At 38.9% G+C, this 131,187-nt stretch overlaps 3 protein-coding genes across 9 annotated transcripts; 2 read left to right on the top strand and 1 right to left on the bottom strand.

Moving 5' to 3' along the window:
* The first annotated feature begins 9,809 nt into the window (after positions 1–9,809).
* LOC130681432 (uncharacterized) lies at positions 9,810–15,185 on the top strand. Its single transcript, XM_057494615.1, is given in 3 exon segments — positions 9,810–10,184; positions 10,234–10,945; positions 10,948–15,185. Coding segments are annotated over 3 exon segments (5,169 nt in total). The 3' UTR covers positions 15,030–15,185.
* Positions 15,186–47,061: 31,876 nt separating this feature from the next.
* Positions 47,062–53,866, bottom strand: LOC118935793 (10 kDa heat shock protein, mitochondrial-like). Its single transcript, XM_057494629.1, is given in 3 exon segments — positions 47,062–47,786; positions 47,789–48,001; positions 53,770–53,866. Coding segments are annotated over 3 exon segments (417 nt in total). The 3' UTR covers positions 47,062–47,679.
* NAA16 (N-alpha-acetyltransferase 16, NatA auxiliary subunit) lies at positions 53,858–130,946 on the top strand. Of its 7 annotated transcripts, none has more exons than XM_036932397.2 (20): positions 53,858–54,116; positions 58,182–58,266; positions 59,818–59,922; positions 61,305–61,462; positions 63,591–63,725; positions 81,723–81,876; positions 85,392–85,511; positions 87,922–88,017; positions 101,995–102,101; positions 111,814–111,886; positions 114,061–114,230; positions 114,545–114,697; positions 118,189–118,317; positions 123,586–123,799; positions 124,661–124,854; positions 126,005–126,113; positions 126,541–126,639; positions 126,970–127,113; positions 128,920–129,011; positions 129,579–130,946. In XM_036932397.2, the coding sequence occupies exons 1-20, from the start codon at positions 54,063–54,065 to the stop codon at positions 129,774–129,776; spliced, it is 2,589 nt and encodes an 862-aa protein (XP_036788292.1). In that variant the 5' UTR covers positions 53,858–54,062; the 3' UTR covers positions 129,777–130,946. The 7 variants fall into 7 exon arrangements, with proteins under 7 accessions (XP_036788292.1, XP_036788291.1, XP_036788293.1 ...); XM_036932396.2 differs by having other exon boundaries at positions 128,920–129,017; XM_036932398.2 differs by lacking the exon at positions 87,922–88,017 and having other exon boundaries at positions 128,920–129,017.
* The last annotated feature ends 241 nt before the right edge of the window (positions 130,947–131,187 follow it).

Here is a 131,187-nt window from a genome sequence, read left to right as displayed (position 1 = left end):
GGAGTGGAATGTGTGGGTCTTATGGTAGATGCATATTTGACTTTTTACTTTTTTTTTTTTTTTAATAATAACTTTTTTTTATCGAAGGGTAGTTGACGCACAGTATTACATTACATTAGTTTCAAGTGTACAACACAGTGATAAAACATTTATATACATAATTCTAGGTTCCAGCTATCACCCTACCAAGCTGTTACAATAACTTGACTATATTCCTTATGCTATACATTACATCCCGGTTACTTATTTATTTTACCATTGGAAGTCTGTCCTTTTTTTTTTTTTTTTTGTGAGGGCATCTCTCATATTTATTGATCAAATGGTTGTTAACGACAATAAAATTCTGTATAGGGGAGTCAATGCTCAATGCACAATCATTAATACACCCCAAGCCTAATTTTCGTCAGTCTCCAATCTTCTGAGGCATAACAAACAAGTTCTTACATGAAGAACAAATTCTTACATAATGAATAAGTTACATAGTGAACAGTACAAGGGCAGTCATCACAGAAACTTTCGGTTTTGCTCATGCATTATGAACTATAAACAGTCAGTTCAAATATGAATACTCATTTGGTTTTTATACTTGATTTATATGTGGATACCACATTTCTCTCTTTATTATTATTATTTTTAATAAAATGCTGAAGTGGTAGGTAGATACAAGATAAAGGTAGAAAACATAGTTTAGTGTTGTAAGAGAGCAAATGTAGATGATCAGGTGTGTGCCTGTAGACTATGTGTTAATCAAAGCTAGACAAGGGCAATAAAACATCCACGTATGCAGAAGATTTCTCTCAGAACGGGGGGGTGAGGTTCTAAGCCTCACCTCTGTTGATCACCAATTTCTCACCTGATGACCCCCCTGCGACTGTGCCTGTCTTAGGTTGTTCCTCCCTTGAGGAATCTTACCCGTCTCTGGCTAACCAGTCATCTTCCGGGGCCATACAGGGAAATGTAAAGTTGGTAAGTGAGAGAGAAGCCTTATTGTTTGAAATGGTTAGCTTTTTATTTCCTTGCATACTTATGTCTTGTAGCTTCTATGCCCAGCATTTGTCTTGAGGTATCTTTACCACTTGGAAGAATTATGATGCTCGGTAAATTTGATATGAGGCACGAATTCTATTTAAGGGTTGTAATTAGGAAGGAAGAAGAAAAGCTAGAGAAGTAGCAGGCGGAAGAAAACATGGGAAGATTGATTATTTCTTTGACCTATCTTCTTGTAGAGTAACTTCAGCATGTATAGGTTTTAAGCTACTACTTAAATTGCGCACACACATTAACATAATAGGAGTATAGTTACATAACCAAAGCATACCTGTAATTACCAGCCATTTCCAGTGAAACCAAGAAAACCAGTTAGGCACCTTAGGCATTTGTGAAAACTTATCTATGATAGGGTGGATATTGTCCAACTGAACTTGAACAGTCTGAGAGAAATCAGACAAATTAAGACAACCCATTCCTGGGGAATGTTCACATCCCTTATGTTCTTTTAACAGTACATAGTCTGTAGGTGTAAGATTTTGGAGCGCTACAATTTGCACTTCTCCTAATTCTTGGTTGAGTTCCAACAGTATAGATCCAGTCAAATTTGTTGTTTTACTGTATGCACAGGCCAGCTTAGATATCTCCTTCTTCATTCCCATGGCAAGTCTAGGAGCCGGTGGGATGAGTGCATCTACTGCTGTAGCAGTGCGAGGATCTTTGTTGGGGTTTTTTGATAATCATCTTCTGGCATGAGTCTTCCAGAGAGTGCTGATGTTGGAAGTTCTCTTTCATATCGTATCTTAGTTCATTTTCAGGGTAGCCCAATTAGGCTTTGATCTTCTGTATAAACGCAAACAGACCCTTTGCCTACACTTTTATGTGCCCTTTATACCCTTGTGTAGAACTCAATGGAGGTTACCACACAGGAACTGCCCTTTTTGTTTTGTTTTGTTTTTGGTATCACTAATCTACACTTACATGACAAATATTATGTTTACTAGGCTCTCCTCTATACCAGGTCTCCCCTAAAAACCCCTTTACAGTCACTGTCCATCAGCATAGCAAAATGTTGTAGAATCACTACTTGTCTTCTCTGTGTTGTACAGCCCTCCCTTTTCTCCTACCCCGTCATGCATGTTAATCTTAATACCCCCCTACTTCTCCCCACCCCTTATCCCTCCCTAACCACCCATCTTCCCCAGTCACTTTCCCTTTGGTACCTGTTAGTCCATTCTTGAGTTCTGTGATTCTGCTGCTGTTTTGTTCCTTCAGTTTTTCCTTTGTTCTTATATTCCACAGATGAGTGAAATCATTTGATATTTCTCTTTCTCTGCTTGGCTTGTTTCACTGAGCATAATACCCTCCAGCTCCATCCATGTTGCGGCAAATGCTTGGATTTCCCTTTTCTTATGACTGAGTAGTATTCCATTGTGTATATGTACCACATCTTCTTTATCCATTCATATCGATGGACATTTAGGTTGCTTCCAATTCTTGGCTATTGTAAATAGTGCTGCGATACACATAGGGGTGCACTGATCTTTCTCATACTTGATTGCTGCATTCTTAAGGTAAATTCCTAGGAGTGCAATTCCTGGGTCAAATGGTAGGTTTGTTTTGAGCATTTTGATGTACCTCCATACTGCTTTCCACAATGGTTGAACTAACTTATATTCCCACCAGCAGTGTAGGAGGGTTCCCATTTCTCCACAGCCTCGCCAACATTTGTTGTTGTTTGTCTTTTGGATGGCAGCCATCCTTACTGGTGTGAGGTGGTACCTCATTGTAGTTTTAATTTGCATTTCTCTGATAATTAGCGATGTGGAGCATCTTTTCATGTGTCTGTTGGCCATCTGTATTTCTTTTTTGGAGAACTGTCTGTTCAGTTCCTCTGTCCATTTTTTAATTGGGTTATTTGTTTTTTGGTTGTTGAGGCATGTGAGCTCTTTGTATATTCTGGACGTCAAGCCTTTATCGGATGTGTCATTTTCAAATATATTCTCCCATACTGTAGGGATCCTTTTTGTTCTATTGATGGTGTCTTTTGCTGTACAGAAGCTTTTCAGCTTAATATAGTCCCACTTACTCATTTTTGCTGTTGTTTTCCTTGCCCGGGGAGATATGTTCAAGAAGAGGTCACTCATGTTTATGTCTAAGAGGTTTTTGCCTATGTTTTCTTCCAAGAGTTTAATGGTTTCATGATTTACATTCAGGTCTTTGATCCATTTTGAGTTTACTTTTGTATATGGGGTTAGACAATGGTCCAGTTTCATTCTCCTACATGTAGCTATCCAGTTTTGCCAGCACCATCTGTTGAAGAGACTGTCATTTCGCCATTGTATGTCCATGGCTCCTTTATCAAATATTAATTGACCATATATGTCTGGGTTAATGTCTGGATTCTCTAGTCTGTTCCATTGGTCTGTGGCTCTGCTCTTGTGCCAGTACCAAATTGTCTTGATTACTATGGCTTTATAGTAGAGCTTGAAGTTGGGGAGTGAGATCCCCCCTACTTTATTCTTCTTTCTCAGGATTGCTTTGGCTATTCGGGGTCTTTGGTGTTTCCATATGAATTTTTGAATTATTTGTTCCAGTTCATTGAAGAATGTTGCTGGTAGTTTCATAGGGATTGCATCAAATCTGTATATTGCTTTGGGCAGGATGGCCATTTTGACTATATTAATTCTTCCTAGCCACGAGCATGGGATGAGTTTCCATCTGTTAGTGTCCCCTTTAATTTCTCTTAAGAGTGACTTGTAGTTTTCAGAGTATAAGTCTTTCACTTCTTTGGTTAGGTTTATTCCTAGGTATTTTAATTTTTTTTGATGCAATTGTGAATAGAGTTGTTTTCCTGATTTCTCTTTTTGTCGGTTCATTGTTAGTATATAGGAAAGCTACAGATTTCTGTGTGTTGATTTTGTATCCTGCAACTTTGCTGTATTCTGATATCAGTTCTAGTAGTTTTGGGGTGGAGTCTTTAGGGTTTTTTATGTACAGTATCATGTCATCTGCAAATAGTGACAGTTTAACTTCTTCTTTACCAATCTGGATTCCTTGTATTTCTTTGTTTTGTCTGATTGCCGTGGCTAGGACCTCCAGTACTATGTTAAATAACAGTGGAGAGAGTGGGCATCCCTGTCTAGTTCCCGATCTCAGAGGAAATGCTTTCAGCTTCTCGCTGTTCAATATAATGTTGGCTGTCGGTTTATCATAGATGGCCTTTATTATGTTGAGGTACTTGCCCTCTATTCCCATTTTGCTGAGAGTTTTTATCATGAATGGATGTTGAACTTTGTCAAATGCTTTTTCAGCATCTATGGAGATGATAATGTTTTTTTTGTCCTTCTTTTTGTTGATGTGGTGGATGATGTTGATGGACTTTCGAATGTTGTACCACCCTTGCATCCCTGGGATGAATCCCACTTGGTCATGGTGTATGATTTTTTTGATGTATTTTTGAATTCTGTTTGCTAATATTTTGTTGAGTATTTTTGCATCTACGTTCATCAGGGATATTGGTCTGTAGTTTTCTTTTTTGGTGGGGTCTTTGCCTGGTTTTGGTATTAGGGTGATGTTAGCTTCATAGAATGAGTTTGGGAGTATCCCCTCCTCCTCTATTTTTTGGAAAACTCTAAGGAGAATGGGTATTATGTCTTCCCTGTATGTCTGATAAAATTCCGAGGTAAATCCATCTGGCCCGGGGGTTTTGTTCTTTGGTAGTTTTTTGATTACCGCTTCAATTTTGTTGCTGGTAATTGCTCTCCTTAGATTTTCTGTTTCTTTCTGGGTCAGTCTTGGAAGGTTGTACTTTTCTAGGAATTTGTCCATTTCTCCTAGGTTTCCCAGCTTGTTAGCATATAGGTTTTCATAGTATTCTCTAATAATTCTTTGTATTTCTGTGGGGTCCGTCGTGATTTTTCCTTTCTCGTTTCTGATACTGTTGATTTGTGTTGACTCCCTTTCTTCTTAATAAGTCTGGCTAGAGGCTTATCTATTTTATTTTCTCGAAGAACCAGCTCTTGGTTTCATTGATTTTTGCTATTGTTTTATTCTTCTCAATTTTATTTATTTCTTCTCTGATCTTTATTATGTCCCTCCTTCTGCTGACCTTAGGCCTCATCTGTTCTTCTTTTTCCAATTTCGATAATTGTGACATTAGACCATTCATTTGGGATTGCTCTTACTTTTTAAAATATGCTTGGATTGCTATATACTTTCCTCTTAAGACTGCTTTTGCTGTGTCCCACAGAAGTTGGGGCTTAGTGTTGTTGTTGTCATTGTTTCCATGTATTGCTGGATCTCCATTTTGATTTGGTCATTGATCCATTGATTATTTAGGAGCGTGTTGTTAAGCCTCCATGTGTTTGTGAGCCTCTTTGCTTTCTTTGTACAGTTTATTTCTCGTTTTATGCCTTTGTGGTCTGAAAAGTTGTTGGGTAGGATTTCAATCTTTTGGAATTTTCTGAGGCTTATTTTGTGGCCTAGTATGTGGTCTATTCTGGAGAATGTTCCATGTGCACTTGAGAAGAATGTATATCCCGTTGCTTTTGGATGTAGAGTTCTATAGATGTCTATTAGGTCCATCTGCTCTACTGTGTTGTTCAGTGCTTCCGTGTCCTTACTTATTTTCTGCCCAGTGGATCTATCCTTTGGGGTGAGTGGTGTGTTGAAATCTCCTAGAATGAATGCATTGCAGTCTATATCCCCCTTTAGTTCTGTTAGTATTTGTTTCACATATGCTGGTGCTCCTGTGTTGGGTGCATATATATTTAGAATGGTTATATCCTCTTGTTTGAACTGAGCCCTTTATCATTATGTAGTGTCCTTCTTTATCTCTTGTTACTTTCTTTGTTTTGAAGTCTATTTTGTCTGATATTAGTACTGCAACCCCTGCTTTCTTCTCACTGTTGTTTGCTTGAAATATGTTTTTACATCCCTTGACTTTTAGTCTGTACATGTCTTTGGGTTTGAGCTGAGTTTCTTGTAAGCAGCATATAGATGGGTCTTGCTTTTTTATCCATTCTGTTACTCTGTGTCTTTTGATTGGTGCATTCAACCCATTAACATTTAGGGTGACTATTGAAAGATATGTACTTATTGCCATTGCAGGCTTTAAATTTGTGGTTACCAAAGGTTCAAGGTTAGCCTCTTTAGTATCTTACTGCCTAACTTAGCTCGCTTATTGAGCTGTTATATACACTGTCTGGAGATTCATTTCTTCTCTCCCTTTTTGTTCCTCCTCCTCGATTCTTCATATGTTTGGTGTTTTGTGCTGTGCTCTTTCTAGGAGTGCTTCCATCTAGAGCAGTCCCTGTAAGATGTTCTGTAGAGATGGTTTGTGGAAAGCAAATTCCCTCAGCTTTTGTTTGTCTGGGAATTGTTTAATCCCACCGTCATATTTGAATGATAGTTGTGCTGGATACAGTATCCTTGGTTCAAGGCCCTTGTGTTTCATTGTATTAAATATATCATGCCATTCTCTTCTGGCCTGTAGGGTTTCTGTTGAGAAATCTGATGTTAGCCTGTGGGTTTCCCTTTATAGGTGACCTTTTTCTCTCTAGCTGCCTTTAACACTCTTTCCTTGTCCTTGATCTTTGCCATTTTAATTATTATGTGTCTTGTTGTTGTCCTTCTTGGATCCTTTCTTTTGTTGGTTCTGTGTATTTCCGTGGTCTGTTCGATTATTTCCTCCCCCAGTTTGGGGAAGTTTTAAGCAATTATTTCTTCTAAGATACTTTCCATCTCTTTTCCTCTCTCTTCTTCTTCTGGGACCCCTATAATACGGGTATTGTTCCTTTTGGATTGGTCACACAGTTCTCTTAATATTGTTTCATTCCTGGAGATCCTTTTGTCTCTCTCTATGTCAGCTTCTATGCGTTCCTGTTCTCTGATTTCAATTCCATCAATAGCCTTTTGCATTCTATCCATTCTGCTTATAAACCCTTCCAGAGTTTGTTTCATTTCTGCGATCTCCTTTCTGGCATCTGTGATCTCCCTCCGGACTTCATCCCATTTCTCTTGCGTATTTCTCTGCATCTCTGTCAGCATGTTTATGATTCTTATTTTGAATTGTTTGTCAGGAAGACTGGTTAGGTCTGTCTCCTTCTCTGGTGTTGTCTCTGTGATCTTTGTCTGCCTGTAGCTTTGCCTTTTCATGGTGATAGGAATATTTTGCAGAGCTGGGACGAGTGACGGCAGGAAGGGCTTCCTTTCTTGTTGGTTTGTGGCCCTCCTCTCCTGGGAGAACAGCAACCTCTAGTGGCTTGTGCTGCGCAGCTGCGCGCAGACAGGGTTTCTGCTTCCTGCCCGGCTGCTATGGAGTTAATCTCCGCTGTTGCTTTGGGCGTGGCCTGGCTCGGGCAGCTGCTCCAAAATGGTGGAGTCGCGTTGGAGCAGGAGCGTCTGGGAGGCTATTTATCTCCATAAGGGGCCTCCCTGCTCCCTGCAGCCCAGGGGTTAGGGTGCCCAGAGAGCCCCGGATTCCCTACCTCTGGATTAAGTGTCCCGCCCTGCCCCTTTAGGACTTCCAAAAAGCACCCGCCAAAACAAAACAATGACTACAAAAAAAAAAGAAAGAAAAAAATTTTTTTTAAATCAAAAAAAAAAAAGTGGCCGCTCGTTTTTCTTTATTCTCCGGCGCCAGCCTCAGGCCTCTGCTCACCGGTCTTGCTGCCCTGTTTCCCTAGTATTGGGGTCCCTATCCCTTTAAGACTTCCAAAAAGCGCTCGCCAAGACAAAACAGCAAAAAAGGAAAAAATAAAAATAAATAAAAAATAAAATGGTCGCGCGCTTTTCTTATATCCTCCGGCACCTGGCCTCCAGTGCCTGCTCACTGTTCTTGCTGCCCTGTTTTCCCAGTATCGAGGGCCCTGCACTCTGGCCCGGATGGCTGGGGCTGGGTGCTCGGCAGTCCTGGGCTCCGTCTCCCTCCCGCTCTGCCTATTCTTCTGCAGCCGGGAGCTGGGGGGAGGGGCGCTCGGCTCCCGCCGGGCCGGGGCTTGTGTCTTACCCCCTTCGCGAGGCGCTGGGTTTTCTCAGGTGCAGATGTGGTCTGGATATTGTCCTGTGTCCTCTGGTCTTTATTCTAGGAAGGGTTGTCTTTGTTATATTTTCATAGATATATGTTATTTTGGGAGGAGATTTCCGCTGCTCTACTCACGCCACCATCTTCCGCCCCTCTGCCCAAATCCTTTAATTCTTTATTTTGTTTTATGTATAAAGATATATAACAAGTATTATACAGTATGTAAAGCCTTATTCTCCTTTAAAAAAATAAGCTTTACTGCTATGGACTGAATTGTGCTCCCCCACTCCCCCACCCCCCTCCAAATTCAATATGTTGATGGTAACCCCCAATTCAACTGCACTGGATACTTTCAGGAAGTGATTAAGTTTAGATGAGGTCATCAGGGTGGACCCTGATGTGGTAGGATTAATATAAGAGACATCAGAGAGCTTTTGAGCTCTCTTTCTCCAGCTCTCTTTCTGTTTACTCTTCAAGAAAGAGATCTCAGAATGAAACCGACCTTGCTGACACTTTGGTCTTGGACTTCCCAGCCTCCCAAACATTAAGAAATACATTTATGCTGTTTAAGCCACTCAGTCTATGGCATTTTGTATGGCAACCCAAGCTAAAACATTTACACATGTAAAAATTTATTAAGATGTAACATGCATGTTGTAGGTAAAATTGTAATATTTCTAGAATACCTCGCCTGGCTTTAGGACATCTGCATATCAATAAGCGTTCAGAGGTGGAAAGAAGTATGGCTTTAGTGCATTTCCATCTTTCCTCAGGGGTGGAAAGTAGTTCATCTGTGTATCAATGAGTGATTACCTGGGCAACAGAGGGCCTATCTGTACCTGTGTAGAACCTGAGGAATCAAAAGTTAGCATAAGCACAGCCATCTTAAAGGCTCAAACACCATTTTCTAACCTAGAAGGAGAAAAATTACTAGAACTTTGAAAAACAAGTTAGTCAGCCAGTGTTAATTGTAGTGACCTTTAGTTACCTAACCTCAATCAGTTAAGCTTATCTTGCTAGAACCACCCTAAACATACCGAAAGTGATTTTATCTAACCAGACCCCCAGGATGTGGCGTCAGCTGAAAATTTATGTGTCATGGAAAAACACTGTATTGTGACTGTAGAAAATACTGCCCCTTTGAAAATGCTATAAAAACTTCTGGCTTTGTGTGTTCGGGGTCCTTGTTGAGACCCGCTGCGTCGGGCTAACGCATGGACCCCAGCTAGCTGGCCTCTGAATACATTCCTCTTGCTTGTTGCATCAAGAGACGCCTTCCGTGAGTGATTTGGGGTGGCGTCCTCCTCTGGGAGAATCCAACATTTGAGGCTCGTCCGGGATCGTGCGCTCACCCTGCTTCACTCCCGAAGCCGTTCTTGGAGGAAGAGGTAAGATTAGTGGCGCCTTGAGTTGTCTGTGTTCTGTGTTCTGCTTTTCAGTGAGACCGGTAGGAGTTCTGAAAAGGGTACCCTCTGTCTGGCAGCCGTCCCGGTCCCGTAAGGGGTCGTGACTGTGGTCGGTAGACGTACTTGGAGCACCGCAGGCTGCAACCCTGGGGGACGCCCCGGGGAGTTTGGAGGGCCAGGGACGCCTGGTGGCCTCCCACCTGTTTTTCTGCAAAAGTGAACCGGATGAGATAGGGTTGGTTTTTGGGCGCCGAGAGTATCAGCCCACTGATTCCTTCCGGTTCTTGGTCAGAAATCTGAGGAAGACAAAAAGCGGCCGCTGTGTGTCTAATCTCTGTGTGTCTCTGTTTTTTGTGTCCTTTACATGTCTAATAATTGTTATACTGGCAATGGGACAGACAGTGACGACCCCCCTTAGCCTGACGTTAGGTCATTGGACAGAAGTGAGAGCAAGGGCGCATGACTTGTCGGTAGAAGTTAAAAAAGGGCTGTGGCAGACTTTCTGTACCTCCGAGTGGCCAACTTTTAACGTTGGATGGCCCCCGGAGGGGACTTTTGACCTCTCCACTCTGCTTGCAGTAAAAGCTGTTGTTTTCCAGAATTCAACACGGGGACATCCGGATCAGCAGCCCTACATTGTGGTCTGGCAAGAATTGGTGGAAAATCCACCACCCTGGGTAAAGCCCTGGGTGCGAAAGAAAGCGAACTCTCGAGTCTTATTGGCTCAGGCTCAACCTCAGGGAAAAGGGAAAGAGACCACTAAAATACACCGACACTCAAGACTTGCTTATGGTTGATGATCCCCCTCCTTACCCTCCTGCCTCTGCCCCGGCACCCGAGGCCCCGGCGGCCGAGGCCCCAGTGCCTCCAGCCCCGGCACCTCCAATGCCTCTAGCCTCTGGTACCGAGGCATCGGGGCCAGCCCCGGGACTGGCTGAGGGAACTCGGTGGCGCCGAGGGGCCGCATTGGACCCATCAGGTATTTTTCCCCTCAGGTCTTATGGGGCCCCCATTCTCGGGGAGGAAGGAGACCCGCCTTTCCAACCTCTGCAATACTGGCCATTCTCCTCTGCCGATTTATATAATTGGAAAGCTAACCACCCTCCTTTTTCAGAGGAACCGCAGAGACTAATGGGACTGATAGAGTCCCTGATGTTCTCTCACCAGCCCACTTGGGATGATTGTCAGCAGCTCTTACAGGTACTCTTCACCACGGAAGAAAGAGAAAGGATCCTCCTGGAAGCATGAAAGAACGTGCCTGGAGCTGACGGACGACCGTCACAACTCCCTCACGATATAGAAAGGGGGTTCCCACTGACCAGACCCAACTGGGACTTTAATTCTCCAGAAGGTAGGGAGCGACTAACCATCTATCGCCAGGCTCTGGTGGCGGGTCTTCGCGGGGCTGCAAGGTGCCCCACCAATTTGGCCAAGGTAAGAGAGGTTAGTCAGGGAGCCGCTGAGGCACCCGCAGTGTTCTTAGAACGCCTGATGGAAGCCTTCAGGCGGTATACTCCTTTTGACCCACTTCTGAGGAACACAGTGCTTCAGTGGCTCTTGCCTTTACTGGGCAATCAGCGCCTGATATTAGAAAGAAGCTTCAGAGACTAGAAGGCTTACAGGATTTGTCGTTGAGAGATTTGGTGAAAGAAGCTGAGAAAGTTTATCATAAGAGAGAGACTGAGGAGGAGAAGGAATTAAGGAAGGAAAAGGAAAGAGAAAGGAAAGAGGAAAAGAGGGATAGGAAGCATGAGAGAAATTTAACAAAAATCTTGGCCGCAGTAGTAGAAGGTAAGGGACGCCCGCCCTCTAGTGGTAGAACTAGTAAGGCAGGGCACCTGGGCAACCGGCCTCCTTTGGATAAAGATCAATGTGCATACTGCAAAGAGAAAGGACATTGGGTGAAAGAATGCCCTAAAAAGCCACTGCAGAAGCCTCCAAAAAAGGTGTTGTCTCTGCTGGAAGATGAAGATTAGGGAAGACGGGGCTCGGAACCCCTCCCCGAGCCCAGGGTAACTCTGAAAGTGGAGGGGCAACCCGTTGAGTTCCTAGTAGACACCGGTGCTCAACATTCTGTATTAACTAAAGACAAGGGCCCTCTCTCTGGCAAAAAGTCTTGGGTGATTGGAGCTACAGGCCAGAAACAATATGCATGGACCACCCGAAGAGCAGTAGACTTAGGAGTAGGACGAGTAAGTCACTCGTTCCTCATTATTCCGGAATGCCCTACACCCCTGTTAGGAAGGAACATCTTAACCAAAGTAGGAGCCCAAATATCTTTTCAAGCTGAGAAACCTCTGGTGACTAATCAGGAAAATAAGCCTTTGGACTTGAGTACTCTGACCATAAGATTGGAAGATGAATACTGCCTTTTTATGGAACCAGAGCCCTCCCGAATTAGTCAGGAGTGGCTCGACCGATTCCCAGGTGCCTGGGCGGAGACGGCGGGCATGGGGCTCGCCAAGAACCAGCCCCCTGTAATCATAGAACTAAAAGCTTCAGCCTTGCCAGTGACTGTGAGGCAATATCCAATGAGTAAAGAAGCCAGGGATGGAATTAGGCCACATATCCAGAAGCTTATGGAACAGGGAATATTAGTAAAATGTCAATCCCCATGGAACACCCCCTTGCTGCCTGTAAAAAAGGCAGGAACGGGAGATTACCGACCAGTACAAGATTTAAGAGAAGTTAACAAAAGCACACAGGACATTCACCCCACCGAGCCAAATCCCTATAACCTACTAAGCTCCCAGGCCCCGAAAAACATCTGGTATTCAGTTTTAGATCTAAAGGATGCTTTCTTTTGTCTGCGCTTGCACCAGAACAGCCAACCGCTGTTTGCCTTTGAGTGGAAAGATCCCACCACAGGAACTACTGGGCAATTGACCTGGACTCATTTGCCACAAGGATTCAAGAACTCGCCCACCCTCTTCGATGAGGCTTTACATCAGGACTTAGCTTTCTACTGAGCTTCAAACCCACAGGTAACTTTGCTGCAATATGTTGATGACTTATTGATAGCCGCTCCCACCCGGGAGACCTGCCAAGAGGCCACTGAAGCCCTTTTGACTGAACTTGCCAAATTAGGGTATAGAGCATCTGCTAAGAAGGCACAGATCTGCCAACAACAAGTGATTTATTTGGGATATTCCCTGAAAAAAGGGAAAAGGTGGCTTACTGAAGCCCGGAAGCAGACTGTGACGCAGATTCCGTTCCCCACTACAGCACGCCAGGTTCGCGAGTTTCTGGGGACAGCGGGGTTTTGTAGATTGTGGATACCCAGATATGCTTCCTTGGCCGCCCCTCTGTACCCCCTTACCAAGGGGACAGCCCCGTTTGTTTGGGGATCTGAGCAACAACAGGCCTTTGATGATATCAAGAAAGCCCTCCTCTCAGCACCCGCTCTAGCATTGCCAGACGTAACTAAGCCATTTGTCCTTTTCGTGGACGAACGGAGCGGAGTAGCTCGAGGAGTGTTGACCCAACAATGGGGACCTTGGAAGAGACCTGTCGCCTATCTGTCAAAAAAATTAGACCCCGTGAGTAGTGGGTGGCCTGCTTGCCTGAGAGTAGTAGCAGCTGTGGCCCTCCTAGTTAAAGATTCTGACAAACTAACACTGGGACAAAAACTCACTGTGGTTGCTTCGCATGCGTTGGAGAGCATAATCCGGCAACCACCCGAAAGATGGATGTCAAATGCCAGAATGACTCACTACCAGACCTTACTCCTGAATCGTGATCGTGTGGAATTTGCCCCACCCGCCATCCTAAACCCAGCTACTCTGCTCCCCGATTTGGGAAAAGAAGTACTTCATACCTGCCAGGAAATCCTGGCTGAGGAGACGGGGACCCGCCAGGACTTACAAGATCAGCCTTTAGAAGGACCAGGACTCCTGACTTGGTATACAGACGGGAGCAGTTACATTATGGATGGTAAGAGAATGGCGGGAGCTGCAGTAGTGGATGATAACCGAATCGTGTGGGCCAGTGGACTTCCAACGGGCACTTCTGCACAGCGAGCAGAGCTCGTCGCTCTGACTCAGGCTCTAAAGATGGCAGAAGGTAAGAGACTTAACGTCTATACCGACAGCCGATACGCTTTTGCCACCGCTCACATACACGGGGCTATTTATAGACAGAGAGGGTTATTGACTTCTGCCGGGAGAGATGTTAAAAACAAACAAGAAATTTTAAATTTGTTAGAAGCCAACCATAGACCTAGAGAAGTGGCAATAATATATTGCCCTGGGCATCAAAAAAGCGACTCTCTAATAGCTCAAGGAAACAGAAGGGCGGACCAAGCTGCAAAACAAGCAGCCCAGGGAATGAATATCTTACCCCTCCAAGTGTACCCAGAGGCCACTTGTATTAAGAGCTTCCAGTATACACCCGAAGACCTCGCTTGTATAAACAAATTAGGGTTTAAAAATTCCTCACCCCACGAGATACACAAGTCTGAGAAAGGGAGAGTTGTCCTGCCCCAGAGAGAGGCAGAAGAATACTTAAGGCAATTGCATCAATTGACACATTTGGGAGCAAAAAACCTAAAGACCTTGGTTCAAGACTCCCCTTATCATGTTATTGGATTAGGAAAACTGGCTGATGAGGTTGTAAGAAATTGTGTTCCCTGCCAATTAGTAAATGTGAGTAAAAATCCAGTAACATCTGGGAAAAGACTTCGAGGGGATCGCCCAGGAGCTTACTGGGAAGTTGACTTCACTGAGATCAAGCCTGCTAAGTATGGATATAAGTACCTTCTAGTTTTCCTAGACACATTTTCAGGATGGACAGAGGCGTTCCCCACCAAAACTGAGACAGCTCAGACGGTGACTAAAAAGATCCTTGAAGAAATATTTCCCAGGTTTGGAATCCCAAAGGTAATTGGCTCCGACAACGGCCCTGCCTTTGTTGCCCAGGTAAGTCAGGGATTGGCCAAGATTTTGGGGACGGATTGGAAATTGCATTGTGCATACAGGCCCCAGAGCTCAGGACAGGTAGAAAGGATGAATAGAACTCTAAAAGAGACCCTGACTAAATTATCCATAGAGACTGGTTTATATGATTGGTTGGTCCTCCTTCCCTTCGCCTTATTCTGAGTTAGAAACACCCCCAGCCGTTTTAGACTAACAGCCTTTGAAATAATGTTTGGAGCCCTGGCTCCACTAAATGCAGCTCACCTCCACATATCCCCTGAATCTGTGACTAATAAGTTTCTGCTTGTAAGGTTACGGGCTCTGGAAGTTGTGCAGAAAGAAGTGTGGGCCTCTATCCGAGAAGCCTATCGGCCAGAGGACATTTCAGTACCTCACCCGTTCCAAGTGGGAGACTCTGTCTACGTAAGGCGACATCGAACGAAAAATCTTGAGCCTCGGTGGAAAGGACCCTTCATCGTCCTTTTGACCACACCTATGGCTGTGAAAGTAGATGGCATCTCTTCCTGGATACATGCTTCACATCTGAAGAAAGCGCCTCAACCAGACCCGGACTGGCGAGTAATTCGAACTGATAACCCTCTTAAATTTCGCTTGTGTAAAAATGATTGTGTCACTAACAATTCTAATTCTATTGACCCAGTTACTTCCCACCTTCCAGAACCCCAACCCCCATGAACCCAGGTTACTCACATGGCAAATCATTACCCCGGCTTCCCAACAAGTAGTAGTCCAGTTAACAGGACAACACCCTAGGGGAACTTGGTGGCCTACCCTCACTGTAGATTTGTGCACTCTCTTCAAACAAGACCCATGGTACGAAGATAAAGTTGGGGTACCTGGATGTGGTACTCAGGATTATACAGTGCACTGGGGCTCTGGGACCATGAAAGAGCTCCAGAATACCTGCTTCTATGTATGCCCAGCCCCCTCAGCCGATAGTGCCAAGACCTCACAGTGTGGTGGGAAGACAGATTTTTTCTGCAAAAATTGGGGTTGTGAACAAACAGGGACATGCCATTGGCTGACAGGAAGCGCAGGGAGATCTCCTCTAGGCCTCATAAAAATCCAGTGGAATACCGCTCGTGCCCAATGCACGACTAATCCCACCTGCAACCCTATTGACATCTCTTTCACAGATGCAGGAAAAAGGGCAACAAACTGGGAAAAAGGGCTTATGTGGGGACTAAGACTCTACCAGAGTGGCTATGATAATGGAGTCTTGTTTATGCTCAGGCTTAAGGTAGAGACTCTTCCGGCTGTCCCAGTAGGACCCAACGCTGTCTTGCGGGATCAACCGCGTCTCCCAGCCCCAGCCCCAAAACAGGCCCTAGCCCCACCTATGGACTCTGCCACCACTCCCTCTGCCTCCACTCTTGGCCAAGTCACCTTCTTTCCTGGCACCGGACAACGCCTTCTCAACCTCCTTGAAGGGGCTTTTCAGGTCTTAAATACCACCAACCCTAACACTACTGAATCCTGTTGGTTGTGTTTCTCTTCTGGGCCGCCTTATTATGAAGGATTGGGATTGTTAGGCAGTTTTAACAGGACAACCCATCACGAGATCTGTAGCTGGGGAAGCCACAAGAAGCTAACTCTGACTGAAGTAACTGGAAGAGGAAAATGTTTAGGTTCAGTCCCCCCCACCCATAAAGCTTTGTGTAATGAAACCATAGCCGTGACCTCCTCAGGTGAAAATGAGTATCTAGTCCCTCCTCCCAAAGGGTGGTGGGCTTGTAACACTGGAGTGACCCCATGTGTCTCTACTTCTGCCTTCAACTCCTCCCGCGATTTCTGTATCATGGTTCAGCTGGTGCCCAGGTTGATGTATCATGATGACCTCTCATTCGTAGCTGAATTTGAACCTAGGCATAGATATAGGAGGGAGCCGGTCTCGCTGACCTTAGCTGTGTTGTTAGGGATAGGAGTCGCAGCCGGAGTAGGAACAGGGACAGCCGCTATTATCCAAGGGAACCAATATTATGAGGGACTAAGGACAGCTATTGATGAAGACCTAAAAACCATAGAGCAATCCATTACTAAACTTGAAGAATCTCTGACTTCCCTCTCTGAAGTAGTCTTGCAGAACAGACGAGGGCTGGATCTGCTGTTTCTAAAAGAAGGAGGATTGTGTGCAGCTTTAAAGGAAGAATGCTGCTTTTATGCAGACCATTCTGGAATAGTAAGAGATTCAATGTCAAAGCTTAGGGAAAGGCTAGACCAGAGAAAGAGAGAACGAGAAGCCGGCCAAGGGCTATTTGAATCTTGGTTCACTAGGTCCCCGTGGTTTACGACCTTGATATCCACTCTGGTTGGGCCCTTACTCATCTTTGTGTTGCTCCTCACTTTGGGACCCTGCATATTAAATCGGCTGATAACTTTTGTTAGAGAAAGAGTGAGTGCCGTTCATGTACTAATGTTGCAGCAACAATATCATTCACTCACCCAACAGGAAGATACAAACATTCCATGATTGGAATGCCCTTAAAGAGAAGTGGGGAAATGTAGAACCTGAAGAATCAAAAGTTAGCATAAGCACAGCCATCTTAAAGGCTCAAACACCATTTTCTAACCTAGAAGGAGAAAAATTACTAGAACTTTGAAAAACAAGTTAGTCAGCCAGTGTTAATTGTAGTGACCTTTAGTTAGCTAACCTCAATCAGTTAAACTTATCTTGCTAGAACCACCCTAAACATACCGAAAGTGATTTTATCTAACCAGACCCCCAGGATGTGGCGTCAGCTGAAAATTTATGTGTCTATGGAAAAACACTGTATTGTGACTGTAGAAAATACTGCCCCTTTGAAAATGCTATAAAAACTTCTGGCTTTGTGTGTTTGGGGTCCTTGTTGAGACCCGCTGCGTCGGGCTAATGCATGGACCCCAGCTAGCTGGCCTCTGAATAAATTCCTCTTGCTTGTTGCATCAAGAGACGCCTTCCGTGAGTGATTTGGGGTGGCGTCCTCCTCTGGGAGAATCCAACACCTGAGAGGTGAGGGAGAGGGCTGGTTTTGCTTCTGCTGGAGCAGGAAGGAGAGAAGGCCCCTGACTACAGTTTGTAAGCAATAAACGAATTTTAAACTTTATTTCTCCATTTGACTTGATTCCGGTTTTAGAGGTATTTTGTCCCGGGATTTCCTTTCCTCAGACTTAAAACATTCTGTATGTTGTTCCCTTAAAAAAATGCTTAGTACTATAAATAATATTTCCTCTTCCGTGTTTTCCCTTAAAAAAAAAAGACATGCTTTGCACTGTAAATATTTCCTTTAGCATGTTTTCTTCAGAAAGAAAATAATGTGGTATATCTATATTAACATGTAGTGATGTCCACAATACATGATTAAATGAAAGAGCATGCTAAAAAAAACCTCAGCAAACTATTTATAAGGATATAGTAATTTATCCTCCATTTACCCCATGGTCCCAAGCACATAAGCCAGTGAAAATCATGCCTGGACTTGCCTGGGGCTTGCCTGGACTTGCCCCACCTTATTTCTAAACATTCCGACCCGCCCCCAAGGCAACAGGCCAAGCGGTACTCTTCCCCTCCGCCTCCACAAAAGGCACAACGCTCTACCCCACGCGGCTGCTCACTCTCTCTCTCTCTAGTGGCAGCTACTTTCTCTTTTAGATAATAAAATCTCTTACATGGGCCCGTGTCTCCTGAGTTGTTCTGGGTAAGGAGGGTCACGGCAAGATACCCTTTCATTGGTGCCGTGACTCGGATGAGGCTCTCCCATTAACTTTGCTCTTCCTCTGGGAATCTGAGCTGCTTTGGGAACCCTCACTGCCCGATCCTCTTCCTCGGGCTCACAGTCCACTTCCCCGGTCGCTCGTCTTCTTGCCCAACACCGGCCTTCAATTTGGTGAGTCTCCCCTTCATGGTCAACTTAAATGTCCCTTTGGAACCTGGGAAGTGACAGTTGAGTGTCTAGCACACCCAAGGGCTCCTCTGGGACAGGGGCACCCCAACCACAACTTTCAGAGTCACGGTTGATCCCCATAGTCGACTCTTCTCTGCCTCCCCATGGTGAGAATCCTCATCCACTGAGGCCCGGTCTCCCTTTATCTACTCGTAAATTCCTGGTATGAGGTACTGAACCTCCTCGGTGTTTTCGCCTCTACTGCTCGGTTAGAGGTGGTGACGACCCCCTAACTGTGTCTCGTCTTCTCCGTGGCCTTCTCAAATGCTCTGGGATGACTCAACAACTTGTGAACAGTCTCATTCTCACCATGGGATCTGGCCCCTCCATTCCTGCAGGTTCACTGCTAGGGTGCTTAACAATTTAAAACCCCTCCACCTCACTCCAGACGTCAAACCTTTTAAGCTTGTTTGCTACTGTAATGAGGTCTGGCCACAATATTCCTTGGATAATCAGTCTAAATGGCCTCCCAATGGCTCTTTAGATCCTAAAATTCTCCATGACTTACACAACTTCTGTGAGCACACAGGCAAATGGAAAGAGATCCCATATATCCAGGCTTTCTCCTATCTCTGAACCAAGCCTTCTCTCTGTCTCTCCTGCAATCCTAAACACTTACTACTTGCCTTAAAGTCCTCACCCTCCAACAAACCAGATCCCAGTACATCTTCTGACTTTGACCCTGCTGTCGAACCCCTACCCTACTGACCCCAAATCCCCATGGTACCTCCTCCTTCTCCTCCTCCCCCTTAACCCCCACCCAGTCTCCCACCACAAGCTCCCAACAGGAGCGGGGCAACAACCCCACCTCCTCTACCACAACCAGTTTCCCTTCCATCCCGAGATCCCCTACCAAGCCCTCCAGTCACTCACTCTTGAACCCAGATCCTAGCCCCGCTATGGGAAGTAGCTGGTACAGAGGGCGTCATCCGGGTCCACGTACCTTTCTCTCTCTCCGACCTATCTCAAATTGAGAAAAGATAAGGCTCTTTCACCTCCAACCCAGCTACTTACATAAAAGAGTTCCAGTACCTAACTCAATCATATGATCTTACCTCTCATGATATTCACATGATCCTATCCAACACACTGTTGCCCGAGGAGCGTAGGCGAGTCTGGGAACAGGCTGGAACTCATGCCCATGAGGTGCACCAAACTACTCCAGCTCATCCAATAGGTGCTGAGGCGGTTCCTGACTGAGACTCTAATTGGGACTATAATACGGCAGGGGGACTCACCAGTCGAGATCAATTCATCACCTGCCTCATGGCGGGTCTCAAGAAGTCAGTCAATAAAGTCATTAACTATGAAAAACTCCAAGAGGTTATTCAGGATAAAAATGAGAGTCCCTCTATGTCCCTAGACCGCCTCACCAAAGCTCTTTTACAATATACAAACCTAGACCCTGACACCCCAGATGGGAGACAATTATTAATGACCTACTTCTTCACCCAGAGTGTCCCCGACATTAAGTCTAAACTTAAACGTCTGGAGAAGGGACCCTTAACTCCTCAGGCAGAAGTCCTGTCAGTGGCCTTCAAAGTATATAATGGAAGAGATGAAAAGGCCCGTAAACAAAAATATCAAATGCTGGCTAAGGCCTTTCAACCTACCCCAACCACTGGTGCTCGGGTATCCTCACTTCCTAGGAAGCAGCCAGGAGGACCTCCTGGTCCATGCTTCAAATGTGGTCAAAGGGGTCATTGGCCCAGAGCCTGCCCAAATCCCCGGAAGCCCCCGGTCCATGTCCTAAGTGCCATCAAGAGGGACACTGAGCTGTTGACTGTCCTCACACACTGAGAGGTGCCAGGCCATCCAGCTCTAACACTCCACACATAGACCTTCTGGGTCTGGCAACTGATGATTGAGGGGGGCCCGGTACTCCCCCACCCGACCACTACCATCACTGTACAGGAGCCCAGGGTAACCATTATGGTAGCGGTAGGCACGTCTCTTTCCTTTTGGACACCGGGGCCACCTACTCAGTCCTGAAGGAGTTTTGGGGACCTACCTCCCTCTCACAATCCTCTGTAGTCGGGGTAGAGGGCACACCTTATCAACCTTTACAAACTCCCATGCTTCACTGCATCCTTAGAGGCTTTGCCGTCTCTCACTCCTTTTTGGTGATTCCCCAGTGTCCCATCCCCCTTATGGGAAGAGACCTATTATGCAAGGTTGGAGCTTCCATTATTTTCGCTCAAGGACCGCGCCTCAACCCCGACTCGCCTTCAATCCCACTTTTACTCACCCTCCAACCCGCTGCAAACCCACCTCCCTCCCCTTTTCCTCTGCCACCCCATCTGGTCAACCCTGTAGTCTGGGATACCCTCACCCCCTCCATCGGCACCTGTCCCCCAGTAATTATCAGACATAAAAACCCCGCCTCTTTTCCCTCTTAACCTCAGTACCTGCTGCCCCTCAAGAGTTTACTGGGCGTGCGGCCAATTATCCAGGAACTTTTATATAAACGGCTACTACAACCAGCCAATTCCCCTTTCAGTACTCCTATACTGGCAGTTAAAAAGCCTAATGGTTCTTACAGGCTTGTCCAGGACCTAAGAGTAATTAATGCAGACATTGCTGCCATCCATCCTGTGGTCCCCTAACCCCTGTACTTTATTGTCCACCATTCCTGCTTCCACCACTCACTTTACTGTCCTTGACCTCAAATATGCATTCTTCACTATCCCCACCACCCCCATCCCGACTCTCAAAATGTATCTGCTTTCACCTGGACCAATCCTGCCACCCAGACTTCTACTCAATTGATCTGGACAGTCCTTCCCCAAGGCTTTAGAGATAGTCCCCACCTTTTTAGACAGGCTCTAGCACAAGACCTCAAATCTCTTACTCTCTCGAGCTCCACCCTTCTTCAATATGCAGATGATCTCCCGTGCAGTCCCTCCCTACAAACCTCTCAACAGGATACTATTCTCCTTTCAAAATTTCTCTCAGAACACAGCTATCGGGTCTCACCCTCCAAAGTTCACCTGTCTGCCGCTCAGGTCACATACCTGGGAGTTCAGCTCTCCCTGCTCTACAAGGCCATTACCATAGACAGGAAAAAACTCCTCCAAACCATGCCCGTTCCAAACAACAAAGATGAAATTCTCTCTTGCCTGGGTCTTGCTGGGTTCCTTCATTCATGGATCCCCAACTTTTCGCTCCTGGCTGCCCCCCTATATGAAGCATCCCAAGGACCTCTCGCTGAGCCCCTCCTGACGCCCATGGCTAAGCCCTTCTATAGACTCCAGCTGGCCCTTCTACAAGCCCCCGCTCTGCTCTTGCCTGGTCTCACATGCCCGTTTTCTCTATATGTCTCAGAAAGGCAGGGCTTCGCCCTGGGAGTTCTGGGACATATGTTAGGGCCCTGCTTTGCCCTGGTTGCCTATCTTTCCAAAACTCTAGATCCTACTATTTGGGGATGAGCTCCTTGCCTGCAAGCCCTAGCAGCAGCTGCCATCCTCATTCAAGAATCCAAAAAACTCACCTTCCGGTCACCCACAACTGTTCTCTCCCCTCATCCTCTTTCTGAACTCCTTACCTACAAAGGCCTGCAGACTCTTTCTCCCTGCAGGATTCTATCACTTCAAGTTGCCCTAGTTGAGCACACCTCCCTCAATTTCAAAACCTGTCCTCCCCTTAAACCCCCCACCCTTCTTCCATTACCTCCCGATCCACAGGCAGGATCACAACCCCCCTTCCATAACTGTTTACAAACTCCAGATGAACTCCTACCCTGTCCCTCCCACATTCAGAAGGACGCCCTTCCTCAGGCCACGTACACCTGGTTTACTGATGGCAGTTCCTTTATCCATGAGGGTGTTCAATGGGCAGGATATGCCATTGCCTCTCTGGACAAAACTATTGAGGCAAAGCCCTTACCTCCTAACACTACAAACCAACAAGCAGAACTGATTGCTCTTACCCGTGCCCTCACTTTGGCAAAGGGGTCCTCTCTTACTATCTATACTGATTCTAAATATACTTTCCATACCCTACTGTCCCATGCAGCAATCTGGAAGAACGGGGACTCCTCAACACCAAGGACAGCTCTATCGCCAACGCCAAACACATTATACCACTGATAGAAGCCTCACATCTTCCAACAGCCATAGGCCTAGTACATTGCCGCTCCCATCCATCAGGTCAGTCATCCATCTCCCTTGGTAACAACAGGGCAGATGAGGCAGCCTGAAAAGCAGCATTAGCCCTTGTAATAGGTACTCTAGTTCCAGGCTCTAAAAAAGTCCATTTCCACAAATACCAGCCCGCCTTCCACTGAGGACATACTCTCCTACTTACAACACTTATTCCACCCCAACCTCCAATCTTTACAATGCTTTCTTAAAACTTACCTGCCTCTTTCTCATTCAGAAACTGCCTTCCTCAAAACACTCACCACTTCATGCGAGATCTGTCAAAAAGTCAATCCCAACTCACCTTCTCAACCACCTGCCTTTCCTATCCATCAAGCACGAGGGCTCATTCCTGGGACTGATTGGCAGCTCGACTTTACTCACATGCCCCCAGTAAAACGCCACCGGTATCTTTCAGTACCGGTGGACACATTTCCAGGATGGGCTGAGGCCTTTCCCACAACTGACAAACGAGCCCAGACGGTCACCAACGTCCTGCTGTCTGAAATTATCCCACGCTTTGGGATACCTACTTCCTTACAATCAGGTAATGGCCCCAAGTTTATCTCTCAAATCTCCCAAGCAACCACTAAAGCCCTTAATATTCCATGGCATTTTCACATCCCCTATCACCCACAATCCTCAGGTAAGGTGGAAAGAACCAATAGAACCCTCAAATCTATCCTTACTAAATTATCACTGGAGCTCCACCTTGACTGGATAAAACTCCTCCTCTTGGCCCTACTTCGACTCCAGGCCTTACCAAAAAAACCTGCTACACTTTCTCCTTTTGAACTCATGTATGGCCGCCCCATGCTTCCTCCAGGTCTCAACTCTTAACCTCCTATCCTTCCTTCTCATCTCGTCAACCCTTTACTTCAACACATTCTCTCTCTACTCTGGTCCCATGCTGACCTCTATACACAAAAACCTCAAGACTCCATTTCTGCTACTTTTTATCACCCAGGAGACTCTGTGCTCCTATCCCCACCACACCAAGCGACACCATCCCTAACTCCCAAATGGCAAGGACCATACACAGTAATCCTTTCCACACCAACTGCAGTTAAACTCCAGGGTCTTCCCCATTGGATGCACAACTCCCACCTTAAGCCATTTGTCTCAACTTATTCCCCTCCCACCAAATCTCCCACAGGTTCCTACTCTCCACCCAGACAGGACCTCTTACTCTCCGCCTTTCTCGATGCTCATCTCCACTTCCACTCATCACTGAAGTTTCTGCCAGCACGGAGTCCTGAGACCTCCCTTACAACCGCCATGCATCATGCTTCACGATTGTTAACCCTGGTCTCCACACTTATTCTCTCACCAGATCTATCTTCCCAACACCAGCCCTTTCTTCTCTTTCAGACTGTCCAAAAGATTGCACCATCAAGGATTCCCTTTGCCCTACAGGTTGCTTTTCTGCCTACACATATGTCCCCAAACAATGCTATAAATCAGCCACCCTATGTAAACATATCAATCGGCCCAAATGCAAAAAAATTTCTAACCAGTTTATATTACAGGATTTCCAACCCCTCTCCAAAGACAAAGATCCTTATTAAACCTGGAACACCCCATTGCCACTGCAGACAAAGGGCTCATCCAAGGACCACCCACCATCAATACAAAAATGAACTTCATCGCCCCTAATCAGCAGGAAGCAGTTACTGAAGACTGACCTTCACCCCTTCTCAAGTCCTCTACCACTTAAAAAACAGAAAAAGGAGGAATATAAGGATATAGTAATTTATCCTCTGTTTACCCCATGGTCCCAAGCACATAAGCCAGTGAAAATCATGCCTGGACTTGCCTCACCTTATTTCTAAACATTCCGACCCGCCCCCAAGGCAGCAGGCCAAGCGGTACTCTTCCCCTCCGCCCCCACAAAAGGCACAACACTGCCCCACGCGGCTGCTCCCTCTCTCTCTCTCTAGGGGTGACCACTTTCTCTTTCAGATAATAAAATCTCTTGCATGGGCCCGTGTCTCCTGTGTCATTCTGGGGTAAGGGTTGCAGCGAGATACCCTTTCACTATTCATTTAAAAACATATGTAAAGTCCAGTGGAATTATAAGAAATCTCATTTTTCTGCTTTATAGTATGTATTTTCTGAAGTTTTGTGATGTGTATTATTGTAAACAAGATAGCTATAAAAGAAAAAAATCTTTAATGCTTGACTGAAAAAGCCTTAATATGGGAAGTGTTATTGAATCATCTTATGAAGTTAAACATTCCTACTACTATATCACAGGAAAATTTTAATAAATAGTCATTTAGAAAGTTGATTCAATGAAAATAATAGCATTTGATTAAATTAGTAAAAGGAATTATCATTATCATGTCTGAAATACTTTTCACAATAAAGTTGACTGTAAACAGTTTATTTGATGGATATATGTGTAATGGGCACTGACAATTTGGCATATCTTTGGAAACTAAATGACTGCGTCCCCTTCCTCCATCTTGGAGCAAACTAAAACAATAAAATACTTGGAGCCATTTTTCAGATCCACTTAGAGAAAACTTAGCCCAAGTCCCAAAGGGGTAGCTGTGGGTAAATTTGTAATATTTCCAGAATATCTCACCTGGCTTTAGTACATCTGCATATAAATAAGCGTTCAGAGGTGGAAAGAAGTATGGCTTTAGTGTGTTTGCATAATTCCTGGGGAGGTTGGAGAGAAGTTCATCTCCATATCAACGGATAATTACCTGGGCCACCAAGAGCTGATCTGTACTTGAGAGGTGAGGGGGAGGGCTGGTTTTGCTTCTGCTGGAGCCCGAAAGAGAAATGGCTCGAACTGCAGTTTGTAAGCAATAAATGGATTTTAAACTTTATTTCTCCGTTTGACTTGATTTCGGTTTTGGAGGTATTTTGCCTGGGATTTCCTCTCCGACGAACTTACAATAGGGAATGGGGATTTTCACTTACATTCCACTCAGAGATCTCCAGATTGTTTTAAAGATTCTGAGGACACCCTTTGTCTACAGAAATAACAGATGATTGATTTGGTTCTTTTTGTAGGGATGCCACAGCAATAAAGTGTCCACTTAGGGCTTTCCCTGAGAGAAGCAGAGCACCAGGGCTTTCTCTGCCCCGGACGTTCTTTGGGGAGCCAGACCAAGGTGGGTCGAGAGACTGTTCCAGACTAAGCTAAAACCTTTGGTCCCATCAGGGAAATTTGCAGACGCACTGAAAGCAACATTAAATCCTAGCACACAAGCCATAACACACCATGGCTCATTGCTCTGGTTCCCTGGCACTTAGGCTCTTACCCACATTCTGCGACTTCCACAATGTGAAGATTGGCAATGGTATGGGATTTTAATCAGATATCTTTTACTATAGAAAAAATGATATTAGGAATTATTTAGCAATTTAATACAAAATTCAAGCTCTCAGAAAGGTGGAAAAGACATAGCAAAGCAAAGATTGCCCAGTTGTATTCTTGTAAACAGTTTTCCCTGAGAGAAATAGAAGACAAAGGATGAAAATTGTATTATTGTCATATATTCATACTGGTTCTCAAAATATTTTTCGCTTAAAAAAACTGCTTAGAAATGTGCCACCTCCTGGCACTATTAAAATTTGATCTCTCAAATAATTTTCAAGAGTCAGAGGTGTTTGAGAACTTAAAGGTCAACCTATCTTCCTTTTACTTAAAAAAGAAAAAAAGCATTGTTGTCTTCTGTAACTTCTTAATAATTTCATCTTTTCCATCTTTCATCCAAAATGTCATGCTAAATATTTTTCTGCAGTCATCGACTTCAGTTTTGAAGTGTACATTTTCAAACGTTTTTCAATAAATCTTCTTTTTCCATATTTTTCTAACAGCAGTCTTTAAATACCCTTTATAAGCATTAAAATATTTTCTAACTTGGATACAAAATCTCAGGAAATCAATACTGTGTGTGTGTGTGTGTGTGTGTGTGTGTGTGTGTGTATGTGTAGTATATATCTCCATTTTGTCCCCTTTTTATTGCAAAACTTTTCAAACATGTTAAAAAATAGAGTATCATAAACCCCTATGCACCAGTCACAAATTCTCAATGGCTATAAATGCGGTGTTTCACCTGCCCTTCTCTCATCACCTGTTCCCAGCCTCAACTGGATTATATTGAAGGAAATACAAAACATATCTTTTCATCTGTAAGTATTTTAGTATGTGGCTCCAAAAGACAAACACTTTCAAAAAAAATAATCACTCCCCAAAATGAAAAGTAGCTTTCTAATATTATCAAATACATAGTGAGTATTCAAATTTCTCTGATTATATCATATTTTATCTTTTTTATTAAAGTATAGTTCACCACAAAATATATTGATTTCAGGTATACAACACAATGGTTCAATACTTACACACATTATTAAATCCTTACCATCACTAGTGTGGTTACTATCTGTCAACATAAAAAGATGTCACAGAGCCATTGTCAATTTTCTCCATGCTGCATTTCCATCCCTGTGACAAACTTACATTATGAATGAGAATACTGTGACCCTTTATCCCTCTTACACTCTCCACCAGTCCACCCAAACCCCTCCCCCATGGTACAGTTACTTCTCAGTGTCTCAGAGACTACTGCTGTTTTCATTTTGTTTTGTTTTTGTTTTTAAACTCCACATATAAGTGAAATTGTATGGTATTTGTCTATCTTTGGCTGGCTTATTTAATTTAGCCTAATACTCTCTAGATCCATCCATGTTGTTGCAAATGGCAGGATTTCTTTCTTTTATATGGCTGAATAATATTTCACTGTGTATATGTATATGGACCACCTCTTATTTATCAATTCATCTATTGATAGACACTTTGGTTGCTTCCATATCTTGGATATTGTAAATAATGAGGCAATAAACATACGGGTGTGTATATCTTTTTGAATCAGAGGTTTTGTTTTCTTTGGGTAAATTCCTTTAAGTTGAATTACTGCATCCTATGGTATTTCTATTTTCAGCTTTTTGAGGAACTTCCCTACTGCTTTCCACAATGGCTGCACCAAATGACATTCCCACCAAGAGTGTGGGAGGATTCCCTTTTCTGCACATCCTCACCAACACTTTTTATTTCTTGTCTTTTGGGTAGTGGCCATTCTAACTGGTGTGACATGATATCTCAATGTGGTTTGGATTTGCATTTCTCTGATGATTAGTAATGCGGAGTATCTTCTCATGTTCCTGTTGGTCATCTGTATTTCTTCTTTGGAAAAATATTCAAGTCCTTTACAAATTTTTTAATTGGGTTATTTTTATTTTTGGTATCGAGGTGTATGAGCTCTTTTTATATTTTGGATGTTAACCCCTTATCAGATGACTTGTTTACAAATATTCCCCATTCCAGTAGGATGACATTTTGTTCTGTTGATGGTGTGCTTTGCTGTACAGTAGCTTTTTAGTTTGATGTAGTCCCACTTGTTTATTTTATTTTATTTTATTATTTTTATTTTGGTATCATTAATCCACAATAACATGAAGGACATTATGTTTACCAGGCTCCCCACTTCACCAAGTCCACCCCACATACCCCTTCACAGTCACTGTCCATCAGCATAGTAAGATGCTGTAAAATTACTACTTGTCTTCTCTGTGTTGCACAGCCCTCCCTGTGCCCCCCCACACTATACATGCTAATCATAATGCCCCCTTTCTTTTCCCCTGCCCTTATCCCTCCCTTCCCACCCATCCTCCCTAGTCCCTTTCCCTTTGGTAACTGTTAGTCCATTCTTGGGTTCTGTGATTCTACTGCTGTTTTGTTCCTTCAGTTTTCCTGCTTTCTTATTCTCCACATATGAGTGAAATCATTTGGTACTTGTCTTTCTCCACCTGGCTTATTTCATTGAGCATAATACCCTCTAGCGCCATCCATGTTGTTGCAAATGGTAGGATCTGTTTTTTTCTTATAGCTGAGTAATATTCCATTGTGTATATGTACCACATCTTCTTTATCCATTCATCTACTGATGGAAACTTAGGTTGCTTCCAATTCTTGGCTATTGTAAATAGTGCTGCAATAAACATAGGGGTGCATCTGTCTTTTTCAAACTGGAGTGCTGCATTCTTAGGGTAAATTCCTAGAAGTGGAATTCCTGGGTCAAATGGTATTTCTATTTTGAGCATTTTGAGGAACCTCCATACTGCTTTCCACAATGGTTGAACTAATTTACATTCCCAACAGCAGTGTAGGAGGGTTCCCCTTTCTCCACAACATTGCCAACATTTGTTGTTGTTTGTCTTTTGGATGGTAGCCATCCTTACTGGTGTGAGATGATATCTCATTGTGGTTTTAATTTGCATTTCTCTAATGACAAGCGATGTAGAGCATCTTTTCATGTGTCTGTTGGCCATCTGAATTTCTTCTTTAGAGAATTGTCTATTCAGCTCCTCTGCCCATTTTTTAATTGGATTATTTGCTTTTTGTTTGTTGAGGTGTGTGAGCTCTTTATATATTTTGGATGTCAACCCTTTATCAGATCTATCATTTGTGAATATATTCTCCCATAATGTAGGATACTTTTTGTTCTATTGATGGTGTCCTTTGCTGTACAGAAGCTTTTCAGCTTGATATAGTCCCACTTGTTCATTTTTGCTTTTGTTTCCCTTGCCTGGGGAGATATGTTCAAGAAGAGGTCACTCATGTCTCTGTCTAAGAGATTTTTGCCTGTTTTTTCCTAAGAGTTTTATGGTTTCATGACTTACATTCAAGTCTTTGATCCATTTCGAATTTACTTTAGTGTATGGGGTTAGACAGTGATCCAGTTTTATTCTCTTACATGAAGCTGTCCAGTTTTGCCAGCACCATCTGTTGAAGAGACTGTCATTTCCTCATTGTATGTCCATGGCTCCTTTATTGAATATTAGTTGACCATATATGTTTGGGTTAATGTTTGGAGTCTCTATTCTGTTCCATTGGTCTGTGGCTCTGTTCTTGTGCCAGTACCAAATTGTCTTGATTACTGTGGCTTTGTAGTAGAGCTTGAAGTTGGGGAGCGACATCCCCCCCACTTTATTCTTCCTTCTCAGGATTGCTTTAGCTAATTGGGGTTTTTGGTGTTTCCATATGAATTTTTGAACTATTTGCTCCAGTTCATTGAAGAATGCTGTTGGTAATTTGATAGGGATCGCATCGAATTTGTATGTTGTTTTGGGCAGGATGGCCATTTTGGCAATATTAATTCTTCCTAGCCAGGAGCATGGGATGAGTTTCCATTGTTAGTGACCTCTTCAATTTCTCTTAAGAGTGTCTTATAGTTTTCAGGGTATAGGTCTTTCACTTCCTTGGTTAGGTTTATTCCTAGATATTTTATTCTTTTTTGATGCTATTGTGAATGGAATTGTTTTCCTGATTTCTCTTTCTATTAGTTCATTGTTAGTGTATAGGAAAACCACAGATTTCAATTTTATTTATGCCTTCTCTGATCTTTATTATGTCCCTCCTTCTGCTGACCTTAGGCTTCATTTGTTCTTCTTTTTCCAATTTCGATAATTGTGACATTAGACCATTCATTTGGGATTGTTCATCCTTCTTTAAATATGCCTGGATTGCTATATACTTTCCTCTTAAGACTGCTTTCGCTGCATCCCACAGTAGTTGGAGCTTTGTGTTGTTGTTGTCATTTGTTTCCATATATTGCTGGATCTCCATTTTAATTTGTTCGTTGATTCATTGATTATTTAGGAGAATGTTGTTAAGACTCCATGTGTTTGTGAGCCTTTTTGCTTTCTTTGTACAATTTATTTCTAGTTTTATACCTTTGTGGTCTGAAAAGTTGATTGGTAGGATTTCAATCTTTTGGAATTTTCTGAGGCTCTTTTTGTGGCCTAGTATGTGGTCTATTCTGGAGAATGTTCCATGTGCACTTGAGAAGAATGTGTATCCTGTTGCTTTTGGATGTAGAGTTCTATAGATGTCTATTAGGTCTATCTGTTCTAGTTGTTCAGTGCCTCTGTGTCCTTACTTATTTTCTGTCTGCTGGATCTGTCCTTTGGAGTGAGTGGAGTGAGTGGTGTGTTGAAGTCTCCCAAAATGAATGCATTGCATTCTATTTCCTCCTTTAATTCTGTTAGTATTTGTTTCACATATGTTGGTGCTCCTGTATTGGGTGCATATGTATTTATAATGGTTATATCCTCCTGTTGGACTGAGCCCTTTATCATTATGTAATGTCCTTCTTTATCTCTTGTTACTTTCTTTGTTTTGAAGTCCATTTTGTCTGATACTGGTATTGCAACACCTGCTTTTTTCTCCCTATTATTTGCATGAAATATCTTTTTCCATCCCTTGACTTTTAATCTGTGCATGTCTTTGGGTTTGAGGTGAGTCTCTTGTAAGCATCATATAGATGGGTCTTGCTTTTTTATCGATTCTATTACTCTGTGTCTTTTCATCAGTGCATTCAGTTCATTTACATTTAGGGTGATTATTGAAAGATATGTACTTATTGCCATTGCAGGCTTTAAGTTTGTGGTTACCAAAGGTTCAAGGTTAGCTTCTTTACTATCTTACTGTCCAACTTAACTCGCTTATTGAGCTATTATAAACACTGTCTGATGATTCTTTATTTCTCTCCCTTCTTATTCCTCCTCCTCCATTCTTCATATGTTGGGTGTTTTGTTCTGTGCTCTTTTTAGGAGTGTTCCCATCTAGAGCAGTCCCTCTAAGATACCCTGTAGAGATGGTTTGTGGGAGGCAAATTCCCTTAACTTTTGCTTGTCTGGGAAATGTTTAATCCCTCCTTCATATTTAAATGATAATCGTGCTGGATACAGTGTTCTTGGTTCAAGGCCCTTCTGTTTCATTGCATTAATGTATCATGCCATTCTCTTCTGGCCTGTAAGGTTTCTGTTGAGAAGTCTGATGATAGCCTGATGAGTTTTCCTTTGTAGGTGACCTTTTTTTTCTCTCTGGCTGCCTTTAATACTCTTTCCTTGTCTTTGATCTTTGCCATTTTAATTATTATGTCTCTTGGTGTTGCCCTCCTTGGGTCCCTTGTCATGGGAGTTCTGTGTGTTTCTGTGATCTGAGAGGCCATTTCCTTCCCTAGTTTGGGGAAGTTTTCAGCAATTATTTCTTCAAAGACACTTTCTATCCCTTTTTCTCTCTCTTCTTCTTCTGGTACTCCTATGATGTGAATATTGTTCCTTTTGGATTGGTCACACAGTTCTTTTAATATTGTTTCATTCCTGGAGATCCTTTTATCTCTCTCTGCATCAGCTTCTCTGTGTTCCTGTTCTCTGTTTTCTAGTCCATTAATGGTCTCTTGCATCTCATCCATTCTGCTTTGAAGTCCTTCCAGAGATTGTTTTATTTCTGTATTCTCCCTCCTTAGTTCTTGCATATTTCTCTGCAAGTCCATCAGCATGGTTATGATTTTTGTTTTGAATTCTTTTTCAGGAAGATTGGTTTAATCTACCTCCCCAGATTCCTTCTCAGGAGAGGATGTGTAAAGTGTCTGGGTTAGCCTGGTCTGGATGAAATTTTTTTGCCTTTTCATGTTGATAGATGCAGTAGTATGCTATTGACTTGTCTGTCAGCTGGGAGAGCCAAGACCTTTTCGTCTTGCTCCTGGCCTTTCTTTACTGGGACAACGGTGACCCCTAGCGGCTTGTTTTGGGCAATTGCGCATGGACTGGGTCTGTTTCTTGCCCGGCCGCTATGGAGGAAGCTCCCTTGCTGTGGGCGTGGCCAGCCTCAGGCTGCTGCTCTGCTATGGCAGGGCGCCGGACAGGGGTGTTGTTTATCGCCATGAGGGGTCTCAGAGCTGCTGCCCAGGCGGTTAGGTTGCCCGGAGTTCCCCAGGATTCCTAGCTGCTGGGCTAAGTGTCCCAGGACGCTTCTGTCCAGCTGTGGGGTCCCTGTCCGTTTAAGACTTTCAAAAAGCACTTGCTTTTCTTTGTCCCAGGGGTGCCGACTGCAGGGACCTGCTCAAAGGTCTTACTGTCCTATTTCCCTAGTATCCAGCACCCCATGCCTGGGTGCGGATGGCTAGGGCTGCCTGTTTAGCAGTCCTGGTCTCTGTCTCCCTCCCCGCTCCAACTCGTCTCCTCCTGCTGAGAGCTGGGGTGAGGGGCGCTTGGGTCCTGCCAGGCCAGGGCTTGTATCTTATCCCCTTCACAAGGTGCTGGGTTCTCACAGGTGTGGATGTAGTCTGGCTGTTGTCCTGTATCTTCTGGTCTCTCTTTTAAGGATAGTTGTATTTTCAAAAATGTGTATGTTTTTGGGAGGAGATTCCTACTGTCCTACTCACGCCGACATCTTAGTTCCACCCCAGTCTGACTCTAATCTGCTTTTAAATGCCTCCATTTTATGTTTCATTACAGATACAGGATTTCTTAATGATTGAATCTCCATCTTCATTGCTGAGTTCTTGAATATTTTTCTGTACCTCCATAAGCATGTTTATGATTTTTATTTTGAACTCTCAGTAAGATTGGTGAGTTCAGTTTCATTTGGCCCTTTTTCTGGGTTTTATGAGATTTTGGTCTGAACTGTGTTTTTTTGACATGTCATATTTCTATGTGGCGCCTGCTAGTCCCCAGAAGCTCCAGTCTCTGGAGCCCCTAGTGTGAGGTTGGGGGTTGTAGGGGAGTGGCGTTCATGCCTGGTGGGAGGAAAGAGCTGTATCCTCATTTCTGGCTGCGGTGTCTGTCTGTAATGTTAGAGCCAGTGGGCCGAGCACACAGGTGTAAGCCTCTGTGCTTGGTGTCTCTTGCTGTTGTAGATGGGGCCTCCCTCTGGCTGGCCTGACGCCAGCACAGTGACTACTGGTTTGCGAGCAGGTTCTGGTAGGCCAAGAGGAAGGTACAGCAGTCTGCATGTTACAGTACGGGTCCTCAGAGCTGAGTAGCCAGCCAGGCGGATGGAGTGCTTGAAGCTCATCAAAGTTCCCAACCTGCTGGGTAGAGCGCACCCAGACAATCTTGTCTAGCTCTCCTTTCTCCTGTGCAGCAAGCTCCATGGGAAACCCACCCCTTCAGCAGCCCTGTCACTGCCAGGAAGCCTCTGAGACTGCCCATCTTTCCTCTCTCCCAGAGCAGCCGGATGTGGATCCCTATCCTCTACAAATGACTGTAATCTCAATCTCTCAAGCACTCTGCCTGTCCCAGCTCCCCAACCTCCAGAGCACCATACAATGTAGTTTTCTGCTTGCAAAGCAGACCTCCAGGGCTGGGTGTTCGGCAGTTCTAGGCTTCCACCCACTCCCCACTCCATTTCTCTTCCTCCTGCTGGTTAGCTGGGTTGGGGGAAGGGCTTGGGTCCTGCCGATCAAAGCTTTCATACATTACCCTGTTTTGTGAGGTCTGCTCCATTTGTGAGGTCTGTATGTGGTCTGGTGCAGCCTTCTTTCCTGTTGCTGTTTTAGGGCTAGTTGTATTAACTGTATTTCATACTCTATGTGGTTTTGGGAGGGGTTCTCTGTCTTACCTCTCATACTGCCATCTTGAATCTCCCATCTCTCTTAAGGGCATCTCATACATCATTGCCCAGCTCCTCCAAGCAATGCTGAAGTGTGTCCCTCTCCTGTCAAAGTCTTTCTCTCTCCTCAATAACCCTCTCTCTCTCTCCTTGTTAACACTTTCCCATATCTCAAGGAAAAGTTGTTGCACAATCTGGGCTGCTACACTGCCACTCAAGGCCTTTAAGCAGACTTCTATCTCATGAAGGGCTAATTCCACCAGTTTCTGGTGTCTCTGCCCTTCCTCAATTCTGGGGAAGTCCCAACTCCTCTAGGAGGTGCTTTACCCTATACCAGTTCCCTACTAGCGACTCCCCAGTTAGAAGTCCCACAGAAATGAGGTTCCCAAGTGAAGTTACACCCTCTACTGCTGCAGCCACTGGGTACTCCTCCCCAATACACACTGGGGGTTCCAGGCATCTCCCCACCATCTCTAGAGGCAGCCCATTCAAGGGTTGTACCCATGTAGGCAGACTTCAGGTTCAGAGGTCCTTTCGACTCTGCCCGATGTAATGGGGAAAGTCCCGGGGCAAAATGCCTTTGATACCAAAATCAGTCAAAGAGAGAAATAAAGTGGGAGAAACGTGTTTATTGCCTCCAAGCAGTCATCCACTTCTGCTCTCCTGTATCTCTCTTGACCTAGCTGCAGAAGGAGGAATCCCACCCAACCTCTCTGGTCCAGTTATGACCGCACTCGCCCTTGTAATTACCTATTGAGATGGAGACGGACTACTTCTTTCCACCCCTTGGAACACCTATGGATATGGAGATGCACTAAGGCCAGGTGAGAGATTCTGAAAATACTGCAATTTAACCCACATGGAATAGGAGGACTAGAAATAGTAGGACCCCAAGTGAAATGATGGGAGAAGATTGGAAATGTCAGGAGAGTTGTACATAGTCAGATAATGAAGTAAATCAGAATTCAGGATCCAGTCCATTTCACAATGACCAGTATTAGAATTTAATATCCATAAAGGTGAGCTATTGAAATATAGTCACCCTCATTTTTATTTGGGGGTAACCATACTAAGACTAATTTGTTAGTAAAATAAGTTTAGATTCAAAAAATTTGGCCTGATTATTTACAAATACAATATTCCAGTCAAAGTCTTGGTAATATAAGCAATGTTTTCAATTGTGTCTTGTCACAAGGAGAACAGGTTCTTATTGAACTTATGTAAATAAATATACTGCCATAAAATATAAAAATGTTCACCGAGAGCTTCCAAATTTGGGAGGGATCAGGTAAAGAGAAAGAAAATATTTCAGTCCTTCTCATAAAGGTATAATTTAGTAGACTGCTGTCAATTAGCTGAAGCGAAAACGTTTAATAACAAACCTTTTTTTAAAGCTTAGAAACACGAAAAAAATTCATAAAAATTAAAACCATTCTCCTCAGTTTATTCAATCTTATGTAATTAATTCTTGTTTGGCTAGAATCTAGTTTTTCTACTAGTTCCAGAGTAAAACAGTAACTATAAGTGACAAAAGACTTAAAAATGGCAATGATTAAATATCTGATGAGAGTTCATCATCAGGCAATTGACAAGGAAATTTGGTTATTTCTGTAACATAACAGTTCAGTAATCTGAAGTTTAGTTAGCATCATTCATTTGACAATGTTTCCCAGGTGATTTTTATAAGCCAAAAAGCTAAATAGTTCTCTTTATGAGGAGAAAATCCTCTGACAATGTTCCAGGGCCCCTCTGGAAAATCTCAGAGTTAACTAGAAGTAAAAGGCTTTATTTAGAATTTAATTTTGGGAAGTTGTTAAAATTATCAAAAAGTTTTAAGGCACTTGCCTAAATAGGACTATATGTCACCACAAAACAATACTTATCCATTTAATCAAAGTGAAAATAAAAGATTTTAAAGGCAGATACAGAAAGTCACATAGTTGTTGAAAGGGTATCTTGCCATGACCCTCCTTACCCAGAACGGCTCAGGAGACACGGGCCCACACAAGAGATTTTATCATCTGAAAGAGAAAGTGGCTGCCCCTAGAGAGAGAGAGGGAGCAGCAGCGTGGTGCAGAGCGTTGTACCTTTTATTGTGGTGGAGTACCGCTTGGCCTGTTGCCTTGGGGGTGGGTCGGAATGTTTAGAAATAAGGTGAGGCAAGCCCAGGCAAACCCAGACAAGTCCAGACATAATTCTCACCAGCTTATGTGCTTGGGACCATGGGGTAAACAGAGGATAAATTACTATTTTCTTATACTCCTCCTTTTTCTGTTTTATATGTGGTAGAGGATTTGGGAAGGGGTGAAGGTCAGTTTTCAGTAACTGCTTAATGCTGATTAAGGGCGATGAAGTTCATTTTTGTATTGATGGTGGGTGGTCCTCGGATGAGCCCTTGATCTGAAGTGGCGATGGTGTGTTCCAGGTTTAATAAGGATCTTTGTCTTTGGAGAGAGGTTGGTAATCCTGTAATACAAACTGGTTCAAATTTTTTTGCATTTGGGCCGATTGTTATGTTTACGTAGGGTGGCTGATTTATAGCATTGTTTGAAGACATATGTGTGTTAGGCTGGAGGAAGGAAAAACAAGGACATGCAAACAGAACAGAGAGATGCCATAGGGGGAGAACAGACCAGACCCCAAGGTTCGTGCCTTATATGGAAAGGGGACAGCTCTCCCTGAATTCCATCCTGATGTGCCAACTAAGACCCGGATGTCAGCCTCCTCCCTCTTGGAAGGAAGAAAAGTTTCTAGTTGTCTGTTATGTCACCTTTAGCCAATCATACCTCTCCACGCCCCCTAGGATAGCTTGCTCACTCCTCCCCCTCCTAATCCCTTATAAGCCCCCACCTCCCTGACCGGGTGTGACTTCCCTGGCCTGTAATACCCAGACTGAGGAACATCACCCGGGAGTTGCACTCAAATAAACTACCTGGCCCTTTGTTGCCTCTCTTCACTTGCTTATTTCAGCTAAAATTTATCTTACAACCTTAAATTAGCATTATTGCTTAATATTTTCTATTAGAATTCTCTGGAAGTTTTAGAATACCCAATTTTCACAAGCACTTGTCTCTAAATCAATTTTTATTAATACCATCCAGAGGTAGAAAAATATTTTTCATTTACAAACAAACATACAGATTGAGATGTAATGTACAGTGAGAGGACAGACAGAGCTCCTGGCATGAGCCAGGAGGGGACAAGAGCCCATGGTGGTGCATTGTCTAGGGGTTTAATAGGCAGTTGAGGATATTTGGGAATGTGAAAAAAGCTTACGGGTGTGTACTTTAAGGCAAGTAGGAGGTGTTTAGCATTGCTAGGGAGACAGAGAGAGAGCTTGGCTCAGAGGTAGGAGAAAGCCTGGATATATGGGATCTCTTTCCATTTGTCCATGAGCTCACAGAAGTTGTGTAAGTCATGGAGAATTTTAGGATCTGAAGAGCCATTGAGGGGCCATTTAGACTGATTGTCCAAGGGATATTGTGGCCAGATCTCATTACAGTAGTGAACAAGCAGAAAAGATTTGAGGTCTGGAGTGAGATGGAGGGGTTTTAGATTATTGAGTAAGCACCTTAGTGGTGAATCTGTGGGAATGGAGGGGCCAGATTTCATGGTGAAAATGTGACTGTTCACAAGTCACTGAGGGGTCCCAGAGCAATTAAGAAGGCTGTGGAGAAGATGAGACACAGTTAGGGGGTCGTCACCACCTCTAACCAAGTGGTCGAGGCGAAAACACCAAGGAGGCTCGGTACCTCATACCAGGAATTTACGAGTAGATAAAGGGAGACCGGGCCTCAGTGGATGAGGATTCTCACCATGGGGAGGCAGAGAAGGGTTGACTATGGGGATCAACCGTGACTCTGAAAGTCGTGGTTGGGGGTGCCCCTGTCCCAGAGGAGCCCTTGGGGGTGCTGGACACTCAACAGTCACTTCCCAGGTTCCAAAGGGACATTTAAGTTGACAATGAAGGGGAGAATCACCAAATCGAAGGCCAGTGTTGGGCAAGAAGACGAGCAACTGGGGAAATCAGTGGTGAGCCCATGGAGGAGGATCGGGCAGTGGGGGTTCCCAGAGCAGCTCAGATTCCCAGAGGAAGAGCAAAGTCAGTGGGAGGACCTCATCCAAGTCACAGCACCAATGAAAGGGTATCTCACTACAAACCTCCTTACCCAAAAGGACTCGGGAGACATGGGCCCACGCAAGAGATTTTACTATCTAAAAGAGAAAGTGGCTGCCCCTAGAAAGAGAGAGGGAGCAGCAGCGCAGTGCAGAGTGTTGTGCCTTTTATTGTGGCAGAGTACTGCTTGGCCTGTTGCCTTGGGGGAGGGTTGGAATGTTTAGAAATAAGGTGGGGCAAGCCTCAGCAAGCCCAGACAAGTCAAGGCATAGTTCTCACCAGCTTATGTGCTTGGAACCTTGGGGTAAATGGAGGATACATTACTATTTTCTTATAGTTGTTAGCAAAGCTTAGCTCTTTTAATATTAAGATTTTGTTTTCTTGAGTACTCAAAAGGCCTGATTCAAACAACATAAAGTGCAAGTAATTATTCTGATAAAACAACTAGAAAAACCCTTCAGAATATCTTAATACTAGGAGCAGAGCAATAGTTCAAGAAAACTTTGTCCTTTAACAGAGAACAAAATTTTGCTGTGTACTTGATATCAAAACTCATTTACTTCAATTTCACCTAGCATGGCCACATTAAATTCCTTTTCCTCAACCCTTCTCCAACTTTCTTTTTAAATTCAGAATTTCCCCTCTTTAAATAACGAACTTCGTGTTAGGACAAAATTTCATTCTTTTCTCTCAAAAATGCATTTCCATTCCTTATACCTTATCTTATCAAAACATAACATATCTTCTTTTACATGAAAGTCCTTAATTAGAACTTAAAACCCTTAGAAACTTTAGTTTTCAGTGAAAACTAATAAGTAAGCAATTGTAAACTGTTACACTAGCCTTCTTTAGATTTGCAAATTTATGAATTGTGGGTAAAATTGTAACATTTCCAGAATATCTCACCTGGCTTTAGTACGTCTGCATATCAATAGGCGTTCAGAGGTGGAGAGAAGTGTGGCTTTAGTGTATTTGCATCATTCCTTTGGTGGAGAGTTCATCTCCATATCAGTGGGTAATTACCTGGGCAAGGTGGACTTATCTGTATCCAAGAGGTGAGGGGAGGGCTGGTTTGCTTCTGCTGGAGCAGGAAAGAGAGGACTGGGACTACAGTTTGTAAGCAATAAACGGATTTTAGACTTTATTTCTCCCTTTGACTGATTTCAGTTTTTAGAGGTATTTTGCCCCAAGATTTCCTTTCCTTGGACTTACATGAATACATTTCATAATTTCTAAAAGTGTGCTTCTTCATAGTACAATCTTTCAGTAAGCACAAAATATGTTTACTAGTAAACCCAAATTTGTTTTTAATTTCTCTGTAATAAAGAAGCCAAAAATGGATAAACCTGTATTCAGTAATTAATGTTTTGTTATTTTATCTTATTTGGAAATAACCTATTTCATTAACTTGACTCATTACTTAACTTAGCAAAACTTTAAGATTTCAGGTTACCAAAAAGATTTTCAAGTTGTTTTTAGGTATACATATTGTAACACATAATTATTGTTAAAAACTTTATATCCTACACCTGTTTAGTTCACTTGTTAACAACCATGCTAGATTATCTGCAAAGGCTTCATTAAACATCAGACAGCTGTCCCAAGCCTCTCTCTTTTTTTTTTGAAAGATTTAACATAACATCAACTAGGCAGAATAAAAATTTTCATTTTAATGCTGATAACTGTAAAAACATGTCTATTTTAATTAAACTGCAATTAGCATTAATGCTGACTATATCAGAATTTCTGAAAGTTTTAGAATGCCTAATTTTTACAAGCACTTATCTTTAAACCAATTACTTTTTAGCAGTACCATCTGGAGGCAACATATAAGAACATATAGCTACAGAAGCTGATTCAAAGATTTTCTAGTTATTAATATCCAGTTGCAAAATGGCTAGTTATTAAAATCTAGTTATTAAAATCCAGTTGTAATTAAGGGTCTCATTTTGGGGCCATTTCTCTCTGCTTAGCAGTTTGTAGAGGCCAAGTGGCATTATAGAAGGAAATCAGCTTCTTTCTTTTTAACCCATTTAATTTTAAAAGTCTCTCAGAGTTTTTAAGAATACACCCTAAAGGCCAGTAGTTTAGAGTGCCATTTATGGTCAGGCTGTGTTGCAGAAGATTAATTTCTTCCATTTTGGGGAGTCTAAAGACCTCCCAACTTTTTGAGGATGCACCCTAATGGGGAGTCATTTAGAATGGAGGAGATATCACCAATGACTAAGTCAGGTCCTGAAATGAGAAAGGAGTCTCCCACTATCCCCAGGGGAACCAGGTGTCCCTAATGCCCAAGGGGCTAGGAGTTGTCCAGAGGTCCCCAGAAACCCAGAAGTACCTCTAGGTACAGGTCACATGAAGCATCCCTCCACCAGGTGTGCACAAGAGGTCCTGTGGCCCACCTGACTGCATAGGAGTCGCTATGGCTGAACTCCATCCCTGGCCATGGCTCCGGGAACAGGAGTTGGGGAGGAGGAGGAGAGGGGTCAGGACCCGAAGTCCAGGGTAGACTTTGCTTGACTGAGCAACCTGATAACATCACTTTCAGTGACCTGGAGGGGAGACAAAGCGTCTCAGTGTGGTGACATCGAATTAGATGGGTTATTAAGCTAGATCCAAAGGCCAAGGTCTCATTCTTGGCTGTCTCATAGGTACACCCAAAATGCCTTAAATCCTAGGTGACCCTGGCTGGCATAGACAGACCAGACTGCTCATCCCAAAGTGGAAGGTGATAGGTGTGAAAGGCAGAGAAAAAGGGTATAGAAGTTGCAAGTCCAGATGTGAATGAAGAGGCAAGAGAATAGGTGTGCAGGCAGGGGGATACACATGGAGCTGAAAGGAAGATGGGCTACACTGAGTCAAGGAGGAAGTGCCAGGGAGTGCGTGAGTGGAGGCAACAGATCCCGGAAAGTTGGGAGAACACCCTCCAGGGAGAATGTGCCAGAGTGGTTTTGCTTCACAGGCTACCTTGAAAGGGACATTGCCTGGAGGTTGGTTGGTGGCCTAGAGAAAATCTAACCTGTTTCAGGACCAATTTACCCTCACATGGGAGACTTACTGTAGGTGGCAACTGCCTTAGTGGCTTTTAGTCAACCTGTGCCCACTAAGGAAGCGGCAAGAGCAACCAAAGACCCAAAAGGAAAAAGACAAGGACTGTGCCTTAAAGTAGCATAGAATCCCCCCTTGCCTAAACCATTAGTGAGGACCGCATTAGAAGTCCCTTTGCGGTCACCAAGATGTTGTCAGACAATCCGGTCCAATCCAGCTGAAGACATCTCCCTGTGTGCTAGCTGAGTCCTCAACACGCAGGAGGGTTCTTGAGTCTGACTGAGAAAGAATTCACAAGCAGGTTGAGCAGGTACAGGCAGAGTGGTTTAATGAAGCAAAGTACACACCCAAGGAGGTAGTGTGGGCATGGTGCAGAGGTGAGCAGCACCTGAGCACTTATTTTTTGTATCACGTAATCCTCTAAATGTTTTACATTTAACTAGCTCTCTCAGTCTTCACAACACACCTAGGAAGTTGGTTCAATTGTAATGACCATCTTGGGAAACTGAGGCACATTATGGCTAGATGACTTGCCTAAGATTTTGCCAAAGGGACAAGCTAATGGATTTGAATAAAGATGGCTAGGCTGCACTGTGACCTTGTTTCTGTCTCCCCATATTCTCCATCTCAGTGAATGACACATGATACTCCTAGTTCTCTAAGATCTGACTCCAGTCTAGCCTCTTTTATCTTGACATCCTCCAAAAAACTTATGTTTCAATTAAACCAGATGACTCCTTATTTCCCAAAAACACATTTTCAAACTTGTCTTTTTTGTTCATATTGCTAGAGGATATTTTTTTCATTAGGTTGGATTTATTACTTTATTATAAAATATAGACATGGAAATTATTTACAGGATGAAAGATTTCAGAACTTCAGTGAAACAGGCACCTTCACGTGGTACCATTTCTTTTTTTTCATTAAGGTATGATTGATATGCACTGTTATGAAGGTTTCACATGAAAAAACAATGTGGTTACTACTTTTACCCATATTATCAAGTCCCCACCCACACCCCAATGCAGTCACTGTTCATCAGGGCAGCAAGATGCCACAGATCCACTATATGCCTTCTCTGTGCTACACTGTTCTCCCCGTGATCCCCCAAACCATGTATACTAAACATAATACCCCTAAATGCCCTTCTCCCTCCCTCCCCACCCACCCTCCCACACCCCTCCCCTTTGGTAACCACTAGTTCATTCTTGGAGTCTCTGAGTCCGCTGCCATTTTGTTCCTTCAGCTTTGCTTCACTGTTATACTCCATAAATGAGGGAAATCATTTGGCACTTGTCTTTCTCCACCAGGCTTATTTCACTGAGCATAATGTCCTCCAGCTCCATCCATGTTGTTGAAAATGGTAGGATTTGTTTCTTTCTTATGGCTGAATAGTATTCCATTGTGTACATGTACCACACCTTTTTTATCCATTGATCTACTGGTGGACACTTAGCTTGCTTCCATATCTTGGCTCTTGTAAAAAGTGCTGCAATAAACATAGGGGTGCATGTGTCTTTTCCAAACTGGGCTCCTGCATTCTTAGGGTAAATTGGTCTTAGGGTAAATGGGTCAAATGGTATTTCTATTTTTGGTTTTTTGAGGAACCTCCATACTGCTTTCCACAATGGTTGCACCAATTTACATTCCCACCAGCAGTGCAGGAGGGTTCCCCTTTCTCCACAACCTTGCCAACATTTGTTGTTGTTTATATTTTGGATGGCAGCCATCCTTACTGGTGTCTTCTTTAATTTCTCTCATGAATGTCTTGTAGATTTTAGAGTATAGGTCTTTCACTTCCTTGGTTAGGTGTATTCCTAGGTATTTTGTTCTTTTTGATGCAATTGTGAATGGAATTGTTCTCCTGATTTCTCTCTCTGCTAGTTCATTGTTAGTGTATAGGAATGTCACAGATTACTGTGTATTAATTTTGTATCCTGCCAACTTTGCTGAATTCAGATATTAGATCTTGTAGTTTTGGAGTGGATTCGTTAGGGTTTTTTATGTACAATATCATGTCATCTGCAAACAGGGACAGTTTAACTTCTTCTTTACCAATCTGGATGCCTTTTATTTCTTTGTGTTGTCTGATTGCCATGGTAGTACCTCCAGTACTATGTTGAATAGAAGTGAGGAGATTGGGCATCTTTGTCTTCTTCCCAATCTTAAAGGAAAAGCTTTCAGCTTCTTGCTGTTAAGTATAATGTTTACTTTGAGTTTGTCATATATGACCTTTATTATGTTGAGGTACTTGTCCTCTATACATATTTTGTTGAGAGTTTTTATCATGAATGGATATTGAACTTTGTCAAATGCTTTTTCAGCATCTATGGAGATGATCATGTGGGTTTTGTCCTTCTTTTTGTTGATGTGGTGGATGATGTTGTACTATCCTTGCATCCCTGGGATGAACCCCACTTGATCATGATGGATGATCTTTTTGCTGTATTTTTGAATTGTTTGCTAATATTTTGTTAAGTATATTTGCATCTATGTTCATCAGGATATTGGTGTGTAATTTTCATTTTTTGTGGGGTCTTTTCCTGGTTTTTGTATTGGAGTGATGCTGGCCTCATGGAATGAGTTTGGAAGTATGCTCTCCTCTTCTATATTTTGGAAAATTTTCAGGAGCATGGGTATTAGGTCTTCACTAAATGTTTGATAAAATTCAGTGGTGAAGCCATCTGGTCCAGGGGTTTTGTTTCTGCTGAGAAGTCTGATGTTAGCCTGATGGGCTTTCCTTTGTATGTGATCTTATTCCTCTTTCTCGCTGCTTTTAAAAGTCTGTCCTTATCCTTGGTCTCTGCCAATTTAGTTACTATATGTCTTGGTGTTGTCTTCCTTGGGTCCCTTGTGTTGGGAGATCTGTGGATCTCCATGGCCTGAGAGACTATCTCCTTCCCCAGATTGGGGAAGTTTTCAGTAATTACCTCCTCAAAGACACTTTCTTTCCCTTTCTCTCTCTCTTCTCCTTCTGATACCTGTATAATGGAAATATTGTTCTGTTTGGATTGGTCACACAGTTCTCAATATTCTTTCATTCTTAGAGATCCTTTTTTCTCTCTGTGCCTCAGCTTCTTTGTATTCCTCTTCTCTAGTCTCTATTTCATTTATCATCTCTTCCACCCTATCCATTCTGCATTTTTAAAATTTTGATATAATTAATCTAGAATTACATGAAGAACATTATGTTTACTAGACCCCCCCTTCACCAGGTACCCCCGCACATACCCCATTAATCACTGTCCATCAGCGTAGTGAGATGCTGTAAAATCACTACTTGTCTTCTCTGTGTTGCACAACCTTCCCCATGCCCCCCCTGATATTATACATGCTAATCGTATGGTCCCCTTTCTTCTTCCCCACCTCCCTCCCTTCCCACCCCTCCTCCCCAGTCCCTTTCCCTTTGATAACTCTTAGTCCTTACTTGGGTTCTGTGATTCTGCTGCTGCTTTGTTCCTTCAGTTTTTCCTTTGTTCTTATACTCCACAGATGAGTGAAATCATTTGGTACTTGTCTTTCTCCACCTGGCTTATTTCACTAAGCATTATACCCTCTAGCTCCATACATGTTGTTGCAAATGGTAGGATTTGTTTTCTTCTTAGGGCTAAATAATATTCTATTGTTTATGTGTACCACATCTTCTTTATCCATTCATCTACTGATGGACACTTAGGTTGCTTCCATTTCTTGGCTATTGTAAATAGTGCTGCAATAAACATAGGGGTGCATCCATCTTTTTCAAACTGTGCTGCTCCATTCTTAGGGTAAATTCCTAGAAATGGGATTCCTGTGTCAAATGGTATTTCTATTTTGAGCTTTTTGAGGAACCTCCATACTGCTTTCCACAATGGCTGAACTAATTTACATTCCCACCAGCAGTGTAGGAGGGTTCCCCCTTTTCCACAACCTTTCCAATATTTGTTGTTGTTTGTCTTTTGGATGGTAGCCATCCTTACTGGTGTGAGGTGATATCTCATTGTGGTTTTAATTTGCATTTCTCTGATAACTAGCGATGTGGAGCATCTTTTCATGTGTCTGTTGGCCATCTGAATTTCTTCTTTGGAGAACTGTCTGTTCAGCTCCTCTGCCTATTTTTTAATCAGATTATTTGCTTTTTGTTTGTTGAGGTGTGTGCACTCTTTATATATTTTGGATGTCAAGCCTTTATCGGATCTGTCATTTACAAATATTTTCTCCCATACTGTAGGGTACCTTTTTGTTCTATTGATGGTGTCCTTTGCTGTACAGAAGCTTTTCAGCTTGATATCATCATATAGTCCAACTTGTTCATTTTTGCTTTTGTTTTCCTTGCCCAGGGAAATATGTTCATGAAGACATCACTCATGTTTATGTCCAAGAGATTTTTGCCTATGTTTTTTTCTAAGAGTTTTATGGTTTCATGGCATACGTTCAGGTTTTTGATCCATTTTGAATTTACTTTTGTGAATGGGGTTAGACAATGATCCAGTTTCATTCTCTTACATGTAGCTGTCCAGTTTTGCCAACACCACCTGTTGAAGAGGCTGTCATCTCTCAGTTGTATGTCCATGGCTCCTTTATCATATATTAACTGGCCATATATGTTTGGGTTAATGTCTGGAGTCTCTATTCTGTTCCACTGGTCTGTGGCTCTGTTCTTGTGCTAGTACCAAATTGTCTTGATTACTGTGGCTTTGTAGTAGAGCTTGAAGTTGGGAGTGCAATTCCCCAGCTTTATTCTTCCTTCTCAGGATTGCTTTGGTTATTCGGGGTCTTTGGTGGTTCCATATGAATTTTGGAACTATTTGTTCCAGTTCATTGAAGAATGCTGTTGGCAATTTGATAAGGATTGCATTAAATCTGTAGATTCCTTTGGGCAGGATGGCCATTTTGACAATATTAATTCTTCCTAGCCAAGAGCATGGGATGAGTTTCCATTTGTTAGGTTCCTCTTTTATTTCTCTTAAGAATGTCTTGTACTTTTCAGGGTATAGGTCTTTCACTTCCTTGTTTAGGTTTATTCCTACGTATTTTATTCTTTTTGATGCAATTGTGAATGGAATTGTTTTCCTGATTTCTCTTTCTACTGGTTCATTTTTAGGGTATAGGAAAGCCACAGCTTTCTGTGTGTTAATTTTGTATCCTGTTAACTTTGCTGTATTCCGATATCAGTTCTAGTAGTTTTGGAGTGGAGTCTTTAGGGTTTTTTAATGTACAATATCATGTCATCTGCAAATAGTGACAGTTTGACTTCTTCTTTACCAATCTGGATTCCTTGTATTTCTTTGTTTTGTCTAATTGCTGTGGCTTGGACCTCCAGTACTATGTTGAATAAAAGTGGGGAGAGTGGGCATCCTTGTCTTGTTCTTGACTTAGAGGAAATGCTTTCAGCTTCTCGCTGTTCAGTGTGATGTTGGCTGTGGTTTTTTTATATATGGCCTTTATTATGTTGATGTACTTGCCCTCTATCCAATCTGCTTTTAATGCCCTCCATTTTGTTCTTGAATGATTCAATCTCCAACCAGAATTCATTCCTGAGTTCATGAATATCTTTCCGTATCTCCATGAGCATGTTAATGATTTTTATTTTGAACTGCCTTTCAAGAAGAGTTTAGAGGTCCATGTCATCTTTCTCAGGCTTTATATTAAGTTTACTCTGAACCATGTTCCTTTGGCATTTCATATTTGTATTTGGTGCCCTCTAGGGTCCAGAAGCTCTACTCTCTGGAGCTGCTCAGCCCCTGAAGCACTGTCACCAGTCACAGGGGAGTGGTATTGGTGCCTGGGGGGGAGCAAAGAGCTGTTTCCTGCTTCCTGAGTGCTATGCCTGTCTCCCCTGCCTGAACCAGTGGGCCGAAAACACAGGTATAAGCCTCTATGCTTTGTGTTTGTAGTTGCTGTAGACAGATCTTCCCTGTGGCTTGCCTAATGCCAGGGTGGGGTTTGCCGGTTCACCAACCAAGTGGGGCTGGCTGGGAGAAAGGCCAGTAGGATGCCTGTCATGGAGGGGGTCCTTGGAGCTGAGTAGTGAGTAGCCAGTCAGGGAGCTAGAGTACCTGGAAATCATGAAATCTCCCAACCTGCTGGGCAGAGTGCACCCAGACAATTTTGTCTACCTGTCCTTTCTCCTGAGCAGTAAGCTCTATTCAATCCTTGCTCCTTTAGCAGCCCTCTTGCTAGGGGCTTCCTTGTTAGGAAGTCTCTCAGACTGCCCACCTTTCTTTTGTCCCAGGGAAGCTGGATATGGATCCCTGTTTTCCACAAGCGGCTGGAATCTCAGTCTCTCCAGGAATTCTGCCTGTCTTAGCTTTCCAACCTTGTAATCATGAGAGTATAATGAAAGACCATGAAATGTAGGTTTGTGCTCCCAGAGCAGATCTCAGGAGCTAGGTATTCAGCAGTCCCAGGCCTTCACTCCCTCCCTTCCCAGTTTCTCTTCCTCCAGCCTGTGAGCTTGGGTGGGGGAAGGGCTTGAGTCCCGCTGGGCCACAGCTTTGGTACGTTACCCTGTTCTGTGAGGTCTTGTCTTTTCTCCAGGTGTATGCATTCTGGTGCAGTCATCTTTCCTGTTGTTCTTTCAGGATTAGTTGTATTAATTGTATTCTCATAATTATATGTGGTTTTAGGTAGAAGCCTCTGTCTCACCTCTCATGCCACCATCTTTAATCCCTCCCATGTGGTGCCATTTCAATAGGGATTCATTTCAGCCTACATACTTTACAAGAATGTTAGCATCTCTAAGTAAGAAATAATCCTTGTCATCTATAATTACTTTGGTGCCTCCATATTCTGGGAGAAGAACTTTATCTCTTTTACAATATCTGGTTAAAGTTCTCTACCCTTTCCTTTAGAGCTCAATCCAACAGCTATTACTATTGCTTGCAATACTTTTCCTTGAGAGTTTTCTGGAAGCATTATGCCTCCTTTGGTTACATTTTTGGCTGCACTCCTTTCAATCAGTACTTGGTCAAAGAGGGGAAGAAACTTTCTAAATGCCTGTCCTGCTATGACTGCAACCGCCACAGTTCATACCATGTTCTTGCGCTGCTGCAAAGAGAGACCTACCGTCCTGCTGAAGAATATTTTTTACAGGTAAGATTATGACCCTTGTAGAATCATGAAGTGTACACCTGTCAACATTTTTATTTAATTTAGTAATTAGTCGTTAATGAGGGATTTGCCTTTTCCTGAATGTCATATAGTTGGAATCGTACAGTATAATACCCTTTTCAGATAGACTTCTTTCAGTTAGTAATATACATTTAAGCTTCTGTCTTTTCATGGCTTGATAACTTATTTCTTTTTAGCACTGAACAATATCCCATTGTCTGGATGTATTATCACTTATTTATCTAAGGGCATGTTTTTGAGTCATCCACATAGATACTGGAATCATAGTAGATGGGTAGCAGGAGTGAAGTTGAATGGACTGCTGTTGTCACTTGGCAAGTGAACAAATGAAGGATAGTGACCAAGAAGAAAGGAGAAGAGAAGGGTAGAGCTGGTGATTATAGACTCAAAATAAATTTCCTTTTCCTTAAATGAAGGTAAAATATGATTTGGAGGGGCAGTGGGATGGGAAAAGTGCTGAATATCTTCTCCAGCCCCTACCCACCCCGACCCCACTCCAACTCCTATAATACCTAAGGAGAGGAAAATGCAAAAGGAAAGACAAGGTCTTGGTGAAGGGTTGGGTATTACTCCATGCGCGAAGAGTGCTCAGTGATGGGGTTGAGCATGAAGCCTAGTGTAAAGGCGGGCAGAGAACAGCAATAGCAGGATGAGTTTGGAGAGAAAGCAGTGAGCCAAATAAACAAACAAGAACACAAACAGAATGAGATGACTGGAGAGAGGTGAATCTGATGATGGTTTTGAGGACTCTTGTGTAAAGATGTTTCTGTGCTGATTCATCTCTAAATAGTGCCAACTCTACACCACCTTCACTATTTGCGGTCCCATCAGCAATTGGTGGCTTTTGCCTCTGACTCCAAATTAAATCTTGGTTATGAGGGTGTTTTGTTTGCTTTTGTGACTTATTTAAACTCCACTTCAAGAAGAATGATGGCATGTGTAAACCTGGATTAGGATGAAATGTCTTGAAGTGGTGGCTCTCAACTCTGGTTGCACATTACACACAATTGGGAAGATTTTTAAAACCCTGAACGCCATCCAAATCCAACTGAATCAGAACTTATGGAGGTAGACGTAGGCATCAGTATTTTTTTAAGTTCTTTAGGTGATACAAAAGTACAACCAAAGTTGACAACCGATTTACAATTTGTAAGAAATAAAACAGAGTAAGACACAGGCATAAAAGAAGGTCAAAGTGTTATGTATATTCAAAGAAAAGAGAAATCAGATCTCCTGGGAAGACTTGGGAAAGTTTTCATAGAAATCATGCCTTTGAGATGAAGAATTTAAAAAGATAAAGACCATAGTAGGGAGAATAATATAATAAAGCTATCAGGTTGAGAAAAGGTATGGAGTTTTGAAAATACTGGACCTGATATAGCCACTGGTTCCACTATATAATGTAGTTTCAGGAGCAAAGTCAAAGAAAAATCTGAGAACAGACTGAGTTCTGGACAGTGGGAGAGTCATTGAAAGTGATACACGGAGCAACCCATTTAGGGTTTTGGATAGAAAAGACACATCTAGAAGCAATGTGAAAAATGAAATGGAGAGCCTGAAAGGGTGACCAATTAAGAGAATTTTGCAGTATTTAGTTTTAAGGTGGAGTGGGAATGGAAAGCAGGGGAGAAAAGAGGGAAATAGGACAGATCTAGAATGTAAAGGACCAGGTGATTTAGATATGAAGAACAAAAAAGAGGAGTCAAGGTTAATCAGAAAATTTTAAGAGAAAAATTTTAAGTGGTATCATTAACAAACATAAAGAAAATAGGACTTGGACTGGTTTGATAAGACGAAGATAAGTTTTATTTTTACTGCTCATGTAGAAAATGCTTATAAGACATCTAGATGGAGATATCTAACAAACAAGTGGGAATGAAAGCCAGGAGATCAAAAGATGGCTTGCAACTGGAGACATTTAAAATTTGCTTGGTGTTAATGGAAACTATGGGAGAAGGAGAATTTATTAATTCTGTTTTGGGAGTAGCAGGTGCTCGATGAACATGCTTTATTGATATTTGAAGAAGCAGAATTGTCTAGACAACATTTAGGAGGAGAAAGCTGATATGGGTTTCGGAGGATGAAAATGAAGAGAGACAGAAGGAAATCCAGGATTCTCCACAGTCTTGGTGACCTATGGCAGAAAAGTCAAGGACAGGATGGCCCACTGTGTGAAACGCTACAGGGAAATTAAAGAAAGCTGACAAAAATCTTTGGAGTTGGCCACTAGGCAATCCTTAACATGTAAGCTTCATGAGTGCAGATATTTTTGTTTGTTAGAAGATTGCTGGCACACTATACTCAATCATTAAGTACTGAGCAAATGAATAGGTGATATTTCAGAGAACATTTTCAGAAGACTGTCAGAGGCAGAAGCCAAATCTTAAGGAATGCATAGAGTTGCCCAAGAAGAAACCCCATGGTCTTTTTCAAAATGGGTGGTCAGAATGAACTTTTAAAAAATAAATCAGATTCTGTCACTTTCCTGCTTAAAATGCTTCAGTGGCTTCCTACTGAATTTGGAATAAAACCAAACCAAACCACGTTGCCTGAGGTGGGAAGCCCTGCACAACCTGCCCTACATTTTAACTAAATTGTATCACTTTCCCTCTCACACTACCTTGCAGCTACCTCCTTGAACCTGAAGTTCTTACCTGTCCCTTTTATGCCTTGACCATGCCAATCTTGTTCCAATGTTGTGGTTCCCTTTGACTATTTGAAATAGAATGCAGTATTATGGTCCCTGTGGTGGTTCCACAAACAAGGTGAACTATGCAAGCTGTAGAGGCCCTGAGTCATCCATGACAACTCATGCTGTGCTGTGAAGGTGCCATACAGCCATCTTGCCTCTGTCAGCAAGATTGCCACAGCTCTTCACCAGTGATCAAGAAAAGAAACAGGCTGGAATGCTCAAAAAAGATAAATTGGAAAGAAATCTGTTTCTCATGTTTCTGAAAGGATATTTTAGGAGAATGAGTAATAATCCTAATCCTTGCCTCCTATCATATAGATGGCATCAGAATGTGGATAGTCTATTCTTTCAAGACACTAGATGTACCCTTGACACCAACTTTGATACACTGATAAATATAACCTCTTTCCTGCATGTATCCCCTGTTGTAAAAAGGTATATAAACTGTCCCCATACAATGGGCTTTGGGACAGTCTGATCAGAACTATCTGATCCACTGTCATCCCAGGTCATGGCCCTCAGTAAGACTGAATAAACTCTTTCTTTCTTAATACTGATAGCTGTGTTGATTTCTGTCAATAGCTAGAGTATGCTGTCCCAGCTTTTCCTCTTAACTCCCTTGTCATCCTTTAGGTCTCTTTATATTTTACCATCTCTCCAGAGAACATTCTCGAATACCTGCTTTAAGGTAGTCCTTTCCTTAACCCCCACTGCTCTACTTCCTTCCTAGGACTTCCCAGTCTGGAATTATCTTGTTTGTTTATGTGTTTACTGTTTGTCTCTTCCCATTAGAGTATAAACTACATAAGGAGTGAGAAAATGCAAATAGCAGGATGGAGATAACTGAGGAATAAAAGTTTAGGAAAAGCAAAAGGACATGGGATCAAGAGCTCCAAAGGAGGAATGAAATGCTCTTTCTTGCCCTGAAACAAGAACAAGGAAGGTAGAAGAGAGCAGGAACCTTAGGAAATCTGAGGTGTAATACTTTATGCAATCTGATGAATTCTTTTCCCATCAGCCTTTAATGACATGGTTAAATTAGTTGTGGGAATAGTTGGAAACTGCTTGATTTTACCCTGTCAGTCAGCTCTGTAAGACATACTGTGTATATTAGGGTGGAAAACATCCCTTTCTAGATTCTTTTGTCTGTGGATCTACTAGGCTTAGTAAAAGACTCACTGATCCATATTTTGTATATAAAAAGTGCTTCCTGAACCATTAAGGTCTTTACAGATGTTGTTACTCTTATTTTACTGTGTGCGTGATTCTAAAGGAGGTACCACCCTCCCTAAGCACCAGGAAGGAACATCAGGGTGGAGGTCCACCATGCCCCTCAGCATTGTTCCTGAGAGACAGCGAGTTTAGATTTACAAAGCATTTATATTTTTCCCATGTGCCAAGAAATAACTAAGCATTACATTCACATACCCTTGCTGTGAAAGATTACAATAATGTTATTTTAACCCCATTTTCTGTAGAAAGGTGGAAATCAGATCTGCTCCAGACTAAATAAGAAGTCAGAAATAAAATTTGAGCCACTGGCTAATCCAGGCTTTGGGACTGTGCATGCATTACATCTTTTACGCACCCTAAAGTTTGGGCTGACAACTGCCAGCTACAATGTTGGCATTCTGTTCAGTTCCTCACCTCTCTCCTCACTCCCACACTAGTATGGACAACAAAGGTATGCAGGCATCGTGTGTTATGGTGTGTGACAGACAGACATAAAAGGTAAATATTACTTGTCTACAAAAATATTTAGTTGGCACTATGTTTCCCCCCATCTCTTTTCTTTTACTCTCTTTTTCCAATTTGTCATTTTGAAATCAGCTTTGAGGTGAGGCAGAGTGGTTTGAGATGGCTAAGAACATTCCAGAAAACCATGTTCTATGAGAGTCAAAGAATGGCCTGAGTGGACTACCCGAGCTTCAGCTCTTCCCACAATTAACCCTTTACTCCTGAGATATGGATAGATTGGAAGTCAAAGCAGTTTTACACTGGATAAAGACTATAGAAGTGGTTGGGTGTGAGGGTGTTTGTAAGCAGGCACTTCTCTGCCCCTGCCGGGTTGTCAAAGACACTTCTACCAGTTCAGGTGCAACTCAGCCAAGTTTCCAGGAAGCCTTCCTTCCCTATTTCCTCTCTAGTAGCTTTCTGGATGAGTTTCAGTCCAGAACACATAGGCCTTTCTGGATCTCCCCCATTTTAATAATACTTCCTTTCCTGTTTTTAAAGACTCCTGTGATACTTTCTCTCATGTCCAACCAAGTTAGACTAGTGGGAAAAAAAAATCAAATAAACCCCAACCCAGCTCTCATTACAGCCCATTACATGTAATTATGCATCAGTTACCCTGTAGTATCACAAATAATGCACATGCTAACACATCCAGAACGTGTATAAATAAGTATATGTACCCAATATGTACATATTCTTTTATATTTAACCTACATTGTATGTAATGGCTATTTTTGTCATTGATGTACATCCCTTTCTAGACTCACACATTTCTATCACTAAGCTACCTCTATGTATGATAGAGTTGGAAGACCCTGTGTTTGAATCATGTTTCTCTCATTATATGGCTTGTACGAAAGGGAACTTAGGAGGCAGAGTAGATGGAGTTGGAGAATCAATGGCCCCATGAAACGACCGTAAATCTTACTATTAGGCGTTCTAAGCTCCTGGGAATAATCTTCTCTGACATTTCAGACATGCTTTCAATTTAGTTCATTTCAAGGCCTGCCCAATTACCTCACAGACGTTGTGAATACTTAATTTGGTCTGCACTGAACAGAGAAGGCTTCTCTTACAGCCTAAGCTGATGGACTGGAGAGAATAAAAAAAGCGTGACTCTCATATAACTAACATTATCTTGGGCCACAACCCTAACAAATCGGCGACTTACTAGGAGATAAGGTGCCTAAGCCCCACCGGGCGCCGAGGCTCTGGAGACAGGAGACAGCCTACCCACTGCCCAACCGTCCCTCCCGCCCCGCCCCGCCCCGCGCACACGCACGCGCAGGCGCACGCCGCCGCGCTCCAGGGGGCGGTCCCTGGCTGCCATCTTGCCCGGTGCGGAGCCGCTGTCGCTCCCCCGAAAGCAGGGCGGAAGCAAGTGTGTCCTTCTCGAATTGCGTCCCTTTCCACTGCGAGACCTATCCGACAGCCTCCGCTGGCTGCCGAGTCCGAGTCTAGGCCAATGAACTAACCCACCACCCGCTCTCCACCCCGCCGAGGCACCCAGCCTCCCGCCGGCCGCGATGCCGAACGTGCAGCTACCGCCCAAGGAGAGCAACCTCTTCAAACGCATTCTGGTGAGTGGCCGGAGGCCGCGCTGCCGCCCGGGCCCTGCGCGGCGAACGATCCGGCGGCGGCGGCGGCTTCTGCGCGGGCCGCTCCGTTCTTTGTTTATTAAGGGTTCCGCACGACCTGCCTGCCCGCCCGCCGCGGCCCAGCCCGACAGGTCGCCTGCTTGCCTGCCCGGCGTGCAGTGCCTGGCCTGGCCTGTCCTCCCGCCTTCCAGAAACTTCCCGCCGCCCTCTGCAGTCGCTCTGGGCAGGGGCGCGTCGGCGGGGTGGCGGCCCCGTGCCCCGTGCGGCGCCGGCGTCCTCCCTGCGGACCTCCCCACTGTCTGTTGCGAGCCTCCCCTCTGCCTGGTGTCGTTCACTGCTTTGTGTTTGAGCGACTGCACAGCACATGCCGATAGCTATTAAAGCGGGAGCGATCCTGTAGAGGGCTGCGGCTCGGGTTTATACTGGTTTCGGGAAAGTAAAACCCTAGGAGGTAAAGCCTCCCTTTGGGAGAGAGTTGACATGTTTTTCACGTACCGTTCTTACCCTCCTTGAGAGGTGAATGAGTGACTAGAACTGCATTTCTGAGTTATAAAGTCGAACACAAGATGATTGATTATTGATTGCTTTTAACTTGTAAATGCCCTGCCTTGAGTAAGTAATTAAAGCCGGGTGCACTTGCCGATTTGCACTTGGGAGAGCAAGTACTTTGTCTCTGAGCGCAAATTTGAATACTGGCCTGGGGGAGAGGACCGCTTTTCGGCCGGGAGTATTCTATAGGTTGTGTGTCAGTATCCCTGGTGCCTTCACGGTTTTCCAGGGAGGAGAGACAACATGCCTTTGCTGTTAGTATTTACACTGAGGAAGCATAGATTTTAAGCTAATATTCTTAGTGTCTTTTCCAGCCTGCCTTTTTATCTGTAAACAAGAGTTTAGGTTTTAAGGGTGAATTTATTATATAGAGCTGTTGGTTATATGACTCTTAGCTGTTGTTTACCTTTACTATAAATAAATAGTAAGCTTACAGCAGTTTTTAGTATTATCAAGGGCAGATAGAAATTCATGGTAGCTATTCAATTTCAAGCCAAAAGAAACTTCACACTTTGTGTTTTTCTTAACAATCTGAAGACTTAGTAGATGGGATGAAAATTTTAAGTCTTAATTTTATATAGTACTTAACTGTTGAGCAAATAATGTCACATAAGTGTAAAAACAAAACAAGATGATTGACTAAAGCACTGTGGCAGATTGCTGCACTCGGCTTTATTTATGTGTTATCTTATTTCATTTAAGTTTTTCCCATACCCTTGTATTTTTCTCAGTTTGGATTTGGAGAAGTGAACTTTTTTTGTTTTGGTCCCTCTCACGGTTTTATTATTTTCTTTTTCTTGATCTAGGGAATCCAGAACATGTTCATGAAAAATCATCTATAAATTATGTTAATTGGATTTCAAGACATTTGGCCTTATTAAAAAGATGACAACACTTATTTTCTCCATATGTATATTTTCTAGTTTGGATCATGTTATCAGTAGCATAATGAAAAACAGTTACATGATTTATTATCGTATAGTTACAAAAACGGTAAAGCTGCTGCTGAGTTAATTTTATCCCCAAATAAATTGGGAAATGCTGAACATGTTGATATCTGGGCGTGTAACGTTTATCATAAAGGCCACATGAATTTAGGGGAGTGCAGCAAAAGGGCATGGTTTCATCATCTCACAATCGCAGTAAATGCGGTAAAGGTACTAAAGCAAATTCCATGACAAAAGTCTCTGTGTTAAAATTTTTTAAGTTTGGTTGGTGGACCACAGTGCTTTGCCACCAACAGTACATTTCTTTTTATTAGTTATCAATTTACTTAAACACATGAATACAGATTCACCAGCTGCATGGCTTATACTTGCTTGTCTTTGTCTTAGTCCCTAAACTGGCTCTTAGCATTGCACTTTGTTGAATTTTGGAGCTCCTCCATGCCCTCTTTTATGGACAGGATGAGACAAGCCCAGGAATGGTAAATGACTTAAGTGTCTAAGGCTCTCTCTCTGGTTAGTAGCAAAGTTGAAACAAGAATTTATCTTTTCTACTAACTATATAGTCCTTACCGAACCTAAGATTTCTTTAAACTGAGTATTTGGGACACTGGAGACAGGCTGCGTGGGTTTGAATGGTGGCGCTGATGCTTACTACCTGTCTGTCTACTCAGTAACTGTGTGCCTCACCCTCTCCATCTGAAATGGAGGTAACATAGGCTTTCCTTGGGATTTAAGTAAGGATTAAATGAAAACAGTGCCTGACACATTGTAAATACTTCCAGTAGGTGTTAACTATTATTATTACTGTTGTTGGTAATATGATTGATATTACTTCCAAATCACTTACCAAGAGAGAAAAAAACCCATCTTTTCCTTTTCTCTTACCCAGTAGTTCTTCTGCTTGTGTTTTTTCCTTTTTGTCATTTGTCAGGTGAACTATAGTCAAACTCAGATTATTTTTAAATTTTTATTTGTAAATATTTTTGGAATAGGTGATTTATTTGCTTGGTCCAAACCCCAGTAGTCCTTCTGCTTGTGTTTTTTCCTTTTTGTCATTTGTCAGGTGAACTATAGTCAAACTCAGATTATTTTTTAATTTTTATTTGTAAATATTTTTGGAATAGGTGATTTATTTGCTTGGTCCAAATTTAGTTTTCTCTCCTGTCTGTCTTCGAACCACTAGGTTCCCTTCCCTAGGGGCAAACAAGTAGTCTTAACTAAAGCATTTTTTTTTCTATCAACACTTCTAATTCTTCCTTCCATATCCTACCCCTGTTGTAAGGATTAAATTAATCACTGCTCCTTTGCTGGTGCTATTTTGCTTTGTACTCAGGAGGTTGTATTTTTTAAGCAGGGCTTATTTGTCTAGACCCTGAGATGTAGCTGTGGTTGAAATAGACAAGATACCTGTTCTGGAGCTTATACAGTGTAGTGAAGAAGATAGACACTAAGTATGTGATCACATGAATATGAATTTCAGGGAATGATAGCACTGTGCAGGAAATAGAATAATATGATAGAAAATATATGTTGGGGTGGGGTGGAGGCTGGCAGTATGAGATACAGTGGGGTCAGGTAGGTGATGTGTGAAACTTCGGTGACAGGCATTCAGCCTCGGGAGATCTGGGAAGAACATTTCAGGTAGAAGGAACACAAGTGCAGAGGCCCTACTGTGGGAGATAAGCTTGGCATATTGATTACTGAAAGAAAACCCATTACAGCATTACCGAGAGGGTGAGTGGAAGAAGATGAGATGTTCTTTGCTCAGTAGCTGTGGAGAACAGGCACTGATTAATTATAATTAGCCTGGCTTGTGGCATTTAGCGGGAAAGATGTTGCTCAAATTTATATTCAGCTATGCTGCACTGATGGACAGTGACTGCATTGGAGTATGGGTGGGGACTTGATAATATGGGTAAATGTAGTAACCACATTGTTTTTTCATGTGAAACCTTCATAAGAGTGTATATCAATCATACCTTAATAAAAAAAAAATTTGTATTAAGCTAGTGATGGAAAGACCGTGTTCTTTAGAGTCAGACCAGAGTTTGCAACTAAGCTGAGTCACTTCTGAACAAATTTTATGAACTCTTTAAGTTTGTGTTTCCACATCTGTAAAATGGAGGTAATGACACGCTCCTTCAGGAATTGTTTAACATTGTATAGATGCATAGTAGTTGCTCAACGAATGACAGTATGTGTGTATGTGCCTTAGTTCCATTCTTTAAGTAGCAAAGGCTTTCAGTGCAGTTTCTAAAATTTTTCAGCATTATCACATGTTTTTGCATTTGGTTTTTGACTTTTAAAAAGTTGTAGCAGTGTTGGTTGACCATTAAGTTCCCTTATAATAAGGATATTGTCTTTTTTCTTATCCTTCTGTAAAAGTGACAGTATTTAGATACTCGAACAGTTTGGCAAGGAGTAGATAACAAAATCACATATGTTTTAGACCCAACTTGGCATCTTGAATTTAGAATTTATGTAATGCAATGAAAAGTTGCTCCATATGTATTCATTTTATAAAATAATTTTTGTGCATATTTCTTTACAGAAATGTTATGAACAGAAGCAATACAAAAATGGCCTCAAGTTTTGCAAGATGATTCTTTCAAATCCAAAATTTGCTGAACATGGAGGTACTTTCTCATCTGTGAGAGATTGCTTTGGGGAAATCTAATTCCAAAATAAGACAGAAAAAGTTCCTAACAATGAAAATAGAATACTTTCCATATTCCATGGCCTGGTAGCTCTCTGTTAGAGTGTATCAATATACAGCAGTTTTAGTTGTGCATCATTTCAGTCTTATTCTAAGTTACTTTACTTGTTATGCTTAGGTATATGTACAGTCTTATAGATGAGAAGTGGTTTGTTGATCTGTTGGGAAACAACTGGAATATATACCAGTATTTTCATAGACCTGATTTCATTTGTTACGTTGAATAGAACTTAAGTTTATATATTGATTTCCTATGTAGAAAATTAGGACAATATTGTAATACAGAAATAGTATGAAGATACAGTCAAATGCATTTTATTCTTTGGTAGATGTCTTTTTTATGTATCTGCTGATCTTAATATATATATAAATACTTAAATCAGGTATTACTGATTTATCATTAGATTGTTTATCTTATTTGTTTTGGCACTGGTGTTAATAAGTCAGTATTTCCTTGTCTCATCCTTTCTCACTGGTGACCAGTGTTTGTTAAAAGGATGAGTCAGGTTAAATAAGCAAATTGTGGTCCTGTAGCAGAGCAAAGGTAATTTGCATCTCTGAATATTAGACTTGGGTAATTCTTGAGACCATCTTATTGGGAAAATAGGCTGACCCTGCTCAGCTTTCTAATAACATTAAATCATTCTTTTGAAGGAAGAATTTTACAAATTTAAAGTTTGTTTTCAAGCATTTTAGCTGTGGAACCCTTATTCATAGGGAAGCTGGTGGGGAAGTTCATTATGTAAAAAACATTAAAAAAAAAGATATTTGATTATAGGGGCCTGGGCTGCTGGATCACTGGGTTCTGAAAACCAAAGTACACAGAGATCAGTTTGAAAACTACTTTTCTTGTCCGATTCCTTTCTTGTGAATTATTCAGAGATCTGTGCCATCCTTCACTAGCTCCCTTAAACATATTCTCAGGTTGCCACTCCCACAGTCCAGTGTTGTTCTCTTGAAGTGCACACTGATGTTAATTACCTAATTAGAATTAGTTGGAATAAATCTGCTGCCGAAAATTAAGTCTATTCCAATATTGGTAAGATGATTTTTAAATTACATATATTTGTTAAGGTAGATTGAGTGTTTTTGTGGGTATAATTCATGATAATTGATTAGAATTGATCTCAGGTGAAGGCTGTGGCACTGTCAGTAGATTTATCTCAGTAGGGCTCAGGTGCCTGCTGTGTTGCCTTTTTTCAGTAGAATAATCTCAACCTATAGAGTCGTCTAAAGGGCAGAAAGTTTTAGCAACTCAGTCCCAGCCTAAGGAATTTTAGAAAGGGAGTCAGGCTAAGCTTTGAGCAAATACTTAAATGTAGTTTTACTTTCTGTATTTGGAAAGAACTTTTTCTAAATATGTGATTAAAGAGATGAATAATACAGCATTGGTAGATCTCAAATATTAAAATAGTGTTAAGAGAATAATTGCATCTTTCATGTGTAAATAGAGGTTAAAAATCTTTTTCAGAAACTTTGGCTATGAAAGGATTAACATTGAACTGTTTAGGAAAAAAAGAAGCAGCATATGAATTTGTTCGTAAAGGACTTCGTAATGATGTCAAGAGTCATGTCTGTATCCTTTTGCACTTGTTGAACAGCTTAATTTCATTCATGTGTTTTCATTTACAAGTGTTTTCTAATTTAAATTAAAAAACTGAAAAATTTCAAACTTACATTGAAGAGAGAATTCAAAGAATTCTATGTACCTGTTATTCATCTTCATTAATTATTAGCATTTTGTAATATTAGTTTCATCTGTTACCTACTCCGTGTTTGTTTATTGGAGTGTTTTACAGATTACCTGTATGTTTTTTATTTATTTTAGTTCTACTTAGTGTGAAAGAAAAGTAACTTAGAAAATTATGTATGACTTGAAACTCACATTTTTTTCTTACACATCCAGAGACTGGGTGATACTTTCTTGTCATTCCAAATAATGAGGTACCTATATAGGATGTACTTAGTAAAATTTGTGTTTCTTAAACTTTTAGAAGTTTTAGAAGAAAAATTCAGAATTTTAGGAAACTTGTTTTAGAACAGATTTTATTTAGTATTAAGTGTGATATTATGTTGGTTCCTCACTTGGTTTCTGTTACTTAACTGGATACTTTAATTGTATTTTTCTCTGGCTAGTATCCCAGTTTAGGGGGGGAAAAAACCCCAAATCATTGAAATTGATTTTTATTTGTGTTTTTTTTTGCTTGTCATTATTCTTACTTGCAACCTTTTCACATTGCCTTTGTATCTTAGTTTTTTTATATCTAATTCATCTAGCTGTTGGCCAGCATTGAACATCAATAATCCTAGTACTGTTTTCACATATTTAGCTTAGGGTTCTCTCAAAGTACTAAATGCTTATTTCTTTATCTCAGTGCTTACCCCAGAGTGAAGAGAGAGGATATACAAGTAAGATAGTTTTTTGGCTCCAAGATATGCTAAGACTTTAATTTACAATACATACAAACAATTTTTGTGGTCATAGTATCACTAGTGAATTAATGGGTGGTTACATCTTATTTTAGAATTGAATAGAAACTTGTTTTAAAAAATAATTGCAGTTTTTGTATATATTTTGTTTTAATATGCAGTGATGAAGAGTAAGTGAGATGCTGGGGTAGAAAAGTGAGGGGATAAAGGGTAGAGAACACAAATAATTTTTACGAAGAACTTTCTAAGTTTACTTAAAAAATATGGAAAATTTCAAACATATAAAAGTGGAAAGAATAGAATAATGAGCCCCCATGTGCCCATCACCCAGCTTTAATAATTTAGTAATAGTCAAGGTTGATCTGATTTCATCTCTTACTACCTACTTTCTATTCTCCTCCCTCTGTCCCCAGATCATTCTGAAGTAATTCCCAGACAAAATACCATTTGTTAATAAGGTAAGCTTTCTATTAGATATGTAGCATAGCATATTCTAGTATCTGTGTCTCTATTTCCTTAACTTAACAGGTTGGCATGTATATGGACTCTTGCAGCGTTCTGATAAGAAGTATGATGAAGCTATTAAATGTTACCGAAATGCTCTCAAATTAGATAAGGATAATATGCAAATTTTGAGGGATCTGTCTCTGTTGCAGATTCAAATGAGAGACCTTGAAGGTTACCGAGTAAGTACTTTAGTCTTAAGTGTACATGTCTTTACAATAGATACAATTTAAAAGCATGTGAACATGGAAAAAGGCAAGCATAAGCCAAGATTATAGATTGATTGCTCATTGTAGCTTGTAGAAGGGGAAAATCACTTGAAATCTTCTTCCCCAGAACTGGTTGTGAAACTGCATACTTGATCATCAAAAGAGGATAACTTTATTCATATAATGCTTTTTAAAAAACTATAGAGTATCTCCTATGTGCAAATGTTGTACTAAATTCTTTGTGTTTTTTACATTTATAAATTTAGTAAGCAGAGCTTTTATAATTGAAATCTAAATGTAGCGATTACAGTTTCTTTAATATGGATTAGTAAATATAAAATAATGTGAATGCCATAACTATAGTCCAGACGTCTTCAAACTGGCATCTGAACTCTGCTGGGCATCTCTCCATGTGTTTACTCCACTTAGTATCTTAAATTCAGTATGTCTAAAATGGAATTTTCTTATGTGAAGGAGGCCACCAACTCTTAGCAGTTCTCTTTAAATACTTTGCTCTTAAATAATTTAAAAATTTTTCATTTACTTTTTACTTTTGCCTTTTACTGCCATGTAAGTCCTTACACTGTATGCCTAGATTTCTGCACACCTCACAAGAGTTCTGCTGAGCTTAATAATAGAACCATTCTTTAAGGTTGTGGGGTTTATCTTTAGCAATACTTAGCACCATGGGTGTAATGGGAGTTAAAATCAGTTACCTTCAGAAATAAGGTAAAAAATTCAGAATATTGATAAAGAAATTAAGAATATTAACAATTTTGCTAAAAGGGGTAGTGAAATAAATGAAGATAAAAGAACTGTTTAGAAATGAAGGACCCAAGGAACTGGAGGTCCTAGTGGTGTCCAAAATAATGAGTAGGAATATCAGTGAGTGAGAGTATTAGCAACATAGGAGCTGTGGCCAGAGGATGTGATATCTGAATTTGTGATTTCTGAGTGACGATAAAGTCTAGGGTATGGTTGTGGGAGTGGGTCTCTGAAACTGGGTGGAGGAGATCATTAAAGATGAGGAAATCTTGAATCAAAGAAGGTAGAGGTTGTACAATGGGCGATCCACAGTGTTGCATTTGCCCAGGATAATGGCAAAATTGGCAAAGAAGAAAAAAACCAACCCAGACTTTAATGAAGGAGGGGTATGACAGAGAAACAATGGTGAAAGTGAGAGATAAAAGTGACATAGCTTACTGTCATGCCTAAAAGGAACCAGACACTGAAACATGAAGGGGGGAGAGGAGTGATATTGCCTTAAATTTTGCTAAAGATACCTTTTTTTTAAAAAAAAGATCTTATGTTCCTGTGGCATGTACTGTGGGTGGACCCACTTGACACCCATTCCAGCAGGTGTCACGGAACAGTCCTGGAAGCTAAACACTGCATTTTCAAAACTCCGTCGCAGCTAGCGTTCTTCTTGAGACCCTGTCCTTCAAGCAGTTGCACTTGTCTAAAACTTGGAGGCGAACATGAGCTATGAAAAAGTGGGGGCTGTGTAGGGAGGTTGGATTTTCTGCTAGTGAAATATCTTGAGTCTTCTGGGCAGCCAGGGTGAATTTCTGGTGTTTTTTCCCTAATGTTGTAGATACTGAACTGCCATAGGGTGGCAGCAGTTGTGGTTCTGTGAGGAAAGTTCAGTGAGGTGATGGAGTGTTCCTCGTGGCCGGGTCCACCGTCTCTGAGGCCTCTTAGAACAATGCGAATACATTGTTTTAATGAGGTATTTTTATAAAAAGGAAAATCTGCTTTTATAAAAAGCTATCTTAGTTTCTCTTCTAAGATGTTAGTTACCAAAAGAAATTCTCATATAAAGATTATTTTGTTAAGGCAGATGAAAAGCATGGGCCCCAAAAACAGCTTTTCAGTGGCAGCCTTACTTACAGTGAGGATTACAAAGTCTAGAACATAAGTAATTGGGATAAGGAACATAAAAAGTATTCCTATTTCATTCTGAAATTGATGCTTGTTCACTGAATTCATTAGAAAGGAAATAAAGGTATCATTATTTTCTAAATCTTTGTGATGAAATATAAATATATTCAACAAAGTTAAAATAAAAAAATAAAAAAGACTAATTTTATTTTTTTTAAAGGAGACAAGGTATCAGCTTCTTCAGCTGCGCCCAACACAACGTGCTTCCTGGATTGGATATGCTATTGCATACCATTTGCTGAAAGACTATGATATGGCATTAAAACTGTTGGAAGAATTTAGACAAACTCAGCAAGTAAGAACTTCATTTTAACATTTTCTCTTTCACAATTAAAATAGTTGACTTCTTTATTGTCCCCACTCCCAAATAAGAATTAAAGTCTTTGAGCTCAATGAAAAAACTTGAAAAAATTTTGAAATAATTGGAAAAAGTTAAAATGTAGGATTCTTAATAGATAAATAATATAAATATTTTTGCTTACTATAATTTCAACACTATTCAAATGAATAAAGAAAATAAAAATGAAAATAGTTTTGTGATTGTGGGAATATATACATATATACATACATATATATGTAAAATAGAAAAGTACAAAACAATACACTGTATCACAAGAGAAATTAAATAGATGTTAACATTTTGCCATAGTTGGTCCAGAATTTTATTATTTTTTTAAAGAAAGGAAATGTTATAGAAATAGCTGAAGTTCTCCCTCAGTGCTTCCCTAGATGGAACCACAACTCTCAAACTGGTACAGGTCATTCCTAGTCATGTTTATATTATTATGTAAGTTCATAAAAATTACAGACTATTATTTTGTGTATTTAAACATTTACATGAGTGATACCCAGTTTTTTCCATTCAACACATCTTGAGATATATCTGTTGATACATGTAGGGCTAGTTTATCTGATTTTAACTGCTGTTTGGTGTTCCATTTTATAAAAAAGCCGTAACTTACCCATTTCATTTTGTCTCTATTAAAAACAGTGCTGAAATGACTCTTCTCGTCTGTTGTCTCCTAGCCATGTGCGCAGTTTTTGTTAGTGTATCCCTGAAACCAGAGTGGCAGAGTTGTAGCCATGTGTTTCTTCAGCTTTCCTGAGTATTACATCATCATTCTCTGAAATAATGCTACTAATTTATAATCTATAAACCTCACTAGCAAGGTTTTATAGTTAATGTTTCCCCACATCCTGGCTGACACTTGGCAGCTTTCTTAGTTTTCCAGTGTTCTGGATGTAAAGTTTATCTTACTCTTCTTTCGATTTGTATTTCTTTGATTATTAGTGAGGGTAAGGATATGAGGATAAGAGAGAATGTAGTTTTCTTTTCATGTCTGTGTCTGGCCTCGGGATGAGTTGGGAAGTGTTCCCTCCTGTTATTTTTGGAAGAGTTGGTTAACTTTTAGTTAAACCCTGAATCTTGATCCCCATGGCTCAATCTTTATTACTTGTCATGTCATAATCCTGACCTTGCCAGGAATTTTCCAAGGTAGATAGTCACCGTTCCTAATGGTTTCCTCTTTACAACTATTCTATGCTTGAGCTGCTTTGGTTTTATTTCATCACTTACTTTTCATTTCTTTTCCATTTCCCAGAAATTCATTGGAAAATAAATTGTATGCTCTATTTTTTTTAGGTATTTTTGTTTATTCTCATAAGGTAAGGGCGAAGATAAACTGTGTGGTATGTCCACCATGTTTACTTAGATGCTTAGCTGTTTACCTCAACCTGGAGAATTATCTATTGAGAATAATTATTTGCCTTTATCCAGGAATCAAGGCCTTATGAAAAGAGAGTATACTCTACCATATTCACTGTACTTGATAAACACTCTTTCCTTTCAAATGAAATAGTACTACATTTTAATGGTTGAAAACTAGGTGTTTGGAATTTTCTTATTTTTTATAATAAAAGGTATAATTAAGATGTATAAGAGTCTTTTTGAGGTATAATTACATAACGTAAAATTCTTTCACTGTAAGTGTACATCTCAAAGACTTTTTTTAGTAAATTTATAGTAGCCACTACCACAGTGTAGTTTTAGAACATTTCATCACCTCAGAAAGTTCTCTTGTGCCCATTTGCAGTCATTTACCACGTACTCCCATTCCCAGGCAACCATTGACCTGCTTCTGCCTCTGTAGGTTTACCTTTTTTGGAAACTTTGAATAAAGGCGATCATAGTGTAGTGCTTTGTCTTTCGATTCTTTTATTCAGCATGTTTTTGAGATTCATTCATATTAGAGCATGTATTAGTAGTTCATTCCTTTTTAATTCTGAACACTATTTCCTTATATGAATATACCACTTTCTTTATCCATTCATCAATTGATGTATGGATTGTTTTTACTTTTAATTACTATGAGTAATGCTTCTATGAACATTTGTGTACAAGTTTTTGTATAGACATTTTTATTTCTCGGGTAGAGATTTAGGAATAAAATTACTTGGTTGTATGGTAAGTACATTTAATAAACTACCAAGTTAATTAATCTATTTATTTATTCATTCATTCGTTATCGTTAATCGAGAATTACATGAAGAACATTATGTTTACTAGGCTCCCCCCTTCACTAAGTCCCCCCCACACACCCCATTACAGTCACTGTCCATCAGTGTAAGATGCTGTAGAATCACTACTTGTCTTCTCTGTGTTGCACAGCCCTCCCCGTGCCCCCCCCACTATACATGCAAATTGTAATGCCCTCCCCACCCCCCACCCTTATCCCTCCCTTCCCACCCATCCTCCCCAGTCCCTTTCCCTTTGGTAACTGTTAGTCCATTCTTGGGTTCTGTGATTCTGCTGCTGTTTTGTTCCTTCAGTTTTTCTTTGTTCTTATACTCCACATATGAGTGAAATCATTTGGTACTTGTCTTTCTCCACCTGGCTTATTTCAATGAGCATAATACCCTCTAGCTCCATCCATGTTGTTGCAAATGGTAGGACTTGTTTTCTTCTTATTGCTGAATAATATTCCATTGTGTATATGTACCACATCTTCTTTATCCATTCATCTACTGATGGACACTTAGGTTGCTTCCATTTCTTGGCTATTGTAAATAGTGCTGTGATAAGCATAGGGTGCCAAGTTATTTTTTGATGATAGCTGTTTTAGTGGGTATGTTCTAATGTTACCTCTGCATTTTCCTCTCAACTAAGAATATTGAGGGTTTTATCATGTGCTCACTAGCCATTTAGATTTTCATTTGATGAAATGTCTATTCAAATCGTAAGCCCATTTTTAAATTAGGTTATTTGCCTTAAAACTGAGTTGAAATGTTATGGAAAATACTGAAAAAACCTGAACTGGATCACTGATGGAAGAACCAAGCGGCAGTTGGAGGTCTTGGAGTGTTCAGGCTTTATTTCACACCGGTGGCTGCGGGCTCAGAGGGGAGTAATCTCCCCAAAAGTCTGAACCCTGAACAAAGGCAAAGGGAGCAATATATATCTTTCTGCTTCTGTATCTGTAACATTCCTACGTGCACAGCAAGCAAGCAGGCAAGGGGGAGTTTAGGGAGTGAGCCTTGGGAGTGGGTGCTTATCAATTTTTTCTTTTATGCATAGAGTCACAAAGATTTCCTCTTATTTTTTCTAAGATTTCTTTTATGGTTTTAACGTTCACATTTAGGTCTATGATCCATTTTGAGTTAACTTTTGTATATGGTATGAAATAATATGTGTTTAAGATCACTCTTTGCACGTGGATATTTAATTATCCCATCGTCATTTGTTGAAAAGACTACCTTTTCCCCATTGACTTGCCTTGGCACCTTTGTTGAAAATTGGCCAGAATATAAGGGCTTGTTTCTGGATCTTCTGTTCCATTATCTGTATGTCTATCCTTAATGCTACTACCACCCTGTTTTGATTACTGTAGCTTCATAGTGTTGGGACAGCGTTGTGTATTTTCCTCGGTCCTTGTCCGCACCGCAACAAAGAATTGAAGGGCAGAGACACAGAAGAGAAGCAGAGTAAAAGTTTTATTTAAAGTTACTTAAAGAGAGAAGTGGTGCAGCAGGCAACCTCAGCAAGGAGAGGCGCCCAGAAAGGTTTGGAGAGAGAAAGTTTAAGATTAAAAGTTTGCACACTTAGACAGTTTGGGTGACCTCAGAGAGAGGAGCACCCCCTGAAAGGTTGAAAAGAGAGTTTAAAGTTAAAAGGTTATGCACTTAGAAAGTGTGGGCAAGTATGTTAGGTAGAGTATGTTCAGTGATGCAGGGAAGTCAGATGACAAAGTGAAGAAGTTTATTAAAGTAAGAGTGTTAAGGAATGACAGAATAGAATAATAAAGGAAGTTCATGGAACAGCCACTCAGCATGGGGCACGACCCCTGCTAACTCCTTAAGCCAGGGTCACCTGGTGTCCAGCGTCTGCTTGGATCTGCACAGAATGGGAACTGAGTCCCTACCACCCCAGGCTTTGGGGGAGCTGCAGAGCACTGGATGGAGAGAGATTATGTTCTGCGAACCTTCATGTAGGTTAAGAAGGGAGACTTTCAGGCAGGTTACTGAAGAGCATGACTGTAAGATGCAGTTCCTGGTCACCCAGGCGATGGTAATTTGCAAGCCCAGGTGTGAGCTCTCAGAAGCTCCTCCTTACTTGTCCCAGGTAGGACAGAGTGAAGGTTAAAGCCAGAATTCGGAAGATTAGAATGACAAAGCAAAGTAATAAAAACACTTACTACTGGAAAGGCCCAGAGACTGTGCGTTTAAGTGAGAAGTTTATTTAAGGTAAAAGGAGCACAATCGGAGAAAGGGGAGTGTGGACTGCCCTAGAGAAGAGGCACCCCTGAAAGGCTGGGAAAAGATTAAAAGGATACATGCCTAGAAAGTGCAGGCGACCCCAGAGAGAGCAACACCCCAAGAGGTTGGAAAGAGAGTTTAAAGTTAAAAGGTATGCACTTAGAAAGTGCCGGCGACCTCAAAGAGGAGCGCCCAAAAGGCTGGGAGTTGCCCCCTTTAAGGATTCTTTAGGAATGTGAGTAAGGGCTGGGGGTGCAGACTTGTTAAGTGGTTCTTGAATACTCAGAATTAACACAAGGAACTTCTGCTCAGATTTCTCCCTGGCATCCCGGAGTTTTGGTCTGGGAGCATATCAAACAGCGTGCCTGCCCAGCCCCCAAGGTGGTCTGAGTTATTGTCCGTTTGCTCAAGAGTAAGTTAGGAACTTACATTTTTAACTTCCGGGGTATTAAAATACAGTCTTCAAGATAGAATCCTTCCTGTTTGTTTGTTGCTAGTATTTAGACACGTACCTGATTTTCTTACATTGATCTTGTATTCTGTCACTCTGCTAAACTCCTTTATTAGATGTAGTAGTTTTTTTGGTAGATTCAAGATTTCAACCTTATATTTTTTCTTTTTTGGGGATACAGAATTTTCTGACGTCTTCACGTTGCCATAGGCAAAATTCCCAACTCCTTTGTTTGTTTTAGAGGATACATTAAATCTTTATTGCTGTTAATCACTTTTCTGTTTGGAACTGTTTGTGAGTTGCTTTTTTTTCTTTTTTCTCATCTAAATTAACTTTTATTCTGCGAAAGTCCCTGTTAGTCCATTCTTGGGTTCTGTGATACCGCTGCTGTTTTGTTCCTTCAGTTTTTCCTTTGTTCTTATACTCCACAGATGAGTGAAATCATTTCGTATTTCTCTTTCTCCGCTTGGCTTATTTCACTGAGCATAATACCCTCCAGCTCCATCCATGTTGCTGCAAATGGTAGGATTTGCCCTCTTCTTATGGCTGAGTAGTATTCCATTGTGTATATGTAACACATCTTCTTTATCCATTCATCTACCGATGGACATTTAGGTTGTTTCCAATTCTTGGCTATTGTAAATAGTGCTGCGATAAACATAGGGGTGCATCTGTCTTTCTCAAACTTGATTGCTGCATTCTTAGGGTAAATTCCTAGGAGTGGAATTCCTGGGTCAAATGGTGAGTCTGTTTTGAGCATTTTGATGAACCTCCATACTGCTTTTCACAATGGCTGAACTAATTTACATTCCCACCAGCAGTGTAGGAGGGTTCCCCTTTCTCCACAACTTCGCCAACATTTGTTGTTTGTCTTTTGGATTGCAGCCATCCTTACTGGTATGAGGTGATACCTCATTGTAGTTTTAGTTTGCATTTCTCTGATAATTAGTGATGTGGAGCATCTTTTCATGTGTCTGTTGGCCATCTGTATTTCTTTTTTGGAGAACTGTCTGTTCAGTTCCTCTGCCCATTTTTTAATTGGATTATTTGATTTTTGTTTGTTGAGGCATGTGAGCTCTTTATATATTTTGGACGTCAACCCTGTATTGGATCTGTCATTTACAAATATATTCTCCCATACTGTAGGGTTCCTTTTTGTTCTATTGATGGTGTGTTTTGCTGTACAGAAGCTTTTCAGCTTAATATAGTTCCACTTGTTCATTTTTGCTGTTGTTATCCTTGCCTGGGGAGATATGTTCAAGAAGAGGTCACTCATGTTTATGTCTAAGAGGTTTTTGCCTATGTTTTTTTCCACGAGTTTAATGGTTTCATGACTTACATTCAGGTCTTTGATCCATTTTGAATTTACTTTTGTATATGGGGTTAGACAATGGTCCAGTTTCATTCTCCTACATGTAGCTGTCCAGTTTTGCCAGCACCACCTGTTGAAGAGACTGTCATTTTGCCATTGTATGTCCATGGCTCCTTTATCAAATATTAATTGACCATATATGTTTGGGTTAATGTCTGGAGTCTCTAGTCTGTTCCACTGGTCTGTGGCTCTGTTCTTGTGCCAGTACCAAATTGTCTTGATTACTATGGCTTTATAGTAGAGCTTGAAATTGCGGAGTGAGATCCCCCCTACTTTATTCTTCTTTCTCAGGATTGCTTTGGCTATTCGGGGTCTTTGGTGTTTCCATATGAATTTTTGAATTATTTGTTCCAGTTCATTGAAGAATGTTGCTGGTAGTTTCATAGGGATTGCATCAAATCTGTATATTGCTTTGGGCAGGATGGCCATTTTGACGATGTTAATTCTTCCTAGCCACGAGTATGGGATGAGTTTCCATCTGTTAGTGTCCCCTTTAATTTCTCTTAAGAGTGACTTGTAGTTTTCAGAGTATAGGTCATTCACTTCTTTGGGTAGATTTATTCCTAGGTATTTTATTCTTTTTGATGCAATTGTGAATGGAATTGTTTTCCTGATTTCTCTTTCTATTGGTTCATTGTTAGTGTATAGGAAAGCTACAGATTTCTGTGTGTTAATTTTGTATCCTGCAACTTTGCTGTATTCCGATATCAGTTCTAGTAGTTTTGGGGTGGAGTCTTTAGGGTTTTTATGTACAATATCATGTCATCTGCAAATAGTGACAGTTTAACTTCTTCTTTACCAATCTGGATTCCTTGTATTTCTTTGTTTTGTCTGATTGCTGTGGCTAGGACCTCCAGTACTATGTTAATTAGCAGTGGGGAGAGTGGGCATCCCTGTCTAGTTCCCCGATCTCAGAGGAAAAGCTTTCAGCTTCTCGCTGTTCAGTATAATGTTGGCTGTGGGTTTATGATATATGGCCTTTATTATGTTGAGGTACTTGCCCTCTATTCCCATTTTGCAGAGAGTTTTTATCATGAATGGATGTTGAATTTTGTCGAATGCTTTTTCAGCATCTATGGAGATGATCATGTGGTTTTTGTCTTTCTTTTTGTTGACGTGGTGGATGATGTTGATGGATTTTCGAATGTTGTACCATCCTTGCATCCCTGGGATGAATCCCACTTGGTCATGGTGTATGATCATTTTGATATATTTTTGAATTCGGTTTGCTAATATTTTATTAAGTATTTTTGCATGTACATTCATCAGGGATATTGGTCTGTAATTTTCTTTTTTGGTGGGGTCTTTGCCTGGTTTTGGTATTAGGGTGATGTTGGCTTCATGGATTGAGTTTAGGAGTATTCCCTCTTCTTCTATTTTTTGGAAAACTTTAAGGAGAATGGGTATTATGTCTTCTCTGCATGTCTGATAAAATTCCGAGGTAAATCTGTCTGGCCCGGGTGTTTTGTTCTTGGGTAGTTTTTTGATTACCGTTTCAATTTCTTTGCTCGTAATTGGTTTAACTTTTGTGTTTCTTCCTTGGTCAGTCTTGGAAGGTTGTATTTTTCTAGGAAGTTGTCCATTTGTTCTAGGTTTTCCAGCTTGTTGGCATATAGGTTTTCATAGTAGTCTTTAATAATTCTTTGTATTTCTGTGGAGTCTGTCGTGATTTTTCCATTCTCATTTCTGATTCTATTGACTTGTGTTGATTCTCTTTTCCTCTTAATACGTTTGGCTAGAGGCTTATCTATTTTGTTTATTTTCTCGAAGAACCAGGTCTTGGTTTCATTGATTTTTGCTATTGTTTTATTCTTCTCAATTTTGTTTATTTCTTCTCTGATCTTTATTATATCCCTCCTTCTGCTGACTTTAGGCCTCATTTATTCTTCTTTTTCCAATTTCGATAATTGTGATGTTAGGTTATTCATTTGGGATTGTTCTTGCTTCTTCAAATGTGCCTGGATCGCTATATACTTTCCTCTTAAGACTGCTTTCGCTGCTTCCCACAGAGTTGGGGCTTTGTGTTATTGTTGTCATTTGTTTCTGTATATTCCTTGATCTCTATTTTAATTTGTTCATTGATCCATTGATATTTAGGAGCATGTTGTTAAGCCTCCATGTGTTTGTGAGCCTTTTTGTTTTCTTTGTAGAATTTATTTCTAGTTTTATACCTTTGTGGTCTGAAAGATTGGTTGGTAGAATTTCAGTATTTTGGATTTTGCTGAGGCTCTTTTTGTGGACTAGTATGTGGTCTATTCTGGAGAATGTTCCATGTGCACTTGAGAAGAATGTATATCCTGTTGCTTTTGGCTGTAGAGTTCTATAGATGTCTGTTAGGTCCATCTGCTCTCCTGTGTTGTTCAGTGCTTCCGTGTCCTTACTTATTTTCTGCCCAGTGGATCTATCCTTTGGTGTGAGTGGTGTGTTGAAGTCTCGTAAAATGAATGCACTGCAGTCTATTTCCCCCTTTAGTTCTGTTAGTATTTGTTTCACATATGCTGGTGCTCCTGTGTTGGGTGCATATATATTTAGAATGGTTATATCCTCTTGTTGGACAGAGCCCTTTATCATTATGTAATGTCCTTCTTTATCTCTTGTTACTTTCTTTGTTTTGAAGTCTATTTTATCTGATATTAGTACTGCAACCGCTGCTTTCTTCTCGCTGTTGTTTGCCTGTAATATGTTTTTCCGTCCCTTGACTTTTACTCTGTACATGTCTTTGGGTTTGAGGTGAGTTTCTTGTAAGCAGCATATAGGTGGGTCTTGCTTTTTTATTCATTCTGTTACTCTGTGTCCTTTGATTGGTGCATTCAGTCCATTTACATTTAGGGTGACTATTGAAAGGTATGTACTTACTGCCATTGCCGGCTTTAAATTCTTGGTTACCATAGGTTTAAGGTTAGCCTCTTTAGTATCTTACTGCCTAACTTAGCTTGCTTATTGAGCTGTTATATACACTGTCTGGAGATTCTTTTCTTCTCTCCGTTCTTTTTCCTCCTCCTCGATTCTTCATATGTTGGGTGTTTTGTGCTGTGCCCTTTCTAGGAGTGCCCCCATCTAGAGCAGTCCCTGTAAGATGTCCTGTAGAGGTGGTTTGTGGGAAGCAAATTCCCTCAGCTTTTGCTTGTCTGGGAATTGTTTAATCCCGCCGTCATATTTAAATGATAGTCGTGCTGGATACAGTATCCTTGGTTCAAGGTCCTTCTGTTTCATTGCATTACTGTATCATGCCATTCTCTTCTGGCCTGTGAGGTTTCTGTTGAGAAATCTGACGTTAGCCTGATGGGTTTTCCTTTATAGGTGACCTTTTTCTCTCTAGCTGCCTTTAAAACTCTTTTCTTGTCCTTGATCTTTGCCATTTTAATTATTATGTGTCTTGGTGTTGTCCTCCTTGGATCCTTTCTGTTGGGGGTTCTGTGTATTTCCGTGGTCTGTTCGATTATTTCCTACCCCAGTTTGGGGAAGTTTTCAGCAATTATTTCTTCTTTTTTTTTATTTCTTATTTTTATTTATTTATTTATTTATTTATTTATTTATTTTTGTGAGGGCATCTCTCATATTTATTGATCAAATGGTTATAACGACAATAAAATTCTGTATAGGGGAGTCAATGCTCAATGCACAATCATTAATACACCCCAAGCCTAATTTTCGTCAGTCTCCAATCTTCTGAGGCATAACAAACAAGTTCTTACATGTAGAACAAATTCTTACATAGTGAATAAGTTACATAGTGAACAGTACAAGGGCCGTCATCACAGAAACTTTCGGTTTTGCTCATGCATTATGAACTATAAACAGTCAGTTCAAATATGAATACTCATTTGGTTTTTATACTTGATTTATATGTGGATACCACATTTCTCTCTTTATTATTATTATTTTTAATAAAATGCTGAAGTGGTAGGTAGATACAAGATAAAGGTAGAAAACATAGTTTAGTGTTGTAAGAGAGCAAATGTAGATGATCAGGTATGTGCCTGTAGACTATGTGTTAATCCAAGCTAGACAAGGGCAATAAAACATCCACGTATGCAGAAGATTTCTCTCAGCACAGGGGGGGTGAGGTTCTAAGCCTCACCTCTGTTGATCCCCAATTTCTCACCTGATGACCCCCCTGCGACTGTGCCTGTCTTAGGTTGTTCCTCCCTTGAGGAATCTTACCCGTCTCTGGCTAACCAGTCATCTTCCGGGGCCATACAGGGACATGTAAAGTTGGTAAGTGAGAGAGAAGCCTTACTGTTTGAAAAGGTTAGCTTTTTACTTCTTTGCATATTTATGCCCTGTGGCTTCTATGCCCAGCATTTGTCTTGAGGTATCTTTAACACTTGGAAGAATTATGATACTCTGTAAATTTGATATGAGGCACGAATTCTATTTAAGGGTTGTAATTAGGAAGGAAGAAGAAAAGCTATAGAAGTAGCAGGCGGAAGAAAACATGGGAAGATTGATTATTTCTTTGACATATCTTCTTGTAGAGTAACTTCAGCATGTATAGGTTTTAAACTACTAATTAAATTGCGCACACACATTAACATAATAGGAGTATAGTTACATAACCAAAGCATACCTGTAATTACCAGCCATCTCCAGTGAAACCAAGAAAACAAGTTTGGCACCTTAGGCATTTGTGAAAACTTATCTATGATATGGTGGATATTGTCCAACTGAACTTGAACAGTCTGAGAGACATCAGACAAATTAAAACAACCCATTCCTGGGGAATGTTCACATCCCTTATGTTCTTTTAACAGTAAATAGTCTGTAGTTGTAAGATTTTGGAGCGCTACAATTTGCACTTCTCCTAATTCTTGATTGAGTTCCAACAGTATAGATCCAGTCAAATTTGTTGTTTTACTGTATGCACAGGCCAGCTTAGATATCTCCTTCCTCATTCCCATGGCAAGTCCAGGAACTGGTGGGATGAGTGCATACAGCTGTAGCAGTGCGTGGATGTTTGTTGGGGTTTTTTGATGATCATCTTCTGGCATGAGTCTTCCAGAGAGTGCTGATGTTGGAAGTTCTCTTTCATATCGTATCTTAGTTCATTTTCAGGGTAGCCCAATTAGGCTTTGATCTTCTGTATAAACGCAAACAGACCCTTTGCCTACACTTTTATGTGCCCTTTATACCCTTGTGTAGAACTCATTGGAGGTTACCACACAGGAACTGCCCTTTTTGTTTTGTTTTGTTTTTGGTATCACTAATCTACATTTATATGATAAATATTATGTTTACTAGTCTCTCCCCTATACCAGGTCTCCCCTAAAAACCCCTTTACAGTCACTGTCCATCAGCATAGCAAAATGTTGTAGAATCACTACTTGTCTTCTCTGTGTTGTACAGCCCTCCCTTTTCTCCTACCCCCCCATGCATGTTAATCTTAATACCCCCCTACTTCTCTCCACCCCTTATCCCTCCCTACGCACCCATCCTCCCCAGTCCCTTTCCCTTTGGTACCTGTTAGTCCATTCTTGAGTTCTGTGATTCTGCTGCTGTTTTGTTCCTTCAGTTTTTCCTTTGTTCTTATATTCCACAGATGAGTGAAATCATTTGGTATTTCTCTTTCTCCGTTTGGCTTGTTTCACTGAGCATAATACCCTCCAGCTCCATCCATGTTGCTGCAAATGCTTGGATTTCCCTTTTCTTATGGCTGAGTAGTATTCCATTGTGTATATATACCACATCTTCTTTATCCATTCATCTATCGATGGACATTTAGGTGGCTTCCAATTCTTGGCTATTGTAAATAGTGCTGCGATAAACATAAGGGTGCATCTGTCTTTGCTCAAACTTGATTGCTGTGTTTTTAGGGTAAATTCCTAGGAGTGCAATTCCTGGGTCAAATGGTAGGTCTGTTTTGAGCATTTTGATGTACCTCCATACTGCTTTCCACAATGGTTGAACTAACTTACATTCCCACCAGCAGTGTAGGAGGGTTCCCCTTTCTCCACAGCCTCGCCAACATTTGTTGTTGTTTGTCTTTTGGATGGCAGCCATCCTTACTGGTGTGAGGTGATACCTCATTGTAGTTTTAATTTGCATTTCTCTGATAATTAGCGATGTGGAGCATCTTTTCATGTGTCTGTTGGCCATCTGTTTTTCTTTTTTGGAGAACTGTCTGTTCAGTTCCTCTGCCCATTTTTTAATTGGGTTATTTGTTTTTTGTTTGTTGAGGCGTGTGAGCTCTTTATATATTCTGGACGTCAAGCCTTTATCGGATGTGTCATTTTCAAATATATTCTCCCATACTGTAGGGATCCTTTTTGTTCTATTGATGGTGTCTTTTGCTGTACAGAAGCTTTTCAGCTTAATATAGTCCCACTTACTCATTTTTGCTGTTGTTTTCCTTGCCCGGGGAGATATGTTCAAGAAGAGGTCACTCATGTTTATGTCTAAGAGGTTTTTGCCCATGTTTTCTTCCAAGAGTTTAATGGTTTCATGGCTTACATTCAGGTCTTTGATCCATTTTGAGTTTACTTTTGTATATGGGGTTAGACAATGGTCCAGTTTCATTCTCCTACATGTAGCTGTCCAGTTTTGCCAGCACCACCTGTTGAAGAGACTGTCATTTTGCCATTGTATGTCCATGGCTCCTTTATCAAATATTAATTGACCATATATGTCTGGGTTAATGTCTGGATTCTCTAGTCTGTTCCATTGGTCTGTGGCTCTGCTCTTGTGCCAGTACCAAATTGTCTTGATTACTATGGCTTTCTAGTAGAGCTTGAAGTTGGGGAGTGAGATCCCCCCTACTTTATTCTTCTTTCTCAGGATTGCTTTGGCTATTCGGGGTCTTTGGTGTTTCCATATGAATTTTTGAATTATTTGTTCCAGTTCATTGAAGAATGTTGCTGGTAGTTTCATAGGGATTGCATCAAATCTGTATATTGCTTTGGGCAGGATGGCCATTTTGACGATATTAATTCTTCCTAGCCACGAGCATGGGATGAGTTTCCATCTGTTAGTGTACCCTTTAATTTCTCTTAAGAGTGACTTGTAGTTTTCAGAGTATAAGTCTTTCACTTCTTTGGTTAGGTTTATTCCTAGGTATTTTTTTCTTTTTGATGCAATTGTGAATGGAGTTGTTTTCCTGCTGTCTCTTTCTGTTGGTTCATTGTTAGTGTATAGGAAAGCCACAGATTTCTGTGTGTTGATTTTTTATCCTGCAACTTTGCTGTATTCCAATATCAGTTCTAGTAGTTTTGGCGTGGAGTCTTTAGGGTTTTTTATGTACAGTATCATGTCATCTGCAAATAGTGACAGTTTAACTTCTTCTTTACCAATCTGGATTCCTTGTATTTCTTTGTTTTGTCTGATTGCCGTGGCTAGGACCTCCAGTACTATGTTAAATAACAGTGGAGAGAGTGGGCATCCCTGTCTAGTTCCCGATCTCAGAGGAAATGCTTTCAGCTTCTCGCTGTTCAATATAATGTTGGCTGTCAGTTTATCATAGATGGCCTTTATTATGTTGAGGTACTTGCCCTCTATACCCATTTTGCTGAGAGTTTTTAACATGAATGGATGTTGAACTTTGTCAAATGCTTTTTCAGCATCTATGGAGATGATCATGTGGTTTTTGTCTTTCTTTTTGTTGACGTGGTGGATGATGTTGATGGACTTTCGAATGTTGTACCATCCTTGCATCCCTGGGATGAATCCCACTTGGTCATGGTGTATGATCCTTTTGATGTATTTTAGAATTCGGTTTGCTAATATTTTGTTGAGTATTTGTGCATCTACGTTCATCAGGGATTGGTCTGTAGTTTTCTTTTTTGGGGGGGTCTTTGCCTGGTTTTGGTATTAGGGTGATGTTAGCTTCATAGAATGAGTTTGGGAGTATCCCCTCCTCCTCTATTTTTTGGAAAACTTTAAGGAGAATGGGTATTATGTCTTCCCTGTATGTCTGATAAAATTCTGAGGTAAATCCATCTGGCCCGGGGTTTTTGTTCTTGGGTAGTTTTTTGATTACCGCTTCAATTTCGTTGCTGGTAATTGGTCTGTTTAGATTTTCTGTTTCTTCCTGGTTCAATCGTGGAAGGTTGTATTTTTCTACGAAGTTGTCCATTTCTCCTAGGTTTCCCAGCTTGTTAGCATATAAGTTTTCATAGTATTCTCCAATAATTCTTTGCATTTCCGTGGTGTCCGTCGTGATTTTTCCTTTCTCGTTTCTGATACTGTTGATTTGTGTTGACTCTCTTTTCTTCTTAATAAGTCTGGCTAGAGGCTTATCTATTTTGTTTATTTTCTCGAAGAACCAGCTCTTGGTTTCATTGATTTTTGCTATTGTTTTATTCTTCTCAATTTTGTTTATTTCTTCTCTGATCTTTATTATGTCCCTCCTTCTGCTGACCTTAGGCCTCATCTGTTCTTCTTTTTCCAATTTCGATAATTGTGACATTAGACCATTCATTTGGGATTGCTCTTCCTTTTTAAATATGCTTGGATTGCTATATACTTTCCTCTTAAGACTGCTTTTGCTGTGTTCCACAGAAGTTGGGGCTTAGTGTTGTTGTTGTCATTTGTTTCCATATATTGCTGGATCTCCATTTTGATTTGGTCATTGATCCATTGATTATTTAGGAGCGTGTTGTTAAGCCTCCATGTGTTTGTGAGCCTCTTTGCTTTCTTTGTACAGTTTATTTCTCGTTTTATGCCTTTGTGGTCTGAAAAGTTGGTTGGTAGGATTTCAATCTTTTGGAATTTTCTGAGGCTCTTTTTGTGGCCTAGTATGTGGTCTATTCTGGAGAATGTTCCATGTGCACTTGAGAAGAATGTGTATCCTGTTGCTTTTGGGTGTAGAGTTCTGTAGATGTCTATTAGGTCCATCTGTTCTAGTGTGTTGTTCAGTGCCTCTGTGTCCTTACTTATTTTCTGCCCCGTGGATCTATCCTTTGGGGTGAGTGGTGTGTTGAAGTCTCCTAGAATGAATGCATTGCAGTCTATATCCCCCTTTAGTTCTGTTAGTATTTTTTTCACATATGCTGGTGCTCCTGTGTTGGGTGCACATATATTTAGAATGTTTATATCCTCTTGTTTGACTGAGCCCTTTATCATTATGTAGTGTCCTTCTTTATCTCTTGTTTCTTTCTTTGTTTTGAAGTCTATTTTGTCTGATATTAGTACTGCAACCCCTGCTTTCTTCTCACTGTTGTTTGCTTGAAATATGTTTTTCCATCCCTTGACTTTTAGTCTGTACATGTCTTTGGGTTTGAGGTGAGTTTCTTGTAAGCAGCATATAGATGGGTCTTGCTTTTTTATCCATTCTGTTACTCTGTGTCTTTTGATTGGTGCATTCAACCCATTAACATTTAGGGTGACTATTGAAAGATATGTACTTATTGTCATTGCAGGCTTTAAATTCGTGGTTACCAAAGGTTCAAGGTTAGCCTCTTTAGTATCTTACTGCCTAACTTAGCTCGCTTATTGAGCTGTTATATACACTGTCTGGAGATTCTTTTCTTCTCTCCCTTCTTGTTCCTCCTCCTCGATTCTTCATATGTTGGGTGTTTTGTGCTGTGCTCTTTCTAGGAGTGCTCCCATCTAGAGCAGTCCCTGTAAGCTGTTCTGTAGAGGTGGTTTGTGGAAAGCAAATTCCCTCAGCTTTTGTTTGTCTGGGAATTGTTTAATCCCACCATCATATTTGAATGATAGTCGTGCTGGATACAGTATCTTTGGTTCAAGGCCCTTCTGTTTCATTGTATTAAATATATCATGCCATTCTCTTCTGGCCTGTAGGGTTTCTGTCGAGAAGTCTGATGTTAGCCTGATGGGTTTCCCTTTATAGGTGACCTTTTTCTCTCTAGCTGCCTTTAACACTCTTTCCTTGTCCTTGATCTTTGCCATTTTAATTATTATGTGTCTTGTTGTTGTCCTTCTTGGATCCTTTCTGTTGGGGGTTCTGTGTATTTCCGTGGTCTGTTCGATTACTTCCTCCCCCAGTGTGGGGAAGTTTTCAGCAATTATTTCTTCTAAGATACTTTCCATCTCTTTTCCTCTCTTTTCTTCCTCTGGGACCCCTATAATACGGATATCGTTCCTTTTAGATTGGTCACACAGTTCTCTTAATATTGTTTCATTCCTGGAGATCCTTGTGTCTCTCTCTATGTCAGCTTCTATGCAATCCTGTTCTCTGGTTTCAATTCCATCAATGGCCTTTTGCATCCTATCCATTCTGCTTATAAACCCTTCCAGAGTTTGTTTCATTTCTGTGATCTCCTTTCTGGCATCTGTGATCTCCCTCCGGACTTCATCCCATTTCTCTTGCGTATTTCTCTGCATCTCTGTCAGCATGTTTATGATTCTTATTTTGAATTCTTTGTCAGGAAGACTGGTTAGGTCTGTCTCCTTCTCTGGTGTTGTCTCTGTGATCTTTGTCGGCCTGTAGCTTTGCCTTTTCATGGTGATAGGAATAGTCTGCAGAACTGGGACGAGTGACGGCTGGAAGGACTTCCTTTCTTGTTGGTTTGTGGCCCTCCTCTCCTGGGAGAACAGCGACCTCTAGTGGCTTGTGCTGGGCAGCTGCAGCGCAGACAGGGCTTCTGCTTCCTGCCCGGTTGCTATGGATTTTATCTCCGCTGTTGCTGTGGGCGTGGCCTGGCTCGGTCCTCTGCACCAATGTGGTGGAGTCGCGTTGCAGTGGGAGCAGCCGGGAGGCTATTTATCTCTGTAAGGGTCCTCCGTGCTCCCTTCAGCCCAGGGGTTAGGGTGCCCAGAGATCTCCGGATTCCCTACCTCTGGACTAAGTGTCCCACCCTGCCCCTTTAAGACTTCCAAAAAGCATCTGCCAACACAAAACGACCACTAAATAAATAAATAAATAAATGAATGAATGAATGAATGAATGAATGAAGAATGAATGAAGAATGAATGAATGAAGAATGAATGAATGAATGAATGAATGAATGAAGAATGAATGAATGAAGAATGAATGAAAGAATGAATGAATGAATGAATGAAAGAAAGAAAGAGAGAGAGAGAGAGAGAGAGAGAGAGAGAGAGAGGAAGGGAGGGAGGGAGGGAGGGAGGGAGGGAGGGAGGGAGGGCTGCTCGTTTTTCTTTATTCTCCGGCGCCAGCGTCAGGCACCCAGTCACTGGTCTCTCTGCCCTGTTTCCCTGGTATTGGGGTCCCTATCCCTTTAAGACTTCCAAAAAGCGCTTGCCAAAACAAAACAACAACAGCAAAAAAACAAAACAAAATGGCCGTTCACTTTTCTTTTGTTCTCTGGTGCCGGCCTCTGATACCCACTCGCTGGTCTTGCTGCCCTGTTTCCCTAGTATCCAGGGCCCCGCGCATGCACTGTGTCTGCGCTCTGGTCGGGATGGCTGGGGCTGGGTGTTCAGCAGTCAGTCCTGGGCTCCCTCTCCCTCCTGCTCTGCCTGCTCTTCTCCCGCCGGGAGCTGGGGGAAGGGGCACTTGGGTCCCCCCGGCCGGGGCTTGTATCTTACCCCCTTTGAGAGGCGGTGGGTTCTCGCAGGTGTGGATGTGGTCTGGATGTTGTCCTGTGTCCTCTGGTCTTTTTTCTAGGAAGAGTTGTCTTTGTTATATTTTCTTACATATATGAGGTTTTGGGAGGAGATTTCCGCTGATCTACTCACGCCGCCATCTTGGCTCCACCTCGTGAGTTGGTTTTTTAAGTCTGTGAATGACTTTGCTGAGAAAGCAAAGATCTCTGATTTAATTATATAAGAGAGGTAATTTGGCCACTTTTTTTCAGGTTCCTCCCAATAAAATAGATTATGAATATAGTGAACTGATCTTATACCAGAATCAAGTGATGAGAGAGGCAGATCTATTTCAGGAATCTTTGGATCATATAGAAACTTATGAGAAGCAAATATGCGATAAACTTTTGGTGGAAGAAATTAAAGGTAAGTTGACCTGCCTTTTCTTTTTTAGTTGCTTCAGTTAAAGAAAAGAAAGACTATCTACGTTATTGTTCTAACATTTTAAATAAGACTTGCTTTGTATCAGGGAATGTCATAAATACTTATTATTAAGCCAGTATTTATTTAGTTAATCCTCATAACGACCCTATGATGTAGTTATGTCCATTTTAGAGATAGGGGACTGAGGAACAGAAAGGTTAGGTGACTAGCCCAAAGCCACACAGCTAAATAAGTTGCATAGGGCTGGATCTAAGTACAGGGATTTTGACTCCAGATCCATTTCTTTGGCAGTAATGTTAAATTGTCTTCATAGCCCTATTTTCCCCCACCCTCTATACATATATCTCCATGTGTTGTAAAATACAATGAGAATAGTAAATGATGACACTGGGTTTCATTTATTTTCATTATCAGCTAATCATGAAGGCAGGATCCTGATAGTTTGTTAAAAATATTCAACAAAAGGTCAAGCACGTTTTTTTTTTTAAACAGCACTTTGCTCCTTAATTTATCCATTCCCTGAGCAATATGTACTAAATAGAATGTCCAGTTAAAATAATAATTAGTTTAAAACTAAAGTTTAATATATTTACAGGACTTTCTACAGCTTAATAAATATAATAGCTAAAATTTATTTACTCTTCATATGTGTCAGTATGGTAATTGCTTAAATGGCTTTATTTCACCTAGTTTTTTTTTTTAGCACTTCTAACATAGGTACTATTATCCCCATTTTATAGTTGAAGCTAAGGATTAGTGAGGTTAAGGACTTGCTGAAAGTTACTCTGCCTTTTAGGTGGTATAATTAATTTCTAAACATCTTACTGACTTCAGAGTTCTTTTTATTTCCCCAAATTTAAATAAACTACCTTTCTTTTTTTTAGCATTTTTAGGTTCACAGCAAAATTAAGTGGAAAGTACAGATTTCCTGTATACCTCTGTCCCCACACATGCACAGGCTTCCCCACATCACCATTTCCCTCTAGAGTGGTACATTTGTTACAGTCATTGAACCTATATTGACACGTCATTATCACCCATAGTCTGTAGTTTTTACACTTGGGTTCACTCTTGGTGTTGTACCTCTTCTAGGTTTTGACAAATATATCCAACATTATAGTGTCATACAGAGTAGTTTAACTGCCCTGAAGATTTTCTGTGCTGTGTTTGTTTCTCTCTGCCCTAATCCCTGGCGATCACTGATCCTTTTACTGTCTCTGGTTGTACCTTTTCCAGAATGTCATGTAGTTGGAATTCTGTAGTATGTAGCCTTTTCAGATTGGTTTCTTTCACTTAGTAATATTCATTTAAATTTCTTCCATGTCTTTTCACGAGTCTTTACTTTTAACTGCTATACTGTACTCTTGTTAATGTATAACAACTTACTGATTTCGTTTTTATTGTGAATAATACTAGTACCAATATTGTCTACAACACTATTTTTCATACTTTGGTAAACTGCAGATAAGTAGGTAGAATATGGATAAATTATTTAATATTCTGGTTTCTTTTTTTACCACCTATAATTGGTGGAAGCAAAGAAAATGATTATTTTTACATTTTGGTGTATTATTGCTATTTCTTGATGAAATCCTAATCTTCAGGTTTTTCTCTTTGCCTTTGTGTCGTAACATCAATAAGGAATGCAGTGATTAAAAAGATATGGTATTAAATAGACTAAATACATTAAAATAGATATGATGTAGTGAGATCAAGTCTCATTAAAAAACTCAGTGAGTTGCATCATAGCCACATTCATCCATAATTCGGGGGACATTAATTGAATATAAAGCCAGTGATCTGTACTGCTTATATGAACAGGTTATTTTAATTTTTTCAGTGAACTTTACAGGCCCACAGACCTTTGATATTTACATCTTTATGTCTTTCAGTCATTAACATATTGAGATCCTTTAAAGAAACTTATAAAATAGAGATTTTCACTTCATGAATATGCAATACTTACTTATCTTACATATTCTTCTAATAATAACCTTTGCCTGTGGTGGAGGCAGGTAACAAAGGGTTTTGGAATTTAAAAATATGCTGTTAAAACTAGGGTAAGCAGGGTAAAAATTGGACTAGCCAGAAATTAATTGTAGAGGAATGGGGCATGTTTATAGTTTTTAGTAGCAAACATTTATGTGTATTCGCTTTGTATCAAGCACTGTGATAACCACTGTAAGTAAATTATTTTGTTTGAATTTCACAAAAGCAGTTGATATTTTATAGGTAAGGATATGGTATTGAAAGTTTGTAGCCTGCTCAAGTCACAAGTTATACAGTAGCAAAACTGGTAATTACACCTAGTCTTATTCTAGAGAATGTGTAAATATATAAATAGTAAGATGATAGTTTATAATAACCACTAATTTTTTTATTTTATTTTTTTTATCTTGGGGATTTTTTATTAAGGTATGATTGATATACACTCTTATGAAGGTTTCACATGAAAAAACAATGTGGTTACTACATTTACCATATTATCAAGTCCCCACCCACACCCCAATGCAGTCACTGTCCATCAGTGCAGCAAGTTGCCAGAGATCCACTATGTGCCTTCTCTGTGATACACTGTTCTCCCCATGATCCCACACACCATGCGTACTAAACATAATACCCCTCAATCCCCCTTCTCCCTCCCTCCCCACCCGCCCCCCCACACCCCTCCCCTTTGTAACCACTAGTTCATTCTTGGAGTCTCTGAGTCTGTTGCCATTTTGTTCCTTCAGTTTTGCTTCATTGTAATAACCACTTTATTATCATGAAAGCTGACATAGTGTGACTGAAGACATTTCCAAGGGTGATTTGTTTGAAATAGATTCTTTGGGGAGTAGGCAATCTTAGGGATAGGAAGTTGAGATACATTCTATTTAGAGAATCTCCCTATCTTGGATTAGGTGTACTTTCCATCGTATCTGAGAGGTTTAAATACTCATTTCCTGTACCCACTTGTAGTTTGTGTAGCTTACTAAAAGGGAATTGAATTAAAAGTGATCAGCTTGTGAACATGTTTTGTGTGATTTCTTGCTGTGCTGTGGCTTTTAGTGTTTTTGTTCTACTGAGTTAACTCCAATTTTCGTGACCTGGAAAGGAAACCAAGAGAATTGAGTGGAGAATTGTTTAATAAGTGAGCTGATCAGAGAAAGTACATTCAAATCTTACAGTAGGAAGGTAGGGATATTTCATTAGAATTGTTTGCCAGTCTGTATAGGGAGTCTTTAGTTGTCTTAAAAGGTATATGAAAATGTGCGTAATGCAGATATTTTTATTAAGAACCTATATATCCTGTATGTGTATTCAAGGTGTAGGAGGGAACCAAAAATGAGTGTTGTCAGTGTAAATGAATGTTCATTTCTGAAGACATGCCCCAAAGGGAAACAGATACAGTTCTTTCGTAAAGATCTATTATATTAATAATGCTTAGTGAAATCACTGGGCTCAGAAAGGTATTTAATGTCTAATAAAAATGAATGTGACTTTAAACTTAATTTTAGGGGAAATGCTGTTGAAATTGGGAAGATTAAAAGAAGCCAGTGAAGTATTCAAAAACTTGATTGATCGGAATGCAGAAAATTGGTGTTATTATGAAGGCTTGGAAAAAGCTCTACAACTTAGTATGTAATGATTTTTTTCCTCTCCCTTCTCTTAACTAATGTTTGAAGTATAATAAAATATAAAGTTGTAATAATATTTGAGGATAAGTAGTTTTAGCAGTAGTGATCTTTTTTCCTTTCAAGAAAATTACAGGTTAAACATGGGAATGAAAATGAATTCAAATATTTATACTCGTGATAAATGCTTATAATTTAGATTCCTTGATCCATTAAAATGTTAGACTAACTAGAGGGAAGAAAATGAACATTCCCTTTTTTAGTAATGTTATAATAATTTAATATTTTTAAAGAATTAGTGGTCTGTTACCTCAACCTTCTAAACATAAGAATTGGGCAAAAGAAATTTTGCTCAGGGTATGTCCTATATAGCACAAGCATAAAATTATTCTCTTAATTTCAAAGTAGGCCAAATTGTATTAAACAAAATGTTATACATCGTATTTGAAATTAGATAACAGATCTTTTTCAGAAATCTAGAGCATTACTCCCCGTTTTCCCTAATATTTTCATAATTAGATGTTGTTAGTAGCAATTAAATTTTCCTAAAATGTTCTTACTCATGGATAAATACGTGGCTGAATTAATGATGAAACTATGCCTCAAGGGTGTTGAAATAGAATTTTTAAATTTAAAAAGCATAGTAAACAGGTGACTACGCATATTCATTTATAGTAGTTTGAGCTATGAGAAAAGTTTATTTGTTGTATCCTAGTCATTGTTATAAATTGACCCAGACTTTTCTCCTGCATTTAAAATTTAATATCACAAATTATTTTAAAATGTTTCCTTAATTGTTTGTAAGAAAACAAATTAAAATATTGATTCGATCAGTATTTTTTCTTTTAAAGGACAAAAGTCATATGTCTAAGGGTTGGAAATGTGAGATACCTATGATATTTCTTTAAATTACAAGTTACTGACATGCAGTTCATAATACAGATATTTCAGTGTTTTAGAAAAATGAATTTAAATTGTTCCATATGTCAGGATCCATGCTTACTTTAAATTTATTGTTTAAAAAACAATCTACTTTTATCTTTTTAGGTTCCTTAGGACCTTTTCCTCCCCTGTGGTTAGTTCTTGGGCTCTAGCTTGTAACTCAAATAGGGCATTGAGATGCACTGGTTTTGTCTTAATATTAATTTCATGACATTTATAAGAATTAATATCTGGGATAGTGGAGAAAATTTTTTTGTACTTACAGCTTGTCATTCTCTAAGATTAGGCATAAGCATAAGAACTACTTTTGTAAAATATGGAATATCCTTCATGTGAATTTTAGTGCAAGCATCCTTAATATTTAAAGACACCTCCAAATCATTAACAGAATTTTTCACACATCCCAGTTTTTAAAATCCAACCACACTGGGACTCCAGAACATATTACTGGGGGAAGGGAGTCTAAACAGAGTCAAACTTTACTTTTTAAAGTGCAGTATTTATAATCTTCATGACTTAACACTAGTTTTACTGTGAAGATACTTTGATTGCTAGCACCATGTGTTATTCTTAAAATAATTATATTTCTGTGGTCTGAATTAAAATCTACCTAAATCCTTAGAGTTTAAAAACAAGTTTGCTTTCTCTTAAAATCCTGCTATAGATTGTCTTATTGCTTATGTAAATAATGCAATGTGAGTGAGCTCTTCTTTGTAAGTTACTCAGGATATTATTTTAGAATTAATGAACTAGACCCAGACCCTACTCTACACATTGTTGCTCAGAGTAGCACGTAGTTTATACATAGGTCCTGTCTTCAGTGCTATAAAATTAGGTTGGTCTTGGGAGGGAAGATGCATTATCTGTTAGAAGTATACTTAACTAAAATTTGAGAGAAATAATTTCCCCTAAAACAGTCTGTACTAATGGGGCTCTTTAAAATGGAATTTCATTGAAGGTTTTAAGTGTAAAAGCTACCTTAGAAATTTAGTTAATCTTTTTAAGTATAAAATATTTGCATTTATGGTCCTAAAACCGTTGCTTCTTTAAGCCTAATCAGTAAGCACTATAGACTTTTGTGGGGGTATACATAGGCCTCACTGGATTGGAGAGTTTACGTAAGGTATATTTATAAAGGAACATTTTCTTTTTCGTGGGTCATGCACTAAGCAATGTATAGAGAAGCACAGTGTAGCTTGAGTCTGTTTCTAGTGTGTATATGATTTGAGTTGTATATCGAACCTGTTGTGATGAAAGAAGTTTTGGATTTCTGTGGAGATTGGGTGTAAAATGGTGATTTATTGACTATATTACTTCACTGTCACAAAGTTTTAAAGTCCATTCTTTAAAAAATTGAGAGCCGTTTTAATGTCAAAAATGCAGTCTTTATAACTATTTTTAAAGTTTATTAGCATTTTATCACAGATAAAAGTTTTGATGCTTTGAATCTCATGCATATTTACTGAAATAGGCACTTTAGAAGAGAGGCTTCAAATTTATGAAGACATTAGTAAGCAGCACCCCAGAGCAATTTCACCTAGAAGATTACCTTTGAATCTTGTCCCAGGTAATATGAGGCTATCTTTTGTAACTCTAATAATTATTTGTTGAAATCAGTCAACACCATTAACATTTTTAAAATTTGTTTCTGGTATAGAGTTTTACATCTACATCAGTTGTGGGGGTGGGAGTGATCAGTTATGTATTTATTATGTATGTATTAATAAATGTTGAGTGTAGAGCAGTATGTTGGTTTTAAGTATCAGAAGATATCTATATAAAATTATTTTTCTTACATGACTTTAAAAATAAACATCTTATTTAGAAGGGTAAATACCCTAGAATTGATGACATATTATATGTTAGGTATTGAAATTTAAGTAGTGAAAATTTTGCAGTTTTTAATCTTTTCTGAGCATAAATTTAAAGAGTTGTGAACTCATTCTGCCCAGCAGTGTTTAAGATGACAATATCATCATTACCTTCGAAGGCCCTCTTTCCTTAGATTTGACCACTTTTCTGAAATTTGCTTTTTATGGTGCCACTGTTTTTCTAGATCTTCATGTATTTTGTATCCCTAGAACTAAAAACAGAAAGAATCCTGCTTTTGTTTTATATAAATTGGAGCACTCTGGTATGTATTCTGATTTGCTTTTATTTGATGATAATGTATTCATGACCTTGATCCAGGTGTTTGCATGTAGCTGAACTTGCAGACTTTTGGACTGTAGAGGAGGTGTAGAGTATTAATGTCAGATAGTATCTTTGTTGATGATTTTATAGAAAATGTATCTTTTTCTTAAAGTTGACTTTATTTTTAGTTGAATGCTATAGATTATGAATTATTTATTGGGACTTTTGTCATGTTTTTTGGTACTTAAGACCCTAGAAAACTAATATAGCTTTGAAAATCTATTCTAGGCATGCAGTTGGGGGCAGTATATTTTCTAATGAATTCTCATTTACAATGGAAATAATCTGTTTTAGTAATTGGGTTTGTCTTTATCAAAAGATTCATTGGAACTGAATGTTTCTTGTTGACTGTCTTTAAAAATATATGAAGTACCTCTTAGAAATATATTGGTTTAAACAGTAGATTTGAATTTATTAAAAAAATCAGTTTTCCACTGTGCATTCCAGTTCCAGATAATACATAATATTCTTCTGATCTTCTCTTTTATTGTTTTGACTTGATGAAATACCAAGTGCAGGTTTCCCTAATGTTTTCCCTAAAACATGATGTCCAAGTGGATATTATTAGGCTTGGTTGGGAGGGTGCTAGTTTACTGAGATATTCTTCAGTCAAGTGAGTTTGGAAAACTCACTTGGTTAAATATAGCAACCAGGTTTCTACAGGACTTTTTAGAATTCTACTAAATATATTTTGATTTCCAAGATGGGGTGCAGATACTGTGCAGGGAGGAGTAATTCCTTAGTAAAAGTGCTTTATGGAAGATGGCTTTGGTTTGCATTTCTGTATTTTTTCCTTTGTTAAAAAATAACAGCTTTTAGAAATACAATTCATGTGTCATAAAATTCACTTTTTAAAGTAGGCAAAGTTGTGGTTTTAAAAAGTGTTTCAGTTCAATATTTTAGTATATTCATGGAATTGTGCAAGCATCATCAGTCTCTGGCTTCAGAAAGTTTTCATTACTGCAGAAAGAAACCTCATACTGATGAGCAGTCACTCCCTACCCTCGGTCAGTGCTCCTAGCACCAGGCAACCACTACCATACTTCCTACACCTATAGATTGCCTATTTTGCCTATTTTACATTTCATATAAATGGAGTCATACCATAGTGGCCTTTTGTGTGTGGCTTCTTTTTCTCTTTTTTTTTTAGTCTCAAGGTAATACTGTCTTATGTTTTACAGTGTGAATAGGAATATTCCTTTGGTTTGAAGCTTTCAAATGCATTCACATGCCTCTTAGTAAAAAAAAATGAAACTCATTTAACGTTAAGATTACAAACAAGACTTCTTAGTTCTGTTGTTCCTTTGTGGGACGTGGGGCTTTGTACTTACACTACCTAGATTTTTGTCAAATAATAAAAGTTTGCTGAGAACTCTCAGTACCTGATAGGAAATGTATTTTTACTGAAAGACATCTGGAAGCAACTATTCATTGTAAAGTGTGACTTAGGTTAAAGTGGAATCATTCTGGACCCTCTGGGACGTTCTCTCTTTGAAATGCTGAAAGGACTGTTTCACAAGATAGGTCTCAGTTGAGGGGTCTGATGGCATGGGCTTCAAGGTCAACAACACTGTGAGGTTCTAACATACGTGTATTTACAAGGCTCCAGTGTGCATATATAAAACTGTGCAAATACTCAGTTGTACCTGTGCAAAAGCTGAATACTTCATGAAGTTTTTTTTTACCTGTCTAGAAATATTTTTATGTGTAATGAGAAAGTCATCTCAGCATTATGAAAAGCAGTAAGATCTTTTTTAAGAAACCTAATGGAACTTGAGGATGAAAGGTGGAAGTTTTAAAAAAGCCTTCTCAGTTTTTAGATAAAAAGGCTTAAAACTACAGAGTACTGAACACAGCAGAAGTCCTGGGGAGATTCTCCCAACAGCCGAAAATGTTAAGTGCTGTAAAAATAATGAGGAATATAACTATTTTTCAAGTCACTGTTTAATTCATCATGTCCTATTAGTCTTTACTGGTCAAGGGGAGAGAAAGAAGGTTGTAATCCAGGGAGAATGGTAATCAAATTTTGCTCCATTACTTAATATTTTTGTTGGATCAATTATTTTTTATTAAGGTATAATTGACATATAATATTGTGTAAGTTGAAGTACAACTGTTGACTGGTACCTTTATATACTGTATTAGCATCTCCGTTAGGTCACATAACTCTTTTTTGTAGTGAGAACATGATTCATTATTTAGAATAAACTTTCAGCAAGTCAGAAATAGTCTAATCTTGCTGAATTTGTTAATTGTTTTAACAGTGGTTTGAGGCATTGGTTTTTATGTGAATCCATGCTACACATCTAGAGAAGAATTAACATAGCATCTGTGCAGTTGGATAACCTGTTTTGTAAGCTGTAATGCTAAACAGGCACATAATGATTGATGGTCTTTTTTGTTCTCCTAAAAGACTATGGGGGGAATACTAAAAATTATTTTTAAATAACTAAAAAGAAGAAAGATTATTTTTGTGAAAGTTTTTTTTTAGTGCCTGAAGAAAAAATTATGTGATTGATAAATATTTTGGGATTAATGTGTGACTGAGCAGTTGAGTAGCTGTGTGTAGGCTTCTCATTGAGAGAATACACTCATACAGTTCTAAATAAAAGGGTACTCAAGGATTTTGAGTTAAAAAGTCATTTTCCTGTCTCTGTCCCCTGGCCACCAGGTTACTTCTCTAGAAAAAGCTATTGTTAACAGTAGATGGTGTATTCTTCCAGAAATACTTGGGGTATATATCAGCAAAAATGTGTATGTGAAGTTTGTGTTCAGCTTTTTTTCTTCTCCCTTGTTACAAAAGACGTAGCATAGATTTCTGTGTATCTGGTTTTTCTTTTCATTTAACTCTGCGTTGAGTTCAGTCCTATGTTAGCATATACAGGGCTTCCTCATTTTTCTCATAGGTGCACACTAAATAACAGTTTAATGGGAGATGACGCTTTCAATATTACGGATAATTGAAAGTTGAGCATATTATCTTTTAAGTCCGATCTGCCAGTATGAACTGAAGAGACTAAGAAAGTTGACCAAAAAGAGTTCAGAACAGCCTGTGACAGAAGGTAAAATGCTCGTTTTTTTCAGTGGATGTTAGCAAATATGGGAAAGATTTTTAACTGTAGAAATACAGTAGCTGTCAGGTATTAAGGCATATAATGATAGACAACATTTGAGTGGCTGCTGTGTGCCAGACACCCTGCTTACTGCTGTATACTTACCATCTTGCTCTCATCTTAGATGGAGAAAGTGAAGTTTTTTTTTTTTTTTAAGTTCATGTAGTTTATTGTAAATAAATTAAGCCTATGTAAAGTTGATGATAAAATAATTCTCAAATTCCTAAGGGCAGATACTATCCAGCTCTATAAACTACATCATTGGACACCACATTACCTTTTCTGGAATAACCCCAAATCATGCCTGAATTGTTTTTGAAAATCCACAACTCTTTCTTATACTAGGATCTGTAATGCATTTTACTGTGTTAGGATGTTTATAAACACAACAGTTAAAACTATCAAGCCTATACCCTTTTAGCCTCTTAGTTCCAATTATAGCAGACATCTCATACATGGAGAAACCCATGGATTTGAGTACCTCTGATAATAGTGGTGAATCTCTTCAAACTAGTCATGTTTATTTTCCCAGAAGAGACATAAAAACCCAGTCTCTGTACTCACTCTTATATCTTTCAAATTATTTCCACAGCATGTACTCCTTGTTACATTCCTTGAAATAGTATTTCATCTACAAGTGCACTGCTTTGAGAAATGAAACCAGACATATTTGTATAGCTTGCTGCCACATTACAGGTGTCATTCCAGCAAATTCTTTTTTTTTTTTTTGTAGATAATTATTTTTTTATTGAAGGGTAGTTGACACACAGTATTACATTACATTAGTTTCAGGTGTACAACATAGTGATTCAACATTTATATACATGACACTTCTAGGTACCAGCTATCACCATACCAAGCTGTTACAATATCTTGACTATATTCATTACATCCCGGTTACTTATTATTTTACCATTGAAAGTGTATACTTTCTTTTTTTTTTTTTTTTTTTTTTTTTTTGTGAGGACATCTCTCATATTTATTGATCAAATGGTTGTTAACAACAATGAAATTCTGTATAGGGGACTCAATGCTCAATGCACAATCACTAATCCACCCCAAGCCTAATTTTCGTCAGTCTCCAATCTTCTGAGGCATAACAAACAAGTTCTTACATGGAGAACAAATTCTTACATAGGGAATAAGTTCTTACATGGTGAACAGTACAAGGGCAGCCATCACAGAAACCTTCGGTTTTGCTCATGCATTATGAACTATAAACAGTCAGTTCAAATATGAATACTCATTTGATTATTATACTTGATTTATCTGTGGATACCACATTTCTCTCTTTATTATTATTATTTTTAAAAAAATGCTGAAGTGGTAGGTAAATACAAGATAAAGGTAGAAAACATAGTTTAGTGTTGTAAGAGAGCAAATGTAGATGATCAAGTGTGTGCCTGTAGACTATGTATTAATCCAAGCTAGACATGGGCAATAAAACATCCACGTATGCAGAAGATTTCTCTCAGAACGGGGGGGTGAGGTTCTAAGCCTCACCTCTGTTGATCCCCAATTTCTCACCTGATGACCCCCCTGCGACTGTGCCTGTCTTAAGTTGTTCCTCCCTTGAGGAATCTTACCCATCTCTGGCTAACCAGTCATCTTCCATACAGGGAAATGTTAAGTTGGTAAGTGAGAGAGAAGCCTTATTGTTTGAAATGGTTAGCTTTTTATTTCTTTGCATATTTATGCCCTGTAGCTTCTATGCCCAGCATTTGTCTTGAGGTATCTTTACCACTTGGAAGAATTATGATACTCGGTAAATTTGATATGAGGCACGAATTCTATTTAAGGGTTGTAATTAGGAAGGAAGAAGAAAAAGAAGTAGCAGGCGGCGGAAAACCTGGGAAGATTGATTATTTCTTTGACATATCTTCTTGTAGAGTAACTTCAGCATGTATAGGTTTTAAGCTACTAATTAAATTGTGCACACACATTAACATAATAGGAGTATAGTTACATAACCAAAGCATACCTGTAATTACCAGCCATCTCCAGTGAAACCAACAAAACCAGTTAGGCACCTTAGGCATTTGTGAAAACTTATCTATGATATGGTGGATATTGTCCAACTGAACTTGAACAGTCTGAGAGAGATCAGACAAATTAAAACAACCCATTCCTGGGGAATGTTCACATCCCTTATGTTCTTTTAACAGTAAATAGTCTGTAGTTGTAAGATTTTGGAGCACTACAATTTGCACTTCTCCTAATTCTTGATTGAGTTCCAACAGTATAGATCCAGTCAAATTTGTTGTTTTACTGTATGCACAGGCCAGCTTAGATATCACCTTCCTCATTCCCATGGCAAGTCCAGGAACTGGTGGGATGAATGCATCTACAGCTGTAGCAGTGCGTGGATCTTTGTTGGGGTTTTTTGATGATCATCTTCTGGCATGAGTCTTCCAGAGAGTGCTGATGTTGGAAGTTCTCTTTCATATCGTATCTTAGTTCATTTTCGGGGTAGCCCAATTAGGCTTTGATCCTCTGTATAAACACAAACAGACCCTTTGCCTACACTTTTATATGCCCTTTATACTCTTGTGTAGAACTCATTGGAGGTTACCACACAGGAACTGCCCTTTTTTTTTTTTTTGGTATCAGTAATCTACACTTACATGACGAATATTATGTTTACTAGGCTCTCCCCTTTACCAGGTCCCCCCTATAAACCCCTTTACAGTCACTGTCCATCATCATAGCAAAATGTTGTAGAATCCCTACTTACCTCCTCTGTGTTGTACAGCCCTCCCTTTTCTCTTACCCCCCCATGCATGCTAATCTTAATACCCCCCTAAGTCCCCCCCCCCTTTATCCCTCCCTACCCACCCATCCTCCCCAGTGACTTTCCCTTTGGTACCTGTTAGTCCATTCTTGAGTTCTGTGATTCTGCTGCTGTTTTGTTCCTTCAGTTTTTCCTTTGTTCTTATATTCCACAGATGAGTGAAATCATTTGGTATTTCTTTCTCCGCTTGGCTTGTTTCACTGAGCATAATACCCTCCAGCTCCATCCATGTTGCTGCAAATGGTTGGATTTGCCCTTTTCTTATGGCTGAGTAGTATTCCATTGTGTATATGTACCAAATCTTCTTTATCCATTCATCTATCGATGGACATTTAGGTTGCTTCCAATTCTTGGCTATTGTAAATAGTGCTGCGATAAACATAGGGGTGCACTGATCTTTCTCATACTTGATTGCTGCATTCTTAGGGTCAATTCCTAGGAGTGCAATTCCTGGGTCAAATGGTAGGTCTGTTTTGAGCATTTTGATGTACCTCCATACTGCTTTCCACAATGGTTGAACTAACTTACATTCCCACCAGCAGTGTAGGAGGGTTCCCCTTTCTCCACAGCCTCGCCAACATTTGTTGTTGTTTGTCTTTTGGATGGCAGCCATCCTTACTGGTGTGAGGTGATACCTCATTGTAGTTTTAATTTGTATTTCTCTGATAATTAGTGATGTGAAGCATCTTTTCATGTGTCTGTTGGCCATCTGTATTTCTTTTTTGGAGAACTGTCTGTTCAGTTCCTCTGCCCATTTTTTAATTGGGTTATTTGTTTTTTGTTTGTTGAGGCGTGTGAGCTCTTTAAATATTCTGGACATCAAGCCTTTATCGGATTTGTCATTTTCAAATATATTCTCCCATACTGTAGGGTACCTTTTTGTTCTATTGATGGTGTGTTTTGCTGTACAGAAGCTTTTCAGCTTAATATAGTCCCACTTATTCATTTTTGCTGTTGTTTTCCTTGCCCGGGGAGATATGTTCAAGAAGAGGTCACTCATGTTTATGTCTAAGAGGTTTTTGCCTATGTTTTCTTCCAAGAGTTTAATGGTTTCATGACTTACATTCAGGTCTTTGATCCATTTTGAGTTTACTTTTGTATATGGGGTTAGACAATAGTCCAGTTTCATTCTCCTTCATGTAGCTGTCCAGTTTTGCCAGCACCATTTGTTGAAGAGACTGTCATTTCGCCATTGTATGTCCATGGCTCCTTTATCAAATATTAATTGACCATATATGTCTGGGTTAATGTCTGGATTCTCTAGTCTGTTCCATTGGTCTGTGGCTCTGCTCTTGTGCCAGTACCAAATTGTCTGGATTACAATGGCTTTATAGTAGAGCTTGAAGTTGGGGAGTGAGATCCCCCCTACTTTATTCTTCTTTCTCAGGATTGCTTTGGCTATTCGGGATCTTTGGTGTTTCCATATGAATTTTTGAATTATTTGTTCCAGTTCATTGAAGAATGTTGCTGGTAGTTTCATAGGGATTGCATCAAATATGTATATTGCTTTGGACAGGATGGCCATTTTGACGATGTTAATTCTTCCTAGCCACAAGCATGGGATGAGTTTCCATTTGTTAGTGACCCCTTTAATTTCTCTTAAGAGTGACTTGTAGTTTTCAGGGTATAGGTCATTCACTTCTTTGGTTAGGTTTATTCCTAGGTATTTTTTTCTTTTTGATGCAATTGTGAATGGAGTTGTTTTCCTGCTGTCTCTTTCTGTTGGTTCATTGTTAGTGTATAGGAAAGCCACAGATTTCTGTGTGTTGATTTTTTATCCTGCAACTTTGCTGTATTCCAATATCAGTTCTAGTAGTTTTGGGGTGGAGTCTTTAGGGTTTTTTATGTACAGTATCATGTCATCTGCAAATAGTGACAGTTTAACTTCTTCTTTACCAATCTGGATTCCTTGTATTTCTTTGTTTTGTCTGATTGCCGTGGCTAGGACCTCCAGTACTATGTTAAATAACAGTGGAGAGAGTGGGCATCCCTGTCTAGTTCCCGATCTCAGAGGAAATGCTTTCAGCTTCTCGCTGTTCAATATAATGTTGGCTGTCAGTTTATCATAGATGGCCTTTATTATGTTGAGGTACTTGCCCTCTATTCCCATTTTACTGAGAGTTTTTATCATGAATGGATGTTGAACTTTGTGTCAAATGCTTTTTCAGCATCTATGGAGATGATCATGTGGTTTTTGTCTTTCTTTTTGTTGACGTGGTGGATGATGTTGATGGACTTTCGAATGTTGTACCATCCTTGCATCCCTGGGATGAATCCCACTTGGTCATGGTGTATGATCCTTTTGATGTATTTTAGAATTCGGTTTGCTAATATTTTGTTGAGTATTTGTGCATCTACGTTCATCAGGGATATTGGTCTGTAGTTTTCTTTTTTGATGGGGTCTTTGCCTGGTTTTGGTATTAGGGTGATGTTAGCTTCATAGAATGAGTTTGGGAGTATCCCCTCCTTCTCTATTTTTTGGAAAACTCTAAGGGGAATGGGTATTATGTCTTCCCTGTATGTCTGATAAAATTCTGAGGTAAATCCATCTGGCCCGGGGGTTTTGTTCTTTGGTAGTTTTTTGATTACCGCTTCAATTTCATTGCTGGTAATTGGTCTGTTTAAATTTTCTGTTTCTTCCTGGGTCAATCGTGGAAGGTTGTATTTTTCTACGAAGTTGTCCATTTCTCCTAGGTTTCCCAGCTTGTTAGCATATAGGTTTTCATAGTATTCTCTAATAATTCTTTGTATTTCTGTGGGGTCCGTCGTGATTTTTCCTTTCTCGTTTCTGATACTGTTGATTTGTGTTGACTCTCTTTTCTTCTTAATAAGTCTATCTAGGGGCTTATCTATTTTGTTTATTTTCTCGAAGAACCAGCGCTTGGTTTCATTGATTTTTGCTATTGTTTTATTCTTCTCAATTTTATTTATTTCTTCTCTGATCTTTATTATGTCCCTCTTTCTGCTGACCTTAGGCCTCCTTTTTTCTTCTTTTTCCAATTTCGATAATTGTGACATTAGATCATTCATTTGGGATTTTTCTTCCTTTTTTTAATATGCTTGGATTGCTATATACTTTCCTCTTAAGACTGCTTTTGCTGCGTCCCACAGAAGTTGGGGCTTAGTGTTGTTGTTGTCATTTGTTTCCATGTATTACTGGATCTCCATTTTGATTTGGTCATTGATCCATTGATTGTTTAGGAGCGTGTTGTTAAGCCTCCATGTGTTTGTGAGCCTCTTTGCTCTCTTTGTACAGTTTATTTCTAGTTTTATGCCTTTGTGGTCTGAAAAGTTGGTGGGTAGGATTTCAATCTTTTGGAATTTTCTGAGGCTCTTTTTGTGGCCCAGTATGTGGTCTATTCTGGAGAATGTTCCATGTCCACTTGAGAGGAATGTATATCCTGTTGCTTTTGGATGTAGAGTTCTATAGATGTCTATTAGGTCCATCTGCTCTACTGTGTTGTTCAGTGCTTCCGTGTCCTTACTTATTTTCTGCCCAGTGGATCTAACCTTTGGGGTGAGTGGTGTGTTGAAGTCTCCTAGAATGAATGCATTGCAGTCTATATCCCCCTTTAGTTCTGTTAGTATTTTTTTCACATATGCTGGTGCTCCTGTGTTGGGTGCACATATATTTAGAATGGTTATATCCTCTTGTTGGACTGAGCCCTTTATCATTATGTAGTGTCCTTCTTTATCTCGTTACTTTCTTTGTTTTGAAGTCTATTTTGTCTGATATTAGTACTGCAACCCCTGCTTTCTTCTCTGTGTTGTTTGCTTGAAATATGTTTTTCCATCCCTTGACTTTTAGTCTGTACATGTCTTTGGGTTTGAGGTGAGTTTCTTGTAAGCAGCATATAGATGGGTCTTGCTTTTTTATCCATTCTGTTACTCTGTGTCTTTTGATTGGTGCATTGAGCCCATTAACATTTAGGGTGACTATTGAAAGATATGTACTTATTGTCATTGCAGGCTTTAAATTCGTGGTTACCAAAGGTTCAAGGTTAGCCTCTTTAGTATCTTACTGCCTAACTTAGCTCGCTTATTGAGCTGTTATATACACTGTCTGGAGATTCTTTTCTTCTCTCCCTTCTTGTTCCTCCTCCTCGATTCTTCATATGTTGGGTGTTTTGTGCTGTGCTCTTTCTAGGAGTGCTCCCATCTAGAGCAGTCCCTGTAAGCTGTTCTGTAGAGGTGGTTTGTGGAAAGCAAATTCCCTCAGCTTTTGTTTGTCTGGGAATTGTTTAATCCCAACGTCATATTTGAATGATAGTCGTGCTGGATACAGTATCCTTGGTTCAAGGCCCTTCTGTTTCATTGTATTAAATATATCATGCCATTCTCTTCTGGCCTGTAGGGTTTCTGTCGAGAAGTCTGATGTTAGCCTGATGGGTTTCCCTTTATAGGTGACCTTTTTCTCTCTAGCTGCCTTTAACACTCTTTCCTTGTCCTTGATCTTTGCCATTTTAATTATTATGTGTCTTGGTGTTGTCCTTCTTGGATCCTTTCTGTTGGGGGTTCTGTGTATTTCCGTGGTCTGTTCGATTATTTCCTCCCCCAGTTTGGGGAAGTTTTCAGCAATTATTTCTTCTAAGATACTTTCCATCTCTTTTCCTCTCTCTTCTTCTTCTGGAACCCCTATAATACGGATATTGTTCCTTTTGGATTGGTCACGCAGTTCTCTTAATATTGTTTCATTCCTGGAGATCCTTTTGTCTCTCTCTATGTCAGCTTCTATGCAATCCTGTTCTCTGGTTTCAATTCCATCAATGGCCTCTTGCATTCTATCCATTCTGCTTATAAACCCTTCCACAGTTTGTTTCATTTCTGTGATCTCCTTTCTGGCATCTGTGATCTCTCTCCGGACTTCATCCCATTTCTCTTGAGTATTTCTCTGCATCTCTGTCAGCATGTTTATGATTCTTATTTTGAATTCTTTTTCAGGAAGACTGGTTTGGTCTGTCTCCTTCTCTGGTGTTGTCTCTGTGATCTTTGTCTGCCTGTAGCTTTGCCTTTTCATGGTGATAGGAATAGTCTGTAGAGCTGGGACGAGTGACGGCTGGAAGGACTTCCCTTCTTGTTGGTTGTGGCCCTCCTCTCCTGGGAGAACAGCGACCTCTAGTGGCCTGTGTTGGGCAGCTGTGCGCAGACAGGTTTTCTGCTTCCTGCGCGGCTGCTATGGAGTTAATCTCCGCTGTTGCTGTGGGCGTGGCCTGGCTCGGGCAGCTGCTCCAAAATGGTGGAGTCGCGTTGGAGGGGGAGCGGCCTGGAGGCTATTTATCTCCGTAAGGGGCCTCCCTGCTCCCTGCAGCCCAGGGTTAGGGTGCCCAGAGATCCCCGGATTCCCTACCTCTGGATTAAGTGTCCCGCCCTGCCCCTTTAAGACTTCCAAAAAGCACCCGCCAAAACAAAACAACGCCCACAAAAAAAAAAAAAAAAATTTTTTTTTAATTAAAAAAAAAAAAGTGGCCGCTCGTTTTTCTTTATTCTCTTGCACCAGCCTCAGGCATCTGCTCACCGGTCTTGCTGCCCTGTTTCCCTAGTATTGGGGGCCCTATCCCTTTAAGACTTCCAAAAAGCACTCTCCATAACAAAACAGCAAAAAGAAAAAAAAAAGAAAAATTGGTCACGTGCTTTTCTTATGTCCTGCGGCGCCAGGCCACCGGTGCCTGCTCACTGTTCTTGCTGCCCTGTTTTCCTAGTATCCAGGGCCCTGCACTCTGGCCCGGATGGCGGGGGCTGGGTGTTCGGCAGTCCTGGGCTCCGTCTCCCTCCCGCTCTGCCTGCTCTTCTCCCGCCGGGAGCTGGGGGGAGGGGCGCTCGGCTCCCGCGGGGCCGGGGCTTGTATCTCACCCCCTTCGCGAGGCGCTGGGTTCTCTCAGGTGTGGATGCGGTCTGGATATTGTCCTGTGTCCTCTGGTCTTTATTCTAGGAAGGGTTGTCTTTGTTATATTTTCATAGATATATGTGGTTTTGGGAGGAGATTTCCGCTGCTCTACTCATGCCTCCGTCTTCTGCCCCAAAAGTGAAGTTTTTACTGGACAGATTATTTGTCAAAGATCACACACAAAGTGAGCAGAGGAATATGCAGTCCTCTAAGCAACAGCATCTCTTATTGTCCACCATAATATTTTTAACGTTTGCCTTACATCAGAGCAAGTGCTGGAAAGAGTTGATCTCTGAAGCTACTTCAGATTTTTAATGAAGTAATGATGTATATTTAACCCAGAGTGAAATCCCGTGTTGTCTTGGTCATCTGTGATTTTCAAAAGACCTGTGCTTTGCATGTGATCTAACAGGAGATTAGAGATTATCTGAAAACAGTCTTTGCAGCAGATGAGTTAAATGCCAAACCTATTTTTATATTAGATAAATTTTCCCCTCAATAAGATACAAATTTCTCTTACAAATTTTTATGACCTCTAATTATATTGAGTGTTCTTGTTTTGTTCAACACAGTCACAACAAATACAGACAACCACTTTGGTTTGTTAGGTTTTTTGTAGTGTTGAGATTCATAAAGAAATCCTTACAAGGTAATTTGAATTTTCAAAGTTTAGGTTAAACCATTCATGATATGTATGTACTTTTTTTTAATGAGTGGGCAAATCCATATCCTTATATATTAACCCTTGCTGTCAAAAAGGTTCATGTATCTGAGTTAAATAAAGGCTTTGTGTTGTACTTAAAAGTTTCTTCAATTTTTTTCTATTTTCACAAATTTTTTTGTAAGGGTTTATCAATAATAAAATAATTTATGTTGTGAACGTGTATTTATTTTAAATCTGATATTAGAATGCCCTGAGGCTCATTTTAATGTCTAACATACATATATTTTACTTATTGTCTATCTTATCCACTAGAATGTTAAAGTTCCACAGGGCAGGCTTTACAAAAACATTTTAATGACTGCTATGCTATATCTCCTATATCTGGAACAGTGCCTGGCACGTAGTGGGTGCTTGATAGATGATTGTGGAATGAATGAATGTTGAAGTAGATCGCTAGTTGATTTGGAAAACATCTGTAAATACCACAGTAGCATTTAGAAAGATGTTTTGACTGCTACTTGAATATAGTGCTGGTTACAAGAGAATCTTTTTAGAGTCTGCAGAGAGCTTTATGAGTTGTCTGCAGTTAGGACTGAGTGTGCTGGTCAGCAAGATCAGGAAAGATACTTGCTGTGGGGACTACATTTTGACAGTAACTTACTTTTTCTCTCTACTTTAAGCTGCACAATCATTATTTTACCTGTCTTTTGAAGTGTTCTTTGAAGTTATTCTGAACTTACATGTATGGAAAAATATAGTTTCCACCTAAGATATTTGTTTTGCTTTTTAGTGGTAAAGTTGGATAGGGGGATAATTGTTTCTGAGGGAGTTTTATTTTTCTTTATAAAATCATTTTGAGACCTGTTTACATCAATAACAAAGTACATTTTTGTTTCTAGGTGAAAAATTTAGAAAGCTAATGGATAAGTTCCTGAGAGCTAACTTCAGTAAAGGCTGCCCACCCTTATTTACCACTTTGAAATCTTTATTTCACAATGCAGAAAAGGTAAAACTTGATATTTCTTAATTTTGCTATAGCCTTTTTACTAACTTATTATAGAAAGATTTCCACATAAATATGTAGTAATTTGTTAATTTTCTCTATTCTAGTAATGTTATTCACCTTAGTCTAATAATAGATGAACTGAGAATATATGCATATGTTAGGAAAAGTACTATCAAAGTAAATGTCAGTCGTGAAATTTACTATAAAAGCATTAAGATTATAAAAGGTTGTTTTTAATGGGTATGCTTTTCACATGGGATTTTAAATTTGACATATTGTCACCAGAGGTCTATATTCAGTATTTCATGATTAATTATCTATTATTTTATAGTCTGTGGATTTTAAAAATCTGTTATGTGTGCTTTTAAATATAGAGCATGGATAATTGAATTACTGCACTAATAAAATGCATTTGGTCAGCAGAGTATTATTTTTAACTAAGGTTACATTTTAATAAGTAAGGGTAATTTTAGCTAGTTCTTGAATAAAGAGAATAGTACTTTTCTGCCATTAAAATGAGGAAATAGATACTTGGTCTTAAATTAGATAATTAGAAAGTTAAAAGTTAATAGCAAACAAGTTATAGTTACATTTCCAAGCAATGCTTCTTATTTATTGAGGTTTAAAATCTTGTGTCATTTTCTGTAGTCATATTTTTAAATTGTTTCTAGAGGATAGGAAAAGGTTTTATTAGAAATGCCAAAATATTTTTAGTCAAATCTCTATCACTTTGCTTCTTTAGCTTTGATCCATAATTATTTGTTAATGAACAATAAATGTGAATAATAAAACACTGAAACCAAGGACTGCGATAGGTAAACTGATAGGTATTTTCTTCCCCATGGCAGCAGCTTTCATGAACTAAAAGGGACAACTGAAAGTATCTAGTAGTACATCATTACTAAGAAGTATCATTTACATTTTAAAAAATCTTTACAATTCCTTAATGTCTGTAGTGTACTTTATTTGACTCTAACGGGAGTGCTGTCGATTTTGTGGTGAGTAGTGATTAATCTACATGGAAATGTGTAGCAGTGCCTGCACATGATTTCTTGGTTAGTTAAATTAACATTTGCCCAAATTCCTCTCTTACTCTTCTTGGCAAGGGTGACAGAAAAGAAAGGTATGGAAAATTGAGTTCAAGTCACTAGAACTTACACAGTGAGAAAAATTTTACAAGTATGGGAAATAATTTTGACCACATATTTGTGATTACTCATAAAAGCATTTTAAAGTTTGTATATTTTTAACCAGCATTGAGTCCCATTTTTAGCTAAGTGCTGTATTTAACTCTCAAGGGTTTCAAAGAGGTTAAGTCCAAGAAACAATTACAATTTTGTAAACTTCCAAGTCTTAAAGAATAATCCATGTCAGATAGTGTGAAAATAAAATAATCTTTTAAAGTTAGCTCAGGATATATTACAGTTGAAAAAAAAAGATTTTAAAATGTCTCCATTTAAAATTGTGAATATACAATTTAAGAGCATTTTTCGTATAATTCCTTTCAAGGTTTTTCCACGTGTGAACTCGTGATGTGTATATGGAGCTTTAGTAATAGCAATTTTGGCCATAAAATTTTGTTTTTCCTTTTCCTCCCAGCAGCTTCGTAAGCATTTAATGTGTTATTATATGATCTTCATTATCTTCCTTTTTAATGACTGCAGTCTTTTATTGAAATCATAACTCCATTGTTGAACTTCGGTTTTCCAATTTTCCACTGTTAAAAAAAAATATTCCAGATATATTTGTATACTAGCTTAATTTATACTAGCTCGTATACAATGTCTGATAGCATCTTCGATAGTTGCCATTGTGGGGTATGCTACTGACGTGTAATGGAGAGGGGCCAAGGGTTGTGCCGAACGTTCTGCATCGCCCAGGACAGCTTCGTAGAACAAAGAAGTCTGGTGTCAGTGTGCTGGGCTAGATGAGCCTTTGTTATGGGGGCTGTACCGTGCATTTAGCAATGTCCTCGGCCTCCACCAACTAGTTGCCAGTAGCTTCTTCCCCCCAGTACAAAACTGTCGTTAGCAGCTTTATTGAGGTGTAATCCACACACCATAAAATTTACATTTGAAATATATAATTCAGGACTTTTAATATATTCTGAATTTTGCAACCATCATCACAGTGTAATTATAGAAAATTTTCATCACCCCAAAAAGAAACCCCAGCCACCATAGCATTAGGCAACCACTGGTTTACTTTGTGTCTGTGGATTTTCCTGTTCTAGGCATTTCATACAAATGGAACTTAGAATATGTTGCTTTTTTTCCTCTAGCTTCTTTTACTTAGCATAATATTTTCATCCATGTGGTAGCAAAAATGACTAATTCATTCCCTTTTATGTCCAAATACTATCCCATTGTATGTTACTTTATCACATTTTACCTATCAGTTAATGCATATTGGGTTGTTTCTATCTCTTGGTTATTATGAATAATGCTGCTCCTGTCAACCTTTGTTTGTATGTATGCTTTCATTTCTTCTGGATTCATATACCCAGGAGTGGAATTGCTAGATCAAATGGTAACTTTGTCTTGAAACTTTAAAAAAACTGCCAGACTGTTTGCTAGAGTGCCTCCACCATTTTACGTTCCCTCCAGCAATGTATGAACATTCCAGTTTCTGCATACCCTCACCAACAATCCACGTGTTATTATTTGATACTTGATTGTAACTGTCCTAGTGGATGTGAGGTGCTATGTCCTTGCGGTTTTGGTGTGCATTTTCCCTGATGACAGATGATACTGAGCATCTTTTCATGTCCTTCTTGGCCATTTGTAAATCATCATTGGAGAAATGTCCATTCAGACTCCTAACCCAGTTTTTATTTTATTGAGTTGTGAAAATTCTTTGTATATTCTAGGTACTAGTCCTTTATTAGGTACATGATTTGAAAATACTTTCTACCATGCTGTGGGATGTCTTTTCACTTTCTTGAAAGTGTCCTTTGCACAAAAGTTTTCGTTTTGTTGAAGTCCCATTTATCTCTTTTTCCCTTTATTTGCTTATGCTTTTGTGTTGTATTTGAGAAATGATTTCCAAATCCAAGGTCATGAATATTTACACAAATTTACTTCTAAGAGCTTTATACTTTGCCTTACATTGAGGTCTTTGATCCATTTTGAGTTCATTTTTGTATATGGTGTAAGATAGGAGACCAACTTCATTCTTTGCATGTGACTATCAAGTTTCCCCAGCACTGTATATTGAAGAGACTGCTCTTTACTGAAAGCCTTGTTAAAAATAAATAGACTGTAAATGTGAAGATTCATTTTTGAACATTCAGTTCTGTTCCACTGATCTGCATGTCTGTCCTTATGCTAGTACTACATTGTCTTGATTACTATAACTTGGGGATACATTTTAAAATTAGAAAGTGTGAATCTTCCTGGTTTGTTCTTTTTCAAGATACTTTTGGCCATTCAGGATTCTGTTTATTTCCATTTTATTTTTAGTATCAGCTTTTCAATTTTTACAAGAAGCCAGCTGGAATTTTATAGGGATTGCATTGATTCTGTTAATCAGTTTGGGAAATAATCACATCTTAATATTAAGTCTTTCCAAAGAACATTGGATGTCTTTCCATTTATTTAGACCTTTAATTGCTTTCAACAATATAGTTTCCAGTATACAAATCTTGTACACATCTTTTGTTCGATTTATTCCTAAATATTTTATTCTTTTTTATGTTATACTAAATGGAATTGTTTTCTTAATTTCATTTTCAGATTGTTCATTGCTAGTATGTGAAATATTTGTATATTGATCTTGTATTCTGTGGCCTTGCTAAACTTTTTGAGTTGTTATAGTTGGTGTAATGGACTTGTTGGGATTTCCTTGTGTAAGATTATGTCATCTGAAAATAGAAATTTTTGTTGCTTTCTTTCCATTTTGTGTCTTTTTATTTCATTTTCTTAACTAATTGCCCTGGTTAGAACCTCCAGTAGTGTTGAGTAGAAGTGATGAGAGTGGACATCTTTTATCTTGTTCCTGATCTTAGGGGGGAAAGGTCTTTCTCCATTAACTATTACACTTACTGTACCTTTTACAATGTTGAGGAAATTCCCTTCTGTTCCTGGTTTGTTGAGCATTTTATTGTGAAAATGTGTTAGATTTTGTCAAATGCTTTTTCTCTGTCTGTTGAAATGATCATGTGGTTTTTGTTTTTTAATCTGTTGGTATAATAATACATTGGTTTTCATGGGTTAAACCAACCTTGTATTACTGGAATAAAACCCACTTAGTCATGATGTACAATTATTTTTACATATTAATGGGTTCAGTTTGCTTGTATTTTATTGAGGATTTTGCATCTCTATTCCTAAGAGGTGCTGGTTCTTTTCTTGTGATGTCTTTGTCTGTTTTTGGTGTTAGGGTAATAATGGCCTTATAATGGCTTAGGAAGTGTTCCCTCCTCTTTTTTTTTTTTGCTGGTCTGTTTTTGCTTGTTCTTTGAAGTATATAAAGAATTAGTATTGGTATTAAATATTTGGTAGTATTTACCAATGAAGCCATCTGGGCCTGGATTTTCTTTTGTGGGTAGTTTTTGATTACTTATGCAGACGCCTTACTTGTTACTATTTATGTGTATATATAAAGTGTTTATTCATATTTTCTGTTTCTTGATTTGGTTTCTGAAATTCATCTGTTTCTAGAAATTTGTCTATTTCATCTAAGCTATCCCAACGATGGCATATAATTGTTCACCATATTCCTTTGTGATCTCTTTGTGATTTCTGTAAAGTCAATAGTAACAATGCCTCTTTCATTTTAAATTTTAATTTGAGTCTTTTTCTTCCCTTGATCAATCTAGCTTAAGGTTTGCTGGTTTTGTTGATCTTTTCAGAAAACCAAGTTTTTGACTTGTTTTTTTTCCACTTTTTTCTTTTTTCATAAATTTCCACTCTAATCTTTACTGTGTCCTTACATCTGCTTGTTTTAGGTTTAATTGCTTTTCTTTTCCATTGTCCTTTTTCTAACATGTTCTTAGTGTTGTATACTTTTGTGTTTCAGTTTTCTGATTTAGTAATGAGAAAAAATAGCTTTCTATAAAATAAAGATCTGTATTTGTAAAGAAGGATAATTAAAAGTTTTTATTTCATTTTATTTCAACTGTCAAGGTTATAGTCTGTTCTTTAGTGTCATAAAAGAAGTCAAAATGACTAATAGGAGGTGCAAATTAATTTTGGACTTCCATTTTCACCTATAATGGAAAGTATTTTCTAGTTTTGTTCTGTAGCCAATTCACTGTGTCAGACTTTTGGGTGAAGATAATGAATCATGGTTAAGGTTAAAACCCACAAAGATAGTTTGAAGGCTTTTATGTTGCAGTAACATTTTAAATTGATTTGTATCTATGTTGTGAAAAACTGTGTGTTAGATACGGTGCCGTAATAAAACTTTGTCTTTAAGAGTGTTTTTTTAACTCATACATAGGAAAATATGGTCAAGGGCAATCATAGTTGAGGTAATTATCTGTAGCAGTCACAACACTGGCTCAGATTAGATTTTGTTAGCAAAAATAAATCTTCTTCAATCCTGATCAAATACAACTATTGTAAGGAAATATTTAAATCAGGAGGAGGTGGTTGAACTTGGAAATTTTTTCATACATAAAAAAGTTTGGCTGTATATTTTAAGCTGTCCATTTTGATGGCTTGAAATTTTTAATGTGATTGGTTTTCTTGATTTTAAATGAAAGTGGCAAGATATTATTTCAAGAAGAATAGCCATTACATACTGTGTTTTGCTAGAAAGGGGTTAAATGTATTTTATAATTGAGATATAAATGGTAAATAAACTTGAAGTACATCCTTACACCTGAGTAAAACTCATGCTTTCGTAGACAAATTTGGAAAATAGTTGTTCACTTAATTACTGAGATAGTGACTATAACATAAATTTTTAGATTTAAGAAATATGCCTAATGAACCAGGATTGCTGGTGTTTTCTACAACTATTTTACTTACGAGAGTTTGTGTGAACTTTGCATTATCTTGACTATTTCCCTATGTCAAATCTTGTTTTGAAGTTGGAAATATATTCAGTAGTTTTTAATACTCCTTTATGAAGAATTACATGTAAATTCAGTATATCTTTTGTGCTTTTTTTATTAAAGCTGATTTTAAGAATATGGTTCACCCTAGAGATGGCAAAGGTGTGCACCTGTGTTTAAAGCTGGCTCGAGCTGCAGTTTTTGAGCTGCCAGTAGGTGGTATTGTAAGTTCCTGAAAAAATACTTGCATCCATAAATTGAACAAGTTGAGTAATGAATTTCTAAACCTGGAAAGTGTTTACAGTTACAGATATTCTAAGAGAAATTGATGAGGTGGTATTGGTCATGATGGTTTAAAAATGTCTATTCCCTTTAATTTTGCTTTGTAAGAATAGTCTTTTTGCAACATTTTAATCAATTCTTCAGCTGTAGTGTGTATCAGCATTAACTAGAGGGCTAGCTAAAAACAGATAGCGAGGTATAGATTTTCTGATTCTGTAAGTCTGGGGTTTGGTCCCAAAATTTGCATCTCTAACATGACTAGGTGGTGCTAATGCTAAGATTAATAACTTTAATGGTTGAGGCTCACACTTTAAGAATGGGGGATTTTTGTTGGTTTTTTATTATGGTAAAATCCACAACATAAAATCTACCATCTTAGCCATTTTTAAATGTACAGTTCAGAGTTACTAAATATATTCACATTGTTGTGTAGCCATCAACACTATCCATCTCCATAACTCTTTATCTGAAGGACTGAAACTTTATACCCTTTAAACAAGTGTGGCAACCACTGTGGTACTTTCTGTCTGTCTCTGATTTTGACTCATATAAGTGGAATCATACAGTATTTGCCTTTTTTATGACTAGCTTATTTCACGTAGCATGATGTCCTCAAAGTTCATCCATGTTGTAGCATATTGCAGAATTTCTTCCTTTTTAAGGCTGAATATTATTCCATTATATGTATATTACCATATTTTGCTTATCCATTTATCTGTCAGTGGACACTTGATTGCTTTCATGTTTTGACTATTGTGAATAATGCTGCTATGAACATGGGTGTACAAATGTCTTTTCAGGACCCTGCTTTTTAATTCTTTTGGGTATCTATCTGGAAGTAGAGTTGCTGGGTTATTTGGTAATTCTATTTTTAATGTTTTGAGTAATGAACCACGTTCTTTTCCACAGAAGCTATACCATTTTATGTTCCCACCAATAGTATACAATGGTTCTGATTTCTCCACATCCTTGTCAACAATTTTTGTTTTGTTTTTTAATAAGTGCTGATGTGCATCTTTTCATGTGCCCATAGGTTATTCATACATCTTTTTTTTTTATTTAAGTACTTTGCTCATTTCTGAATTAGGTTTTTTGTTTTTGAGTTTCAGAAGTTCTCTATATATGCTGGATATTAATCTCTTATCAGATACATGATTTGCAGATATTTTCTCCCATTCTGTGAGTTTTCTTTTTACTCTGTGGATGATATCTTCTGATGCACAAAATTGTAAAATTTTTCATGAAGTCCAGTTTTTTTATTTTTAATCTTGGTTACCTGAGCCTTTTCTGTGCCTTCTCTAAGAAATCATTGTTAAGTCCAATGCCATGAAGCTTTTATCCTATGTTTTCTTCTAAGAGTTTTATTGTTTTAGGTCTTAACATTAGGTCCTTGATCCATTTTGATGTACTTTTTGTATATGGTATTAGGTAAGGGTCCAGTTTCATTCATTTGTGCGTGGATACCCTGTTTTTCCAGTACCATTTGTTGAAAAGACTGTCCTTTCCCCTTTGAATGGTCTTGGCACACTGTCAAGTCTTTTCACTATATGTGCAAGGATTTATTTCTGGGCTCTCTATTCTATTCCATTAGTCTCTGTCTTTGTGCTAGTACCACACTGTTTTGATTATAGTCAGTTCGCTTTGTAATAAGTTTTGAAATCTGAAGTGTGAGTCCTCTGGTTTTTTTCTTTTCCAAGATCATTTAGGCTATTTGGGGGTCCCTTGAAATTCCATGTGAATTTTAGAATGGGCTTTTCTATTTCTTCAAAAAAAAAGGACTGAATTTTGATGAGTATTGCATTGAATCAGTGTATCTCTTTGGGTAGTATTGCCATTTAAATGATATTAAATATTTCAATCCATGATGAACATGGGATGTGTTTCCATTTATTTATGTCTTCCTTTCCAGTTTGGATGACTTTCTTCTCTTCTCTTCTCTTCTCTTCTCTTCTCTTCTCTTCTCTTCTCTTCTCTTCTCTTCTCTTCTCTTCTCTTCTCTTCTCTTCTCGTCTCGTCTCGTCTCGTCTCGTCTCGTCTCTCCTCTCTTCTCTCTTCTCTCTTCTCTCCTCTTCTCTTCTCTTCTCTTTTTTGTCTAATTGCTCTGGGTAGAACTTTTAGTACTGTGTTGAGTAGAAGTGATGAGAGCAGGCATCCTTGCCTTATTCTTGATCTTAGTGGAAATGCTTTTAGTATTCCACCATCGAATATGGTGTTCACTGTGGGTTTTTCATATATGGCATTCACTTTATTGAGGTAGTTTTCTTGTATTCCTAGTTTGGTTAGTGATGTTGGAGCATCTTTCATGTGCCTCTTGGCCATCTGTTTATCTTCTTTGGAAAAATATTCAGGTCCTCTGCCCATTTTTTAATTGGGTTACTTGTTTTTTTGGTGTTGAGTTATATGAGTTGTTTACATATGTTGGATGTTAGCCCCTTACTGGATATGTCATTTGTGAATATATTCTTCCTTTGCTGTAGAGAAGCTTTTTAGTTTGATGTAGTACTACTTGTTTATTTTTGCGTATTTCCCTTGACCAGGGAGACACATTCAGAAAAAAATTAATCATGCTTATGTTCAAGAGATTTTTGCCTATTTTCTTCTGAGAGTTTTATGGTTTCGTTGTTACATTCTTTCACTTTTAGCCTTTGTTTTTGATGTTCACAAATAAGAGAGTTATATTTTCAAACTCATTCTGAACAGTTAACATTAATACATTTAAAACCAACTGTACATATAAGCTTTTTTCTTGTGCCATTTCTAATTCATGTCACTTTTTGTTTGATACTTTAAGAGCGTCACACATTTATAGTATATTTTATATTTCATAGTTATGTTTTATGTATTTTGTATAATTTATTTGTCATTTATGTAGTTTATTATGTATTTCAGTAAAGCACTGAAATGCAAATCTCTATCAAACTGATGGCTAAGAACAAAGTGTGTTTTAAACATCTATTTAGGAGTTTACTTAACCTCTTTCTCCATCAGCTCATTGTATAATTTGTATCATTTCACTTGACTGTTTTGTAGTGAATGATATTTTAGGAAATCTGAATATATCGTGGCTTACACCTTCACAGTGTAACAGTGGAAGACAGAAGGCAAATAATAATAAATTATATGTGTGTGTTTATTGGCAAAAAAAAGGCTTTGTAGTAATTTGTGATAATTTGTCTTTCAAAACCTCAAACCACTCATTGAGAGGAGAAATTACTGAAATTATGTTTTACTGTTAATAAAGACAGCAGTACATTTTCTGTTTTTTTTTTTTTTTCTTACTTACCCCACACAGGGACAGGAAAAAGCAGACACTCTAGTATTTTATTTACAGTTCTGAAGTAAGCTGTATATTATTTTCAAATCTAATTTAGTCCACAATAAATATATATACCTTGAATAAAATATTTTTAAATTATGTTTCTTTAACAGATTTCTATAATCCAGGAGCTTGTTACTAATTATGAAGCCTCTCTTAAAACGTGTGACTTTTTTAGCCCTTATGGTAAGTTTAAATTAGATTGAATTGGAATTTGATTGCTCATTTCAGTCCATTTTTAATCACTCACAGTAAAGCTATCTTATGTTTATTATGTACATGCTACATGATAGCTATTTAATAAATAGTGAATGAAATGAGAAGAGCACTTTCAATCTTATTTAATTTAAATTTTCCATAATCTTGCAAAATGGGAGTTAACTTTATTTTAATATGAGGAAAGAGACTTGAGAGGGTAAGTGGATTGCTTAAGATCAGGGCAGTTTATATTGAAACTTGTTCCTCCTGAATCCCTACTTACCTGCTCTTTCTACTCTTTTTATTACTTAAATCTTATATGATTTAAGTAATAAATCATGTAAGTACCATTGTTTCCCTTCTAGGGGAATATGTAAATCAAGGCAACTTAATTTAGAAAACACTTTAGAATGCTTTCAGTCGTGCAAATGGTGGTCTTAATCTGGGTTCTTTGTGTGTCTTCTACATGTCATTGCCCTTATGTTTCATTAGTTTGAAACGAATTTCCGAATAAAATAACAGATACAGAAGTAAGTAGAGTAATGAACCCTTGTGTCCTCATCACCCACCTTCTGTTATCAACATTTGCTAGTCTTAATTTGAAGTATCTTCTGTCTCCTTTTTTTTTCTGGAGTATTTTTAAAGCAGACACACTGTTTTGTTTCACCTATCTATATCTTAGTATGCATTTTTAACAGTTCAAGACACTTATATAGAAGATGTGACTGACCCACAGTGCTATCTCACCCAAAGTTATCATCTCATATCATAATATCTGACTCCCAGTCCACATGCAAATTTCCCCAGTTATCTCAGAAATGTCTTTGTATACATGGTTTAGTTGAATGGAGAACCAAGATCCACCACTGACATTTGATAGGTCTTTGTCATTCTTTTAATCTTGAGCAGTAACCTCCCCTCCCTTAAAAAAAAATGCTATTAGTTAAAAGGTTATTTGTCCTATAGAATGTTCCATATTCTGGATTTGATTGGCTCTCTCATGGTATCATTCAGTGTATTTTGTTATCCGTTTCTTTTAACTGATAGTTAAGAGTTATAGACTTGATTAGATTCGGTTCCATGTGAATACTTCATAGGTGACACTGTATACTTATGTTGTATCACATCTGGAGGCTGAAGTCATTCTGGTTGTCTCTCTGTGATTTAAGACTGATCAGGGTTAAGACATTGTCAGCCTGATGTGCCTGTTAAAAGTTCCTTAGGCCTCTCACCTAATGACTTAGCAGCCACTAAGGATCGTTGCCTCAGTTCCTTCATTCTAATCTTCTTTTTTGCATTTATAAGCTGGAATTCTCTTTATAAAGAAGTTTTGCTCATCAAATATTTGCTTACCCTGATACATAGTTTATATAAAAAGAGCAAGGTAAATGCTTGGCTCTTTGCCTTTATTATTTGTGTCTTAGGCTAATTTGTATGTTTGCATTGTTGTCATTTCATTTGGTCAGCTAGTTTAAGAGACCTGTTTTTTCCTCAAGTGTGTGTATATTTGCCTATCTACTCGATATCCTTTTATACCTGTATGAATCCACCTTCTCTTCTGAATTCCATTCTGAGAGGTTGTATTTCTTCATCTATTCTTGTATAGCTTGAGGGTTACAGGGTAGGGAACAGGATAGAGTTCCACTGATTGTATGTGACTGCTTTAGTCACATAGTAGGGTTAATTCCACCTTGTCAGGAATTTATTCTTTCCATATCCTTCAACTTTGGGTTTCTCCTTTTTAGTATCAAGGCCTAGGAAATGCTAAGCTCAGTTCTGGCAGTTCTTGACTTTGTAGAAGTCTTGCAGTGGTAGTTAAGGACATCTCTTCTCTGAGCTGTTTTCCTTTACTTCTGAGCCTGCTATCTTATGTTCTCAGCCTGAGAATCCATGAGTTAGATTGATTTACCTATTTTACCCAGCGCTACTTCTTTGCAGGGAGGCAAGTGTTAGAAGCCTTAGCATCTTGTTTCTCTGCTTGTCTGCTACTTTTTAAATGTTACTGCATGAAGTCATTCCTCTATCTGTTCAAATTGGTCATTTTTCCTGGGTTTTAATGTTTATTTTTGGAATAATTATTAATTTTGCTGTGTATTGGTGGAAAGTATGTGTCTTGCTTTACTTTGATGTCTTACCTGTAACTTATATTTGTTTGATTGTAGAAAATGGGGAGAAGGAACCCCCAACGACACTACTCTGGGTTCAGTATTTCCTGGCACAGCACTTTGATAAACTTGGACAATATTCTTTGGCTTTGGATTATATCAATGCTGCGATTGCTAGTACTCCAACTCTGATAGAATTATTCTATATGAAAGCAAAAATTTACAAGGTAAAATCTTAGTCATATTTTTTGAATAGTCAAAGAATTCGGCCTCTTTAAGAACCATAGAGTTCCTTCTATGTAGAAATAACTTCTAGAGTGGCCTGATAATCTATTTCTAATACTCTGATAGCCCTATGGAGTTTTATGTTGCATAATTGTGTAATCAGTGCTAATCATGTGTAGTTTATCCGAAGATTTCTAGATAAATTTGACAGAAACATTACCAAATTTCTAATTTATTTTTATAAACTTTGATTATATTGCACCCATATTCTCTTAATCATAAACTGTGATTTCTTCAATACTTTTACCTCTTAAAGCATATAGGTAATCTCAAAGAAGCTGCAAAGTGGATGGATGAAGCACAGTCTTTGGATACAGCTGATAGATTCGTCAATTCCAAATGTGCAAAATATATGCTTCGAGCAAATATGATAAAAGAAGCAGAGGAAATGTGCTCCAAATTCACAAGGGTAGGATATATCAGACATGAGCATGTAATTATCTCAGTAAAATTAAACAAGTGTGTGATGATTTCTGAAGTTTGCCTCTGAAGTTCATAAGAATTCATTTTTGTTATTTTTTAATCCATTTAGCTCATGTCCTCAGTATAGTTTCTTACTACAGTTGAGCGTGTGTGTTGTGCATGGACACATGCACAGGTGCTTCTGGTGGGGGATGGTTTAAACAGTATTAGGAGCAAAATACTTCTCTACAAAAATCAGCCATCTGCCATACTTCAGTGCTGGTGTGTAATGTTTGGTTTACCATTCTTTTGTCTCATTAGTGTTCTGTCTCTAGCATTTTCTTCAGAAGTGCTCATTGAGTTCCTGGTCTCTTTGATGAGAATTAAATTTGTTACACTAAACATCTGTTCTTTTCTTTTCCCTCCTTCATCATCCCTTCATATCCTTTTCCACATATATTTTCCTGTTATATTATAAAAGAAACACATTTGTGATTAAAAAATGTGGGTAGACGAATGGAACAGAATAGCTAGCTTGGAAAGAGTCACACATACTTGGAAACTTAGTATTGGCTAGAGGTGCTTTCAAAATCAGAGATGAAAAGATATTGCTGGAACAATGTGTTTTTTGTGTTGAAAAAAATGATATCCTTATGCCACCCACAAATCAATTTTAGGTGGATTAAAGATCTAAGTACAGAAAACAAACCTTCCAAACTTTTAGCATAAGAAACACGGAACTTTATCTTCAGCGCTTGAGGTAGGAAGCATTTTCTTAAGGCGCCAAACACCTAAAATACAAGAGTAAAATTGATAAACTAGACTATGTTAAAATAAAAATTTATATGTAACAAAAATAACCGTAAGCAAAATGTGAAGCTAAACCAAAGAATTGGAGAAGATATTTCCAACCCATATGGCAAAAAAAGGATTTATAAAGAGCTCTAAAAAGTTCAGTGAAATAGTTCCATAGTACATGTTGAATGTAACACTGAGGCATACTGAGGAAACCATGTTTGCAAGTTTGATTTCAAAGTCTAATTAAAATACTTTGGAATAAGTAAGTTATACCTACAAGTGTATGCTACATACAGAGTTGAGGGCTTTAATGCTACTGTTTCTAAGTTATTTAGGATGAAAGTAGGTTACCATATGCCCTGTGGTGCTAATGTGTCATTAATACAGCACCAGTGTACCACTTTCCTTAAATGTTAACTATGTTCCAATCGTTCATGGAAACTTCTTACAATTTAGCAGTTACAGAATAGCTTAAACTTTCATTGTGAAAAATGTAACTACCAGTAAGAATGATGTCTTAAAACATAAATGTACACACAACTCAATAAGAAAAAGACAAAACAATATAAATATGGTCAAAGGTTGTGAATAGTTGTTAGTACATGGAAGTGGATAATAAAAAGGCCAAGAAAAAAAATGCCCTCACTAGTAATAAGGGAAACAATAAGATATCACTTTATACCATCAAATTGGCAGAAATTCAAGTCTAACATTGCTAGGTATTTGTCAAATGGTGTGTCATATATAACATATATACATATGTATGGTATAATCATATGTCATATATGAAACGTCATATATATTTATGATGAGAAAGAAACAACAAATGGTCTTAGTGGTCTCATATTTATGAGAATATACTCATAAACAACTTATCTAATAATGGGTTAACATCTAAAATATATAAAGAGCTCACACGCTCAAATAACCCAATTTAAAAAATGGGTGGAGGATCTGAACAAACACTTCTCTAAAGAAGAAATTCAGGTGGCCAACAGGCACAGGAAAAGATGCTCCACATCACTAATTATCAGGAAAATGCAAATTAAAATCACAATGAGATATCATCTCATACCAGTGAGGATGGCCAACATCCAAAAGACAAGGAATAACAAATGCTGGCAAGGATGTGGAGAAAGGGGAGCCATCCCACACTGTTGGTGGGAATGTAAATTAAGTTCAACCATTGTGGAAAGCAGTAAGGAGGTTCCTCAATAAAAATAGAAATACCATTTGACCCAGGAATTCCACTCTTAGGAATTTCCCCGAAGAAAACAGGATCCCTGGTTCAAAAGACACGTGTCCCTATGTTTATCGCAGCAGTATTTACAATAGCCAAGATATGGAAGCAACCTAAGTGTCCATCAGTAGATGAATGGACAAAGATGTGGTACATATACACAATGGAATATTATTCAGCCATATGAAGAAAACAAATCCTACCATTTGCAAGAAACGGATGGAGCTAGGAGGTATTATGCTCAGTGAAATAAGCCAGGCAGAGAAAGATAAGTACCAAATGATTCTACTTATTTGTAGACCATAACAAAGCAAAACTGAAGGAACAAAACAGCAGCAGACTCACAGACTCCAAGAAGAGACTAGTGGTTACCAAAGGGAAGTGGTTGGGGAGGGAGGGAGAAGTGGATTGAGGGGCATTATGATAAGCACAATATAGGTAGGTCTTGGGGAAGGCAGTATGGCACGGAGAAGACGTAATGACTCTAGCATCTTACTATGCTGATGGACAGTGACTGCAAGGGGGTCGGGGAGAACTTGATAATATGGGTGAATGTTGAAACCGTAATGTTGCTCATCTGAAACCTTAAGATTGTATATCAATGATACCTTAATTTTAAAAATTGGTCATCAAAAAAGGGAGAATACATGCAATCATAAAAAAGAAATAGAATGTACCCCTAATTCCATTTACCCATATAACCAGGTTTTACACTTTAAATGAAAATTGAAGTGATAACACAAAATGGGTGTGAAAAAAACTAAGACTGAAATTATTTGTGGAAAGGTACCTCTGCCCTCTTTTCTGGGGTCACATAAAATGTATTTGAAATAGTTCTTCTGAACTGTGGCAAAGCTCCAGTGCCCCTGCACTGAAACTAGGTACTTTGTCTTACACTCTTTTCAGAATTCTCAGTAAGTCTGAATTAACAAATTCTGTGGATTTTGTCAGCCCACTGCAAAGAAGAGTTAATACGAAACAGTAAACGCTGTCAGAAGCAGACCATGGGCACAAAGGAAGTGACAACTGGTGACCTAACATGGAGTGGGGAGACTGGGAAACTGAAAAGTGGGCCTGGAACTGTTACTCATAGATTGGGCAGTAATGGGTGTGCATCCTAGTGGCTGACCCAGCAAGGAAAGGTTCAGTAGCTTTTTGCTTAAAAGGCAGAAGTTAGGCAGTGCTTCTAGGATTACTGTCTTAGCTTAAATAAAAGCTTTGGTGTATAAAAACTTAGCTCTGTTAATCTGGAGTCTTTTCTATGTCAAGTGTTGAATACCTAACAGAACTGAAAAAATAGGCCATGTAATTTTAAAAGGGTAGGAACCTTTTGGAAACACATTGATATATTTGTTAATTGCTATTTATTGTCACAGTAAACTTGTAGCCATCGTTGTAAAAGAGAAAAAGATTTTTAGGATTTTGTTTGCTTTCTGTATTTATTAATGCTTCCATTTCAGGAAGGAGTATCTGCCATGGAAAATCTAAATGAAATGCAGTGCATGTGGTTTCAAACAGAATGCATTTTAGCTTATCAGCGTCTGGGGAGATACGGGGATGCCTTGAAAAAATGCCATGAAGTAGAAAGGGTAAGTTGATAGAATCTTGACTATTCTCCTCTGAGGTGATAAAAAAAAAAACGTAGATTTCTGCACAGGATCATCTTCTAACTATTTTGGAACCACACTGAAGAAAAAAGTTGATATTTAGCCTTTCAACCATTCAGAAGTTGTGAATAAGTGATTTATTTATTTGATTTCTCAAATGGTTATAATTTTGACATGTTTACATATGTTTGTGTGAAGGAAGAAGGAAAAGATTAAGTTAGTAAGCCATTATTATTACTGCTATTATTAACCTATATTCAAAATTTCTGTTATTGGGCCATTATTTGATTTTCATCACTAGTCTAGAAGGATGCACAAGCTGATGGCCACCTCTTTCCCCTTTACATCAGGATCTGCTCTGTAGTCAGCCTCTCTCCAGTTTGTCTTCCCAGGATACTTTTCTCACATTGAGTACTTAGTACAGCACTCAGTCGCTGGTCTGCAGGTTAGTTTATTACTTGCTTTTAGGATATGTGTGTGATGTGCCTTAGTGAGGGGACTTTTCTTTTCCTTTGTGTGAATTTTTGTTTTCCTGTTCTTTGTCATCTCTGAAGCACTCTCCTTCCAAATGGACAACAGGAGGAAAAGAGCCACAAATGCACCCCTGGGGCAGTCCTCAGCAGCCCTCAGGTGTGGGGTCAATCGGCACCACTGTTCCCATGCTGACGCAGTAGAAAGCCACAGGCATCGTAGTCAGGTGAGCCTGATGTCTGTGCCACGCAGTCACTGTGGCCTTTTCCCATGTGAAGATTACCCAAAAGAAAGGCTAAATCTTAGGGGGTGGCTTTTGACGGGAACTGGAACTAGGATTGTATCTGAACCCTTACAGAAATAACCTAGTTTTTGCTTTGTTTGGGTTTTTTTCCTTTTTAAGCCTGGGCTTGATGGCTGTATCTCTGGGGAAAATCCTCCTCCTCTTCTTGAAAAATACAATGCCCTTGGATATCGTTGCTTGTTGAAGTGAAATAATTAATGCAATATCTAGTTTAAATCAGGCATTCTGATTTAAACCAGGCTCTTCTGTGATAAAACCGAAGATCTCTAGCTTGTTTCGACACTCCTAGATGAACATCACTTTAAAAGCATTCTGCTCGCCATGGAGGGCAGACACATTTTTTATTAAACAGGACATTCTCAGTGAACGAAGATGCTGCTAGGCACTTACGTATCAGTAATTCCAGCAAGACCATAACTAGAAATACATCAGATTTTCTGAGAAAGTGAAATTTGAGCATCCTTAGGATCATTGTAATCTCCAGCTTCAGTTCTGTTTCTCCTAACATTAATAAACATGACTGGATTCCTTTTAATGTTTTTTGAGGATTGTTAGATTACGATTAATAGCTAGTCCATTACTGAATTTCATTTAGATTATGCCTTCCCTTAAATTCTTAGAGATCTTGACTGAGTAACATGAAATAATATTTTTTATTGTTAGATAAACTACTCCCAGTTCAAGAAATATGATTTGACTGGTAGGAAGCATTTTAGGGGGAAAAATTTTAGGAAATCATGGGTTTTCAGACCAAAACTTGACAGAAATTGTCACTCTCAGGTCATATTACCTAACTGTTATTGCTAGAAACTTTACTGTCTTTAGGATTTGCCATTGCTACTTAAGAATAGGAAGAAGTAGACATAGATAAACAAGAAAAGAGCATATTCTTAATGTCATTTATAAGCCAGTCTTCTTATAGTGAATAATTCATACAATAAGTAAACAAAACTTAAAACTAAATTAGTGCTTAAAGGTAGAAATGTGAGTGCTTAGTACAAATGAGATTAAATACTTGCTGAATAATGCCTCGAGAATTAATTTCTAAGAAAATTTATGTAATCTTAAAGAAATTCTTAATTGCAAAGATTTAGGAGTAATTACAGAATTCAAAGATTTATTATAATAGTTATTGGCATGGGTTACTTTTATGTCTGGGTTTTAAATATTTCAGTAAAGAAATGAGCCCCTTTCAAAAATAAAAATTTTGCAGCTCACCTTTTAAATATAGAGATACAAGTTCACACAGGGTTAAGTACTTTTTTGCCTTCAGGAATTCATTTAAGAATTTAATCAAAGGCAGTTTTAGCGAGGACCCATACTGCTGTGAGCTCCTAGTAATTGGATTTGAAATGTTAGAATTCTAGAATGGTCCAGCATAGTACTTCTTCTGCCTTCATCGTGCCCCCTTCTCAGATTTTAGGATTATATGTAAACGTTATGTAGTCCAGCCCACTCTGATGTTTAGAACTTTGAGTTTTATTAAAAACCAGACAACTGTCTCCAAAATATTGATTTTAAACTTATATTCAAAAAACATACTAAACTATTTTATCTTTCAAGAACTAGTTTTCCTTTTCTTCAGGTGATTGGTTTCATATTATTTTAGTGTGCTGATTTATATCTGAAATGGCAACAGTACATATTTTCTAAATCCTTTTGTTAAGATTTAGGATTCCTGGTAGATCAAAAACCACAGAAAGCTTATAACTGTTTTCTAGTGTTTATTAAATTGACATATGCTTTATAATGACAACTTTTCTATAAAGGAAATAGAGTTGCTTGTTATCCTTGTTGATCTCGTTATTATTTTTTAAGTCCAGGTTTTTGTTGTCTTTCTATATATGAGCTCTTAGTCCCCACCAGTAACTGAGAAATAAGGATGGGAGAATTTGGGTCAGAAGAGAGGCCATAATAGGGAATTCCTAAAGAAAGCCTGCACACCTAAGCTGTGAATACCATTTCTTAATTCTTTGCCAACATGTCTCACTTTGTTTGATTCAAGCCTAATTTTGACAGTTTAAGCAGTTCCTGCCAGCATCACCTCCTGACCTCCCCACCCCCCAAAAAAGGGAGCTAGTAGTTTATGATGAGGGGAGAACTAAGGGCATGAGATGTAATACTAATATTTGGGTAACTAGTTTCTGCAGTGAGCTGACAGGTCCCTTATCATGTTCATGTTTGGCTAAAGTGCCAGGAAACTAACTTTACCTGTGTTATCTAGTAAATTTTTGTGTTTTATAAATCTTTGAAGATTAAAAAATCACCCTAAGGTATCACAAGGGAGATCTTTATGGTAACAGTAATGGAGTAGTTCTGTGTCTTCATTGTGAGATTACATGAATGTACATGTGATAAAATCACATGAAATACACACATGTTGTACCAAGGTCAGTGTTTGGTTGTGATCTTCTGCTATAGTAAAGTAAGTGGGTGTGACCTTTTGGGTAACTGAAGGAAGAGTGTAATAAGACATCTCTACTACCTTTGGAATTCCTCTGCATCCATAATTATTCTAGTAAAAAAAGTAAAACAAAAAGAAAGTCAACCTTAGACTTACTTGTTTTTCAAGTAGGATTCTGCAATACAGCATTTCTTCTAAAAGCAAAATTATTTTGTAGTATCCTGCTTTTTCTAATTTAATCTAGCCCTGTCCTGCCTACCAAAATTAGCTTATTATAGAGTGATCAACATCCAGGTTTGCCTGGAGCTGAGTAGGTTCCTCAGACACTGGGCTTTCAAAGGAAAAACTGAGAAAGCCTCAGGCAAACTGGGATAAGTTGGTTGCTCTATTAGGGAAGACATTAACTGGAGAGAGGCAGCCTGTGGGCTGTCACTGATGAAGAGGAGGCCTAAGTGTTCGTGGGTCCATAGGCTCCCTCTGAGACTTGACGTAAAATCTGTCCATTGATGCTGCTAGCACTCTCTCTTGAAGCTTGTGTCTGCCTTTTTATACATAAAAAAATGTTTCTCACTTTGAAAAGTCCTGTGATCTCTTAGATGTTCATCTCATGTATTCCGTGATTTGGGGCACTGCCATTTTTGTTCAGTTGTATTGCATCTTAAGATGTTATGGTGCTAGACAACTTGGATTACTTTAACCATGAACAACTTTATGAAATCTGTAATCCTTTGGTTAAAAAGAAATTTGTTATTTATGACATGATTTGTCTTACTGATGGGAGGAATGCAATTTTCAAATATAACATCATTAAAGCATGATTTTTAGAGTCATAAACTGCTGCGAAATGTTCATTTTTTCTCCTTCCCTCCACTCTATGTACTTTTACTCTTTTTATCTTAGGATTTTTCTCTTAAAGTCTCAGGTACTTAATGTAATTCTGTGTATAATGTATTTCTAATTACCAGAACAGCTGTAATCATATGGACATTTACTAATGTATCCTCTGCACAGTGAGTTACTAGGCCCTCAGGACAGAGGGAAGATGAAATAGTATTTGTGTATCGAATCATTCATTTTTCTATATATTTTTGGAGAAGCTAAAGTGGGGAAAAGAAAGAAGACAGAGGTATAGATGTATGTAAGGAAGAAAATAAAAGTATAAATTGTTTTGTAGGGGGTAGTAATGGTCTTCTCCCCATGTATGGGATTATTTCCTAAATTTTTGGGGGGCATGGACCCTTTGAGGACTGGATGAAAAGCCTCAAGCCTCTCTCCTTAGGAAAATGTTACTATGCTTGTTTATACATAGACTCCAGATAAAGAATTTTGCTAAACTGGAATGTAGGTAGATGAATGGGAGTTCACTGAGTGAGAGAAAACCACAGTGCTCTGCATTTGAATAGCAGTTTGCTGTTTAGAATGAATTTTAAAATATGTTCTTATTGACCCCTTAACACCCATATGAAGTTGGCTGTACAGACACCATTATCCTAATTTAGATTAAATAATTGAGATTCTAGGAAATTAAGAGGTCACATGCTTGATAAGCAGTGCTTACCTCTTGAGTTGGCAAATACTGTGCTTACTGGACTATCTGCTGTGTTAGGCCCTGGGCCACCTGTGGGATAGAGATGACCAAAGAGCTCATAGTTGAGTACAACAGCCTGATTTGTAAATATTTAGTGTGAACCTATATATATATATATATATATAGTCTTTATTGAGAGCTTTGTTTAACTATGCCATGTTGATTTGGGGGGAATACTGAGGAGAAATATTTCATTAACATATCAGTATGTACTAATTTCAAGGTTTAAAAAATAACCTTACTACAGAGAAATTTAGTACCATCACAAAATTTATAGGGAATGGGCGTGGATGTATTAAGAGAAACTTTAAGTTGAATGCAAAGAACAGCTTGATGTCCTTTATAGAATTTAAGTGCTGGAGAGGGCAACGAGGTGAAATTGTGATGGTTTAAATTGGTTTTTGGGCTTTTCATTATTTTCATTTCAAAAGTAGACATTATTGGCATAAATGTAAGGGGTAACTTTTTGGTTTTGTTTTGAAGCATTTTTTTGAGATAACTGATGATCAATTTGACTTCCATACATACTGCTTGAGAAAGATGACCCTTCGTGCTTATGTTGACCTTTTGAGATTAGAAGATACACTCAGAAGACATGCCTTCTATTTCAAGGCTGCTAGATCAGCGATTGAAATATACTTGAAATTGTATGATAATCCCTTAACTAATGCAAGTGAACAACAAGAAATAAATTCAGGTAACTGAAAGAGAACTGACTTAAAAGCATTGAAAAGAACACAAATTTCAGAATGTCATTAACATAAAGAACACCTAGAAAAATATATTGTCAAGAGGATGTGAAGACAACGTTGGCTGACTGATAAACCAAAAAAAAAACCTGGCGGGGAGGAGGCTTAGGCAGAGCTGGCAGGGTGATGTGCTGTGACTGGTGTCTCCACAGTACCCCAGCAGAGTGACCTGCGATCATTCTAATTTTCTTTTCAGTAAGATCAGTTCAGAAAAACAAATATCTATGGGCTGGTTCTTTTTTTCTTAAATTGTAACTGAAAATGGCTTTGAGCCCCTTAGGGAAAAATACACATTCTTAAAACTTCTGGTACCTACTTGACTGAAGATAATAATGCCAATGAGAATAACTATACAGCTTTTTATTTAATGAAATGTTAATCCTAGAGTATTTGAGGAATAGTAGCTTGGAGGCAAATTTTCTGACCACATCACAAGTGTGTTTATATTTATTGTCTCACTTACCCTTGATCTATTACATATTCCAAGAGGAGAGTTGGTGTTAGTAGGCCTGCTCTATATTTCATGGAACTTGAGCCTGAGAGAGATGAGGTGGTTTGCTTAAAGTCATGTCTTTGTAGGAGGCATAGCTGGGCTGGAATTGGTTAATTGTAGGCCACACAGCATTTGGTGGTTGCCTCATGTGTGCCGGGTTTTGTGCTAGTCATGGAATACACTTTCTAAAAGCTTTATGTAGTTGCCTTCCCCCTCTCCCACCACTAAAAGCTATACTTAATAGTATGTATTTAAGAAGAACAGGAAGAAAATGAAAACATTGACTCAGAATTTTCATTCATTTGAATATTTACAGAAAACCTGTCAGCCAAAGAATTGAAGAAAATGCTTAGCAAGCAGAGAAGAGCTCAGAAAAAGGCTAAATTAGAAGAAGAGAGAAAACATGCAGAAAGGGAACGACAACAAAAAAACCAAAAGAAAAGAAGAGATGAAGAAGAGGAAGAAGCTAGTGGTCTCAAAGAAGAACTTATTCCTGAAAAATTAGAAAGGGTAAAACGAATTTACTATCTTTATTTGGTAAAATTTATTTGTTCTGTCCATAAGCATGATTGTTTAATCAGAAGCCATTGTAATATTTCAGGGTCATTATGATAGCCATCAATTATTTCTGAGTGATAATACACAAATTTTGACTAATGCAAATTACACATTAGTCATGGTAGGCAGAATAACGGCCCACCAAAGGTGTCCACATTCTAATCCCTAGAACCGTAGAACCGGTGAATATGTTACATTATGTGGCAAAGGGGGAATTAAGGTGGCTGATGGAATTTGAGGTTGTAAAATAGCTTGCCTTCAGACTGGGAGCTTAGTGTGAGTTATCCAGGTGAGCCCAGTGTAATCATAGAAAGCTTAAAAGTGGAGGAAGAAGGCTGAAGAGAGGAGGTGGGAGTGGTGTGAGGAGGACTCAGCCCTCTAGTCGCTGGTGTTGAAGAGGGAGGGAGCCACAGACCAGAGAAGGTGGGCAGCATTGAGGAGAGCTGCAAAGGCTCTGAGACATGTTCTCCCTCAGCATCTAGAAGGGAATGCAGCCCTTGTGAAACTTACATTGGACTTCTGACCTACAGAAGTGCAAGACAATTAATTTGTGTTCTTTTAAAATTTTTGGTAATTTGTTAGAGCAGCAATATGATTCTTTATTAAATGTGGAAGCATTTTGCATTTTATATGTTGCTAGATATGTTTTAGCTACAAATTGCTAGCGCTTCATCTCTGGGGTTTCTTCAGTGGTTATAGTTATTTAGGGACCAGATTTATAGAATATTTAGATTTCTGGTTTAGTCACTGTTAATCTGGTATCAGTATTTTAAATTTGTCATTGCTTTTTTTCAATTATATGATGCAATTATATTTGCCTCTGTACTTTAAATGTTTGTGGTATAAGGTGCTGTCAGTACTTGGTATAGCATCTCCTTAAGTCTATGGAAAAGAAAAACAATAGATCTATTTCCAGTTTGAAAACTGACTATTTACTTTGAACTTGTTTGTGGATGATAGTTTTAAAATGTTTTCTTACTTAGCCATACAAAGAGAACTGTCTAAATTACTTCAGATTTGTATTAATACAAAATTTGAGGGGAAATGTGATTTGTGTAGCTGTTTTTCAAATGTAATAATTTTACTTTCTGTTTCAAAATAGATAGAAAATCCATTAGAAGAAGCTATCAAGTTCCTTATACCTCTTAAGAACCTTGTTGCTGATAACATCGACACTCATCTATTAGCATTTGAAATATATTTTAGAAAAGGTAATAGTTTGAATTCAGCTTTTGATTTTTAATTATATTGGTGACCATATTGAGTGTAGTCTTTAGTAGTTAGGTCTGTTTTTGTTTTTTAGAGTTGCATTTCAAACCTCTACAAAAGCTCTTAATCCCTATTTCCCTTGCTACTGAAAACTTTACTGGGTAATAAATTATATTATTATCAAATCCATTTTAAAAGTAGTTTGAACAGCCATACAAATTGTTTACCTGAAGCAGCATTTCACAATTTTTCAAGCTTCTCTTTAGAAAATAAAAGTTGTCTTTGATAACCAAAGTCAGCTTTGATTTTTGCTTTTGAGTGTTATACGAAAGGTAATATTTTGTAAATGGATTTTAACTGTGGCTAAAATAAAATGAAGAAAATAACATACACAGATATTGATGTTGTTACTCTCTTTTTCTGACACAGGAAAGTTTCTGTTAATGCTGCAGTCTGTTAAACGAGCTTTTGCCATAAACAGTAATAACCCCTGGTTACATGAATGTTTAATTAAATTTTCTAAATCTGGTAAGTATAAAAAATGTAATATTTATGTAAAGCAAATAGGACAGTTCAACAGTCTTCCATCAAACTGGACTTTAACAATGTAAAGCAGTAAAAAAATACTGCTTTGGTATTATTAAATTCAGGTATGTCTGTAAGTTAAACATGCTGGGAAAACATGCTAGAATTAATGTATTCTTAAGCTAGGAAGTATTTCTATTACAAAGGATCAATAGTTTTAATATGTAAAAAATATCAAGCTTAATAATAAGTATAAATAAATGTATTTCAACTGATTTTGTTTCAAAGGAAGGACAAAATACTTTTTACATTCCAAATGTTTTGTTTTTATAGTGTCTAATCATAGTAATCTTCCAGACATTGTGAGCAAAGTTCTATCTCAAGAAATGCAGAAAATATTTGTCAACAAGGATTTAGAAAGTTTTAATGAGGATTTTCTCAAACATAATGCTGCGTCTCTTCAGCATCTACTGTCAGGTTGGTATTTAGCTTCCAGGGTTAAAATGTTTCTGCAGAAAAGTTAGAATGTGCTGAAAAATAAAAGTTTGGAAAGATATTCAACCTCACTAATTATCAAAGAAAAAGAGACAATACCATTTTTGATCTTTCAAATCAGGAGAGGTGTTTTATTTATTTATTTATTTATTTTTAAGGAAATTAAAGAATGGTACAGATGTGGTGAATAAGTACTCTTGTATTTTGCTGCTTCAAGTATAAATTGGCCCAGCCATCTAGGAAGGCAATCTGTGATTCTTATCAAGAACTTCTTACCTGTGTCTTTAGCTGTAGTCATACTTTTGGTAAATAATTTTAAAGAATTAATCCAAAGCCAAGAAAGAGCTTGAAGCACAAATATGTTAACTGAAATGCTGTAAGTGTGGGGAAAAGAATAGAAACAAATTAATGTATGTCCAATAAAGGGGAAACCGTAAGCAGTAGGTTTGTAGGATGGAATACCCAGTAGTCATAAAGTGATGTTCAGTCAAAAGATCTGTAATAACAGGGGCAAATACTTTCATAATATATATGTATGCAGAATTAGCATAACTATAATTTCAACTCCGTGCTACACATGGATAGACTGGAAAGAAGTGTGTACCAAGACTAATGGGTAGTGTTATGAGTGATTTATTTTTTCTTTGATTTTTATTACTTTATATGTCTTGTATTTTGAGGATTTACTTATAGGAAGCAAATCCTGCCTTGTTACAGAAAGGATTTGGCAGTTTATACAAATTCATAAGATGGCAAGACAGCATAAATGCAGACTGGACAAAAAGATTGTGGAAAAAAGAATTGACAAACTGAAGTACATATTATGATTAACTGTTCTCCTACTTTATATATTGAAATATTTTAACCTCAGCTTTCTGTGGTAAAGGAAAACTTCTTTGTTCTGATATCTATGGGAAAAAAGTTAATTCCTGTGGAAAATTATAACACTTGGTAGTAAGGGCAGATAGTTTTTCTTCAAGAACACAGAATAATGGAAGGAAAGATTTCTTTATTATAATAATGGGAAACACCTTTCCAAATATTATGGAATTCTAAGGAAAAGATAAGTTTCACCACATAAAAATAAAAGCACCATAAAGAAAATCAAAAGACTAATTGGAAAAAATATTCACAGATATGTAACTGATTTAAAGCTAATAAATTTAGAACTCTTACAAATTAACTGTAATATAAATGAATAAACAAGAGCTTGGTAGGAAAATGAGCATAGACTATGGATCAGTAATTTATAGGAGGAAAATAAACTTGAGTTTCATTTAAAGACAGCTTTAAGAGTTACTTAAATTTTTTATGACTATGCAAACATTTTCCTACTGTCCTTCATCACACTCCTCTATGACAACAATTTGTTCCTTTAGGGTGTCATCTTTTAAAAATAATTTTAGCTGAAATATTGATTGGTGCCACAGGGTAGTCCATATTTACATTTTGAGTGGCATCATTTCTGCATGGGGGGGGGTGTTTGCTACATCTGGTCTCCTTGTAAGTGTTTAACAACCATCTCTTTGTGATAGAAAAAGCCCTGATTTGTAGTGTTTTGCCATAATATAAATACTCAGGTTGTGGCCCCAGGCTGTCAGTGGGGTGTCACTGAATAATAGGGAATTAGGAAGAGATGTCACAGTTGGCCCCTGAGAGCTAGTGAGAGCCATCTTCAGCCCACTGCTGATAAACTACTTGGAACCATATTTTAAGTCACTGGTTAATGTAAATCAAATCAAATGTAAGGCATAGTTTACACATTCTGAAATGTGTTGGTGTTTTCAGGTGCTAAAATGATGTATTTTCTGGACAAGTCAAGGCAAGAGAAAGCCATCACTATTGCCACTAGACTGGATGAAACTATAAAAGATAAAAATGTAAAGGTAATTTTTTTCAGACTGTTTCCTGCAAGTTTGTGGATACGAGCAGTTTAACAAAATGTCTTTATAACATAATTCTTGAGTGGGCCCTCAGAATTATGCCTGGATTTGAATCTCAGCTCCAGCAGTTATGACCCATGTCACATTATGCAAGTTATTCCTTGGTATTTTCATCCTCATCTTATAAATGAGGAAGAGGAAACTATTGACCTCATAAAAGTTGGTGTGAGAGTTTACTGAAATAATTAATTAACTGTGAAGTCTTAATACCTGCCTGGCACATAGTAAGCACTCAGTAAAGGGACTGTTATTAGTAAAGACATTGTCATTTTGGTGATCACAGTTTCAGAGATGCACATTTTCAATTATTAGAATTTTACTGCTTTAAGGCTTTGCTGAACTGACTTTTTAAATGTTCTTTTTTGAGGTGATTACTTATTATACATGGCAAAAAGTTATTTTAGATTGAGGACTTGTCTGTTTTCTATTGCATCTTTTGAGTAAAGTGATTATTAACGTATCTTTTTTTTTTTAATGATACTTATTTTCCCTTTGCTTCAATAGACTTTAATAAAGGTTTCTGAGGCACTGCTTGATGGCAGCTTTGGGAACTGTAATTCCCAGTATGAAGAATACAGGATGGCCTGTCATAACCTGCTTCCTTTTACTTCTGCTTTCCTTCCTGGCGGGAATGAAGTCAACAGTCATACTATGGCACTAAACCATACAGCTAACTATAATGTCTTGGTCAGTGAAATATGAAATCCCATAGAAAGTTGATTCCTATAATACTGAAAGCTGAATTCAGATCAGGGTTTTTTGTTTTGTTTTGTTTTTGTGTGTGTGTGTGTGTATGAAATTAAATAATTGGATAGAATTTTAAAATGGAGTATTCTTAAGCTTATTTCATTCTTAATCTGTCTCTTCCAATTTACATAAACATCTGTTAAAATAACCTGTTTATACTTGTACAGTTTTTTTAAACTTTTGAATTATCAGCATTGTGATGGGTGCTGTCACTTCTATATCATAAATATGATAATTTCTTATTATGCTAAATTGTATACAGCCCCTCTGTATTTTCTTTAGATCCTGGCTTCAGGGTTTTGATCCCTTACTAGTTTATTTCTTCTATTGTTTGCTTTTTTAATTAAAACATGTCATTTTTAAAGTATTAACTATATTAAAAACAATACAGAATTCCTTTTGGCAGATATTGAGGTTTATTTTTAAATTTACTTCAGTTTGCCCTTTTTTCCCCATTAATTTTTTCACAAATTTCCATTTTTTAAAATATTCCTGAAAATGGTACTTTCTGTTGAATAAGGGTCCTCCAGTTTTATGTAGATGATTCAGAATGTGGGGATTGGTTTGCCTCTTAACCATGGAAATTCAATGGTAACTTTGTTGCCCATCTCTAGACCAGTCTTAAAGATCCATAGGCAAGAACTATGCTTTCTTGACTAAATTGCTTTGCATGTTTAATAATAGTTACGTCTGAGTAATTTGCTTCAAGGGGGCACGATAGGGCAGAACATAAATAAATCATAATGAAACGTTTTTGCTCTATAGCCATGCATTGACTATTAAATATGTTTTTAATTGGCAAATGAGAATTTAAACTATCATTTAGTATAACTATTAAGATATAGTATTGAGCAATATTTTTTGGGGGAGGGTAGCTTTGTTCTATCTTGTACAGAAAACAATGGAATCATTCAGTGTTTTTTTCTGAATTGTGTAAATATGTCTAATAATACTTCCCTTTAAGGCAAATATAAATACAAAAAAAGGGATATTTTATTTAGAGAATCTGTTATAATTAAAAGAGTTTTCCTTCACTCTAAGCTATTCATAATTAAGAGAAAAGAGCTCACTGTAAAATAACACCAGTGTATATGATGGTATAATAAATTATTTTGTACACAGTTACTTATTTGTGTTTGTTATTGCTTTACATTATCAAAATGATTTTTTAGAATATTTTTTGAGAGAGTAAAAATCATCTTATTTTTTCAATTTTATTTAAAAATATAGCCGTCTACCAGCATATCCTCTCGCTCCCTCTCCCCTCTCCCTCTCACCTTCTCACTCTCTCTCCCTCGCTCCCTCCGTCCTCCCCCTCCTGTGTCTGTCTAACCTGCAATGTCCAATTTAGCCTAGCGACATACAT

Source organism: Manis pentadactyla, chromosome 17 (genome assembly GCF_030020395.1).
Source record: "Manis pentadactyla isolate mManPen7 chromosome 17, mManPen7.hap1, whole genome shotgun sequence".
Classification (NCBI taxonomy): Eukaryota; Metazoa; Chordata; class Mammalia; order Pholidota; family Manidae; genus Manis; species Manis pentadactyla.
Note: the sequence above shows the minus strand (reverse complement) of the source record. Positions and strands in the feature narration are given on the sequence as shown.

Bases quoted from the DNA above. Each gene is read 5' to 3' on its own strand.
- NAA16 (XM_036932396.2), top strand. From the start codon at position 54,063: ATGCCGAACGTGCAGCTACCGCCCAAGGAGAGCAACCTCTTCAAACGC. The intron at 111,887-114,060 runs GTAAGTTTAAAT...GTTTGATTGTAG, and splicing joins TGACTTTTTTAGCCCTTATG to AAAATGGGGAGAAGGAACCC. The intron at 124,855-126,004 runs GTAAAACGAATT...GTTTCAAAATAG, and splicing joins TTCCTGAAAAATTAGAAAGG to ATAGAAAATCCATTAGAAGA.